At 40.1% G+C, this 136,961-nt stretch overlaps 2 protein-coding genes and 1 non-coding gene across 7 annotated transcripts; 1 reads left to right on the top strand and 2 right to left on the bottom strand.

The window, feature by feature from the left end:
• The first annotated feature begins 7,840 nt into the window (after positions 1–7,840).
• Trnaa-agc (transfer RNA alanine (anticodon AGC)) lies at positions 7,841–7,912 on the top strand. Its single transcript has one exon. It is a non-coding gene; the product is annotated as a tRNA-Ala (tRNA).
• A 53,449-nt stretch (positions 7,913–61,361) lies between these two features.
• Positions 61,362–64,700, bottom strand: Tmem35b (transmembrane protein 35B). Its single transcript, XM_076862986.1, has 3 exons — positions 64,558–64,700; positions 63,003–63,183; positions 61,362–62,065 (listed from the first exon to the last, which is right to left on the bottom strand). Exons 1-3 carry the CDS (start codon positions 64,660–64,662, stop codon positions 61,890–61,892), a joined length of 462 nt encoding a protein of 153 aa, XP_076719101.1. The 5' UTR covers positions 64,663–64,700; the 3' UTR covers positions 61,362–61,889.
• Positions 64,701–66,332: 1,632 nt separating this feature from the next.
• Zmym6 (zinc finger MYM-type containing 6) lies at positions 66,333–103,800 on the bottom strand. 5 transcript variants are annotated; one of them, XM_076860785.2, is made up of 17 exons: positions 103,615–103,800; positions 103,115–103,207; positions 102,401–102,566; positions 96,421–96,505; positions 95,720–95,963; positions 90,180–90,354; positions 89,860–90,051; positions 87,662–87,812; positions 86,838–86,953; positions 85,476–85,757; positions 85,149–85,299; positions 84,158–84,330; positions 82,239–82,386; positions 80,583–80,723; positions 79,980–80,017; positions 70,866–71,019; positions 66,333–68,353 (listed from the first exon to the last, which is right to left on the bottom strand). In XM_076860785.2, the coding sequence occupies exons 3-17, from the start codon at positions 102,491–102,493 to the stop codon at positions 66,483–66,485; spliced, it is 4,014 nt and encodes a 1,337-aa protein (XP_076716900.2). In that variant the 5' UTR covers positions 102,494–102,566; positions 103,115–103,207; positions 103,615–103,800; the 3' UTR covers positions 66,333–66,482. The 5 variants fall into 5 exon arrangements, with proteins under 5 accessions (XP_076716900.2, XP_076966054.1, XP_076716899.2 ...); XM_077109939.1 differs by having other exon boundaries at positions 103,115–103,166; XM_076860784.2 differs by lacking the exon at positions 103,615–103,800 and adding an exon at positions 103,349–103,520 and having other exon boundaries at positions 103,115–103,209.
• Between the last annotated feature and the right edge of the window lie 33,161 nt (positions 103,801–136,961).

Here is a 136,961-nt window from a genome sequence, read left to right as displayed (position 1 = left end):
ATATCCTTAGGTTATCAAAAACAAAAGGAAATCCACAGCAAACACACCAAATAGTCAAGGAAACCAGGCATTAGGTGAACTAACTTTGAACATGCTGGGTTTAGGCAAACAGATCCAGAGCTCTACACCTGTCCCAACCCTGCTCCACAGCCTACCACCATAGGTGCCAGGCCTCAGGGTCACAGCTCCCAGCCATGTGACCAGAGAACACTGGACCCAAACCTACATATCTAGCACCATTTCACAGAAAAATCCCTTCCCTTCCGTCCACACCCAGTTCCCTCCATCTGGCTGCAGGCTCATTCCCCACCCCCATCACTGAGACAGGAAGGAAAACCTGAGATGACTCCTCCTGTTTCCTCCATGGGGCTGCGAGCTTATGCAGAAGCTGTGGCTGCTCCCACCCTCTATGAGCATGAAAGGCCTCCTTCGGGGGAAATATTCTGGGCTCCAAATATTCTCTAGTGAAATTTCCCCTTTTGTCATGTACCCCCCCCCCCCAGACAGCTTCTTTCCACTGGGGTGGGGGTGGGGGAATCAAGGAGGGAGGAAAAGCCACAGAGCAGGGATGCTGGCTATTCAGGCAGTATCTGACTCCTAAACTGGGATTGGAACCCAGGAGTTCCTCCTCCCAGGAACAGTGGGCTGGCAAGGCAGAGAGGTGATGAAGAAGAAGGTCTGGAACCATGTCCCTGGCCCCTATCCCAGGCTGCCAAGGCTACCGGACAGAGAGGTCAACTCTCAGCAAGAGCTGCCTCCAATCAGAACTCCAGGAGCTGCCAGGACAGGAGCTATGGCAGGAGGGGGTGACAGCAGGAAGGACAGGGACGAAGGAGCTGGCAGACGGAGCTCTCCCTCATCCCAGACCATGTCCTGGGCCATCTGCTGACTAGGAGGGGATGACAATCCAGAAGACTCCAGACAGCAGCACCTCTGAGACTCCATCTCCCTTCCTCCCACCACCACCTCCCCACACCCACCCTGTTTCAGGCTTCTTCCAAACCCTGCTCACAGTTAATCTCATACTACTTCCTAAACACTTCCTATGTAGCAGGTACTGTGCATACCTAACACCCTAACCCCAATGACAGCCTATCATGCAGATATTATCCACACTTACCATGAGAAACTGGAGCTCAAAATAGTAAGGTTACACAAACTCAAATTATTCAGATTTGAGAACCTGAATCTAATCCCCTCTCCCAGAATTTCCTACCACTCACCATCCGGGGTATCCCATCCTTGATGTCAGGATCCCCACCACCAGGCAGAATCCTAACTTCAGAAGGCTCAGGACCACTGGATCCTAACAGAAAAGAAAGAAGTGGTCAGCAAAAGGGAAAAGAGATTCTTCTGAAGTCCTCTGGTCTCTGGCCCTGACAGTTTCCCTTCCCAACCCCCAAAACCAAGACTGATTGGATCCCCCATGATGCAGAGCCTTCAGACCCCCAGGGAAATGAGGTTGGCTTCATTATGCAAATGCATGCAAATGAGCTCACAGGTTGGACTACCTCCAACTGCAGGTGTCTGTGTGATCTGTCCATGGTGCTGAGCCACAGCATTTTCATTGCCCTTAAATATGGCTGCCTTCCACAAACATTTTGAGCAGCTACCATGAGTAAAACTCTGAATGAGACTTGTATAGAGGTAATTTAAATGTGATCCCTGTCCTCAAGGGGTCTATAGTTTAACAGGGAACAACCTTTCGCATGACAGAGTTATTTCAAGTCCCTATATTTTTACATGAGCTGTTCCCTCCTCCTAGAATTTCCTTTCACCTGCCCCAAACCTCCCAACCCCAGCTAACACTTACATTAAGCCCCATCTTCCCTTGAAGACTTTCTGTACTCTCATTCTGGGTTATGCCTCTCTACTGGGCTTTTATAACACCCAGGGTGGCCCCATGAAACAACTATCACACTGCACTGAAATTGTTGCCATTTCTTTCTCCTCCCCTACAGTATAGTCTTCTGTGGGGTAGGAACCAAGTCCTATTCATCTCTGGATCTCTAGAATCTAATGTAGGGCTTTGTTCAGACCTAATCTTTAATAAACATATACTAAGTACATGAGTAAATGGCTGTGCTGGAGAGAGGTGCCAAAATATTGGGCTCGTTCAGATGAAAGCAAGACCATTCAGTAGAGAGAAACCAAGGAAGACTTCTCAGAGAACAGGGTACTGAATTAGAGTACAAGATGGCTGTGTATTTCACAAAGGTGGAGGGGAGATAACTCCCAATGGAGGAAAGGCAAGCACAAGCCAGAAGAGTTGTACAAACCAAGAATTCTGAGGGGTGGGCTGAGAAAGTTCCAGTAGAAAGACAGGATTTGGAGAACAGTGGGAAAGAGAGAGAGGGAGTCAGAAAGGAAGACAATTCTGAAGTTTGCAGCAGCCGTGACTGGAAGACTAATGATGCCATTATTAGACACAGGGATGTCAGGAAGAAGAGCTAGCTTTGCAAGCATGATTAATAGTAGTGAAGAGACGCAGTCAGACATCAGGAAGAACTTCCTGACCCTGAGGGATGTGAGACAATGAAGAAGATTGTGGAGTCTCCTGGGAATCTTCCATAGTGGAGAGTGTGAGATATGCCTAGCTCCAAGCTCACGCTGGGAACTGAACTGGAGTGGCTACTGGCTATCTTGCCTGGAGAGAGACGGGGTGACCTCACAGATATCAGCTGCCTGGCTCTATGACAATTCTTCTCTTCCACTGCCCTTTTCTGGGGTAACAGAGGGCACTTCAGACCAAGATGGCTGCCTCTTAGGCACTTGGAAAAGCACTCATAAACATTTCCACACCTTGGATAGAAGCTCTGACAGCCTGGTCCTTTGTCCATGGCACACCCCTCTTCCTGGCCCAGGCAGGATCCATGTCTGAGATGCAGAGCACCAAAGGCCACTTTGGTAGAACTGCACACAATCCCATTTGGTTGGTTTACAGTTGTATTAAGCTGGAACCTCACACTGAACTTCCCAATGGTAGATGTTCTCAGTTGCTCTCTGTATCCAGCTTCATATAGGTGAGCTGCGATCAAGAGCTTAACAAACTTCAGTCTCTTTAAAGTTGATCCATATTCTCCTGGCTGTATTCTCAGAGGAGATAAGTCCTTACAGTTGCTCCTCTCCATACAGACCCTTCTGGCTCCCTGACCCATGTCCTACAGGGCAGCACTGTCTAATGGAAAGAGCACAGTCTCAAGACCAGAAGGTATACAACCCAGACAAGTGACCCAACTTCTCTATAGAGATCCCTGCTCACTGCAGTGCATATCAAATGACACAATGCATACAAACCCACTTTATAAACTCTAAAATATCATGCAATGCAATGTCTCATGTGAGGCATTTATTTTGGACTTCTGAATTCCTCGGTGACCAAATAGTAAAGGATATTTTAAAAAATCCAAGTTACTGGGGGGAAAAGATATCTAATTTATGGATTTCCTAAACAACAAAAAAATTCCTTATCAACTGATTTATTCCTATATATTATGCTTCACAGCCACATTCCTTCACCCTCTGTCCCCACTATTTTGGCACCTCTCTCCAGCACAGCCATTTACTCATACTAGACATAATCTAGGGAAAGGAAAAACAAGTGAGGAAGGGATTCATAATCTATCACCCAGTCCTATGGATTCTGCTTCCTAAAAATAAATGTACCCACTTATTTCTGTTACCACCAATCATTGTTGGCTGACTAGCTAAAACTCATTCCTAACCTCCTCCCTTTCCCAGCCTCCCATGTAACTTCAGGCCACGTGATTCAGTTTTGGCTAACGATATATATACATGAACATATGATGAGCCAGGCACTGTGGCACACATCTGTAATCTCAGCTATTCAGGAGACTGAGACAGGCGGATCTCAAGTTCAAGGCCAGCTTGGACAACCTAGTAAGGTCCTGTCTTAGGGGAAAAAAATAAAAATGAGGCTAGGAATGTAGCTCAGTGGTAGCCCACCACCAAGTTCAATCCCCAGGACTTCAAAACAAAACATAAAAATTAGGTGAGGGTTTCTGGGAAATTGTTTTGCCTTTGTCACAAAAAGGATGGAGCTTGCTAGTGCCATCTTTCCTCCCCTTCTTTTTGGCCAGAATAAAATAACGATGGCCAGAATGAGGGTAGCGATCTTGCCACTGTGAGAGAAAGCCCTCGGCAATGGCAGGGATGTTAGTCCTGGCACCAAGGAGCCAGGAAGCAACACAAGCGGTTGCCTTTCCCCAGGCCTGCCGTGATAGGGAATGAACTCTATTTTAAACCTCCCTGGGCCAGATTTTCTGCATGTGCAGCAGAAAGCGCTACGAACGAATCCAGCTACACCTCCGAACATCACCTTCTGCCTGTACATCTGCAAAAGTCTCCCAACTGGTCTCCATGTTTCAGCTCTTACCCTACTCCAACCCAAATGATCATCTGAACACGCTAATCTGATCATGTGGCTTCTCTGCTTTAAATTCTTCCCTGGCTTACTGATGATGCTTAGGATAAAGCACCTTCACCTGTCTGACCAGGCCAGCACGGCATGTCCCTTCCTGCTTTCCGACATCCTCTCACCACATGCCCCCTCCTTGCTCTCTCTGCTTCAGCCATGCCAGTCTTTTTTCAGTTCCATGATCCTTCACATCATGGGGCCTATTCCCACTGTCCCCAATGCTTTTCCGGCCCACCTCTGCCTTGCTGCCTCCTGCATTCCCTTCAGATCTCAGCCCAGTGGTTGCTTCCTCGGGGAAGCTTTCTCTGGCCTCCCTGAGTAGGTCAGATCCCCCTGCTGTTTGCTCTCAAGGCACCACGGACCTGGCTCTTACATCGTTACCATTTTAAATTTGTGTGATTCCGAGATCACCTGTCTCTCCCGCTAGAATGTAAGTTCCGTGCAGGAACCTTGTCCGTCTCAATCGCTGTGTTCTCCCCAGCCCCTAGCACAGTGCCTGGCACGTGGCAGGTGCTTGTTGAGAGACTTTTTAGAGCCTACGAAGAACAACAGCCTTTCATTTGTGATATTTTATCTGAATCCCAAAACCATTTCAAGAGATGGAGATTATCCCCACCCCTCCCAATTTATAGAAAAAGAAAATGAGACTTTGAGAAGCTAATTAACCATCCTAAAGTCACACTGAAAGCCGGTAGCAAAGCCAGAAGTCAAACCCAGCGCTGCCTAACTCCAAAGCCTTAACTTTTCCACTGTCTGTGCTGTTAGCCCAGAGAAGTCACTTACCCAATGCCATTCTGAAGGAAATAGTGCATTTGGATGTTTTTGCTTTTGTTTAGCAAACAAACCAATCAAAAGACCTCACCTATATCACACACTCCAGAGCAAACCAGTGCATGATTTAACCTTTTCCCTGCGTGGCGAGTTTATGCCAAGACTAAAGTTAGACGAGCACAGAATAAAACAAGCACTCTGAAGCCCTGTGGCAACTCTGGGTGCTGCCATTATTTTCCCCACTGTACTGCACTAAGTCATCTCTCCACTATCCCAGGACACAAGGAGCTGCCCAGATGATGAACCACTGAGCCGGGAAAGCAGCCACTTCTGCAAGTCGCTTGTGGCTGGCTGGGAAGTGGGAAGCGAAGGAGTCTGGGAGGGTGCCTGTGTGACAAATTCTTCTCTGATAGAGCTTGAATCTATCTGGGAATGGAAGAAGTGGCACAGATGCCGTCACCAAGAAATTACCCAATTTAGCACCAACTACACAATCCAGCAATTAGTTTCTTAAACCGGAACTTGCTGGGGGCTGCCAGGCTGGCGGGGTTGTTGTTACAAATCTCACTGGGAAACCAGCTGTGTAATTCGCCAGGGAGGTTGTCACTGCCCCAAGCAATTACCTTCCAGAAAAAGAATGGAAAATGGGGGAAGGAAAAGGGATACAGAGGAAGGAGTCAAGAGTGTTTTCTCTCCCTAGCCCCCAGGGCTCTGCCCAGCCAAATCAGTTGATTTTCTTGAGACCTAGGTGACTCACAAACTCACTAGATCAAAGCGGTTATTGGTGTGGACTGTGTCTTCAGACTATCTGGGTTCAAATCCCTCTCCACTCACTCACTAGCTGTGTGTACTTGGGCAGGTGATTCACCTCTCTTAAACTATTTCCTCACCTGCAAAATGGGGATTGTATGAGAGCCATCATAAAGGTACTAATGATGTGAGGGATAATAAAGGAAAGCATATAATTCCCTTAGCACTGTACCTAGCACATGGTAAAAACCTAATAAAGGTAGATATTGTTATTTGTAGTTTTGCTTTTATTACTTCCTCCATTGGCTTACAGTGTGACCTTAGGTAGGTCACTTAATCTCTCTGTGACAACCATCTAAGGCCAAAGGTATTCTGCTGTGGAAAAGATAAGTTGTTCCTAAGATTGTCCATATCTAGGGACCCAGGGATCCAGGTGCGTTTAACAAAGTGTCTCAGAGGTTGACAAAGTGACACCTTGGGCAAAGACGAAGATTTCGATTACTGAATATTAGCTGACTCACCCCTTCCTCGGGGAGCCTCTGGGAGAGTGACAAGCTTGACGTGATTGTTCAGCAAAAGGGTACACCTGCTGTCTCACTGGGGGTCTGTCCTACCCGATCCCATCACAGGGAGCCCATGAGGTCATCCCCACACCAGAGCAGAACTTAGACCAAGTGAGGCCTAGAATTTATTTTGATGCTACAAGCCTGGGCTCTTCTGTGCCTGTGGGTGAGCCACGTGTGCCCAGGGACCCCAAAGCTTCAGGCTTCGCCTATCTCCCACATTTCCTTGAGCTGACCTAACCAATATGGCCAGGATTCTGTCTCCGTTTTCCTGTAAGCCCTTTCCCAATCCCTGACTGGCCTGCAGCTTGGGTGGCAGGGGCCAAGTGCCCACGCAGAATAAGCTAGCCACTGGGAGCCTAAGACAGAGCCTCTGGCCTGGCTATTCATCTTTGCCCACAGAGGCCTCTCCCTTCACCTACCTCTGCCTGAGCCCCCTGGCCAGTGTGACACTGGCTTTACCCGGATGCCTCTGGTAGGATCTCTGTAGCTGCTGGTCTGGCGCCCTTGTCCGTACTTCCCTCAACCCCTCGACCCGTCCCATGGCTGAAGACCCCAGCCCTTAGGACTCCAAGGAAAACCCTTCTTCTCCTATCCTCCTTGCCCCAGAAAGTGGAGAAAGGAGGAGGAGGAACAGAATGGAAGGAGAGAGGTTTGCAGTCTTATTCACTCACCTTCACTTCTGTATTTCATCAACTCTTCCTGGGGGCATAGAGCAGGAATTTCATAGAAAATGGGTTTACTGCTCCAAAACACTCAAGACATGTAGGCAGATCTGAGTCTAAATGCATCTCCTGACCCACTGGATGGCGTTCAGCCTGTGAATAACCCACACTACCTATAATCTCTTTGAAAATCCCACCTCAGGGGGCTTTGCACTTGATGTTCTCTCTGCTGGAACACTCTGTCCCAGATATTCCCATGGCTTCCTCTGTCTCATTTTTTGGGGCTCAGCTCAGAGAGGCCTTCTCTGACCACTTGCTCTAACTAAAGTTCAGCCACATCCCCCATGTCGTTCCACATCACCCTGTTTTATTATCCTCATGGAATTATTGCTCCTTGATATTATTTTCTCCATTATTACACATGTAGAGTGTGTCTTACCATGGTAGAACCTAAGTTGCAGAAGAGCAGGAACTGTATCTGTCTCATGCACTGCAGTATCCTGAGCATCTAGAACAATGCCTGGCACTAATGGGTGCTCAAAAAAAAATATCTATTGCATGAATAAGTGTCTTCCCTTGCTGCCTTCACCCACCTTCTGGTGCCCACAGAAAGGACCTCCACACCTTTCCTTCAAAAGGCTTTGGAACAGTGCTGGGGTGTGGCTCAATGGTAGAGTGCTTGCCTAGCATGCGTGAGGTCCTGGGTTCAATACCCAGCACTGCAAAAAAAAAAAAAGGCTTTGGAACAATCTTCAAAATTTGGTATTAGAAATTCTGCCTCTGAACCCAGCCCTGCTCAGCCTGTTTTCCCAGGTCTACCCTAAGATGTGCCCTTTTGCACAGGGAAGGTAGTAGAGAAGGAGTAAGAAGAAAAAAAGGTGACCATCCCAACATCCCAATGTTTCGCGGCAAGAATAGGCTGTAAGGAGGGCTCTCCTGGATGAGCTGTATGTAGAAGCAAGACTCGGGGTTCACCCTCCATCCCCAAGTAGGTCCCCTCACTCTAACTTGCTGGGTCCCAGAGCTCCTTCTTTAGTTGGACCATGTAATCAAGAGACCCCAAAAGCAAAGTTTGAACTGCCTCCTCCTTCTCCAGGGCTGCCAAAGGCCCACTAAGACGTAATTCATCCTGATCAGCTTCACCCATCATGGCCAACATTTCCAGCCTGTTCTCAGCCATCTCCTCCATCTTGTCAGCTAAATTGATTCTCCGCTATGCTGCCGTGCCATGTCCATTCTCCCCCTCTTGAAGGTCTCCAGGAGCCTCCATCTGTAAAGAAGGAAGACTCCCAGGACCAGAACTCCTAAGAGATCCTGGCCAGGGACAACTGGTGAGAGAGACTGTGAGTTCCAGGCCGGGAACCAAACTTTAGGGTTCATAGCCCAGGTCTGCCAATTACTAAACATGCAACCTTAAGGAAGTCCCTTTGTCTCTCTCAAGGTCACTTTCCCCATTTTCAAATGGGAATAAAAATAGTCACTTTTTTTTTTTTTTTTACTGTGATGCCATAAGAATAAAGATAATACAGATGAAATGTCCCATACTGTGCTGAGGGGTAGCTATGGATAATGAAAGAAAAACAATTTAACTGTATGGGAATTAGACACAGAGTTTTGCTTTTTGTGGGTGTTTTTTGTTGTTGTTGTTTTTACACTGGGGATTGAACCCAGGGATGCTTTACCACTGAGCTACATCCCCAGTCCTTTTTACTTTTTTATTTTGAGTCAGGGTCTCACTAAGTTGTCCAGCCTGGCCTCAAACTTGCCATCCTCATGCCTCAGGCTCCCGAGTTGTTGTGATGACTGCCATGAGTCACCACACCCAGCTGAGACCTCTAGGAGGATGTCTCAGACAGCCCTGGGCTGAGGTTGTGGCCAAATGAGAGGTTTGGATCAGAAATGGACACTCTGAAAACTCATTTGTTTCATGCATTGAAGAATCTGTTTGCCTGGAACCTTTCTGAAGACATCCCACATCTTGAGCATGCAGGAGACAGCAGGACAGCCCAGGTGGCCAAAGATGGTGTCATCTGAGAGAGCTAGAAGCCCTTGATTCACAGATCCTGCCAAACCCCTGCAGCCAGGGCTGGCAGTTTCTCTTCCAACTCCAGGGATCTGGAAGGGAAAGTTCAGCAACCTCACAGCTTGGGTACTAGAGAGACAATTATCCACCTCCGATCATCTACTGCAGCCTACCTGCGTGACCATGAACAACCCCTTTCCTTTTTCTGAGCTTCCATTTTCTCATCCATAAAATAGGGAAATTGATGCCTATTTCCTTAGGTTGTGGCAACAAGTCAATTGGCACATTTGTCCCCATATATTGGCTACTCCTGACTTTGGTGCCCTAGCACCTTCTTTCATTTGTATGTGATTTGGGCTGGTGCTGCCCTGGCCTTCAGTGTACTGCCTGACCTAATCCTACAGTGCCACCTGAGAACAACAGGTAGGTTCCCAAGTCCATGACAGGGGTCCACTGGGCATGAGGTGCTTGGCCAAGATCATAACCTTTCCTACCGCCAGCCTAGGTATCTAGTCCCTCTGGGAGGTTCTAAGTTTAGAACTGCCTCCAGGGTTAACACACTGTCCTATAAGCCTTTTTAAAATTTTTCCAGAAAATATAATACAATCATTTCTTAAGTTGTTACATCCTTAGATAAATCGTGACTGACATTCCTTATGAGACTTATTTCTAGACATAGGTTAGTAACTCCAAGAAATTCTTCAAATGTTATTCAATTTTGTGTTTTAGTGTCTCTTCTACCAAATGTGGCTTTCTAAGGTTTTAATCCTTCTGTGGCCCTAATAATTTCTGGATACCACAACTCAATGGAAGATTTTGATTTTCATCTGTAATACATATTTGTATATCGACTCAGTATTTGAAAAACAGTTCTTCAAATATCTAAATCAGAATCATCTGAGGAAGTCATCAAAAGTACAGTTTTCAGGATACCTCCTAGGCCTGTTCTTCAGAAAAAACAGAAATTGCATATATTTAATATGTGTGTGACATATTATTTTGATATACCTATATACCATGAAGTGGATACCACAATTAAGCTAACATATCCATCATTTTACCAAGTTCCCAATTTTTTTTTATATATTTCTTTCCCTATAAGCCTTTTGTGTGAGCTGTGTCAGGCACTTCTAGCGCGAGGCCTGTCCCCTCCTTCTGAGCCTCTCCTATAGGGAAATCAAGCACAGGACTGTTCCCCCAGGGTCCCTTGAAGGTCCTTTTGTTGGCTGACAGCAGGGTTTAAATCTTGGCACTACCTGAAACTGCCAGACCCTGCCCCAGCCTCAGGGTTGTCTGAGCCCTTGCTCCTCTCTAAATTTCCAGGCTTAGAAGGACAGAAGAGAGTGGGCATCTGGGGAGAGAAAAGGAGGGTATGTGGGGAGAGGAAGCAGTATAGACTGTAATGTCCACATAGAAGACCTGTCCCTTTCAATTTCACCCTCTTCTAAGAAGCCTTCTGTAGGAGTGCTTTTCCCATCAACCCCAGGACACAGAAGGTCCTACCTCCTCTTAGGTCCCATACTTCCCTTCAGCACAGAAGGGTAACTGTGTTGTCAGACTGTGAGCTCCTTAAAGGCCATGATTCATACAATCTATCTCTGTATGGACAAACCAAGCACCCACTAGGTGCCCAACATTTTCAGGGTCAGCAACTGAGCCATCAAGAAATAGCACCCCCAGTTAATGCTTAGAGAAAGGGGGAGAAACAGGAGAAGGCAGAAAAAAAATGACTCCCTGTAGCTGGGCCAGAATTTCACAGCAGGGAAAGTTGGTCCCAGTTGCTGAAGAGCTGGGAGTTTCCTGCCCAGGGAGGCATGCGAGCTGAGGTTGGATTCAAACACTGAACAGACAATATCTGGTGCCTTTCAATTCTTTGTTCTAAGGTTCAAGCTCCCTGAATGCCCACAACCACACAGACACTGTGTTAAGTGCTTTGGATGCATTTCCTCCTATAGTCCTTACAACTGTCCTACGCAGTAGCTACCATCACTAGTCCCATTTTACAGATGAGGAAAGAGAGTCTTAGAATATAAAGAAAATTGCCCAAGGTCACACAGGTGGTGGAAGAGGGATTTCAATATGTGTCTGAATCCAGGCCTGACACTTTCAACCACCAGGACACCAAGCCCAGGCTAAACAGACATAGCAAAAGTAGCATGTCTCCCTGACCAAAATGGTCTGATGAGGCCAGCAGCCGGCACTCCAAGGCCCTGGCTCAGCACTCTGCCTCAGGAAAGCTCCACCCCCCCCCCTCCCTCCCACGTGGCTATATATGTTCCCAAGACTGCTCATTCACAATTGAACACGTGTTCATGTATAGGTAAACTGCAGAGACATGAAGTCATCTATATACATCTTACACAGAATTTGCCCTCTCACATATAGCCATCATCAAATAATGTACACAGATAACACACAAACTTATTCCTGTAAAGGCCCTTACACATGTGTGTTTTCATCCACAACACACTGATGTCTGTGTGCACAGAAGCTGCAAAGATGCAAACCTCACATCTCAAACATCGACATGCTCATCCCCGTCCGAGAGCTATACATGTTCATTTCACAGCTCTTAAGCACCCAGATCTGCTCAATGTCATACACCAAATCCTCCCCCAACAAGAACTTTATCCATTGTTCCCAGATCCAATACTAGGCCCAGGTGAGCAATGCTGCTCCCTCCCTCTGGGGTTGGCCAGGCAGCCCAGAGAGAAGGAGAAGACTCGGTCTGCCTGTGATGGATGGAATTAATCTACTGAGCTGGAGAAACTAAATAATTAAATCCCTAATCACCCCCCAAGCCAGTCCAGGCCAATATAGCTGAGGGAGGGAGGGGGCTCTGAGGCCCAGACCAATATCCTAGAGAAAGGGAGGGGCTTGGGAAGAGAGGCACAGGCAGAACCCTCTAGGAGGGGTCTCTGGGAAAAACTGTCATGCAGGCAGTCAGACAGATATGTCTCTCAGCGCCAAAGGCTCTCCCTTTCCACCTGGAAATGGAGCAGTTTGGGAAAAGCCCACTACCATCCAGCAAAACAAGGTGAGAAGGGGGAAGAGGTTCTCCTCCAGCCCTCCCCACAGCCCTTCCTGCCCTCTGTGAGGTGGAAGATACATCCTGGGAGTGTAAGGGGCTGGCAGATAGGTCATTCAAAGTGCCTGGGACTGAGGCAATCCACAGCATCTCCCCCAAAGCAGGGGTGATAGGAGCTGGATCAGCCAATCTTGGCCCACCCCTGCCCCACTCAGAACAGGTTCCTCCCTGAGCCTGGCACTGATGGCAGGGGAGACCCCTCTACACAGGTGCACCTGCTTCCCTTAAAAAGTGGGCCCAGCACGTGTCTAAGAGGCTGAGGATGGGGCAGAGGCCTGGGCAGGGGGGCTCAGGGAATCAGCCTGGGAACAGGCCCCAGTCCGATTGGCTGAAAAGTGGGTCATTTTCCTTTTGAAAAATAGTGAGAAAATAGAGAAGTAGGTCGGGCTCTCATCCCCTCAGCCCCAGGCACCATCCCCGACTTGCAGGAAGGGGAGAGAGGGAGAAACCAGCATGTGCCAAAGCCCCAGGGCCCCCAGGACCCCAGCCAGGGCCCCACAGTGCAGGAGGCCAAGGTTGTCATTACTCAGGACACCCAAGGACAAGCACAGGAGCCCAGGGCAGGAATACCAGCCCCACCCTGCCCTGGGGGCTTGGAAGAAAATTAGCTGGGACTGGGGCCCAGCTAGAGGGGTGAGGGCTTCAGCAGGAGGGACCCAGAGAAGCCCCCTGCCATCCTCCGGTCGTGATGCCTCCTCTCCTCTCTTCTCCTCCCTTTCCTCTTCGTCCACGTGGGCAGAGTCGTTGCCATGACACCGCGGGCAGGTGGGCGGCTCTGGCGGCTGTTTCGGCCCAACCCCCATGCTCACAGCCCAGGTGGGAGGGGAGCGGCTGCAGCGCGCGGCCCCTAGCCCAGAAAAGAGAACGCAGGGAAGGGCCCCCTACACCCCAGAACCTGAAAGGAGTGCCAGCACTGAGGCAACCCAGCTCCAGGCCTGGAGGTCTAGAGCAGGAACTCTCAAACAGGATCTTGGGTCTTGACCGCCCCTTCCACCCAAGGTCAGAAAGTGGCACGGGGTGGGGCTGCCCCACAACTCCCATTTCTTTCTCCTTTCCTCACCAGACCTCCTTCCAGCTTTGCTCACCCACATAGTATGTCTTAGTCCTTTCAGGCAAGCAGCTGATCGGTCCTGCCTGAGGTCTAACCTTAGTTCCTCATTCTGCAGCACAACTTAATTTCCCATTCTCTCTTGGGAGACAAGAAAATAATCAAAGTTGAGACGAACAGAAATTCCTCTCCTACTGCCAAACCCCAGACTGTCCTATAGAAATTGGACCTGACTTTATACCACAGCCTGGGAGGCCACGAATTCTCAAGCCCATCCTTGGTTAAGGCACCCTCCCCACCAGGAGAGAGGACCTAGAGTGGAACAGGGAGGATACTACATCTGGCTTCAGGAAGTCTGGGCCATGCCTGAGCTCTCTGGCTCTGAGCTCACCACAGTCCTCCTCCTCCTCCCTCTCCTCTGGGAGGTTCACATGCCTCTTGGAGTCTCTCAGACTGTCAGTGGCTCTGACTTCCTAAGATCCTTCCCATTGCTCCCTACCCCTGTTCCCTAAGGCAAGCGCTCCACATCACTGATGGAATGGAACCACAGAGCCTCCACTTAGCAGGCTTCTGCAGCCTGGCTGGCAGAGGTGGGGATATGTGGGATGGTGGTGACAAGATCCAAAAGGAAGGCAGGATGGCAGCCAGGGTTAGCTGGAGGGTGTCCAGCTTGTCACAGGGTGTTCGTAACATGCACACCACATATTTTACACATGTACACACCTTTACCTTCCTTAGCCTTCCCCTACTAACACAGCAGATATGACTGGCCAAAATACACATGTACACACACAGGCACACACACGTGTGCACACGTGTTTGAACACTGGATCTGCTTTTCTCCACCACCACTGCCATCAGGCTACTCTCATGCTAATTTCTCACCAAAGCTGTCCCAACAGGTTCCTAAATGGTCTCCTTGCCTTGCTTCTTGTTCCACCTTGATCCATCCACAATTGGTTTATTTAACACAAATGTAGTGAGTGCCTACTCCAAGCCAGATACTCTTCTAGACACCGATGAGACAGCCATGAACAAGATATATGAAGTTCCCATTCTCATGAAGTTTATATTCTAGCAGGGAAAGTGGAATGATAGACAAATATATGAGATGATGGTGGTAACAAGTACTGAAAATTAAAACAAATGTGTGTGTGTGTGTGTGTGTGTGTGTGTGTATAAATAAACTGGGGTGAGGGGGTAGAGTGATAAGAGACTATTTAAGTTAGACTGTTGGGGGAGGCCTATCCAAATATGGTACTTTTGAGTGAAGATTTGAATAAAGTGAGGGAGTAAGTTGCGTGGCTATCTGGGAGGAGAACATTTCAGGCTGAAGGAAAGAGTAAATGCAGCAGCCTCAGGGTGCCACTGTGCTCAGTACTTTATGGGACAGAAAGGAAGCCCATGTAGGATCAGAAAGTTGATCGATGCCTATTTTATACACAACATTCAACTTTGCTCAGGCCCCACTAGGCACTTTAGATTTCACTCCAAATGAGATGGAAGGCCATTGAAAAGTCATGATCTCATCTTACTCTGGCTGCTTTTAGAGAGAGAATTCATGGAGGTGGACTGGCAAAGATGGACAACAGTTGGGAACATGTTATGATAACTTTGATGAGAAATCAGGATGAGGGTGAACTGATTTGGCAGTTGAAGTGGAGAAAAGGAGATACAGCATACAAATGCATACCTGCAGACTGACCTATAAAAACTGGACCTGACTTTGTACCACAGCCTGGGAGGCCAAGAATTCTCAAGCCCATCCTTGGTTATTTGTGTATTTTAGTCAGTCATATGTACTGCCTTAGTAGGGGAAGCCTACGGATAGTGGCAGAGTATAGTTGGCTCTCCAGGACCTGAGAATTTGAGAGACTACAGGGAGCCTGCTTTCTGGAGAAGAGCCATAGGCATCAGAGTGGATCAAGTTCAAACTAGTGGGAGAACAACTTTTAGCCTCAATGTTCAATCAGAATTAATCTTTCTTAATCTCTCTCTTACATTTATTCACATGCATGACTCAACTTATGTACATATATTTATACATTGTTGATTCATTATGTACAGTATATATGTGGCCCACATACATGCTCACATGCATGCTTACACTCACACATAAGGTATCACTGGACACCACAGACACACACACCCCACACACACTGGTTTAATTAGTTGCCTGCACAGTCATACGCATGCATACATAAAGTCATACACACATGCATGTATATGTGCGCCCACACTTACATACATAAATGTTTTTATACCCATGCAGCAAACTCACATATACAAATGTGCATACACACAGTCACAGACCCATTCACAGGGATGGTCATTCCCTCCCCTGGCTTCTGCCCTGTCCACAAACCAGAAGTCCATATTCTCTCCAATTAATAAGTAATTGCCAACTTGCAAGTCTCCCACTTCTCCATTTGGAAAGGTATTTCTGTTATCAATAGGACATACTCACTCCTGGACACATCCCATTCTCACCCACTCTCAGGGGGAAAAAAAAAAAGTCATTTTAAAAGAAGAGTTCTGAAATTCCCTTGCTGCATGCCTGGAGAAACCAGAACTTGCTCAGACAACTTGGGTGGGGTAACAACAAAATTAGTGTATCCCTTCCCACCCAAGAAGCTCCCGCGAAAATACAACCCCTTAATTTTAAAAAGGGAAATATCAATGCCAGAGTCCTTCCTCCAGGAACGTCTGGGTATGACCCACCACTCCCAAACTCCAAAACAGATATAACAGATCTTAAGGCAGAGGAAGAAGCAGGAAGGGAATTAGCTCCAGTCCTGAAACCTCCTGAGGTACCCGTCTCCTACCCCAGAGGAGACCTTCTTGGTGTCCAGTGAACCCCTCCCATCCCAGCCTGAGGGCCCTGCCCAGGAAGAGGGGAGACCAGGAGGCTAACAAAAGTAATAGAGTGACCTGGGTTTAGAATAACAAAAGAAGCAAATGTTTAGAAACAGGAGCCAGTCAGGGAACAGGGAGGCAAGCCACAGACACTCCTGGCAGGGAAGCAGCTGCTGGAACACTGGATCATGAATAGCAGGACTCTCCAAGGGGCCAGGGAAAAGGGGGTGGACATCAGCATTCCATGTGGGGGTGGAGGGGTGACTGCTTCATGCAGTAGCAGCAGTTCCAAAGTAAAGTCTTATCAAAGCTGTTATGTAACCAAGGGAGCTGAGTAGAGCACAAACACCTCCCCTCCCCAAACAGGCACCCACACCCACACCTACCACCTCCCAGCACCCACAGCATAAGAAAACTCAGCTCCTCTCAAGCAGCCAGAGAAGGGAGGAATCATCTTGATGAGTTACATCAAAAACATGATGGGTGAAGGGCTCCTTATTAACTAGAAGTCACATCTGGGAAGGGAGGAACTGCTTCAGTTTGAGATCCCCTAGATATCTCTCCCTCGTCTTTAACTCCCCACCACACCCAATTTCTGCCCAGTACCATCTGGAAACCCTTTCCTTCCTCTCCCTCTAAGAAGGATCCCATTTGAATATTTGATTGTGCTCTTGAGGATGGGAGGTGAGCTGCCATCACCCCCTCCTGCCTGTTGTTCCCCCACAATCTCATCTACATGTCCTGACATTTGGCTCTCATCCCCCTGGGACAAGGGAAGGGACCTGGAGAAATAACTCCTAGCTCTAGTCCCTTCACAGTTATGAAAACAAAGCAGAAGAACTCAGATAATTGCAATGACCCTGACCGTAGGTTAGTGGGGAAAAGATACCCAGGGAAGCTAAGGACTGAAACCCAGAGCTCATCCTTCAATTTGAATATTTTAACTCCTCCAGATCTTCCTCTTTTCCTACTGCCCTGTCTCCAGTAGCCTCCTCCTTCTCTTCTCCATGGCAGTGAACAACCCCACCCACTCCTTGATTCCTTTGCTTAGAAATCTTCCTCCCCAACAAAAGTCTTTCCCAAATGCTGCTCTGAGCTAGGGCTGGGGATGGGCAGAGCACAAGAGAGATTTGCAGAATTTTTCAGCGTCCCTGTCCTGAATTCCAAAGTATGATGAGCATGAGGATACCAACAAAATCATCCTGAACTCCTGAGTGCTGTCCACGCCAGGAGTAACCAGCAAGACCCAAGTTCTCTTAACCTAGAACTACCTTGAGCCTGAACTTTTGGAACCCAGTAGGAGAGAGGCTGGTGAAAGTACCCCTAAGCTTGTTGCACTAAAAACTTCCCCAGGGGAAGAGATCTCACAGCCACAATTTCATCTTCCATCCCTACCCGCCTCCCCTCAGAACTGTAGGATGGTTTTAGAAGAAGGGGGGTGAGCAAACAGGGAAAGGGGAGTCCCTTTTCCAAATACCACTAACAACTGTGAGGCCTAAATCCACGGACGGGACCCCAGAATATTTATTTCTACTCAAGGACTCTGCCCTTGGAAAGTGGGTCATCTGGGATAAATTTTCTAGGGAGCCCTCAGCACTGTCCGGGCCGCCTTTTCATCCTCGTCCCCAACGCAGCCCAGTTCAGCACTCGGGACAGCTCCTAAGCAGCAAACCCTATAGAACCCAGTTCAGCACTCGGGACAGCTCCCAGTGACATTCCGGCTCCTCCAGAGACCCAAGATGCCAGGAAGGAGCAGGCTTTCCCCACCACACATCTTCTTTAGAGCCAAAGCCCCTCTCCCCTACCTCTCCCACACTCACTTCCAACCACCGGGGGCACCTGATACCCCTCCCTTCCCTCTACGTCCCAAGAGTGGAAAGAAACCCCGACCCTGAGCTTTCTGGAGGGAGCCTAGAGACAGGACCCCACCCACCTCCTTTCAGCCCTGAGCCTCTCAACGCCACTCACAGCTGGTTCTAAAAAACACTTTCCTTCTTAACCACTACCCCAAAAATAAAAGAAATACTCACGTGGGGGCTCCCAGCCCTGTAGGCAGATGTGCTGGGGGGAGGCAGAAAGAGGTAGCTCCCCACACCCTGTTCTGAGCCCCCTTTCTGAAGGAGCCAGCTCCCATCTGGACTGGGGGGAGGAGAGAATGTGGAAGCACTGAGTGAGGGGAGGGGAGAGGGGAGGAGGCAGGAGCGGGGGACTGTGGGGCGGGGGTGTCGGGTTGGGGGCGAGGGAATCCTTTTTAATTTCATTCTCTCCCCATGTCTACATCAGCCCTGCAGGCTCAGCTCTTTAATATTTACACACAGGAAGAGAAGAGGATGAGAAATAACGGAGTGAGGGGGGCAGGGGCTACCTGAACTCAAAGGGCACAGAGGCAGAGGCCTTTGGGAGCGAAGAGCTTGGGCCCCCCACACTGTCCCCAGCCCACTCCCATTCTGAGCTCTTGACTGGAAGGGAGAAGAAGGAACCCTGGAACCATTCTGTCCCTTTGTTAACAAGACACTTTGAAGCTGCATCAGAAAAAGATCAGATCCCCACCCACATACCTGGACACCCCCACAAACCCAGATTTTTGGGTGCCTTATGTACAGATGGCAGAGGCAGTACTCATGCACAAGCATGTTCTGATGCCTGGAGTATGCTTGCCTGTGGGCTGCTGTGTAAAAGTACATGAACATGTCAGCTAGCATGTACAAGTTTACAGGAAAATGTTCTGAGTGCATTCACATGTTACCAGCCCATGCAATCAAACTGTGTGACTATATGTGTGAACCAAGCAACCTCTCCTCCCTGTCCTTTGCTCTCTAACTACAGTCCCAGGGAAAAGGCCACCTACCTCCCCAGATTGCTTTCTTTCTAGGCCCCTCCCTCACAGCCTCACTTTTTCTGTCTGTGACATGGGAAGAAGGACTGGTGGGAAGGGATGCTGCATGGAGCCCAGGGGCCTGACAAGTTATTAGCAACGATGAGCTGGCAGCTCGTTACCATAACGATGGTGCCACTGCCTCACCCCAGCTCAAACCCAGACTCCCCAGACGGCAGGAGGCCCGCTGAGCCAGCAGCCTTCAGACTGGAAGGGGGGTGGATAAAGAGGGAATTGAGACATAATGCTTGCATAGAGGAGGGTACACAGCTGTTCTTCCCACCCCCCACTGGGAGACAAAGCTTTGATTCCACAAAGTGGGAATGATATCAGAATCTGGGAAGGTTTCCTGACCATGGGGATGTAAGACACTGGAGGAGGTCTTTGGAAGCCCCTTTCAACAAAAGCTCCTGTTATTTGCTCCCTCATCCCCTCACTCCTACCAACCAACCAAATAGGAAACCTCTCACTGAATTCCCATCCCCTCATCTATAAAATAGGGACAATCATAATTATCATATGCCCTAAACTCCTGGAAGATTGAATCAGAAAGGTTTTAGAAGTAACTATAGACCCTCCCTAAATCAGATAAGCCCCAGAAGTTTTTCTACCTATCAGAAACCAAGGAAGTGTCAGCCCAGCTAGAGGCAAAATGTACCAGAAACTGGGGGGCAGTGGGAAGCTCAGCCAGCTCAGGCCCCAACATCAGCTGGAGGACATGTGAGGTGCCAGGCAGCTGCTGACAGCAGGCACTGACACAGAAGAATGTCTAGGACTAAGGCCTGTAGCAGCTCCAGCCCCTTACCAGCAGGAACTCAGACTAGCCATTGGCCTGCCTCTGCAGCAGGTATGGCTAGGAATCCCCATCCCCAGGAATATCTTTAGCATCCCCTCTTTGGAAAGGAGTCCCAGGTTAAAGGGTCTACAGCCTTAGAGATATTGAGTCTTCATTACTTCTCCCCAAATCCCCTATACTCAGCTTTGACGGGGGTGGGGAGTTCAGGAATAGAAGGCAACCTGGGGGGTTAGAAAGTTCCTTGGCTAAGGCTAGCCTTGGAACCCACAAGTTTGTTTTGTGACCTTGGGCAGGTCCGCTCCCTTCTCTTGGCTTCAGGGTCCCCAGTGTGTAATTAAGAGGTTGGACCATGTCAATTCTAAGATTCCTTCAATGGCCATCATTCTGTATAACTACATATAAGCTCACTCTTTGGATGTGAGCCCCCTGGCACAAAAGGCGGTGGGCACTGCCTGCCAGATCAGTGGGGCAGTGGGGGTGGGGATGCGGGGGCTGTGTCTGAGGCTGTTCATCCTATGTTCATGTTCCTTTTAGAAACACCTGCCACCCTAGCCCTCCCAGCTCCCTTTTTAGACCCTGATTCACTGCCAACTCACGAAGCCTCTCCCTCCCTTCCCTCTTTTCTCCCTCTCTCCCTTTTAGGCATTGGCAGCTGGGTGCACAAGTAGCCCCAGCATTCAGGAAATGCTGGGCAGAGGTGGAGGGCAATGCCTCCAGTGTCAGAGAGCACACAACAGGGAGTGCCACTCTCTAACCTTGATCCAGTTCAGTTCCTTGGGTCAGCAAAAGATAAGTTGGAGTCTTTCTGTACCACTGACTAGAAATGTGTGATTGTGGGAATTGGAATTCATCTCTCAAACCTCAACATTCTCATCTGTGAATTGGCATTATATTAGCTTGACACATGTGAAATGACTGTTTTTGTAGGTTAAAAGAGAACCGTGGATATTGGAAATTTCATATGGCTTAACCTGATACCTGCCCTGCCTGTTCCTCAAGGCTTTTGGAGAAATAAAGAGTTGAGAGAAGAGCATTTTCAAAAGTCCTGGACTGATACAGAGGCGTTGTATTATTATTACTTCAAGGAGCTCAGTACAGACACACCTGGAGCCAGTGGGTTGAACCAATGACCCAGAACTTGGAGATTTAGGGCTTGGAACTCTGGGAGAGAGCCACCTGCTCTGATGACTAACAATAGACCAGACGCTTCCACCTGGCCTCCTCAGCTTCTGGCTCTAAAGGGCCTGAGGTGACACAAGCTCCCAGGCCCCAAGAAGGAGAAACAGCACATACAGGCACACATTCTTCAGCTCCAGGCCCACCACCACCACCAGCAGAGCCCTGCATGCAGGAAGGACACAACCAGTAGCACCATTGAAGATGCCCCAAGGTAGGTGAATGTGGAGACCAATAGGGAGTATCATGAGGCTCTTGTCTGAGTCCAGGATAAGGAGTCCCTAGAGAGAAGGGATGATCTGACCTCTGAGAAGTCTGATTTCCCTGTTCCAGGTGCCACATCCCACCAAGACTTGGTGATGTGGGAGGACAGGATGGCAAAGACCAGGTGTGGGCGATTCAGAGTGAACCCTGCTCAGATACATTCTCACACAGCCAACACACACACACACTCAGTCACACAGACCACAGATACCGGGACCCTTACAGTCAGCCACACAGGCACGCACACACGGGCACACACACACTCACAGAAACATACACAGCCATACACAGTGGCAACACACACACACTCATTCACACACATGCCTACAGACACATGTACAGTAACACCCTCGTTGCATACAATCACTGCATGCACATACACTCACCCACAGTGACATACACTCACTGCCACACAATCACCCACAGACCCACACGGTGACACACTCACACACTCACCACAGACACACAGTGACACGCACTCACACCTGCAGAGGAAACTTCTCTCCGGATCGCCCCAACATCACGACTTCCCCCCACAACCAACCAGCTACTCCCTCCCAGACCCAAGCCTCCAGCCCGAGAAGGGCCGGACGGGGGCTGACCGGCTTGGCACGGCCCGGGCCCGGAGAGCGGGTCCTTGGTCCGTGCGGTCCCCCGCGCGTCCCTCGGGTCAGGGCCGCGGGCCTCCAGGCCGGGGCGGGGGCGGGGGCGGGGGCCGCGGAGGAGGCCCAGCCCCTCCCCCCTCCGGGGCCGGAGCTGCGGCCGCCTGAGCCCGGGGCGTGGGCGGCGCCCGGGCCGCAGCCGGGCCGAGCCTGGGGGGCGCTGCAGAGGGCGCGGCGAGTGCAGCCCCGTCCCCACCCCTCCCGGCGGCTTACCTGGCCCAGCTCGGGCTCCGGCCGGGTTACATGGTGCCGGCGGCCCGGGCGGGGGGCGCTGCGGCGACGGCCGTGAGAGCAGGGACCGGGACTCGGCACTGCGGAGCCCCCAGCGGAGGGGCCGCGCCGGCTGCGGAGCCCCGAGCGAGCGCCGAGCGGCAGCGGGCGCGGGAGCGGGAGGCGGCCAAGCCACGGAGGCTGGATTTCCCGGGGACCAGGAAGGGGAGGCGGGGGGATCCCGCCCGCGCGCTCCGCCCCCGCCCCCGCCCCCGCGCAGGGCGGCCGAGCTGGGAGCCGAGGGGAGGGAGGGGGACCAAGCTCCCCGCCCCCGCACCGGACCCAGGAGGGCCCAGGTCGCAGCCGGCGGGCGGCCACCGGGTCCACGAGGAACACCCGCCGAGCTGAGCGACAGCGCTGGGGAGGCCCAGCCTAGGGTGCCAATAAGATCCCGCTCACTGGGGGCCGCGGGAGCAGTGTCCACCGAGGACCCAAAACGGGCACATAACAGTGTCACTGCCACGCACAGCCGATTTAGGTACAGGGACCTAAGCCCAGAGCCGGGCGGTTGGGGAGACAGCCACAGTCTCACATTCAAGGTCTCCTGCCCCACCGAGGCATAGTCACACTCTGAATGTCACACATAGCCCCCATCCCGACACGTCCCCTTAGGAGACTCTCCTTCGGGTTTTCCAGGTCTGCTCCCCGACTTCAGCTCTTGGGCTTGGTTCAGGAAGCCCCCCTCTTCTGCCCCAGCCCTGCCAAGATGAGGCGCTGTGCCCGGTCTCAGGGCCACTGACAGGCGTCCCCCACCCACACTCCGCACAGTGGAGGCATCCCCAGTGTAGGAGAACCCCGCTATACCTGCGGTCTTTGCTGGGGCCCCCACCCGTACCCACTGTGCCCGCCCACCTCTGGGCCCAGAGCCAGGGGCTGTGCCATGGCGGGGGCGGGGTGGGAGAGGGAAAGGGAACTGTCCGAAGCACAGCCGGTGGCTGCAGAGCCAGTACATAAGCTGCAGGAGCCAGGAGAGGCGGAGAGCTGACTGCAGCAGTCCCTGGCTAGAATCCGTCTTGGCGCCCAGAACGATGCTGTAATGGGGGGGGAGGGGGCCTCGTGGGGGAAGCCGCAGGAGGAGGGGCTGAAGATGTGGAGGAGGGGCTGGCTCTGGATTCTGACTTTCCTGGGTGGGTGTGAAAGTTGGGGTGGAGGGCCGTGTGCGCCCTTAAAGCCCTCTTCCTCCACCTTTTCTGGTTTTGAAAACTTGAACTGGTGAGGCCTGGGTTTGAGAGGCTTGGGAGACCATGCATCGCTTTGGGGAGAGACCCTGGAGTTGTTCTGATTCAGTGCTCTCCATAATACCTCCTTTCTCTCCGTATCCCTTTGGAGTCACTGGTTCTTATTCCTGTATAAAACGGCAAACTGAGGTACAGAAAGTAGAAGCCACAGGCCCTAAAGAGTTAGAACTGGGAGCCAAGTCCCAGGGAGATGTTGAAAGGTGCAACATTACATAAAGGAGCTTAGAGAGTCCTTCTCTCAAAGGAAACTGAGAAATCTTAGTGGGAGATTAGCAGTTTGTTCAACTATCCTAGCCTACAATATAGGACATTTTCCCTTGAATCATGTGCTAAGGCTACAGTTCCCAGCCCAGGAATCGGTCAGTAAAGAGTAAATGTCAGAGAAAATAGGATAGGAAATTAGTCCCAGAAACTCCTTGGAATTGAAAGAAACATCTAACTTTCCATGAAGTATAAGAAAGTCATCATGTAGTCGGGTGCGGTTGTGCATGCCTATAATCCCAGCAACTCAGGAGGCAGAGGCAGGAGGACGGTAAGTTCAAGGCCAGCCTCAGCATCTGAGCAAGACCTTGTCTCAAAATGAAAAATAAAAAGGGTTGGGGATGTGGCTCAGTGGTAAAGTGCCCCTGGGTTCAAGTGCCAGTATGAAAGAAAGAAAGAGAGAGAAAAATTCATCATCTAGGATGCTAAAAGACACCATCATGCTTTGTCAGTTCCAACATGTATATTTTGTTAACCTTTCTGAAACTGGAAAGCATCTTACAATAGATGGGGGCATTTGCTATGGTTTTTCTACTTTTCTCTTAAAGCTGTTATCAACGAGTTGTGTTTTAAAATTGACAACCTAATGTAGTTTTCATTTGTTCCTTCAACAACATTGACTGATCATCCCTGGCACCTTGCTAGCCTCTTGGGACATAATGATTAATCAAACAGGATTACCTTAGAAAGAACACCCATCTGGTGATTCTTAAAGACAAAGGAGATGTTAATCAATAATGACTATCTGAGCCAGCTTCACTGGAGTTTGACCTATGGTCAAACTCTTACTTAAAAGGACCCCATACTTAGAAGGACCACACTCTTGTTTTAATGCTCTGCTGTCATTATCTTAAAATTTTTAATAATTTTTAAACAAGGGACTCTGTAATTTATGACTGCTACATTAGGAATTCTATGCCTTAACAGAAGTGGGCACAGAATAGTTTTAGAGTCTAGAGGCAATAGTCAGCTCTGTCTAGGTGAAGAGAGGCAAAGAAGCATAAAGGAGGCTTTTGAGTAGAGTCTCAAAGGTTGGAAGAGAGAATTTCAGATGGAGAGTTGCAGAGGTACAAAGACAGAGACTCACCAAAGTATCGATCAAGCAGCATGACAGAGACCAAGTGTCTTGGTTGATCCTACTGCTGAAAACATGATAAATGATAGATAAGACTTTTTAAAGTCTTCTTAAATACATCAATGTGCTGGCAAAAAAAAAATAAATAAATAAGAATCACTCCAGTTTAAATCTAAATGAAGGCAGAACCAAAGAAGAAAGAAGGAAACTGAAGCCAACTTTAGAAGTGGGGGCTATGACAGATAAGTTGCAAAAAGAGCACCAATTCTCCACCTCTCCCTGAATTCATGTCCTTTGCCATTTGACTTTGTAACTAACTCTCTGATTGAAAGGTGGACTTTTGGGCTGAGGATGTGGCTCAAGCGGTAGCGCGCTCGCCTGGCATGCGTGCGGCCCAGGTTCGATCCTCAGCACCACATACAAGCAAAGATGTTGTGTCCGCTGAAAACTAAAAAATAAATATTAAAATTCTCTAAAAAAAAAGAAAGAAAGGTGGACTTTTGTTTTCTCTCCCCTGGAATCTGGGGGGATTTCTGATGTGATTTGGCCAATACAAACCGTAGAAGAAGTCACAATGTGCCAATTCTAAGCCTAGCCACTAAAAGGCTTGCACACCTCTCCTCTTTCTCTTGGTCTCCTGCCTCCACAATGAGAACGAGCCTAAGAAAGCCTACTGAAGAATGAGTGACAAGGTAGAAAAGAGCCATGTCATCCCATCCATTCCAACCAAGAACACTGAAGGCCAGCCTAGAGCAGCTGACATGTAAACACACAACAGAGTCCAGCCACAAGCAGCAGAAATATTTATGGCCATGCTGACTGCAGACACATGTGAAGCCAGCTGAGTAGGAAGAATCATCAAGCCAATCTGAAAACTCTTGAGTGCTTGTCACTGAGTTTTGGGATGGTGTGTTATGCCACAATGTCATGGCAATAAATAACTGATACAAGAACATCTGATGACAAATGAAATTTACCATCAGTTATCATGATCTTTTAGGGCATAAGAGAAAAAAGATAAGACCTAGAGTCTGCCCAAGGGGGTCAAATATTCCTTAATCAGAACTTAGAACCCCCAAGGGGCTATATTCTCAATGTACAAGAGAACTAGGAAAAAAAAAAAAAACTCAGCCCATCCCTACACATGGAAAATTGCAAGAAAATAGCTTGTTTTGATGTTGGCAATAGCAATGAGTGTCAGAGGAAACAATCACCTCCTCAAGACCCATAACTACAAGTTAGGTCTCACACCACATGCAGCCCAATTCAGCAGACCTAGGAGAGCTAGAAAAACTCAAGCCGAGAATTTAGTATAAAATGGTCCCAGAATGATAGTGCCTCAGGTGCCTGGCAGAAACAAAAGTAAATCTTTCTTAAAAGAACTCACGGTCATCTCAGGCCTCAAATTATTTCCACAGATAAATTTTCAAAGAAAATGAACACAGGAAAAAAAACTTGACTCCATGAACAAGAATCAGGTTAATTTTAATGTGTCAACTTGCTTGGATTAAGGAATACCCAGATAGCTGGTTTAAAAAAAGTTTTTAAAAGTTATTTCCATAACTTAAGTGCTTTTTAAAAAAAATTTTTGTAGTTGTAGATGGACAGCATGCCTTTATTTTATTTGTTTGTTTTTATGTGCTGCTGAAGATCGAACCCAGTGCCCCACAAGTGCAACGCAAGCACTACGCCACTGAGCTACAGCCCCAGCCCAATTTTAGTGCTTTTGATTTTTCTTCTTTAGGATGATATTTATTGTAAAGTTTTTGGAGATCCCTCTCAATCACATAAAGTTCCATTTTATTTCTAATTAACTAAAATTATTTTGTTAAAATATGTAATTTTGGGGGCTGGGGATGTGACTCAAGCAGTAGCGCGCTCGCCTGGCATGCGTGCGGCCCAGGTTCGATCCTCAGCACCACATACAAACAAAGATGTTGTGTCCGCCGAAAGCTAAAAAAATAAATATTAAAAAAAAAATCTCTCTCTCTCTCTCTCTTTCTCTCTCTCTCTCTCGCCACTCTCTCTTTAAAAAAATGTAATTTTAATGAAATATGATATGTCAAGAGCTTTGTAATGTTTTGAACAACCAATAAATAAAATAAAATAAAATTAAATTTAAAAAAAATAAGATCTTTGTTGGAAAATTCCAAAAAATTAAATAAATAAATAAAATATGTAATTTTTTCTTTTCTTCCTTTTTGTGTTCTGTTTTTGCTTTTGTTTTGCAGGACTGTGGATCGAACCAAGGGCCTGACACATGATAAGTGTTCTACCACTGAGCTACATCCCCACCTATTTTTATTTTATTTTAAGACAGGATCTCACTGAATTTTCCAGGCTGGCCTTGAACTTGTGATCCTCATGTCTCAGCCTCACACCTATAATCCCAGCCAAGTAGCTGGGAATATGGTTGTGCGGCACCACCTCTAACTAAATGTGTGTGAGTTTTAAAGTGCATCATTTACAATAGCCACAACAATGTCAGATATTTAATGACAAATCTAATAAAAGGTACATAAAACTATAAACTCTGAATGTCATTTAAAAAGACAATAAATGGTGCCAGTTGTGGTGGCACATGCTTGTAATCCCAGCAGCTTGGTAGACTGAGGTAGGAGGATTGCAAGTTTAAAGCCAGCCCCAGCAAAAGCAAGGTGCTAAGCAACTCAGTGAGACCCCCCCCCCTTTTTTTTTTTAAAGAGAGAGTGAGAGAGGAGAGAGAGAGAGAATTTTTTTTTAATATTTATTTTTTAGTTATTGGCGGACACAACATCTTTGTTTGTACGTGGTGCTGAGAATCGAACCCGGGCCGCACACATGCCAGGTGAGCGCTCTACCACTTGAGCCACATCCCCACCCCTCAGTGAGACCCTTTTCTAAATAAAAATACAAAATAGGGTTGGGGATGTGGCTCAGTGGTTGAGTGCCCCTGAGTTAAATCCCTAGTAACCACCACCGCCACCACCCCCAAAAAAGACAATAAATGAAGAGATATTTCACATTGATTAAAAAAAAACTGTAATTTTCATAGGGATGTAATTCTTCCCATATTGATCCCTAGATTTAATGCAATTTTAGTTCAAATGTCATGTTTCATGATTACCTGATTCTAAAATTAATATGGAAAAGTTAAGAGCCAAGAATGACTAAGACACTTTTTAATATTCTCATGAAAATTTTTAAACATATAACAAAAAAGGGGAAAATAGTATAATACCATATGTCTCTTACCCAAATGCAATGATTATAAACCTGCAACCAGTATTGTTTAATCTGTATCTTCCATTTGTACTCTCTTTATATTATTTTGAAGCAAGGCCTAAACATAATATTTTATTAATATTTTAGTATGTACATACAAGAATTACTTTGTTAAACATTATATAGTATCATAACCACATCTAAATAAATTCTGGAGCAGGAATTTCTTCATAGGTGGTATTGCATATTTTCATTAGTCATCAAATAGCTATCAAATATTCAGTTATATTTCCCTAATATTTCTCATACATTGTAATCAGTTGGTACCATTTAAAAAATCTAGGGGGCTGGAGTTGTGGCTCAGTGGTAGAGCACTTGCCTGGCATGTGTGAGGCCCTGGGTTTGATCCTCAGCACTGTATAAAAATGAATTTAAAAAATCCATTGACAACTAAAAACTATTTAAAAAAATATATAGTCCCTCTCTCCTTTTTCTTTTAATAGCAAATTTACTTGTTGAAGAGGTCAGATTGTTTATCCTGAGAATTTTATATATTTTGAATTTTGTCTGTAGAGTTATTGTTTTTCCTCTATCCCCTCTGTCCCCACCCCTTTTTTACTTCTACTATTGGATACAGAGCCCAGAAGCACTCCACCACTGAACTACATCCCCTGTCCTTTCTATTTTTTAATTTGTTTTGACACAGGGTCTCACCAAATTGTTCAAGTTGGCCTTGAACTTGGTATCCTCCTGCCTCAGTTTCCCAAATAGCTGAGATTATAGGTGTGCACCACTGTGCACAACTTATCCCCTATATTTTCTATATATGGGTAATTAGATCTAGAGCTTCAATCAGATGCTGGTTCAATTCTGGAGCAGGAATTTCTTCATAGGTGGTATTGCATATTTTCATTAGTAGATACACCATATCTAGTTGTCTCTCTTTTTATAATGTCTCCTTTTTGCATTAGAGTTTGCAAAATAATGGTGTACCAATTATATAATTCCCTCTTCATTTATTGGCTGGAACACTTCCATAAAGAGACAGTTCCTCAATTGTTTTATTATCTTAATATACAGTTCATACAGGAAAAGCAGGAAAAATATTCATTCCTTTAGTTTCCAGTTTTAAAAGGAATTGGAGGGAAATAAATGAACCTTGACCTCAAAAAGTGGAAGGAAAATAAAAAACAAACAAACAAAAAAAGGAATTCAAAATAGATCATAGACCAAATGTGAATGGCAAGACATTAAATCTTCCACAAGAAAATACCACAGGAGAACACCTTTATGACCTTGGAGTGGACAAATATTTCGCAAGCAGGATGCAAAAAGTGCTAACCATATAAGGATATATTGACAAATTGGATTTATTAAAATTAAACAATTATGCCAGCCATGGTGGTGCACACGTGTAATCCCAAACTCTTGGAAACCTGAGGCAGGAGGATTGCAAGTTTGAGGGAGCCTCAGCAACTTAGTAAGCCCCTAAGCAACCTAGAGAGAGCCTGTCTCAAAATAAAAATAAAAAGGGTTGGGGATATAGCTCAGTGGTAAAATGCCCTGGGCTCAATCCCCAGTATCAGAAATAATTTTTTAATTAAACAATTATATTCATTAAAAGAAACCATTTAGAGAGTGAAAAACCAAAGGCCGGGAGAAAATATTTGCAATTACAATCCAATCAAGAACTCATCTGGGGCTGGGGTTGTAGCTCAGTGGTAGGGCGCTTGCCTAGCATGTGTGAGGCACTGGGTTCGATCCTCAGCATCACATAAAAATAAATAAATAAATAAAATAAAGGTATTGTGTCCATCTACAACTAAAAAAATTTTTAAAGAACTCCTGTCTTCAATGGTACATAATAGAGGACACAGAAACCAATCCACAAAATTACAACTATCTTATATTCAATAAAGGGGCTAAAAGCATGCAATGGAAGAAGGATAGCATCTTCAACAAATGGTGCTGGGAAAACTGGAAATCCATATGCAACAAAATGAAACTGAATCCCTTTTTCTCACCATGCACAAAAGTTAACTCAAAATGGATCAAGGAGCTTGATATCAAATCAGAGACTCTGCGTCTGATAGAAGAAAAAGTTGGCTCCGATCTACATACTGTGGGGTCGGGCTCCAAATTCCTTAATAGGACACCCATAGCACAAGAGTTAAAAACAAGAATCAACAAATGGGACTTACTCAAACTAAAAAGTTTTTTCTCAGCAAGAGAAACAATAAGAGAGGTAAATAGGGAGCCTATGTCCTGGGAACAAATCATTACTCCTCACACTTCAGATAGATCCCTAATATCCAGAGTATACATAGAACTCAAAAAATTAAGCAATAAGAAAACAAATAACCCAATCAACAAATGGGCCAAGGACCTGAACAGACACTTCTCAGAGGAGGACATACAATCAATCAACAAGTACATGAAAAAATGCTCACCATCTCTAGCAGTCAGAGAAATGCAAATCAAAACCACCCTAAGATACCATCTCACTCCAGTAAGATTGGCAGCCATTATGAAGTCAAACAACAACAAATGCTGGCGAGGATGTGGGGAAAAGGGTACTCTTGTACATTGCTGGTGGGACTGCAAATTGGTGTGGCCAATTTGGAAAGCAGTATGGAGATTCCTGGGAAAGCTGGGAATGGAAACACCATTTGACCCAGCTATTGCCCTTCTCGGACTATTCCCTGAAGTCCTTAAAAGAGCGTACAATAGGGATACTGCTACATCGATGTTCATAGCAGCACAATTCACAATAGCTAGACTGTGGAACCAACTTAGATGCCCTTCAATAGATGAATGGATTAAAAAAATGTGGCATTTATACACAATGGAGTATTACTCAGCACTAAAAAATGACAAAATCATGGAATTTGCAGGGAAATGGATGGCATTAGAGCAGATTATGCTTAGTGAAGCTAGACAATCCCTAAAAAACAAATGCCAAATGTCTTCTTTGATATAAGGAGAACAACTAAAAACAGAGCAGGGAGGAAGAGCATGAGAAAAAGATTAACATTAAACAGGGACGAGAGGTGGGAGGGAAAGGGAGAGAGAAGGGAAATTGCATGGAAATGGAAGGAGATCCTCATTGTTATACAAAATTACATATAAGAGGATGTAAGGGGAAAGGGGGGAAAATCAAGGGAGAGAAATGAATTACAGTAGATGGGGTAGAGAGAGAAGATGGGAGGGGAGGGAAGGGGGGATAGTAGAGGATAGGAAAGATAGCAGAATACAACAGTCATTAGTATGGCAATATGTAAAAATATGGATGTGTAACCGATGTGATTCTGCAATATGTATATGGGGTAAAAATGGGAGTTCATAACCCACTTGAATCAAATGTTTGAAATATGATATGTCAAGAGCTTTGTAATGTTTTGAATAACCAATAATAAAAAATAAACAAACAAACAAAAAAAGAACTCCTGTCTTGTGGTTGGGAGAGTGCTGGGCAGTGATATTGGCCAAATTATATTGTTACATTGTGTGCATGCACAAATAGGTAACAAGAATCCCAACAATATGTACAACTATAGTGCACCAATTAAAAAAAATAAAGAATAATGTCCAGAATATATCAAGAACACCCACAAACCATTAGGAAACAAGTTCAAAATTGCAATGAGGAAAAAGCCTTAAATGAACCTTCTCAAAAGAGGATCAACAACTGGCTGATCAGCATAAAAATAGGTGTTCAATAGTATTACTCATGAAAGAAATTGAATTTAAAAATCTAAGTAGGATCCCACCATACATCCAACAGAATGCTACAATTTATATAGATCAGTGGTACCAAGTATTAGTAAAATGGGAAGCAACTATACATTGCAGGTAAGAGTGTAATGGTACCACAATTTTGGTATACTGGCAGCATCTACTAAAGCTAAACATGTGCCTACCCTATGACTCGGCAATTCTACTCCTAGAAACATACTGCCTCAAATTGAATGCATATGTCTACCAAAAGACAGGTACAAGAATAGCCATAGCAACTTATTTCACAATAGCCCCATGATGGAAAAAACAAATATTTCTACCAATGGGGAAAATAAGTAAATAAATTATGAAATAATGGTATAGTAGAAAAATCATGCAGCAATAAAAAGAAGAACTCCTGGGCTTGGGATATGACTCAGCGGTAGCACGTGCAAAACCCTGAATCCTCAGCACCACATAAAAATAAATAAGTGAAATAAAGGTATTGTGTCCAACTACAACTAAAAAATAAATATTTTTTTTTTTTTTAAAAGAAGAAGAAGAACTTCTGTGGCTGGGGATGTGGCTCAGTGATAGAGTGCTGGCCTTGCACTTGCGAGACCCTGAGTTCGATCCTCAGCACCACATAAAAATAGATGAGTGAAATAAAGGTATTGTGTTTAACTAAATAATAAATATTAAAAAAAGAAGAACTCCTGTTATATGCTACATAGAATCATATATCCTAGATTCACAAAGTGGGGTTCACAAGCATCACCCTGGATTTGTTAGAAATGCAGAATCTGGGGCTGGGTTTGTGTCTCTGTGGTAGAGCGCTCACCTGGCATGCGTGAGGCACTGGGTTCAATTCTCAGCACCACATAAAATATAAAATAAAGATATTGTCTCCACCTACAACTAAGAAATAAATACTTTAAAAAAAAAAAGAAAGAAATACAGAATCTGAAATCCCAGCATGGACCTATTGAATCCATTTACATGTTAACCAATTCAACAGATGATTCCATGCCCATAAAGGTTTGAAAAATATTGTTCTATGTCTTCTTTTGGATGTATATAAAAGTAAAATTCTCATCAATCTTACCTCTAGGATTTTACTTTAAGCCTGGAATAATGGCACTTGCCTGAAAGCTCAGCTATTCTCCAGGCTTAGGCAGGAGGGTCACAAGTTCAAGGCCAACGTTGGCAACTTAGTGAGACCCTGTCTCAAAATAAAAAAATTAAAAGGGATGGGGATGTAACTCAGCAGGGCTCCTGGGTTCAACCCCAGGTACCACATACACATAAGAAAAAATCAAACTTTAGATAATACTTATTAAAATCTATACACTGGGCATAACAGTGCAGGCCTATACAGTCCAGCTACTCAGGAGACAGATAGAAGGATTGCTTGAGCCCAGAAGTTCGAGGGCAGCCTGAACAACACAGCATAACCTGTTTCAAAACAAAAATAATAGCAACAAAGATAAAAATTCTAGGCTGGGGTTGTGGCTCAGTGGAGAACAACTTGCCTGGCATGTGTGAGGAGGCACTGAGTTCCATCCTTTAGCACCACATAAAAATAAAACAAAGGAATTGTGTACATCTACAACTGAAAAAAAAAAAGATAAAAATTCTAAACATTTAACATGTACTTTATGATGTCTTTTTTAACCCCAAATAAAATAAAAATAACAACTTGGTTCCCTAGCATATTCCAAAGAGGGGATATAGGCTATAGAGTAATAAGGGCTTTTTTAGTATCATTTTAAACGTATTTGGTGTATTTTGATCCATTGAAGCTTTTATTCCATTATGGGACCCAAGCCCAACTGCTTACCATACAACAGGCCAATTACATAAAAAATAAGTTGTTGCTGGGCATGGTACCCTGAAATCCCAGTAGCTTGGGAGGCTGAGGCAGGAGGATCACAAACTCCCAGCCAGCCTCAGAAACTTAGTGAGGCCTGAAGTAACTTAGCAAGATCCCTTCTCTAAATAAAATATAAAAAAGGGCTGTGGATGTGGCTCAGCAGTTAAGCACCCCTGGGTTCCATCCCTAGTACCAAAATAAAATAAAATAAAATAAGTTATTCAGGTAAGGAAGTCAACTTTATTTGAAAATCCAGCTAGACAGGAAGACAGAGGATTCTTGGGACAGAATTCATCCTGCTAGGAAGCTGATTTCAGAGTGGTTTATATAACCTCCTTACAGTATGTGATGGGTAACCAGACTGGTGGGCGCCTCCTCACGTTGGATGGGCCAGATGATGCATATCTGATCCTAATCGCCTAGTCAGGAGATGTTTTTTAGTTCTGCCCAACTCAAGAACAAAGATTATTATTTCCTTGGGCTATTATTGTCACTGAATAGTTTACCCGTGTGCAGTTCCTGACATATTACACAATAGATAGGCTAGAGGGGGTAGCTGCCCCAAGGCCCTCTTGCTGATAGCCAAACTCACAGTAATGAAAGAAAACCTCCTTAATGCTCGGCTTCAATTCTACTTATGCTCTATTTTCCCCATTTATGGCCAAAGGTAGTGTCTTTAAGTTGGCTGCTGGGTCCTTCACACACCCAGAAACATTTGGTAATTTCTTTGCTTCATAATATAAGAAAATATTTCAACTCATTTTGTCATTTGCTGTACCAGATCTGAAAATAGCCATTCTTCCAAGAATCCAGGTTGCTTTTAATTTGAAATGGTATTAAAAGCTTCACACTGGGTACTAAGAGATCTCATTAATTACTCTAAATACTTCTGGAGACTAAAGAGGTGTCATTTGCCCTATCACATATCAGAAGATACAGCATCAAGACCATGTGGTCTGTGCTAGCTGGGAGAGACAAAACGATCAGTACAATAGACTAGAGAGCTCAAAACAGATTTATATATGAAACTTTGGATGTATGACAGAGAGGCCATTGCAGATAAGTAGAAAAAGGAGGACAAATGGTTATCCATTTGGAAAATTAATTAATTGGGTCCCTACTTCACACAATATACAATTCAACTCCAGTTGGGTCAGGTTAATGAATTAAATGTCAAATGCAAAGTTCTTAATAGAAATTTATTAATCTGGTTTTCCAGAGAAATAGAAGCAATGGTGTGTGTGTGTGTGTGTGTGTGTGTGTGTGTGTGTGTAGACAGATGAATGAATGGATAGATAGATGATAAGGATTTAGCTCTCACAATTATGGAGGTTGAGCAGTCTTAGAATCTGCACTAAGCAAACTGGAGACTCAAGAGAGCTCTTAGTATCATTTCATTCTCAGTTCAAAAACAGAAGACCGGTGTCCCAGCTTAAAGACAGGTAGAGAGAAAGATTTTTTTTTTTTTTTTTTTGTAATAGAGATTGAACCCTGGGGTGCTTAACTACTGACCCACAGCCCTTTTTAAATATTTTTTTTAGAGACACAGTCTCATGAGTTGCTAAATGCCTTGCTAATCTGCTGAGTCTGGCTTTGAACTCTCCATCCTCCTGCCTCAGGCTCCCAAATTGCTGGGATTACAGGGGTATGCCAACATGCCCAGGGAGAAAGAATTCTTTCTTAGTCTTTTTATTCTACTTAGGCCTTCAATGGGTTCGATGAGGCCCACCCACACTAGGGAGAGCCATTTGCTGTATTCAGTTTATGATTCAAATTTTAATCTCATCCAGAAATACCCTTACAAACATACCAGAAATAATGTTTAACCAAATATTTAGGCACTCCAAGGCACAGTTATGTTGACATAAAATTATCCATCACAAAAGTTTAGGTAAATATCCTTTTTTGTTTTTTAAGAGATGAGGTCTTTCTGTGTTGCCTAGGCTGGCCTCAAACCCCTGGGCTCAAGGGATCCTTCTGTCTCAGCCTCTGAAGTAGCTGAACTATAGGTATACACCACCACACCTGGCAAATATCCTTTTGAACTTGTTTTAGAAACATTTTCTTATAAACAACAAGCACCAATAAGCACCAAAAAAGCACTATCCAAGAAAGAAAAGATGTGTTGCTGGACTTGGTGGCACAGTGTAATCCTAGCGGCTCCGGAGGCCGAGGCAGGAGGATCACGAGTTCAAAGCCAGCCTCAGCAACTTAGCTAGACCCTAAGCAACTCAAAGAGAACCTGTCTCAAAAAAAAGGTGGATATATTTAACTATATTAAAGATGGATATATTTAACTATATTAAATAAAGGGAAAGGCAAGCTATAAATGAGAAGATTTTTGTAATATATGTATAACTGACCAAGAATTAGTATTAATAATTGTTTATTTCTCTATATGAATTCCTCAAAATCAGTTTTAAAAAATACATGTTACTTGGCCAGGTGCAGTAGCACACACCTGTAATCCCAGCAGCTCAGGAAGCTGAGGCAGGAGGATTGCAAGTTCAAAGCCAGCCTCAGCAAAAGCAACGCAGTAAGCAATTCAGTGAGACCCTGTCTCTAAATAAAATACAAAATAGGGCTAGGAATGTGGCTCAGTGGTCAAGTGTCCCTGAGTTCAGTCCTCAGTACCCCAAAATTTAAAAAAAAGACATGTTACATGAGCAACACATATGAGCAGGGAATTCTTACAGGAAACACATATGGACTATTAGTAACTAGGGAAACGCAAATTAAGACCAGAATGAGATACTAATGCATACCATTAGATTCACAAAAAATTGAAAATCTGACCATTCCAAGTATTAGACAGAAAGTGAATCAATAGGATCTCTTACACACATCTGGTAGAGGTATAAATTAGAACACCTATTTTGAAATAATTCAGCATTGGTTTGAAAAATTTGATATTTATAGGATAACATTCAAAGTATTAATAACCAATACATGCTGCTAATCAATCAGAACAGATGTTTAACCAATCAAACTGTGTGCTAGCCTGTAGTTCTGCTGGTATGTATTAGCTAGCAATAGACCTACATATATTATAACTCAGCATACTCCTAGTTACATACCAAGTGAAAACTCCCGCTCATATTATTTATCATGAGATATACACAAGAATATATATAGTAACACTGTTTGCAGTAGGAAAGAAATAGAAACAAGCAAAATGTCTACTAACAGAAGGGCTAAAATAGTCACACAACGGAATATTACATAAAGCATGCAAAAATAGGGATACATTTTAGTTAATATAGCATTAAGTATTTTTAACATCCCCTAAATTATATGTACCATAATATTTTTTTCATTCAGTTCAAAAATGACAAAAACTGAACATATATTCAGGCGTGTTGAATAACTCTATGCAAAGGAGAAGAGAACAATAATCACAAATTTGGAAGAGCAAAAACAGAGTCATTGGATGGGAAGAGCAGAGAAATAGCTCTTGTAGCTTTCGGGTTGAGCAGTACTCATTATATTCTTTTATAAATACATACATAACAATTTTTCTGTGTGAAAAATTCACACAGAAAGCAAGGGGTTCATGTCCAGTGATAAGCATGAACCGTAGACCAAGAATTATGACTAATCCAGTTCTGTGTATCTCAGGTCCATTAAAAAATAAAAGACCAATTTGAAATATGAGAAATTTTAAAGAACAACCAAGCAGATAGGAAAGGGGACTAAAAATAACTTCAAGAAATGAAAAATATAATAACTAAAATTAGAAACTCAATAAATGAGTTTAAAAGCCAACCGAAGGCAAGTGCTAATAGAATCAGTGAACAGGAAGATAGAACTGAAAAATGCCCAGGAAACATTATAGAGGGATAAAGATCTGTGGAAGACATTAAGAAAGATCAAGGGTAATATGAGATGGCCCAACACACATCCAAGACAAACCCCAAAAGCAGAGGGAGAGAATGGAACAGAGGCAAAATAGAGAGATAATGACTGATGGTTTTCCAGAATTGATGAAGATGTCAAACTATAGATTTCCAATGAACTTCAAGCAGAAAAATTAAAAAGAAAGCCACACCTACAAGATCATATTAAAACTGCAAAGCAAGGCTGGGGCTGTGGCTCTGGTACAGTGCTTGCCTAGCATGTGTGAAGCACTGGGTTTGATCCTCAGCACTACATAAATAAGTAAATAAATAAATAATAAGTTGTGAGTTTTTTAAAGGAGGAGAAGGAAGAGGAGAAGGAAGGGAGAGAGGGAAGGAGGGAGGGAGGAAAGAAAACTCAATCAGAGAAGAAGAGACAGGTTGCCTTCAAAGCAGCAATACATAAGCTGTCAACTGACCTCATAAAGCAATACTGGCTATGGGAATGTGTGTGTGTGTGTGTGTGTGTGTGTGTGTGTGTGTGTGATTGTTGCCATGTGTTTTAATTTAATCTTTGAAAAAACCCATCAGACTTTACTGTTTTATGCAGTGAAGTTTTATTTATATATATCCACATATTTACTATTTTATTTTTCTTCATTAATTCTTGCATCCTAGACCTTCATTCTGAAATATTTCTAAAATCTCACAAAGGTAATCAGAGATCACAGACCTCGCCAGTTAATGAATACAACTGTTTTCCACTAACACTCCCAACTTAATCTTGGTAGCTTAAAATCCAGGATTTTTGCAAGTAAGCAAAATGTAGGGGCTTTAGGCCATGGCCTGCCAAGCCAAAAATCTGCAGGCTCAGAACTCAATCATTCATGGAAGGACCACTCCACACTGGCAGTCAACTCCCATCATTGCCATGTGCCATCATTAGTGGAATTGAAATGCTGCTGCTTTGGCCTGATGCCTGAGATTAAAGTTATCTCTTGTGAAATGGAGAGCATGCATTTTCTGTGTTATGCTCAGCTGGAGAGGTCCTGGGGTAAAATTGCTTGAGCTGTTAGTTAATATCGTTCTTTTTCTCATTGCCAGGACGTCCAAGCAGGGACTCCATAACCTTAGGCCCTAATGATTCCACAGAGTCATACTCCTGCTCAAATTCCATTCCTGCTGATGTTATCATCACCACCATCACTAGGAACCAGTGAAGCAGGAACTCAGCTGTGCCATGTGCTGGTGGAGCTGGAATTCAGCCGTAGCCCGAAGGCCAATGAAACTCAGAGACTGCATTGCATTCAAGCTAGAAAATCCCTGTCTTTTTAGAAGTAAGAAAGGGACTCTTCTGAGAAATGTTCAGTGAAAGAGAAGGGAGGCATCATAGCAAGATTGACTGAGCCCCATGATATTTTAGAGATCCATTGTTTAACTATCTAATTCAAACTCGTAATCCATGTTTCTCTGGGTACATATCAACCACGAGAGGGCTAGACCAGGATTAGCTTCAGTGTCAGTTCCCTGTTATGTAGCTCGAAGCAGCCCTCCTCTCCATTACTTGGCATCTATTGCCAGAGTTGGTCCATATACCCAACTCCTTCTTCCATGTATAGCAAATTCTCCTTCCATGACTCTGGTTTCCTTTCTCTGACATTAGACTTTGTTTGGGATCACCCCAGTCCACCAGCCAACACATCTTGGAAGAGTTCAGGACTCCTCTTCATTCTTCTTGTGTGAATAGTAAATGGAGGCAAAAGGAGGAGGATTTGCCATACCTCTCTCAGACAGGAACCTTAGTTCATACCCAGCTGTGGCAATCTGTTACCTTTAAATGATCAAAACCCTGTTTCAAAAACACACTTAAAAGTACATTTTTTCTTTTTTAAAAAATACTCTTTTTTTTTAGATGTTGATGGACCTTTATTTTATTTATTTATATATATGTGGTGCTGAGAATTGAAACCAGTGCCTCGCCCATGCTATGCAAGTGCTCTGCCACTGAGCCACAGCCCCAGCCCGAAAAGTACATTTTTCTTATTGAAGATTAATTAAAAATCTTTAATAAATTAATTTTTAAGTTTAAATTAGTTTATTGAATTGCAGTTGCATTGTATATAACTAAGTATGCCTACACATAATGCATAAATTTTAAGTGTAACACTCAATGGTTATGTCGCAAAGTAAATATATTCCTGTAGCCAACCATAATCAAGAAAAAGAACAACTGGGCATGGTGGCACATGCCTATAGTCCCAGTGACAATGGAAGCTGAAGCAGGAGGATCACAAGTTCAAGGCCAGCCTTGGTAACTTAGTGAGCCCCTCAGCAACTTAGCAAGACCCTGCCTCAAAATATAAAATAAAAAATAAACAGCCAGGTGCAGTGGTGCATTCCTGCCTGCAATCCCAGAGGCTCAGGAGGCTGAGGTAGGAGGATTGCAGGTTCAAAGCCAACCTCAGCAAAAGTGAGGCGCTAAGCAACTCCATGAGACCCTGTCTCTAAATAAAATACAAAATAGGGCTGGGGATGTGGCTCAGTGGTTGAGTGCCCCTGAGTTCAATCCCCAACATCCCCGCCCAAAATAAATAATTAAACAATAAAAGGGATATAAATAAATAATAAAATGTCTACTGGTGAAGGACCCCTAGGTTCAATCCTCAGTACAAAAAAAAAAAAAAAAAAAAGTATTGGGCTGGGGCTGTAGCTCAGTGTTAAAGCGCTTGCCTCACATGTGTGAGGCATTGGGTTTGATCCTCAGCACCACATAAAAATAAATAAAGATACTGTATGTTCATCTACAACTAAAACAAATTTTTAAAAAAGTGTTGCCCATATCTTTTCATTGGACAGCCAGGAAAATTTATATTCTACCAAGGAGTGTCTGCAAGGAGAGGTTCAGTCTATGGAGTTAGTATAAGGGCTTAAGAAATTAAGCTCAGGGTAGAGCTAGGTTCTAACATGTTTAACAGCATTCATGATCTTTCTGAATTTCAGGTAACAACCTATACAAAAATATCAGTTTCTAGGAATATTCAAACCCTGGGCTTGGGTTCAAGCCTGCAGGGAAAAACATGCATCTGGTCAGATGACAAAGCAATCAAGTCTCTTTGTGTATCTTGGTTAGAAGAAGTTAGGAGAACTAGGAGATTCTACAAACATCAAAGAAGAAATGAAACTATCCTACACAAGAATAATTTTGTTTACAAAACCAACATTACTGCCAAAATCATACAAAGGCATTTGAAGAAAAGAAAACTATTATTCAACATTTACAAATTGAATCAAGTATTAAATTTAAAATAGACATATATATATATACCCGTGTGCGCGCACACACACACACACACACACACACACACAACTTATTTTTTATTTATTGCAAGGCTGGGGATAAAATCCAGAGCTCCGTGCAGGCTAGGCATTTCTCTATCACTGAACTATAGCCCTAATCCTGTCTTGATATCTGGAAGTAGAAGTCCTCTGAATTAGTTCCTCTGTTAAGACTTGCCTTGGCTATTATAGTTCCTTTATATTTCTATCTGAATTTTAGAATTAGTTTGTTGATTTCCACAAAAAAAGACCTCATTTGGATTGTTACAGAGATTGTATTAAATCTATAGGTCATTTTGAGAAAAACTGGCATTTTGACAACTCTGAGATTTCCAATCCATGAATATGGTAGATCCCTTCAGTCACATAGATTTTCTTTTAGAATATCTTAAATATTATGTAGTTTTTAGTTTAGAGGGGTTGAACACTTTCATTGGATTTATTCATAAGATTTGTGTGTGTGTGTTTGTGTAGGTATATACACTCACTGTGGAAACTAATTTTATTTTATTTTCCAATTGTTTGTTGTTATTTTTTAGATACATTAGTGTTTTTGCATATTGATCTTCTATCCCATGATCCTGGTAAATTCATTCTTAAATACTAATTGTTCGTCAATTCTTTGGATTTGCATATGATCATCTAGCTACAAATATTGACAGTTTTATTTCTTCCTTTACAATATTTCAAAATTTTATTTCCTTTTCTTTCTCAATGCACTGGCTAGAAACTCCAGTAAAATGCCAATGACATAGAGATAGCTGATATCTGGATCTGATCTCAGGAGTAAAGGATTCAAGTTTCATAATTAAGAATAATATTAGGGGCTGGGGTTTTGGCTTAGCGATAGAGCACTCGCCTAGCACATGCAGGATGCTGGGTTCGATCTTCAGCACCACATGAAAATAAAAATAAAAGTATTGTGTCCAACTACTACTAAAATGTTAAAAAAAATAATATTAGCTATAGAATTTTGGAGAAAATAGTGTTTTATCAAAATGAGGAATCCCCTCTTATTCCTCACATGCTTAGACATTTTGTCATGAATCAGTGTTGAACATTATTAAATGCTTTTTCTGTATATTAGTTTTTCTTTATTATGCAAATGTGGCAAAATATATTGACTAATTTTTAAATGTTAAACCACAACTTGAACTGTAGTCATAAATCCTTCTTATTTGTTATGTAGTATCCTTTTTATATATCATACAAATCAATCTGTCATAATCCTATTTAGGGTTTCTTGTAGCTATATTCATGAGAGACATTAGCCTATAATTTTCCTTTCTTGTAATGTTCTCAGGTATCATTGTTATCATTGTTATGCCATACTCATAAAAGAACTTAGGAAGTGATTACTCTTTTTCTATCCCTGGGAAGAGTGTTTGGTTATTAGTTATTACTGTTTTCTTAAGTTTTAAAGATTTTCTCCAGTGAACCCATCTAGGCTTGGAACTGTATGGTAAGGTTTTCATTATGGAATCATGTCATGACAAAATATATATTAAAAATATAATAACAATAAATATGCATTAATATATAATATAAATATATAACATAAATAATAAATAATTACAATTAATATATAAGTAATAATAAGTACATAGATATATGAATTGGTAAATTTTATCTTTCAGATTATTTGCCTATTTTCAGATATATTAGCTTCAAAATATTTGCTGTATTAATTTTCTCACTTAAAAAATCTTTCTTTTGTTACTTATATTGATAATTTAGTTCTTTATCCTTATTTATATTCATCAATTTTGCTAGTCATTTATCAATTTTATTATTTTTTTCAAAGACCCAACTTTGGGTTTTGTTGATTTTATCACTTTATACTTGCTTTCAATTTCATTGATTTTTTGCTCTTATTCTTTACTGTTTCCTTTCCTTTGCTTTTCTTAGGTTTAATGTGTTCCTTTTTGTAGCTTCTTGGGATTGAAGTTTACATCACTTATTTTTAAACTTTATTTTCTGATATATTTATTTAAATATAAAATTCTCTAAGCATTACTTTACCTAACTGTCTAGTAAGATATCATGAGATATAATTGATGTCCAAAAATTATAATTTATTTTGTGATTCCTCCTTTGGCCAATAGATGGTTTTAGCAAATTGCTTAAAATACAAATATTTGGAGGATTTTTCTATTTATCTTTCTATTTTGGAGGTGGGTACCAGGGATTGAACTCAAGAGCACTCAACCACGGAGCCAACTCACAGGCCTATTTTGTATTTTATTCAGAGGCAGGGTCTCACCGAGTTGCTTAGTGCCTTGCTTTTGGTGAGGCTGGCTTTGAACTCACAATCCTCCTGCTTTAGCTGGGATTACAGCCATGAGCCACTAGGTCTGGCTATCTTTCTATTATTGATTTTGACATAATAATTTGCCGTGGTCAGAGAATCGGGCTTGATTCTCTATTGAAGATTGGACCCATGGCCTCCTCATGCTAGTTTAGAGTTCTACTACTGAGCTACCCACCCCAGCTACACCCCCAATCTGAGTTTTGAAAGTTGCTAAGATTTGTTTCATAGCATATTATGTGGTGAATGCTCTGTATGTACTTCATAAGAGTGTTGTTGTTCATAATGTACGATAAATGTCAATTAGATCCAACTGATTAAACACATTGTTAAAATATTTTATACTCTTAGTGAAGTTTTATCTGTGTGTTCTGTTTCTGTGAGAAATTTGCTAAATCTCCAGTCTGGCTGTGGATTTCCTTTGCCTATTCCCACTTTAAGTTCTGTTAACTCTTTTTTTTAATGTATTTTTACAATGTATTCTTAGCTGCATGTGTTAGTCAGCCTTTCTGCCTTGTCAGCCTTTTCTGCCACTGTGACAAAAAGACCTAATAAAACAACGTAGAAGAGGAAAAGTTTCTTTGGGGTTCATGGTTTCAGTCCATAGACAGCCAACCCCATTGCTCTGTGCCCAAGGTGAGGCAGAACATCATGGCAGAAGGGTGTGGAGAAGGAAAGCGGCTCAGGACAGGGCAACAAGGAAACACAGAGATTCACTCACCAGGAACAAAATATAAGCCCCAAAGTTATGCCCCCCAGATACCCACCTCCTCCAGGCACACCCACCTGTCTACAGTTACCACCCAGTTAATCCATTCAAGTAGATTAATGTGCTGATTATGATTAGGTCAAGGCTTTCATTACCTGATCATTTCACCTCTAAACTTTTTTGCACTTATACATGAGCTTTAGGGGGACACCTCATATCTAAACCTTAATATTGCTTATTACTTTAGGTTTGTTATGTATGTCATTTTCCCCCAGTCCTGAGGATTGAATCCAAGAACACTCTACCACTGAGCTATCCTCATTTCTTTACTTATTTTTTTATTTTTATGTGTTTATTTATTTCAATCCCACTGAGCTACCTACCAAGCTCTTTTTATTTTAAGACAGAGTCTCAGTACATTGCTAGGCTGGCCTTGAACTCAAAGTCTTCTGGCCTCAGCCTTCCAAGTCACTGGGATTACAGGCATGTGCCACCTTTTGAACTGACTTTTTTTTATCATTCAGCAATGTCTCTCTAATACTTCTTGATTCAAAGTCTACTTTGTCTGATATTAATATAGCTGCACCAGTTTTCTTTCAGTATTTACACAGTATATCTTTTCCATGTTTTTATTTTCAACCTTTCTTCATCATTTTATATAAAATACATCTATCTCATAAAAAACAAATCATTGATTTTGGTTTTTATCTGACTATACCAACGTTGTCTCTTAATTTGTTCCATTCACTTACTCTTTTTTTAATATTTATTTTTTAGTTGTACATGGACACATTAGCTTTATTTTATTTGTTTGTTTACTTGTTTATTTTTTTAAATATTTATTTCTTAGTTGCAGGTGGGCACAATATCTTTTATTTTATTTATTTGTTTTTATGTGGTGCTGAGGATCAAACCCAGGGCCTCACACATGCTAGGTGAGCAATCTACTGCTGAGCCACAATCCCAGCCCCCAATTCACTTACTCTTAATGTTATTACTGTTACAGTTTGGCTTAAATCTACCATTTTGATATTTGTTTTCTCTTATCTTTTGTATGTCTTTTATGTCTATTTCTTGCTTATGTTTGAATTAATCAGGTGTTCTTAATTTCTTCACTTCTACTAACTTTATTGATAGGTTCTTTTATAATTCTTTCTGTTTATGCTAGAAATTACAATATACATTCTTGATTTACTACAGTCTACCTTAAGTTAGTTTTTATTATATTGCAGATCTACTAGTGATGACTGTCCTCAGCTGGTCTGAATAAATTTTTTCTTTCACATTTATTTTTGAAAGATTTTTTTATTTCTATTTTTATTTTGGGCATGTAGAGGGGCAATACTTTGCTAAGGGTGGAAATATAATAGAACTAGGAGTTTATCCCTGGTCTCTCTAACTCCAGCTTATATTTTTTTATTGTTTTTTTATTTTTGAAGAAATTTTTATTTCACATTTATTTTTATTATTTTTTCTGCATTGCCAAGTTTATTTGTTTTTCCCTCTCAGCACTTCAGAGATGTAAATTCCATTGCCTTATAGTTTTCATAAAGTATTTACCAATCTTATTATTGTTTCTTTGTGTCTTTCTTCTAGATGATTTTAAGATTTCCTAATAGTTTTGGATTTTAATTGTTTATGATATTCCTATGAGATTTTTGGTTGGTTGGTTTGGTTTGTTCACTCTATTTTGTTTTATCCTGGAAGGATTTCATGGTTTCATGAAAGTTCTTGACTCTGTGGATCAATGCCTTCCATTAGTTTTGAAAAATTCTTGGCTCTTATTTTTCTTTTTTAAATTTTTTTTTAGTCATAGATGAACAAATACTTTTATTTTGTTTATTTATTTTTATGTGGTGCTGAGGATTGAACCCAGTGCCTCACACGTGCAAGACAAGCACTCAACCACTGAGCCACAACCCTAGCCCCCTTATTTCTTTAATTATGACCTCCATTCCATTTTCTTACTCTTTTCTTCTGGTATTACAATTAAAATCATGTAGGTATTTTGATTGATCTCATATGACTTTTATGCTCTATTTTTAAAACTTGTTCATTATTCTTTTTGTATTCTGTTTGGATGTTTTCTAATGATTTTGTAATCTATGTCTAGTCTGCTGTTAAACCCGTGTAATGTATTTCTAATTTCAGACATTGTGTTGTTTCAGTCCTAGAATGTTCATTTGATTGTGTTTTTTAAATAAAATAAAAAGAAACTCAACTTTATTTTTGCTTGTTTGTTTTGGCAAATAGTGATTGACACCTGGGGATTTTAGACAAAAATAGGCTATAGACTCAATTTGGAAGTTCCAACTCTGACCAGTCACTGCCTATCACAGTCATTGCAAGGAGGTAGCATTAGAAGGAACCCTCCTTTAAACAACATCCTCTGTTCCATTTGCCATAGATATCTTCTATGAGCACTTCTTTTAGGAGGGGACATAAACAGCTGATCCTGATTGGTTAAGCTTATCCCATCTTGTGATAACAGCAGCCTTTTCAGAATGACCATTCCCCTGAATTGACCAGAGGGAGATGTTTTTCTCAGCACAGCCTCTTGTTTTAGTTAAAATTCACAGTGCAGAAGATAAATTATAGCACAGAATCTCAAACGTCTCCACTTCTGACATTGCGCTGCTAATTAGTTTCTGCTTATTGTTACTTTCCATCTTATCTGTTTTGCTCGTGAAAAAAATACATAAATGTAAATACATTTTACATAGCCAGATTTTCATTTCAATATTCATGAGTAGATGTATAATTTCAGTGTCTGTCCTGGGCATGTGACCAGTGCTTAGTTGCCATATTTTATATCCCATCATATTGCATTTTATCCTACAGCACTACAGAAACAAATCTGCTCAAAGAAAGTCCAATTAAAAAGAAAATCTTCAAAATAACGAGCATTTTATCTTCAAATATTAGTCCCCACAGAGTTGTAAGGACGATCACCACCACTCCTCGACAGTTTGATATGTCCAGGCACTAAATGAATTGCCTTGTGGAGACCATCTTTTCCTTTACATCTGGGAAACAAACAAACAAACAAAACAAAAACCAATATTAGCAAAGTATTGCCAATCTACTGGGCATGTAGATTGGCAATACTTTGCTAAGGGTCTGTATGGAAATATGATAGAGCTAGCAGTTTATCCTGGTCTCTCTAACTCCAGCTCCTATATATTTTCTCATCTTTTTTCTAAACTTTTGTCCTGCCTTAATTTTCAAGGCAAATTTGACTATCCAAGAAAAATAATTTGAACTAAATGGACTCTAGTTGAATTTGCATTTTCTTTAAAACCTTATTGATATATAATTTTTTTTCTCAGCGTTTTTACAAACATTGTTTGCTACTATGCTTGTCCCTATGAAACTGCATTTTCAAGGGTAACCTACTCCATCTCTGATTTTCTCTAACACCGCAGAACAGAGTCCTAGCAGCCTGCAGCTGAGGAGGTCATTTCGCCACTCAGCCTCCTGAGTACCAGAGGCTAATAAGATATTTGGTAGCAGGTTTTTCTTACTTTGTTTCTATCAGTGTGGAAATTCCAGCTATTCCTTCTTCACAGACATTTCTGGTGAAAATTTACCATGCGGCATAAATTAATTTTGATTATTAATTGATAGATTTGCATTCAACAAGAGATCAATTAATTTGTTGTACTTTAATATATAGGTTTTCGGACTAATTGAAATGTTACAAAAGTAAACTATGCTTATTGGCATTTATTCTATTGTGAAAGAATCCCACATCCTATCAATGTTACCTTTTCTATAGTTCTCAAATCATTTGATTCTTTTTATGATTCTAATTCTCTGTTGAAATTATCCATTTTGATACATTTGTACATATTTCTTAATATTTTCTTTAATCATTATAATTAAGTATAGTAACTTAAAGTTCTTATCTTGTTACTCCAATAGCTGGGTCATTTGTGGGTCTGTTTCTATTGTCTATCTGTGCTCTTGATTATCAGTCACATTTTTTTGCCTCTTAATATACCTAGGAACTTTTATTGCATACCAGACATTGACCCCTGACATTTATTAAAAGGATTTTAGAGGCAGTAAAAAAAACACCCATTGACACTTGCACATAAAAGACCTAGAGTCTCTATATGGTATCTCCCACCAGAGAAAAGTTCCACCTTTCCTTTGCTAGGCAGATAGGATGAGGAACTGATTAATTACCTCAACCTAATCAGCAATTAACTGAAAAAGAACGGAGTTGCAGTTCTAGTATTATTCAGTCCACCTTCAATTCATTTCTGTTTTCAGGCTAGGCCCTCTTGGGCTTTTGACTGAGAGTCTAATTGATCTCTGTCTCCCCAACTATGTAAGATCTGCAAAAGATTCAGTCCTGCTCTTTGGATGTTCCAGGCTCAATACTTTATCCCTTTTCTCTACTTCTTCACCCCTACAGCTTCAGACTGGCAAACATTTTGAGGATGACAGCTGTGTTTTTGTATCAGGCCTTCCTCCATTAGGTGACCTTTGTGTCCTAAGCATCTCAAGATTATAGAAGATCTCACACTGCCTTTAGAAGCCCTTAGCCCAGCTTCCCAGACTTCCACATCCAGTCTCAGGATTCAGAAAATGTCCTATAGCTAAAATTAGCTGGTTTTAGAAACCTTGATTTTTTTTTTTTTTCACAGCAGGCCCATTTAACTACAAAAGACTTACTGGTTTCTTTCCCTCTGTATGGATCAGGCTCAATACTCAGGTCATATACAGAATGCAGATGCAAATGTTCCCAGGGAAGAAAACATCCAGGCAACTTCAGCTTTCTTTTGATCCTTCCACAGCTGTTCAGTAACTTTAAAACGTGACTTTTGTGGTTTATTTGACTTTTTCTAGTTCTTGCAAACAGAGTGAAGTACTATTGCTATATCCTGTGCAAATGAGAATCCCAAAGTACAAGTTTGACTTAAGCTAAGACCTGGGGGAGAAAAACAGCTTTGATTTTCAACAGTGATTTAAAAGATTGCCAAGGATGGGTCAACCGTCATAGTGCTAATGTGACAAAGAAAGGCAACAAGGCCAAAATTTTGGCCAAAAATCTCATGAGTAGTTTTTGGAAATAAAGACATGGTATCAACCGTGTTAATGGCAATGATGGGGTTTTGAGTAATTCAAATATTATATACATAACATTTTCTGGATATGACCAAAGATGGAACATCTTGATGAAACACATCAAATTTGGCCTCAGAACCTCTCTTTAAACATATTATGGCAATCTCAACTAAATGCCATTAAATCAATTAAATTGAATTTATTTAAGATAGATAGGTATGAGATGTGCTAGAAAAATTAAATGAAACACTAAAATTTTCAAATAAGGAACAAATCGTAGTCTTTGATGGAAAAACACCACTTTTGACTATGTATTACTGTTACTTGATTTGCCCTATTGCATGCTACTGAAAATGTTAATAAAAGCTTATAAAACAGCTAAGCTTTACTATTTCATTTTTTAAATTAAAATATTTCTTAAAAGATTTTTTAAAAATATTTAAAAATATTAATATTAGGAAATGGTTCATCAGAGTTTAAAAAAAAAAAAAAACCTGTGTGTGAAATAGGCAACCAAAGTGAGATTGATTGATTTTATTTTTCAGCATTGGGAATTGAGTTTAGAGGCACTCTATCACCTACCTGCATCCTTAGCACATATATATATATATATATATATATATATATACACACACACACATACATACATACACACACACATTCACACATACATACATGGACACAATACCTTTATTTTATTTATTTATTTATTTTTTTATGGTGCTGAGGTGCCTCACAGAAGCAAGTCAAGCACTCTACCACTGAGCCACAATCCCAGGGTCTCACCAGGCTGGCCTTGACATCGTGATCCTTTTGTCTCAGCCTGCCAAATTGTTAGGATTATAGGCATGCACCACCATGGCCAGCCCAATGTGAAATTTAAATAAAATATAAGGCAATTAGAACTAAAGTAAAATGTTTGCATTACAATGAATAAAATTCACAAATAATCTCCAAACCAATTTTCTTTCTTTCTTTGGCACCAGGAATTGAGCCCAGGGGCACTTAACCACTGAAGCATGTCTCCAGCCCTTTTTATTTTTTATTTTGACACAGGGTCTCAGTAAGTTGTGTAGGGCTTCACTAAACTTCTGAGGCTGGCTGGAATTTGCAATCCTCCTGCCTCAGCCTCCCTAGCCACTGGGATCACAGGCATGGACTACTATGCACAGCTCCAAACTAATTTCTACAGATACTGTTGGCTGATACAGACTGAGGTATAATCTTGTTTGAAGACAGATATGAACAAATTTAGCAACCAATTGTCATTTGCTGTTTTTTAATTTTTTTTTAGTTATTGATTGATCTTTATTTAATTTATTTATATGTGTACTGAGAATCGAACCCAGTGCCTCACATGCTAGGCAAGCGCTCTACCACTGAACTACAACTCCAGTCCTCATTTGCTGTTTTTTTATGTAATAGCTCATCACTGAAATTTTCGAAAAAAGTTTTTGAGATTTTTTACAAATATAAATATGACTTAAGAAATTGTAAAAATTCACATTATGGATGATAGTGAGTTGTGTGATGAAATTAAAACATTTTATCTTTTCTCTGAAAATAATTTATCATGCATGACCCAAATACAATGTTTAAACCTAATGTGCAGAATCAGATTCAGTCACCTTTGATAATTTGCTGATTTTTAGCCCTGAAAACCACAGCTTTACACATATTTTTCTATTTTGTCATTACAAAGGCATACTTGTCAAGGCAGTAAGATGGAATGCATTTTATTTAACAATGTGTTAGCTTAATTTATAACTTTTAAATATTTAGACATTAGGATATGGGCTTCCATTTATATTCTTGCCAAGGACCTCACAAATGCTTATGGCCCCAACCACAAGTGCATTTCAGAACGAGGCTGGTGCTCACGTAGAATTAGGGATGAGGAAGGCTGATTTGATGCCAATAATTCCTATGAGGGTTAGGAAAGGGCAAGGCGGGGAGAGCCTGAGGAACCATTGTTCTGGAAAAGTCCTAGTCCCGGAAGCTGGAATGTCGACCTAGGATGTGGCTTCAGGGTCAGTGAAGGACAGCTGCTGGTCTGCAGGATCCAGAGGGGAAACACTATCCTCCTCCTGGGGCCACAAGATAGAGAAAGAGATGTCAAGGCAAAGCATCAGCAGCAGGGAGAGTGCTTTGAGGCCTACAGACTAGAAGAAGGAAGGTAAAAAGCTGGAGTTTAATAGGCTTCCCTAAGTGGCCAGTGGAGTAGATGGGACCTGGGCTAGAGATGGGGACTCAGGCTGAAGCAGGTAGAGTCACAGAGGACGCAGGACCAGCAGAGAGGCCCAGGTGGATTGTACAGAGCCAAGGACCTAAGTCAGTCCTGGCCAAGGGCAAGAAGAGGTTTGGGCTGGGTTTACACATCTGGACTGTGACTGAGTTGAGGAGAAAGTGGGGAGCTTGGCTTGTGTGTGTATGTGTGTGTGTGTGTGTGTGTGTGTGTGTGTGTGTGAGAGAGAGAGAGAGAGAGAGAGAGAGAGAGAGAGAGAGCATGCGCATGCTCGTGTGCTTAAAAATAGCTTCCCTGCACCAGGTCTGCACCCTGCAGCCACAGAGTGCCATCCAGGTGGATTATGGGCAAGGGTTGGACATTCCTGGCTCTGCAAAAGGGCCAAGGAGTCTGTGATGTACTAATTAGTAGCTACTGAAAACATCTGGCAGATGAATTTTCAGTGAATCCTGGAGAGAAGGGATCATCCCAGTATCAGTCAAGGACCAATTTTGGCTCCTTTTTCCTTCCTAGATTAAGGGAGGGTCTTTGTAAGATTCTTGAGGGTTTGGAATTAAGTAAGGGCCTGAGAATCCAAAAAGCTTGGTAGTACAAAGCAGTCTGCTCGCCCTCATCCCTCAGGCTCTTTGCCTGTGGACATTTATCCCAGGACCTTCCTACCTGACTGGAAGGGAGGAGGGGATCCCACACTGCGACTCTAGACAAGGCTTTCTTTTCATGTGTCTGACCTCCCAGAGGTAATTGACTCTCAAGGTTTTTTTCCCCCAGGTCAGACACAGAAAACTGAGTTGGACATTTCCCAAAGGAAACTGACTACTTTACTAGGGGGAAAGTCACATCAAAAGCATGATAGTACAAGACCGCGGGGATAGATGAGGCCATTGGGAATCATTTGTTATTTGGACAGAATCAAATTCAGCCTTAGGAGATTCCGCTGGCCCTGGTGTGGATGCCAGGTCATTTCTCAAAGACCTAGCCTTGCATGGCCCCCGGAGCTAAGCGATTCATTCCACCAGAGCAAATGAATTCATGATGTTGAGGGCCTAGCCTGTCTCCTGGCCTTGGGTGGTCAGCACTACATGGGCTAAGTCAGCTTGATTGCCAAGGAAGGATAGAGAACCAACAATTATCGCAGATGTACTGACATGCTTTGGGGGCTCTCTTTTGGGTTCTCTTTTAATTCCCCCCAACAAGCAAGATGGGCTAAGATTTGACCAGTGTGAGGGAGTAGGTGACATCCTTTCCTTTCCCACCAGGTTTCAAATACTCATCAAGGAGACTGAGAAGTCTTCTAAGAAAGAGAGGGGAAAAAAGAAAAAGAACTATGCTGACAGTTGGGATGCAGATATATTCAGATATATCTAAAGGAACTAGGGCACTGCTGAAGTTCAGATCCAAAATGTCCCTCAAAGGCCCATGTTTAAAAGATTTGATCCCCAGATTGGTGCTATTGGCAGGTGGTGGAAACTTAGGGTACTGGGGCCTAGTGGGAGGTTTAGGTCATTGGAGGCATACCCTCAAACGGGACTGTGGGCACGCCCCTTCCTCTCTCTCTTGGCATGGTGATGAGGTAAAAGGCTTTGCCACATTACATGCTCACTGCCCCTATTTGCTTCTTTGTCATGGGCCCAAAAGCAATTTGCCCACCCAGTGATGGAGTGAAACCTCCAAATATGAGCTGAAATAAACTCTCATCTTTATAAGTTGACTATCTCAAGTATTTTGTTATAGGAATGGAAAGCTAACACAGAGATGATGGAAGCTTTAAGAGTTAGGGCCTAACGGAAGTTCTTCGGGTCTTTGGGGACGCGCCTTTCAAGGGGATTATGGAACCCTATGCCATCTTTCTCTTCTTTCTCTCTTTTGCTTCCTGGCCATGAGGTGAGTGTTTTTTTGCTCTGCCATGTGCTTCCCCCATGGTGTGCTGCCCTGGCACAGGCCAAAATTTAAGGGGCCAATTGATCAGAGGCTGAAACTTCTAAAACTGTGAGCTAAAATATTTTCCTTTATTTTAAAAATATTTTATTTGCTTATTTATTGCAGTACTGGGGAGTGAACCCAAGGATACTCTACCCACTGAGCCACATTCCCAGCTCTTTTTCTTTTTTTAGACAGGTTTTTGATAGGTTGCTGGCCAAGGCCAGCCTTAAATTTGCAATCCTCCTACTTCAGCCTCCTCATTAGCTGTGGTTACAGGCATGTGCCACCATGTGACCTTTCCCTTTATAAGTTGATTATCTTAGGTTGTAATAACACAAAACTGAGCTGGGGTTGTGGCTCAGCAGTGGCGTGCTCGCCTAGCACATTCAAGGCCCTGGGTTCAATTCTCAGCACCACATAAAAATAAGTAAACAAAATAAAGGTATTCTGTCTAACTACAACTAAAAAAATAAATATTTAAAAGAATAATAACACAAAACTGATGAACATAGGCACCAACAGAAGTCCAGATTCAAGCTGGGGCTGGGGCTCAGTGGTAGCGTACTTGCCTGGCATGTGTGAAGCACTAGGTTCAATTCTCAACACCACTTATAAATACATAAAATAAAGGTCTACCAACAACTAAAAAAATATATATGTTTAAAAAAAAGTCCTGATTCAAGAAGGCGGGGGTGGGTAATAACACCCGGTCCGTTCAGGGAGAATCTTCACATGCTGTTGCTGGGTGAGTACTTGGTACAGCGTTTTCGGAGGCAATTTGGTGATTATCATTAAACAATTCTAGTGTACACACATATTCTTTGACACAGCAATTTCATTGCCAGGAATTTATTCTACAGATTTACAAGTTAATGCAAAGGTTTGTGAACAAGAACATTCATTGTAGCACTGTTTATAACAATAAGATAATGGAAACAAATGTCCATCAACAGGGGGCCAATTGAGTAAAATAAGTACCACAACTAATAAAGAGAATGAGATAGAATTACCTTGCTGATGTGGAAAGATGGACAAGATGAAGTAAATGAAAAAGCAAATTGGCAGAAAAGCCTTGTAATACCATCCCATTGGTAGGTTTTTGATGAAAATTGACTATCCATGTATTTGTACTAGAATAAAAAACATCTGGAAAGATATATACACACACACGGAACTGTGCATAGCAGTTACCACTGGGGGACCTTTATTTTCTATTTCACATTTTCTCTACTGCTTTGAATTTACTTTCAAGAACATGTATTACTTTTAAAACATAAAAGGAAAAAGTTGAAGAAGGAATAAGGGACCAATGAGAAGTAATTTGTCAAGAAGAAAAGCAGGAATTTACCAAATTTATCATTGGAAGGCAAACTCAGTGAGCAGGTCGGGAGGCAAGTAAGACATGGGGGCTGATTGATGGACCCCTTCTCTAAGGCAGACTTGGGAATGTGAACTTGCTGTTCTTACTGGCTAAGCTCCAACTCTTGGAGACTCAAGCAGTCTTGCTGGGGGGTGGGGTGCTAATAACATAGCTGAGGAGAGAGAATGATTCCATTCCCTTACCAGAATCAGATTGCTGAGTTATCCAGAAAGGGGGAAAGCACCCAAAGTCAGAGCTATTGGCAGGGATTTGCACCCCGTGAAAGTCAGAGTTGAAGCTGAAGGAGGCAAGTCAGGCTAATTCCTGACTGGGCTAATGGCAAGATGGATCTCCAGCTTGGTTACCACCAAGTCTTGGCACAGTGGGAGTGATAGCAGAGTTGCAGGTATCCAGCAATTGGCAGAAGGAGGCAGTTATTAGGACTACACTGGAGTTAAGACAAGCTCAGAAATTTCCAGAAATGTTTGAGGAAAATTTACTAGAGATCAGGATGTCAGAGAATTTGAGAGTGTTAATGATATAAAGGTTTCATTCACTTGATACTTTGATGTGCAAGGCACAGTACTGAGCTCAGGAGATACTGTAGTGAGCAAGGTAAATGTAGAACTTATAAGGTTAAAATTAAATGAAAATAGAATCACCAATATTTAACCTTTTGGGGCCTAGAATTTCTTATGGATCATCATAAATACATTCTGGCAAGAGATAAAGAAAAAAGAACATAATGCTCAATTAATGTCTTGATTACAATTGTGAAGAGAAATATGAATGAGCCATCAGATCTGATCCAGGGGTGTGTGTGTGTGTGTGTGTGTGTGTGTGTGTGTGTTATGAGTGACTTTTTTGTTCTTTTTATAAATACATGACAATAAGTGTATTTTGACATATTATACATACATGGAGTATAATTTATTTTAATTAGGATCCCATTCTTGTGATTGTACATAATGTAGAGTTATACTGGGCATGTATTCATATATGAGCATAGGGAAGTTATGTCTAATTCATTCTACTGTCTTTTCTATTCCCACTCCCCCTCCCTCCCTTTTATTCTCCTTTGTCTAATCCAGTGAACTGCTATCTCCGCCCCCCTTATTGCATATTAGCATTCACATATCAGAGAAAACATTCAACCTTTGGTTTTTGGGACTGGCTTATTTCACTTAGCATAATATTCTCCAGTTCCATCCATTATTGGCAAATGCCATAATTTTATTTTTATTTATGGCTGAGGAATATTCCATTGTGTACATATATTATATTCTTTATTCACTCATCTGTTGAAGGGCACCTAGGTTGGTTTCATAGCTTGGCTATTGTGAATTGAGCTGCTATAAACACTGATTTGATTGTATCAGTGCTGTATGCTGATTTTAAGTCCTTTGGGTATAAATGGAGGAGTGGGATGACAAATGATGCCTCCATTACAAGTTTTCTGAGGAATCTCCATTCTGCTTTCCAGAGTGGTTGCACAAATTTGTAGTCCCACCAGCAATGTATGAAACTTTCCCCCCACATCCTTGACAACATTTATTGTTGCTTGTATTTTTGATAATCGCCATTCTGACTGGAATGAAATCTCAGTGTGGTTTTAATGCGCAATTCTCTTATTGCAAGAGATGTTGATCATTTTTTCATAAATTTGTGTGTGTGTGTGTGTGTGTGTGTGTGTGTGTGGTGCTGGAGATTTGTGCATACGAGGCAATCACTCTACCAACAGAGCTGTATCCCCAGCCCTTCATATATTTGTTGACCATTCCTATTTCTTCTTCTGTTCCTTTGCCCATTTATTGATTGGGTTTTTTTTGTTTTTGTTTTTGTTTTTGTTTTTTTTTTTGGTGGTAAGTTTTTTTGAGTTCTTTAAATATCCTGGAGATTAATGCTCTATCTGAGGTATAGGTAGTAAATATTTTTTCCCATTCTGCAGGCTCTCTGTTCACATTTTGACTGTTTCCTTTGCTGTGAAGATTTTTAGTTTGATACCAGTCTGTTTATTGATTCTTGATTTTACTTCTTGTGCTTTAGGAGTGTTATTGAGGAAGTCGGTTCCTAAGCTGACATGATGGAGAGTTGGGCCTACTTTTTCTTCTAATAGCTGCAGGGTCTCTGGTGTAATATCTAGGTCCTTGATCCACTTCGAGTTTATTTTTTGTGCAGGGTGAGAGATAGGGGTTCAATTTCATTCTACTACATATGGATTTCCAGTTTCCCCAGCACCATTTGTTGAAGAGGTTATCTTTTTAAGAGGGACTTTTGGGGAAGTAAGGAGGAAGAGGAATTAACTTAGTGAAGGAGAGAGAGGAAAATCATTCCTGGCTAAGTCAGGTGCAAAGGCTGTCATATTCCAGGGACTGAGAAGGTAACTATGCCCACAGAGAGAGGCAGGGGTAGTAGAAAAGGAGCTCTAGAGGGTAGCAAGATCCAGTTGCCCACATTAAGGCTCTTAAACCTCTCACGAGTTTTAAAAAAACCATAGCATATTATTTGTGTTCAGAAGCTGGCAGAGTCCGGGGACACAGGTTACAAAGAATGTTCTCCCCTTGTCACAGACTGCCATTGGTCCACGGCTCCACAGCTAGTAAGGGACTGCCATAGGATGGGAATGCAGGTCATTCCAATGAGCTTTCTCCACCCTGAACCCCTCTAGGTGGGTACCAGAGGGGTACAGCACACAGGAAGGCCAGGGGCCTCTCTAGGAAGATGCCAAGGAGTCCCTGTGAGCCTGGCCTCCCACCTGGGTCAGAAGCTCAGCTTCCTGAAGTCCTGGAGAATGTGGGGCACTAAGAAGAAATAGATGAACGAACCCGAGCAACTGCTGAGGCTCCATAGCACCAGGCTAAGGGTGTGCAGGACATCGAGTGTGGAGGGGCGGCACTCATCTCGGTCCCAGGGCTCCAGCAGGCTGTGAGGCACCAGGCAGAGCGCAAAGCCGAGCAAGAGCCCCGAGATCATAGTCTTGGCCATGCACCGAGGCAGGCTGGCAGAGGCAGGGTCTAGCGTGTGGGTCCCAAGAGTGCCTATGCCAGGCTCCTGTCTGCCGAAAGCTCCAGCAGAAAGGCTGTGGTATAGAAGGCCAATGCGGCGCAGGTCAGGCCTGGGTGTACCCAGCAATGCTCCAGGCAGCCAACAGGGCAGCCAGGCCCCAGGCGCAGCTCTTGCAGCAGCCCAGCGACGGCACTGCGCAGATCAGACTGGGCCCGCACACTGAGCCGCACTGCCACAAGATGACCAGTGCCATCAAGGCCACAGCCACACAAGTGGATACAGAGTAGGCGGCCTCGGGGAAGGGCCAGTAGGCCAGGTCCTGGTAGTAGGTGGCCATAGCAGCAGTGTGAGCTTGAAGCGCACGTTGGCCAGGGCCAGGTGAAGTAGGCAGAGACACAAGGCCAGGACAGGGACCCACCACCGCAGACAAACACCGCCAGAGTGGCCACATTGGGAGGCAGCCCCAGGCTCAGGGCCAAGGCATAGGCCACAGGCATCACGAAGAAGCTAGCTGGGTGGACCCCGGGGCTGCAACCGCCAACACCCAGGTTCATCTTCGACCTTGAACTGGGGAGAGGAAGAGAGGTCCCTGTGGAGGCCGGGTGACAAAAATAAGTCCCCCGCCCACCCTAACCCCCTCTTCTTCAGTCCTTGCTAGAAGGGAACAGTAGAGGCAAGGGGTTCCATGAGAGGAGCTGAGGACTGAGTAACTGCTGTGGACAGAGGGGAGGGGATGGATGCCAGAGTTCTCAGTGAGGAGCTGGAGGAAATGAAGAAAGAGAGGAGTCCCAAGAGGACTTGGAAATTTCCCACCTTGGTGACTGGGACAGGGGAGGTGCCCTTCACTGATAATCAGAATTCTGGGGGTACACCTATGTGAAGTGAGTCCAAGCAGGGCTGGGGCAATAGGGAGTCCCAGAGAAATGAGGTTGGAATATTGAGTCCTTCCCGGGGGTGGGGGGACACTCCTCCATAAAGAAGTTTCCTATGACCATAAAGAAGTTCTGAGTCAGACTGAGAACTCTGGGCAGCAAAGTAAAAAAAAAGCACAGGCCCAGGAACCTTGCACTTCTAGATATACACATTTATTTGCCATGTGACCTGGGGCCAATTACTCAGCCTCACTGAGCCTGTCTTCCCTGCTGTAAAATGGAGATTAAAATACCTACCTCATAAGGTTGTTGGGAGGATTATGAGAAAGCATAAGTAAAACTCTGGGCCCTGTGGCTGACACTGGGGAGATACATCCTAACTGCTCGCTCCCTTCCCTCTAGGCAGTGCGCAGATAAATGTGTGTACCCACACAGGCACACATGCAGCCAGCAAAACAACACAAAAACATCTGGTCATGTTCCTGCCCTCTCCAAGGAGGATGAGCGCATACGATGTCCGTTTTTATTGTCCATACATTACCAAAACTACTAATTTTGACACTTAGACAACCCTATCATGTCCTCAAACTCAATCCCTCCGGTGCTAACATCTGGATTTCCACCTTTGAGTCTCTCAGGCTCCAGTCCTTTTCCAGGACCCCGAATTAGTGTATTCCACCCCCACCCCACTCCCAGTTCTGTCCACCTCTGTTCTAGTTCTCAACTCCTCCCAGTCATCCCTTCAGATTATCCCTCTTTCCTCTGGTTGTGCTGGTTGCTGGAGCTTTCTCTGGGGTCCTGGGATCCTGATAAGGAGTTGACACAGGGAAGAATCCCCTCCTATCCACATGTCCCGGAACTTTCTTGTTAATCTCTGGATGAGACATAAAGAATGGATCCCAACAAGGAGAGGCTGGGGCCCACCTATGGCAGCTGGGAGCTGGGTTTGTGGGGTACAGCAATGGCACATAGAGGAAGATAGCAGGAGGCCAAGCAAGGGAATGTGAAGGTGCTGAGCTAACCTAGACTTAGGCTGCAGTATGGGGCACGCATTTCCTGGGGCCTGGCTTCTCCTTGGGCTATTGAGGAGGCCCTCAAGATTCCTGCTGCAGTCAATCCTAACTGCTCCTCCACACAAGGTGTCCATCCCATTTTTTCAGCACCAAGCCTGACCTGCAGCTGCTGGGCCTGTCCTATAGCCAACTTTGAGAGCCAGTGGCTACTCATCAGCCTACAGGCCAAGCACTGGTAAACGAGAGGCCTCAGTCCAGTGCCAGCTGCGAGAGGTTCTTCTACTCACAGTCCTGACTGGACACAGGTGGGCTACAGCAGCCAGGGCTTTCCAGGCTCTACTTCTATGAGTTTCAAAATTTTCATGCAGAGGGGTAATTCTGGAAGGCAGGGCAGATTTGATCACAGTGGACAGTCATCCCAGGTGTCATACCAGCCTATTTTCAGTTCTGGCAGTTGGTGCAAAACAAAGGGTAGGATTTGGAATCAGTCAGGCCTTAGTTCTAGTCTCAGGTCTGACATATAAATACCTAAAACTTTCTGATCCATAGTCTCATCAGAACAAATTGATATGTAATAACAGCATTTACTGGCCTGTTATATGCCAAATTTTTAAACCTACATCTACAGGAGGGGAGGAAGTGTGGGAATTGTGGCAAAAGTGTTGGCAAAGATCTGAAAAAAACAATACCTTTATTTTATTGATTGATTTTTAATATTTTTTAGTTGTAGTTGGACACAATACCTTTATTTGTTTTTATGTGGTGCTGAGGATCGAACCCAGGGCCTTGAGCTTGCTAGGCGAGCACGCCACCACTGAGCCACAACACCAGCCCTATTTTATTTATTTTTATGTGATGCTGAGGATGGAACCCAGGGCCTTGCACATACTAGGCAAGCGCTGTACCGCTAAGGCACAACCCCAACCCTAATTAGTTATTTTTCGTATTTTATAAACAAGTGGCAAATACTGTCATTCCCCACCCTTTCCTCATTGACCAAATGGGTAAAAATGGGTGTTAAGTCCACCATAGGAAATCCATCTTTCTTAACAGAGATTGGTTTAGGAATGGAAATGTGGCATAATTCTGGCCGGTGAGATGTGAGGGAAAATCTAGGGACTTCTAGAAGATCCTTTCTCTTTCTTTTCACTTTTAGAAATGAGCAACTGTGCAGTCTGTAGCTGCTGCAGCTATTCTGCAACTCTGAAGGCAGCAGCCAATAAACTGAAAGCCGCATAACAAAGTTGAAAGAACGCTGGTCCTTTGTGTCCTCATTAAGCACAAAATTAACCAACACTGAAAATGAAGTCAAGTCATCTCTGGACTGCTTAAGTGAGAGAAAATTTCCTTATTGTTTTGACGATGCCACACGTATTTATATACTGTTATCCACTTATCTATTTATCTTTGCTATAGGTAGATTACATCATTGTGCTTTTGGACACAAGATCTCCGACCAAGATTTTCCACTTGCCTGAGGTTCATGCTAGTCAGTGACAGAGCAGGAATTGCTTTTCTAACATGAACCTGAAATGGTGTAATATACATAGACTTCTGATTGTTCCTACCCCCAAAGCAATTTATAAGCTGATATAGAATATTGGTATAAATAAACTTTTTCCTATTTTCCCTGATGGGAGGCACAGTACTTTCCAAAAGGTGAAGTGGCTGGTGATATGACATATTGTCCACCTTCCCTTCTGATCCCCGGGATTCCTCCCAGGCTTTGGGCCCTGCTGTACCATTCAGCATTCCAGGGAGTTGGCTGTCCCCAGATCTACATAGGAGTCAAGGAGCCCTGGACTGGGCCATACATCATCATCAAAGGCCAGTGATTTCAGGTCCTATAAAATGACTCAATGCCCATTTTTGTAAGCTCTGCAAATCTAAAGTGTAAGAGAGAAAAAAAGAATGGGAAGGAATCTTTCATGTGGCTTAGAAGGGCATAGGCAGAAACAGATACTTAAACTCTGTAACATTCAACCTATAAATTTTAAAATGTGTATTTTAATATCTCAAAAATTGCATGCCTTTTGAACCAGCACCTTCACTTCTAGGGAAAGGAAATAAGTATGCAAAGATGATTTATTGTGAGGTTTACAATCACAAAAAATTGGGAACGTTCCTCACAGAAGGTAGACTAAATCCTTACAATGGAATACTATGCAGCCATCAAGACTAACGAGGTAAAAGAGACACAGAATGGTGTTATAGAATACTAGGTTTAAAAAGCAGGTAATAAAATAGGATATATGATCTCATTTTCATTTAAAAAATATATAAATCTATACAAAGGCATAGAAAAAGACAAGAGACATAGTACCAAGGCATTAAAAGTGGTAATTTTGGAATATTAGAATTTTGGTGTTTTAAATTTCTTTTCTGCTTATTTTCTATTTTCACATGACATGAAGAATGTCAGTGTGTGCAACATCTATCCCTCAAAAGAGAGCAGTATAGTTACAGAGAGTAATCAGGGCTAGGTAGACAAGATGTCTCTTTCAACACTGGAAGACATGGAACGTACTGGTAGTGAGGTGACAGACTATTCCAGCATGTTCCTGCTGTGACAGCTGCATGGTATGAAGGGACTCTCTATGTCCAGGGTTCCTTGAATGCACTTGGAGTCTTCTTCCTAGAGTGTGTGACCATCTTCTTAGTTTGGGCTAAGAACTGGCAGACGTCCAGCAGCAGCAGGAGCCCCAAGCAGACAATGGCTGGGATGGAGGTGCTCAGTGACTCTTTCAGAGATACCAAAGTGAAGATAGCCACTGGAATGGAAAACGAAATCCCTGAGGCTCCCTGGAAGCACCCAGAAGATTCAGAGAGCTCAGGGGTTCTAGCCTAGGCTGACCCACTCCAGCCCAAGCCCTCCGATTAAACATCCTCCACATGAATCCTTCTCCTCATCTTTGGCTTCCTGGAGAAAGCAGGACCAAGAGTTAGAAGCCTCTTGGGCTAATAAAGGCTCACTCAGAGGTTAAGAAAGAAACTGCAACATTCTAGTCAAAGGGGGCAGGGACTATGAGGTAGGTAGACAGGGATTCGGGAACAAATTTTCCCCGATCCTTCTTCTTTCTTAATCCTACATCTACAGGAGGGGAGGAGTTGTGAGAATTGTGGCAAAAGTGTTGGCAAAGATCTGAAAATGAGGAAAGGTCTAGAAATGGAAAGAATGCTTAGGAGACAGGGTGGTAACAGTACCAATAATGGTGACACAGGCCAAGGGGATAAAGAAGAGCCTGAAGATGTCTAGTCTTTGAGGCAGAGCTGTCTCTGTACATCAGCAGTTCCTGTGGACATAGCTTCTACAAGAGGCGCCTCACAGAAACCATCTGCCTTTTTGTTCAGGGGGCCTTAGCTTCCCAGCTCTCTACTCCCATCTGCTATACACATAAGCCAAGTGGCAGCTGCTGCTCCTCCCCTCATTCCAGGAGTGTGTGTGGAAGGAGTAGGGGCTCTGAGGTTATAATACATCCTTATAATGGAATACTACACAGCCATGAGGTAAAAAGTATACTTGACATGGGTTAGTATTATGGTATATCAAGTTTCAAAAGCACCTGTCCTCTCCTGAAGACTATGGAAACTGCAGCAGAGCAGAAAGTGTTCTTGGTCCCAGAGAGAAAGGGTGGCAACAGTAGTGGGGGAACGAACAGGTCTTCTATCATTCCTCCCAGAAGATCCCATTTCCCCAGGCCCCCTTACCCATCATGAGGAGGGTCAAGAGGAAGTTACTGATATCTTGTAGCATCGGTGGGCCCACGACCAACAGCAACCCAGCCAGCAGCTCTAGCCAGCCAACAGCTGTTTGGTAGTTCACAGGATCTGGCTGGTAGCCGAACAACTTCAACGGGAACACCTCAGCAAACTGCACGAACAGGGCTTTCTACAAATGGCAGGGAATGCCTATCAGCCATGCTCACCTAGGAAATACTGTCCAGATGCCCCACAGGGGTATTCTATACCTTTGTTCTCAACCCCCTTAATAAAACCGCTATTTATCCTAGGTCAGAGCCTGAGGTCAGCCTGGAAAAGCCACCTTGTGGTGCTGAGCTTTGAAATCAGGATACATACATGCTCTATGCCCCAAGTGAGAAGAAGTTGATTTTCTCATCAGACCTCTCAACAGATTACATCCTGGCCCCAGGGCTTGGCCTTCCCCTCTAGGAATAAGGCCTTGAGGGTTCCAAGATCCTTTTTGTTTTGTTATTGTTTTGTACTGGGGATTAAACCAATGGGCACTTTACTACTGAGCTACATCCCCAGCCCTTTCTATTTTGAGACAGGAACTCAGTGGCTTAGGGACTTGCTAAATTGCTGAGGCTGGCATCAAACTTGAAATCCTCTGTCTCAGCCTCTCAAGCCACTGGGATTACAGGCAAGCCCACCATGCTAGGCCTGGTTCCTCTTCAGACTGCTTTTCAGGGAATGTTTGGAGGTGATGAGGTGGTGGAAGCACTCATTAAACAGACCCCATCTTCAGTATCCTCAGTTGGGTTCCGGATTCCAATGTGGCGGACTCAAGGAAGAAAAGGAAGGGCTCAATAAGACCCTCTTGCTGAATTGGGCCGTTCTCTAGGCCAAATGACAGCTCACCCACAGTTGCCTTTTCCTGCTCTCCCACTTCTCCTCTACCTCTCCTACTCGGCCCTGCAAGGAAACAGTTTAAGCTGAAGGCTCTGGTGAGATTCTTCCCCCAAATAATCCACCATCCTAAATCATGGAGTACCTAGACTTGGGAGAGAGAGGCAACTGGGGCCTCCCTCAAAGCCTGGCCTCTTGGAGGGGCTGGGGGCACTGGTAAGCTGGAGATGAAAGCTTTCCTACACTCTGGAACTAGCCAGAGAGCTGGCAGGGGCTTTCTAGGCTTGTTGGGAAAAGAATGGATTGAATTAGGAGAGTCTGATTTGGGTCCTGCTTCCTGCAGATTAGATTATACCTCACCTTCAGGGCAGGTTTCCTACCTGCAAAGTGGGGATTACTACAGCCTGCTTCGCGACTCACCCCAAAAGTAGAGGGGAAGAAGGTGGAAGGACACTCATGCTCCGTCAAAAGGGTGCCCAAGCACTCCTCTCGGGCTCTTAATTCGCTCCGAGAAGCCAATGCTCAGCCGGAAAGGGTGCTCCCACCCGCTCCCGCCCAAGGAGGAGCCAGAAAACTCGAGGAACTCCGAGGAAGTCCCCGGCGTGGGTCCCCAGCTCCCGCGCGGCCAGGCCGAGCACTCGCCACGCTCCCGGCCCCCGCCCATCCACTCGCTCACCATCTGCTGCGACACGGGAGCCGAGATCTGCGAGAGCTTGGCCGCCCCCGTGAGCGCAAAGAAACCGCCCAGCAGGACGCGCAGGGCGGCGAGCACGAGCGCCATGGCCGCGCCGCTCGGGACCCAGGGGCCACCTCGCGGGCTCGCTTCCTCCCGCCTCCGCCGCCGCCGGAAGGCCGCGCCCACCCTCTGGGACGTGCCCGCCAGGCCCGCGGGCTCCGGAGCGAACTGCCACCGCCCGAATCCAGGGGCGGCCCCGCCTCCCGGCCAGCACAAAGTGGAGGCAAACGTGGGTATCTGGCCGTGGCCGCGCAGGAGCCGCGTTCTGCCCCAGAGCCCGGGCTTCGGCCCTGCGACTGCCACACTAGCAGGAGGAGCTGGGCTGTCGCCCGACCCCAATCGACCTCAGTGTCTGCACCTACAGGGCAATAAGGCCTTGACTCTCAGGAGTGGCTAACAGGCCTGCAGAAAATCGTTTGTAAATGAGTAATCTGAACACCCTAATACATAACCAATAATTAACTAGTCGTGCAGCGCGGTGGCGCAAGCCTGTAATCCCTTAGGAGGATCTGAGTTCTAAGCCAGCCTCAGCAACTCAGTGAGGTCCCAAGCAACTCAGTGAGACCCTGTCTCTAAATAAAATAGGAAACAGGGCTGGGGATGTGGCTCAGTGGCGGAGTGCCCCGGAGTTCAATCCCGGTACCCCTCCCCCCCTCAAAAAAAAGGTGTTCTTGTATATCTTGCTTGAAGTATCTGCCCTCTGACGTCTCGGCTGAATTTAAAATGTGAAAGGTGTTTGAAAATTCAGATACTTGTCAGGGGAAGACAGGCTTTCATTGAACAAAGCGCTGTAGGCCATTCCTGGCCCATCTGCTCTTACCAGGATGTCTGTTTAGAGCTGGCTGGGCAAAATGTGGGCCAAATTCTGCTAGCTGTTTGGTTTTTCTGCTCTCCTCCACACAAGATAATAATGTTTGTTTACACTTTTTAATGATTAAAAAGTGCAAGAAGTTTTCGTGACACATAAAAATTATACGAAAATTGACATCTCAGCGTTCATAAAGTTTTACTGAAATACTCATTTGTCTATGGCTGCTTTTACACTGCAACTGTGTAGGCGTGGCCACACTATGGGTGCAAAACCTAATATTTACTATATGGCCCTTTGTGAAAAAAGTTTGCCAAGCCCTGGTCTAGCGGGCCAGAGAAAGCCCCAAACAGTCTCAAACTCCCCTCTGTCCTATTCCCTGTTAACCATTACTTATGATCTTTGTTTTCCACCTGCCTATAATCTGCTGGGGGCAGCTGGCTGCCTGAAGACAGAAATCTCCCATGTCCAACTTCAACATCCAGATTGTGCTATCATATTAGAAACTGGGCCTTTTAGCAGGGGGAGGTAGTGGACTCCTTGTAATCCCAGCAGCTCAGGAGGCTGAGGCTGGAGGGTAACAGATTCAAGGCCAGCTTCAGCAATTTATTGAGACCCTATCTCATAAAAACAAAAAATAACATGAACTGGGAATGAGGCCTAGTTGCTGAGCACCTCAGTTCAGTCCCCCATACAAAAAAAAAAGGTGTTTAATTAAATGCAATCTTGGTCACTAACCCAAGTTTGTCAACCAAATTCTCTATCTTGGATTATTAAAAAACTAAACATAATTATGCACAAATGCGTAATTATTAAATCCTTCCACAAAAATGAGAAAATTATTAAAACAAACACTGAAAACACAAATCCACATTAGGAAATTATATTTTAGGATAGTTACACAAAATTTAACACAAAATTAGACTTCTTTATTTATATTTTTAGTGGTAGATGGACACAATACCTTTATTTATTTGTTTATTTAATGTGCTGAGGATTGAACCCAGTGCTTCATACATGCCAGGCAAGTGCTCTACCACTGAGCCACAACCCCAGCTCAAAAATTAGACTTTGATGATAAACAACATGCACACTGCTTTTCTTTCTCCTTTACTAATTTTTCTATCCTTGGAATTAATGATGTGACTGCAAGTCTCAGGGCAGAGCCAGAAACCAACAGATTTCTTTGTCTTGACACAGTCAAAGCTGAAAAGGCAGCATCACATAAATAAACAGTTGAAAAAGGTAATAAAAATTTCATTGCCTTTTCATGCAGTTCTGGGTAACTTGTCTTTGCGTTTATCCAAAACTGCGTTACAGACACTGATTTAAATAGTGACTGTAATCCTAAATCTGAAAATAACTGTTTTAATTTTTCTTTTTCAAAATTAGTAAGATTATTATTTTGGTGATTCGTAAATGGGTTAATAATCCACAAATTTCCTGGACGCAAGTCATCTTCTGGTGGGTAGCAGTCATGGAACATTTGAGAAAGTCCTTCCAGGTGCTCAAGAATAATACTTGTGATATTTCTCACATTTAAATCTGATGAGTTTGAGAATTCAGAAAATGAAGGGAACATATCATAATCATTCTCTTGTGTCCGCTTCAACCACATTTTTAACTTTTTCTTATAAATATCCATTTTATTATACAAATTGAAGAAAGTAGTCATGGTTCCTTGAAGACTTGAATTTAACTCATTTATAAGTGAAAATATATCCGCTAAATAGGCTAGCTTTGCAACCCATTCCTCATCATGAAAATAGGTGACGAAATCTGAATGCTTTTGATTTAAAAATATTTCAACTTCATGTCGTAATTCAAATAACCTTGTTAAAATTCTCCCTCTTGATATCCAACATATTTCAACATGAAGTGGTAAATTCACATGCTGGGGTCCCATCTCTTCACACAAAATTGTTAACATCCGGGAACTCGATGAATTACTCTTTACAAAACTTAAAATTTGTGCTGACTGCAAAAGAACTTCATGTAAACATGGAGACAACTTTTCAGCTGCTAAGAGTTCACGGTGAATAAAACAATGTGTAAATGCCACTGTACTCATGGCAACTTCTTTAATTTTTGCCCTTAAATCAGAATACCTGCCAGTAATGCTTGCAGCCCCATCAGTACAGAGACCAACACAATGTTTCCAATTCAGAGATTTACTATCAATATACTTATTTATTAGTTCAAATATTTCAAAACCAGTGATTTGAGAAGGCATTTCAAGGCAAAATAATAATTCTTCTTTTATATCACTATACTCATAATCAATGAAACGAATATAGCACAAGAGAAGGGTGGTATTTGAGATTTCTGATGACTCATCTATCTGAAGAGCAAACCACGCTGACTCTCTGACCTTTTGGATCAGCTGATCTTCGATGTCTGCAGATAATTCATCAATTCTGTATCCAACTATATTATTAGAGAGAGGAATGGTTTTCATTTTGTCTCCAGCACTTGAACCCAAAACTTCAGAACACATTTCTACTAAATATGGTTTGATTAATTCTTCAGCAATAGAGAATGGCTTCTTGCTGGCAGCAATTTGGAAAGCAATTAAATAAGAAGCTTTCACAAGTGACTTTTCAACTAGTAAACACTTTTTTAAAGAACTGTTTTGACATTCCATTTCAAGAGATTTTTGTACAAAGAAATCTACTGGCTTGTTTTCTAATTCTGAATGTTTTGTCTTCAAATGATGAGAAAGATTTGCTGGCTTCAAACTTTCACTGGGTAAGATCTCTCCACAAACGACACACTGTGGCCTTGGTGAACTCTCCTTTGATCCAGGACACATAATACAACCAACCTTTAAATATTCCACATCATAAGTCTGGAAAAAACCTATTCTTTTTTTCTTTGCAGGTGGAGAATCAAGTTCTGCATCATTTTTCTCATCTGGCATAGCTAAATCTGAAGGAAATATTTGAATCACTGTTAAATGTGTAAACTGTTAAGTTCAAGAACAAATAAGCATTGTTCTTTGTTTTTTCCCCACACATTTAAAACTTATTTTTTGTTATTATTTATATTTATGAAAATAATATCCTGATTAAAGTTTTAAAAACAGACTATAAAAACTGATGCCATTAAAAACTTCATGATGCCATTAAAAACTCAATTTCTCCTTTGTTCAAAGTTTGGCCACTTGATTATAATAAAATTATAAGCTGTAAAATGTGAAATTAATCTCAAGTATCTAATAGTTTACTGGAATTAGTTCTGAAGTCCATGACACACATAAATTAAGAATAAATTATTTTATTTTCAAAGAGCTCAGGAAAAAAACCAAAATGTTGGAAGAAGGAAGTACTTGGTGAATCTAGATAAAGGGTATGCTGACATTAATGATACTGTTTTTCAATCTGTCTGAATTTTGATATTTTTCAAAATTAAAGTTGAGGAAAAGAAAGAAACCTAGTTATTTAGTTAAAGACACAGGGGCAATTGTTGATTGTGATATCCAGTGTCAGAGAGGGTGAAGAGAAATTAATCCTATCCAACACTGATATTTAGAACATAAATTGTAACTTTTCAGGAAGGCAATTTAGCAACAGGTTTTAAAAGCTTTAAAAACTGACTACAGCCTTTGAATGAGTAATCCTGCTTCTTAGGATTTGTCTTAAGAACATAACTAGACAAGTGGACAAAGATCCATTAATACACTTTAACTTGACATTGTTTATAAGTATTAAAAAACCTAGGAGCTGGGGGTAGAGCTCAGTGGTGGAGAACTTGCCTAGCATACGGCATGTTTTGGGGTCAATGCCCGTACTGGAGAAGAAAGGAAGGAAGGAAGGAGATAAATAAATCTGAAGTTCTAGTCTTAGGGGGTTGGTTATGTTATATACTCTGAAATTTATGTATATTAAGAATTCTTATGTATATTTAAATTTATACTGACATGGAATATTTTCAATAGTATGAAATAACAAAGCAGTTAACAGTTTAAAACAGTATACAGAAAATAATCTAATATTTAGTCTAGAAATTTTAAAATGTATAGGTACACAAATACCCCCACATACAGATGCCCACAGAGCCTTTACTAACCTCCACATGTGATCATATAAATTCATGTACAGAGTGTATCATTTTAACAGGGATATAAAATAATCAAATCTCCTGAAGAAAAATAGTAATTTCTTTGACTCCTACCATAAGAAAGGTCCCTGAATAAAAAACAGCTGAGTACTTTTTGACAGATTTTTTTTTTTTTTTTGCTATAGTTGTTATTGGTTTTTTTTTGTTTGTTTGTTTTTTGAGACAGGGTCTATCTAGCTAAATTGCTGAGGCCAGCCTCTAGCTTATAATTCTGCTGCCTCATCCTCCTGAGTTGCTAGGATTAGAGGTGTACCGTGCCCACATAGACTAAGCTTTTTAAATACAGATAATTACATAAGGAAAAATCTTTATTAAAAATAAATCAGACTGGACATGGTATGCATGGCTAAAATCCCAGCTGTTCAGTCAGCTAAGGTAGGAGGATCATAAATTTGAGGCCAGACTGGGCAACTAAGCAAGGCTGTAAGCAATCTAGCAAGACCCTGTCTCAAAATAAAAAATAAAAAGTGCTGGGGAATATGGCTCAGTGTTTAAGCACCCTTGGGATCAATTCCTAGTATCTATCAATCAATAAAGACAAATAGATAAATAAATAAATAAAGGGCTGGGGATACAGCTCAATGGAAAAAGCACTTGCCAAATATGCCCCGGGTTCAATTCCAATATCATTAAAAATAATTTAAAAAATGCTTTGGGCATAGCTGGCTACTAAAGTAATTGTAAATACAAGCACAGTGGGCTTAAAAGTAGTTAACATGGACTGGAGCAATAATTTACAGCTTTTTCAAGTATGAAGTCCAACAATTTTTCTGATCACAAACATCTTAGATATGTCTAACAACTAAAGTCAGTGTTTAAAAAAAAAGAAAAAAGAACTAAGGTTAAACCAGTAACACTTTATTAAAAATAAAATCAGACTGGACATGGTATGCCATGTCACTTAACTCAGGGGCACTTAACCACATCTCCAGCCCTTTTTATTTTGAGTCAGGGTCTCACAAAGTTGCTTAAGTCCTCACTAAGTTGCTGAGGCTGGCCTTGAATTTAGGATCCTCCTGCCTCAGCCTCTTGAGGGGCTGAGATCATACACATGCACCACAATACCCAGCTAAATTAGTAATAAATTTAATCAAATCTTTATCTTAGTAATTAAAATAGTTGTCTGCATATTTGGAAAATAGCAATATATACATGTAGATGTCTGTGTATATATATAAGTCTGTTCACATACATGTGTGCATGTGGATTTAGAGAGGTGACCTAGAAATTAATGTTTTTCACATTCAAAAAACTGTCAGTTCTTTCTTTCCTTTCTTATAAAAACCAGTAAACACATTGGGGAAAGCACAAAGTCACGTACCTGTCTGACATTCCTTCTGTTGTGTATGTGGTTTGCAAGAGGTGGCCTTGGTCTGTGTGACAGGCTTGCATAATACAGCTTTATTCTTTAAAAGCTTGGAAGTCTGAGAAGACTGGGAAGATATAAGTTTCATGGCATCTGATTGTGCACTTTCCTAGTTAAATACAAAAGAGTTTTTAGTTCCTTATTACTAATTACTATCATTTAAAAGTGATATATTGGGGGGGGGCTGGGATTGTGGCTCAGCAGTAGAGTGCTCGCCTAGCACGGGTGGGACCCAGGTTTGATCCTCGGCACCACATAAAAATAGAGGCATTGTGTTGTGTCCATCTACACCTAAAAAATAAATATTAAAAATTTTTTAAAAAGGTGATATATCAAAAGAAATATAATTTGTCTGAAAGAGCAGTTGCAAAAAAGAAGGTACTTTGGGAAACATATGTTAATTCTCAATTCTCCTAATTGATATCAGTTCAATTTACTGACTTTTTAAAAAAGATATTCTGAGGGCTGGAAGGGTACCTCAGAAGGAGAGCCCTTGCCTAGAATGTGTAAGGCGCTGGGTTTGATCCAAGCACTACAAAAAATAAGTAATAATTCTGCCTGTAGCATGATCCAAATAATGAAAACAATTTTTGCTGATTAGGACAATTGGCTACTCAGAAAAATTAGATCCAACCTCAGAACATACAGGAAAAAAATATTCTTTATTGATTAAAGACCAATATAAAAAAAAAACTTAAAATCACTGGAGAACTTCCAAATGATCAAAGTGCACAGAAAATATTCTTAAATCAAACACAAAAGAAATAACAAAATAAAAAAGACTGATACACTTGACCACCTGGAAATTTAAAACTTCTGTGAACAAAGGTCTTTATAAAATAAAGTTAAGGATAAACAACAGAGTGGGAGAATGTATTTAAATGTTTATTCATTCAGTAAATATTTACTGAATGTTTACCACAAACCAGGGACTGTTCTAAGCTCTGGGGATAGAGCAGAAAACAAATGGAGTCCTGCTCTTATGAGCCTTACATTCTAGAGGGAGACAGAAAACAAACAAGTAGAACAAACATATAATGTATAATTCCAGGTAGTGACAACAGCAGTAAAGAAAAATAAAGCAGGGTAAGGGAATGAAAAGTGACAGTGTGAAGGATACTTCTGGAGAAAACATCTGAGTAAAGATCATCTGAATTATTCAGGAGTAATGAGCCAAGCAAAAGTCTGAGGTCAGAGGAGTCCAGGCAGAGGAGCTGTAGGTGCAAAAACCCTCAAGATGGAAAGGGCCTAACGTGGCTTAGGAATATCAACAAGAATGAGGCTGAAATAGTTAAGCAGGGGGAGAACGGGAATATTGGGAAGGTCGGCAGAAGTCAATCTGTGTAAAACCAGAAGGTCCTAGTTAAAAACAGCAGCAACAACAACAAAAAAAGGACTGTATTTTAAATATGATGGAATGCCATTGAAGGTTATATTTAAATTCATTTATTGAAAATAAGTAATGAGTTGGGCACAGTAGTACCTGCCTTGTAATCCCAGAGACTTGAGAGGCTGTGAGGGGAGGATTTCAAATTATAAGCCAGTCTCAGCAAATTAGTGAGACCATCCCCCTCTCTCAAAAAAAAAAAAAAAAAAAAGAACAGGAATGTTCAATGGTAAAGCACCCCTGGGTTCAATCCCCAGTACCAAATAAGTAAATAATAAATGTACTTAGTACAAAATTAAAAAGGTATAAAAGTGTACATGTTAATGCCATCTATCTAGACTCAAATTTGCATACAACCACTATTACCAGTTTCTTCTAGAGATGGTCTATATAATTAAATAATTGTTTCTGACTACAAATGGTAGCATATTAGCAAGATTGAGCACTTTATTCTTGTCACTTAACAACCTATCTTAGAGGTATATCTACATAATTTTGTATGAAGCTGCCTAGAACAGCTTGCATTGTTGGCCATTATAGAACATACAATAATATGAAGATTCCTTGCTGACGACCATTTAGGTAGTTATAAATCTTATGCTACAGTAACTATCTTATACATAAACTGGTTCTGCATGTGTTAGTATTTCTACAGAATAAAGTCTAAAGTTGTTGGTGGGTATTAAAGTACATGTACATGATTTTAATTCTGATGATATTGCCAAATTGCTCTTCATAGAAGTTATACCATATTACATGGCCATTAGCAATATATGCAAGCCTGTTACCCAACATCCTATTCAACTGAGTATTATCATAGTTTTTGCTATTTCTAATGAGTGAAAAATTATCTTATTCTAGTGTGATGAAGCATTTCTTCATGTGTGAGCATTACTTACATTTCCTTTCCTGTGAATTGTCTATCAAACCTTTGCCTTGTTTTCCTTTATTTTTTTTAAATCCTATGCATATGCAACATAAAATTTAAAGATTCAAACAGTAAACAATGTCAAAATAATTTTCCCTCTTAAAATTCTCTCCCATTCAGTTCTCCTCAGAGACAGTCACTATAATCTAGTTATTGTTGGCTTTCAGGTATATTCTATACGTGTATAAAAAATGCACAAAGGCACACCTTTGGGAGGGTGATTTTCCTCTATGTCTACACATACAGAGCTGCTGCATTCTTTTTAACAACAGCATAGTATTCTGTCGTATGGATATGTTACACCAAGTTTAACTACAACCAAGACTACCATATATGCTTGTACGGGAGGTTCCACTTGCCAGGCCATGTAAACAGGTGTGGGACCAGAAAGGGGTGAACTTCAGACTTTGCCTGAATAGGGCTATTTTTTCCTAATTCACATGATAATTCAAGTATGAACTCACCATGACTCCAGTCACTGATGAAACAACCAGGTTGCTTTCACACTTCTGTTACTGTGAAAAATGCTGCAGTTTATATCCTAGTATATAATCAATTTCACAAATGTGCAAAATGTATTTGAAAGGTATATTACTAAAAATGGAATTTCTAGGTAAAATATATTTACATTTTAAATTAAGGTCTCTATTAAATGACTCTGTAGCAGCTTTACCCATTTATGCTCCTATTAGCAATGTGTAAGAATGATTTAACAATGCTGTTCATCATTTCTATTTTGGCCAATATGATTAAACTGCAATTCTAACAGTATTTCTCTAATTTTGAAGTTGAATATCTTTTCCTATGTTTAAGAGCTATTTTTATGTTCAGTCTGTAAACTGATGGATCATATTTTGGCCTATTTTCTACTGGACATTGGGTCTTTTTATCGATTCACAAATTCTCTTTATACAGTTTTTTAAACTAGCTTTTTGTGAAAAGAATTGCAACCTTTGCATTCTGTCATTTGTCTTTTGACTTTGAAATATAGTTGAATTTCCCTGTGGCTTCTTTCATGGAAAGTAGAAATGCTTTCCCCACTTCTACATTATTAAATTTTTCTCCTGTTTATTTCTTAGTACCTTCATTGTTTCTTACATTTAAATATTTTCTCTATCTAAACTTTATTTTGGTCTGAATTGTGAGGTAGAAATCCATATAGAAATCTTCTATATGTCTACTCGGCTGTCATATCATTATTGAATAATCCATATTTCTCCTACTGATCTGAAATGCCACCTTTATTGTTACTAAATTCGGACACACACACACACACACACACACACACACACACGGTCTATTTCTGGATTTCCTTTCTGTTGAGATATCTACTCCTGTAGCTGTGTCTTAATTATGTATGTAGCTTTATGATATCTGTAGTTTTCCAATAATTTTAATATGTGGGAACTAGCTCCTTCCTTTCTTTATTCCTCTGCTTTAGAATTTCAACAAAAAGGCTTTTGAGCATAGAAGTAACATGATTTGATTTGTTTTAGAAGGATCATTTTGGCAACCACAGGGAGAAAAAACAGGGTAAGAATGGATACAAGAAGACAGGCAGGAGGTCACTGAAATAATCCAGAAGAAAGGCGACAGTACAGATGTAGCCCAAGGGTGGTAAGAAGTAGCCAACGCTGGAGAGAAGCCTAAGGGAAATACAATGATTCTATTTTAGACATATTTGAGATAGTTATTCTAAATGGCTACGTCTAAATGTCAAGTAGGCAGTTGGATACATGAATCTAGCTAGAGCTCAAAGGTCAGAGCAAGAGGAATGAATCTGAAAATCAGCCCCATCATCTAGGTGGTACTAAAAACTACCTAATGACAGACTAGAATAGTGTGAGATTTCATAATGCTACCCAGAATGGTGTGCAATATAAAATTTATGAATTACTTATTTCTGGAATTTTCCATTAATATTTTCAGACTATGGTTGGCCATGGGTGACAGAAACCATAGAATCAAAAATGACTGTACAAAGACCCAGAAATAAGTTAGAAAAAGGTAATTCAGTACAAAAATAGGGGGAGATTAAAAGAAAGAAATTCTAAGAAAAGAAAATCCAAAGGACCAAAAAACAGCAATATAAGCAAACCTACTAGTAATCAGAGACATATAAAATAAGAAAACAATAAAACCATCAAACAGATGGGCAAGAGGAAAAAAAATTAAATATGACATTTAATAAAAATGAGTGGGGAAAAAAGGAACACTTTTACACCATTGATAGGTTTATAAATTAGTATAACCACTATGAAAATCACTATGGAAGTTCCTCAAAAGACTAGGGATGGAGTCACCATATGACCCAGTGACACCAGTCCTCAGTATTTATCCCAAAGACTTGAAGTCATTATACTATAGCAAACATGCATACTCATGTTTATAGCAGCACAATTCACAATGGCCAAATTATGGAACCAGCCTAGGTATTCATAAATAGATGAACAGATAAGGAATTGTATTATAAACACAACTGAGTTTTATTTAGTTATAAAGAAGAATAAAGTTATGTCATTTGCAGGAAAATGGATGAAACTTGAAAGCATCATGTTAAGTGAAATAAGGCAAACTCAGAAAGTCAAGAGTCAAGTCATATGTTTTCTCTCTCATGTGGAAGCTAGAGAGAAAAAAGAAGAAAAAGGTAGGGGGATTTCATTAAAATAGAATGGTGACAGGTAGAATAAAGAAAGGGAAACAGAAGGAGGGAAGATGGGAGAAAAGGGAGTTGCTCAGGGAGTTGCTCTGAAATGAAACTGACCAAATTGCATTGTTATACTGTGTGCATGCAGAAATAACAAGCAATCCCACTACTATGTATAATTATAATACAATAATTAATCGTTTGTGGTATTAAGAATTGAATAGAGGCTGGGGATACAGCTCAGTTGGTAGAGTGTTTGCCTCACATGCACAAGGCCCTGGGTTCAATCCCCAGAACCACACACACAAAAAAGAACAGGGGGGCTGGGGTTGTGGCTCAGTGGTAAAAGCACTTGCCTAGCATGTGTGAGGCACTGGGTTTGATTCTCAGCACCGTAGAGAAATAAAGTCCACTGACAACTAAACAATTAAAATAAACAAATAAATAAAAAAAATTGAACAGAGGTGCTTTGCCACCAAGCTACATCCCCAGACCTTTTCATTTTTTATTTTGAGACAGAGTCTTGCTAAATTGCTGAAGCTGGACTTGAACATACAAACCTCGTGCCTCTGCCTCCTGAGTCTCTGGGATTACAGGTATACACCATTGTACTCAGCCAATTAAAAAACTTTTAAATAAATAAGTAAAAAGAAATGATGGTGAGGCTATGAGAAATGGATATAAACAAATAACAGTCACTGTAGGGCAATTTAAAAACTAGAAATCCAAATACTCTTTGACTCAATAATTCTACTCTTTCATTTCTACACTAGAGAAATTCCTGCATATAGATGCACAAGAAGACATATACAAGGATATTCATTTTAGCAGAGATTTTTTTTTTAATAGTAAAAAGCTAGAAACAACCTAATGTTTAACAATAATGAAGTGGATAATTAAATATGGCACCTACAGAAAATACAATACTAAATAGTAATCAACAGAAATGTACAAAATGTATTATATCAACACGGATAAATATTTCTAAAAATAATATTAAATATTTTCATACTACATATACAAAAGATTACAAAATGGTCTGAAAGGACACCCAAAACTCATGATATTGCTTCTGGAGATGTGAAAAGGGGTTAGTGACAGTGAATAATTTTTAAAAAGAAAAAGGCAAGAGGGGAAAAATTATAGGCAAATAATGGTTAATTCTAGGTGATGGGAACAAAGTAGAGCAGGAGTTGACAAACTACAGACTGTGGGCAAAGTCCAATCTTCTATCCATTTTGTAAATAAATTTTATTGGGACACAGCCACACTCACTAATTCGTCTATTGTCTGTGTTCGTTTCTGCATGGCAATGGCAGAACAGAGACCAAATGATCTACAAAGTATTTACTACCTAAAGTTTGCTGACTTTTTCAGATTTTCTTTGTACTTTTCATAATTTTTTTTGCCATTCCACCAAATTTAAGTACATTTAAATAACTGAAGGGAGATTCACACTGCCATTCTTGGAGAAACAACAACAAAATGATTCTAAGACTGTCAGGAACTTTTTTCACATCATAAGAGCATTACATTATTTATTGTTAGCTTTTTATAGACTAAACTGAAAATCTTAATCAGAGGTACTTGGTAACACAATTTAAATGACTGGTGAATTTTAAAAATACTCCACATGAGGAAAGCATATATAGGGCAGACACATTAAATATGAGGTACAGAGTTCCTGAATAACCTGAATAATTCAAACCTAGCATAATTCAAGACTAACTGTCCCATTTAGACAAAGTGGCAGAGGGATGTATTCTCAGACTACATAAATCTACAATCAATATAGAACATTTGTATAAACATGTTAATAATACTTATTACTATATAACATTAAAATACTTCAATTATATAATTGTATAGTTAATGATTATATTGTATAGTTAATAACAATTATTAATGGTACAATAGTGATTTACTAATCATGTAATTTTAAAATAATTTAATGTACAACATATAATATACAAATAAATATCAAAGTAAATTAATTTAATGACATTTCATTAATATGGTATATTGCCTGAAAATAACTAAGTAGGAATTATCATCTTCAACAACACAAATAATGGGAGAGTTAAGAGCTACTAAATTAGAACAAGCTATCTTTCTACATTCCAGTGAAAGCTGGTTTGATTCCCTGCAAGACTTTTGCTAAAGAATGAATCTAATATGTTTTTTTTCTCTCTTTTCTTCCATTGAGGATTTCTTGACAGGCAGACTCATTTTTGATCTTTTTCCTTGCTACATAGAACAGCAATCCATACTTGGATTATCTTGTTCAAAATAAATGATTTCTACCAAAACATGGTTAAAAGCCTATGCCAAGAGTCTTACTGTTAGTTGTAAGGAAGACCAGGTTAATTGCTGTGGTCTTTTTCCTTCTGCCTTTGTTTTTCTAATTCTAAATCAAGCAAATTTTCATTTTTTAAATAAATTTTCCATGTTCATTTTATGTATATAATGTATAATATGTATACATATTATGTATTATAAGTATAACACATGCAATCTCTATATCCATATTAAGAGATAGAAAAATAGAACTAAGAATATTGTAAAATTAGCTTCTTCCAAGCAAATTTTTAATGGGCCCCTTCATTGACTGCGCAAATCTACCTTCTTTACCACTTTCACAGAATCATTTTTATCAAGTTACCATATATTGTCTTCCAAGTGATAGGTTCTTTAAGGTGTTAATAGCTTTAGAGGTAGTAGATATAGTCTGCCTGCTCAGTTTTATATTCTTAAAACCTCAATGGGGCCAGGCATGATGGCCCATGCCTGTAATCCCAGTGGCTCAGGAGGCTGTGGTAGGAGGATCCTCTGGGTTCCATCCCCAGTATCAAAAAAGAAAACGAAAAAATCTCAATGGACTTTAAAATTAGAAGGGCAGTGACTTTCAGTAAAACATTTTGTTTCACTGTCATCTCCTTTCAAATCATGTCCATACTGCCAGGATATTTTCCACTTATTTCATTATCCTTGCCTGGCTATAATTTTTGTGAACTAAGGAAGTGCACTTACTTAAAGGCTGCTTTGGGTTTCTTGACCATCACCTCCACCACTGTGCAGGGTAAGTACACTTGGCTGAATTAGCAGTATGAGGTATCATCTTCATAGATTTTCATCACATCTAACTTCTATTCCAAAGCTACTGAATTTGGGGCACACTTTTTAGCACCAGTACTCCACTTAACCCTTGAATAATACCATCATATAAGATTTTTAATTATATCAAGAGCAAATGTTAAGACAGCAGCACAACAGTCACCAAAAACATTAACCCAAGAACTAACACACTAACATGATCCTGACAAAGGACAAAGGAAATTTTTATTCTCCTATTAAGGTGATGCATAGTTTGTAATTCTTTTAGCCTACCAGATCTGAAATGATGCATTTCCTAAATTTTTAAAAATTTTTTGGGAAGTTTCACTCTATTTCAAATGAGACATAAAATGAGAGTTTTCATATACTTTCACCTTGCACATTTTCTCACAAAATTTATTTACAATGACTCCGCACTAAACTTTCAAAAAACTTTCTAGTCTAAAAAATAAATACTTGAAAATAGTAAGAAAAATAAGCAACCAGATGAAATAGCAATCTTTTTTAAAAAATTAAAGTTAACACAAACAGTAAAATAAATCAGGAATATATTCTTATTAATGATCTAGAGGCAAACTATAACGTTCAAGACAAAAAGTTAGTGCATGATATATTACTCTGCCTTTTTAAAAAATATATATATATATTGTTGTAGATGGACACAACACCTTTATTTCACTTATTTAAATCTGTGTGGTGCTGAGGATCGAATCCAGTGCCTCACACATGCTAGGTGAGCACTCAACCACTGAGCCACAACCCCAGCCCCTATTTTACTTATTTTTATGTGGTAATGAGGATCGAACCCAGTGCTTTACATGTGCTAGGTGAGCACTCGCTCTTCCACTGAGCCATAACCCCAGCCCTACTCTGCCTTTTGTAAATAGACTATAAGTAGAAAATTATTCAGATATATTAGAATGTTATGTCCAAAATGAAAATAAACCCTAATGGTATTATCAGGAAAAATAAAAAAGTAAAAATAAAACTTACATCTTCAATGATCTTTGCTGCCTCCTTAGTAGCTGCACCTGTTATAAATTAAGATTTTTTTTTAAAAAAAAAAAAAAAAAAAGGTTTTTTTTTTTACAGTGATGGGATCAAACCCAGGACCTTGTGCATGCTAAGCAAGCACTTTACCACTAAGCTATACCCCAAGACATACACTACTATTCCCAAAACAAACACAATAACACTGAGATCAAGGAGTTAATTTCCTCCCTCCAATGTAGGCTACAGTCTAGAATTTTCAAAAAATGGACTAAGGAAACCACATCAATATCACCTGTAGTATATGGTAAAGGTAGGGATCTCCAGGCCCCAGGCCCCAGGCCCCAGGCCCATCTTATTGCACTAGAATCTCTGATGGTAAAGAAGCAGGTATGTTAAAATCATCTGGGTTCTTGGAAAAAAAAAAAAATCAACAATCTATATGGCTTGCTTTTACACCAACATCACCTTGCTTGCTACCTACTTTCCCCAGAGACAGAGGAGAGGGTTTTCTTATATAAAGAAAAATATTACCAAGAAGAAACAATTAGACTATGCAATGCTTACCTCTACCTTCTAGCCAAATGCCTTTTTATCAAGTCATACCTTTTAAAACACTGTTAGTGTTTCCTGTAGATTGGGCAACAGGTATTTTTGCCAATGACACCACATTGGTTATAATTGGTGTTGTAACTGTCTTTGCAGAAGGGAGCTCCATCAAAGCAGTTCGTGCCTTACAAATATTTACTGATTAAAATAAATAAAAAGACCAGGTATAAACAAAATAATCATACAATACAACACACAAAGCTATTTAACAACAAGGTTCTCAAGAGGCAATGAAAATATCTAACTGTATATAACACTGGGTTGAGGGATTCTGGTCAGATTAGTGTTTACTGGGGCTTAAAAAGAGCTTGATTCTGGGGCTGGAGATGTGGCTCAAGCGGTAGCACTCGCCTGGCATGCGCGGGGCCCTGGATTCGATCCTCAGTACCACATAAAAATAAAGATGTTGTGTCCACCGAAAATGGAAAAATAAATATTAAAAAATTCTCTCTCCCTGGGTTCGATCCTCAGTACCACATTAAAAAAAAAAAAAATAAGCTTCAAATGATTCTGTAAAATAAGCTTCAAATGACATTTTCTGGGTAAAAATATAGGTATTAGCTTCAGGAGTGACTGGGCTATTCTATTAGTGAATGTTAAATCTCTACACTTAAATTTGCTTCAAATAAAAATTTAACATGCCAATTTATCTAAGTAAGTTGATGAGGGACCTATCTATCCACCACTTAACATTGGTTTTCTGAAGCTACATTACAAAATGAATATTCTTCCAAATAAGACTGGTCCGGGATAACAAATGGCTAACACAAAAGATCAGCATATGTGATTAAGGTAAGAATTAATAAAGAGTGCAAAGGTAGACAAGAGCCAGACTGCAAGGGGCCAAAGGACATAAATTCTGTTAATTAGGTAGCACTTCAGGCTCTGATCAGAGAACATTATATCAAGTGTTTTTTGGGGGGGATTTTTTTTATTTGTTCTAATTAGTTATACATGACAGAATAAATTTTGATCCACTGTACACAAATGGAGCATAACTTCTCATTCTTCTTGATGTACATGGTGTTGAGTCACACCAATAGTGTAATCACACATGTATATAGGGTAATAATGCCAAGTGTTTTGATCTAACATTCAGAAAGTGCTACTTAGGAAAGCTACTTTAAGGACATGCCACATATCTATTCTTCTGACAGTCTGACCACATTAGCTGTCCTACTTACAAAATTATTTTATTCTTAGCCAAGAAAAACTTTGCTACCCATGAGGAAGTGGTCTATTTATTTTTTCTGAGATAATTAACGTGTTGTTCTTTTCTCCTTTGCTACAAACAGGCTCTGGATCAAATCTTACATCAGCCACAGAAACTATATTAATCTACTTATATCCTCTCCCTTTGTTTGTGCTGATTTTTTAAGTTTCAGACTAGTCAGTTAATAACTGAAAATAAACTATGTAAGTTATGTATGTACACATAAGTTCAATCAAAAGCAATCAAATAAATATTTCCTATAAATTAGTACAGATTTATTAATTTCTTGGTATGTTTGATTATGAGACCAAAATTAATTTTCCCATCAGATTATTTGAATCCAGTAAAATTTTGTTTTTATTATATTATTTTTAACTTTGTATGCTGATAATATATCCTAGAACTGATATAAAGGTCTCATTAGCTAAGTTTAATCTTACCTTTATTTTGTGGAGGAGGATCATTCATGCTTTGCTGATGGCAGAACTTCAAGACACAGAACAGATTACAGAAATGTTTGATGATGCCTCTCCATTTTATGGACTCACTTAGCTTACCCTGTCGTTTACAACCATCACACTTGGCCATCTGAGAAAGAAATTTAAGACAATATAGGCTCAAAAGTATAAAATAATGAAAAGATAACATTCATCATAAACTAGAGGCACTATGAAAACATGGTATATAGGTCAGCTGAGTCTACAAAAATGTAAGGTTCCTATTCTAAAATACTGAAATTAAAGTGTGAATATATATAAAATGTGAAAATATATATATATATATATTCACACACACATATAATTATTATTTTTTTTCACGTAGATGTCCTAGGTTAAGAATATACAAACAGGGAGCTGGGGTTGTGGCTCAGCACTAGAGTGCTCACCCAGCATGAGCACTCACATGCGTGAGGCGCTGGGTTCCATCCTCAGTACCACATAAAAATAAAATAAAGATATCATGTCCACCTATAACTAAAAAAAAAAAAAGAATATACAAATTGCTCTTCTGTTTTCAAAATTAGTGATGAAAAAATCTAAAGGCAGATTCTATTTTCAAAACATTAAGAAGCCATATAGGCATGGTGGTACATGCCTGTTATTACAGCTGCTGGAGAGGCTGAGGTGGAAAGATAAAAAATTCAAGGTCAAGGCCAGCTGAGCACAGTGATGCTCGCCTGTAATCCCAGCAGCTTGGGAGGCTGAGGCAGGAGGATCACAAGTTCAAAGTTAGACTCAGCAAAAGTGAGGCACTAAGCAACTCAGTGAGACTGTCTCTAAAATACAAAATAGGGCTGAGGATGTGGCTCGGTCGCCAAGTGCCCCCGAGTTCAATTCCTAGTACCCCCACCCAGATGACGCACCAAAAAAAAAAAAAAAAAAAAAGTTCAAGGCCGGCCTGGGCAATTTAGCCAGTTTCCAAGTAAAATAAAAAGGGCTGGGAATATAGCTCAGTGGTACAGCACTTCTGGGTTCAATCCCCAGTAACACCCCCACACACACATACAAAAGGCAGCAGCATATGACAGTAGAAGGAATATAGGCTTTGAGGTCATTAAGACTTTTATTTACTCAATAAACATCTAATTAGATATCCACTGTCTTAAGCACTGATTGGTCCTAAACATAGAAAGAATGATGAAAAAGTTATTATCTGCCACCACAATAATATTATATTTTGGGAGTGAGGTAATAAGAAAATAGAGACTTCAATAAAGTATTACAGGTGCTACCTAGGTGTCACCTACCAGCTTCCTCAAAGGCACATTACTTAACCTCCCTAGTCTTCACTTCTTTTCTTTATTTTTAATTGTAACTATCATTCACAGTCTTTCAAAAAGGTAACCTTTTCTAAAAGAAAGTGGGTAAGGTTGCTAGTCATTGTTATTTGACCCATGAAGTAAGAACAAGGTCTGACTTCAAATTCTTCAGAGTAACCTAAATGAGAGCTACTTCAGGCAATATTATGTAAAGTTATAACTGAAAAAAACTCGAAGTTACAAACAAGGTCAATGTGCCTTGAAATAAATGAAAGAAAGCAAAAATAAATGGTACATGTCTTCAATCAACAACAAAGTCTCTAGAAATCCTAACTCTGTTCTCCAAAGATGGTTATATTCAACCAAATTTTGTTACAGTAGCCCATAATTTATTCTATACAGCTCTAAACACCACACTTTTATTCACATAATTTGAACATATTTTAAATAGAAAATAATTTGCACTAACTTAAAAAAAACACACAAAAGCCTACTTGGGAGGCAGAGACAGGATTGTGAGTTCAAGGCCAACTCAACACCACAGTAAGACCCTGTCCCAGTGGGAAAACAAAGAAAAGTTAAAAAGTATATCACACTTACCTGATAAAACAAAACTGTAAATTTGGTCATGCAGTCTTCACAACAAAACTCTTCTAACTTTCCCTCCAATCGATTTTCTACCAAATTAGGGGACGTCTGTGAACAATAACTACACATCTTACAGTAGTTTCCCCATCGCTCTCCAAAGTCTCGAGCAGAGAGAAGTTTGCAGACTGAGCACACACAGGGATGCAAGAAGAAACATCAAATTTACATTAACATCTACGAGGTAAAGTGAGTTTCTATAGTCACAGATATAAATCCTAAGCTAATTCCTAAACATTTGACACACTATTTGCCTCTAGGTTAAAGAAGTCTTTTTATATTCACAAAACAAACCCACATCCCCTTTTAAATGTAAATATAAGACCATCTATATTCAGAAACATCAGAACTATAAGTTTCTTAAACCAAGAAGCAGTAACTGCTCAAGTTCCCTATTTACAAACAGGTCAAAAAACAAAAAAACTCTAATGTCACAGCTAAACTTACAAGACTTTCTATATGAATACCATTATTTAATTATATTTTGATGATTTTTCCTTACTGAGGTTACTGTAACATTTATAAAAAGAAAGACTTCAGGGCTGAGGCTGTGGCTCAGCGGTAGCGCACTTGCCTGGAATGTGTGAGGCACTGGGTTCGATCCTCAGCACTACATAGAAGTAAATAAAAAAAATAAAGGTCCATTGACCAACTAAAAAAATATTAAGAAAAAAAAAAAGAAAGAATGACTTCAGGGCTGGGGTGTAGCTCAGTAATAGAGCACTTTCCTACAACAAAAAGGACATAAATTCAATCCCAGCACAGCAAAAACTAAACTTGAAAAAAGACTTTAAACTAAGTAAACCTCAACATAAAAAAATGTTCAACTTATACCTCATAAGAGAAAAATTACTTGAAAATTAATCATGATTAATTGCCCAACTCATCATAAATTATTTCATAACAACCACGTGCTGTGTATATAATACGAAGCCATTTTCTTTACCTTCACTACAGAATGGCTTATCAACCCCTGAGAATCTCACAGTTTCCTTTATAATTTTCTGCAGTTTACAGTAGTCACACATTGCCATAACTTTATTTTTTCTTTTGTATTCATCAGAGCAAGTCTTGCCACAAAACAGAAACATTTTACCCTGCAGAGAAATAACAGTCATTAAGATCTAACTAAACAGCTGCTTTATTGTTAAATAAATCCTTTTCCTTCTTATTTCAAAGCAAACTCAGTGACTGTCAAAGATGAAAAAAGTACTTCTAAAAGTGCTTCTATTGCATAAGTTCCTATGCAATTCCTTTTATCATCTCTCCTTACCTTGTAGAAAAGAAGTTCTGGCTTTGTGGCAAACAGATGATAACAGTGCTGACACTTGAGTTTCACAACTGTCTGCGTTACCGCAACCTGCTGGGATTGTTCACCAAGAGTCTGGTAACTGGCTGCTATGGCAGAGCCAGTGACAGAGCTGGAGGAAATGGCAGAGGCAAGGCCACCACCTCCTGGTGGCCTTACTGATTGACAAGGTGAACTCGAAACCACTTGGCCCTGAGACGGAGGCATGGCAGAAGACTGTGTTCCGTTTGGTTTGTTAAATACATTCTGAATGAACACAGGCAAAAATTTTAATCAACTGAGAAATAACTTAACTTGATATTTTTACTTTCTCAATTTAATTAATCCCACAACAGTTTTTAAAAATCGTATTTCTCATAGTAAGGACTGACAAATGCAACATTAAAAGGTTGAGACTTGACTAGAGTTGCAGCTCAGTGGTAGAGCTAGCATGTGTGAGGCACTGGGTTAGATTCTCAGCACTGCCCAGATATCTGAGAGTTTGTTATTTCTCCAGTAAATTATGGCAGGCCTCGCCTTCCCTCAGGGTACCTCTTCCTGCATGCTTGTCACCAACCAAATCTTTTCTTGTTTTTGGTAGCATTGGGGAATTAGACCCTGGGCCTGACACATGCTAGGCAGGTACTCTACAACTGAACCCATCCCCAGCACCACTGCCCCCACACTTTAAAAAAAAAACAAAAAACTTTGAGACACGGTCTCACCTACATTGCACAAACTGACCTTGAACTTGCTATCCTTCTACTTCAACTTCTGGAGTAGCTGGGTTTGCAGGTGTGTGTGCCACTACACTCAGTTACCAACACCTAATAGCTATTATAACACTGTGGCTACCAGCAGTCTCTTTTCTCCTTGGGGCCAGAGATACCACATCAGGCCTCCTTCCACCCAGGATATCACAAAACTCTATTCTTTCTGTGTGTATTGCAGAAAATAGAAGAAAATGGGACAAGTGGATGCTTATAACTACATGCGAAGAGTTCTTATGTTTCTGGCCCAGGATGAGAGTAAGGGGCACATGAGCTCCCAAAGGCTACTACTGTACTTCACCATACTATAGCCTAGTCTCCATCCTTCAGAAATGGAGAGAACCAAGGGAGAAAGTAGAAGGGAAGAATAGTTCACCTAAGTACCCTGAATATCGAAAGCCCTATGTCCAGGCTTAGATAATTCGTACAAATAACCTCTGGAACCCAGGCTGAACAGAATGTTTTTCTTTTTAAATATGAACTTTTTAAAGTATAGACCTTCAGCAGTTAACATTTTGCCATGGAATAAAACCTAAGAAAACTACAAGGATAAAACACTACCTTAGATTGATCATACCTGGAAAGCTACTACACAGTTGGAGCTACAGAAGCTGTATATAGTTCCATTTGACATGGCTAGGTGATACTGAGGGATTGCAGAGGTTTTACAACTGTGACATGAAACCTGGACGCCTTGATGACAAAAAAATAAAAAGCAATGAATACATTATAAAAATGAACAAATAAAAACCTATAAGTAGAAGAAAAAATAATCAAATATTCAGTACAACGGCACAGCGGAGTAACCTGGGGAAATTAGTTCCAAAACTCCATGAGGATTCCAAAATGCGTAAATGCTCCATTTCCTTAGGTAAAATGTCACAGTATTTGCATGTAATCTATGCATACCTTTCCAAATATCTTTTCATATACTTTAAAGCATCTCTGGATTACCTATAATATTTGACAAGGAAAAAAATGTCTGTATATGTTTAGTACAGAGGCAATTTTTTTCTGGAATATTTTTGATCCAGTTGTTTGAATCCATGAATAGGGAAGCTACAGATATGGAATACCAACTATAATAAACAACAACAACAAAAATAAAGAACAAAAAAAAATCAAGGAATTCTATAATAATTTGTAAATCTAACCACATCTAACCTTTATTAACTCCTACTTAAATAACTAACCAGAACTTACAATTATTTTTTCTTTCTTCTCATATACAAAGCCTATAAAATATATATACAATTATTTGCATTTAAAAATCAGTTTTTTAAATCAAACTTGAGTATTTAACCCTACAGATAAATTTAGGTTGTTAGAAAATGAAAGAAAAGCAGTTACAGGCTTCTTCAACACTTACTTATCTATAAATTTATCAAATTTAAACATTACCTGAAGAAGTAACAGTTTTAACTCTGTAAGCAGATAAGCAATTAATAGAACAGAAAAGTTCTGTTTTTCCTGAGTCATTTGTAGTCTCAATCATTTCAGCAGAGCGCCTCAATGATTTCCCCAGAGCATAAGGAGGAGTTTGGGCCGAATTCTATTAAGAAAACAAAATAATGTTTAGATATTTAGTGCAAGCATACATAACTACATATCGTTCTAAAAAGAAGAAAAGCTACCTTTAACAATTGCCTTTGAAACATTTGAGCATGACAAGCAGACTTTTCTGAAAGTTGGAAAACAGGTTTTTTCAGACAATAATAAGATTGAAGAAAAGTAGTAGCTACTCAGACTTTAGCAAGAACAAAACACATTACAAGTAATAAACAAGGAATTAACATACTCTTCTCATCATAAATAACCAGAGAGGACCAGGTGGTCCCTGAGCCAAACAGCCATCCTCAGTATGGACCTAAACCTCAATCTAGTAAAATCCACCACCATCTTTAAAGGTACTTAACTTATGAGACTCTTTAGTAAGAGACTGAAATGCTATTTTATGCATATCATGAGATCTTACAGAACTACTTTTTTTTTTTAGTTTTTTTATAGTTGGACACAATGCTTTTATTTTATTTCTTTATTTTTATGTGGTGCTGAGGATCGAACCCAGCGCCCTGCACATGCTAGGCGAGAGCTCTACCTCTGAGCCACAACCGCAGCCCCAGAACAACTAATTTTTTTAAACTGAATTTCATAATAAAGTCTGCCTGTAAGTTTGTTGCAAGAAATAATTGTAGTATTAAATGGCTATTATTTATACAACCAATCTTATTAACTTTCTGAATGCTTAATTTAAGTCAAATCCCATGCTAAGCAATTAACACACTATATCATATCATTCTTAAACAACATAGTGATGTGCTTTCAAAAATTACATTAAACAAAGTTTAAAAAGCAATTTTAGTTAAATTCACAGATAAATAGAAACAGGAAATTAAACTTATTCCATCACACTCCAAAGTTTAGGCTCTTAACTGCTATATTATGGTCTCAGTAAGTAAGTAAACAGCAGGAAAATGTAAATTGTGAAGTTTCACATAATCTTCCTAGCAAAAGAGGAACGTCCTTTATGCAATGGACTGAGTTCAACACCAGTAACAAAATTAAACATGGAACTGATTTTTGGATCATTTACAAAATATCAGATTCTATTCCTGTGAAAGTAGTAAATAGACTGCCTAAGTGGCAACTCCTAGAAAACATATACTTTTTAATCACGAATGTACATTCCTAACAGCACAACAGAATTACCAAATCAAAAACCTGGTCAAAAAAAAAAAAAAAAAAAAAAACTATCATTCAAATTCTTTTTGTTTTTAAATATTTATTTTTTAGTTGTAGGTGGACACACATTATCTTTTTTTCATTTTTATGTGGTGTTGAGGATCAAGCCCAGTTCACATTCTTTAAAAAAAAAACAACTAAAAACCCAAATCATTAGAAATAATCAAATTTACAAAGTGATATTTTTAATAACCAGATTAATCTACTATTCACTACAATAAATAAAATCAGCTAAAGTATTTTAATACTTAAGCCAAAATAACAAACAATTAAAAATAAAAAACAAAATGACAATTAAGTTCAAAATACTCTTCAGAATAAAAAAGATGCTGGTGGCACACGCCTATAATCCCAAAGGCTCAGGAGGCTAAGGCAGGAAGATTTCGAGTTAAAAGCCAGCCTTAGGAACTTAGCAAGACCCTGTCTCTAACATATGAAAAATGGCTGGCAATGTGGCTCAGTGGTCAAGCAACCCTGGGTTCCATCCCTGGTGCCAAAAACAAAACAAACAAAAAAAAGGTAGTTTCCCAAGATTCACTGATTATCACCTTTTAACTTTTGCTCATAGTTTATTAACAATAAGGAGTCTTCTTCATGATTTCACAAAATAGTTCACACAGCAAATCATGTAATTACCCATGAATTCTTAGGCATAAAGAGAACCTTGAAGTAACCTACTCCACCTATATCATCTCACATCACAGTCACCTCTACAATATCAGAATCACATTTTCCTGGAGAGGAAATCACATTAGGTTAAATGGATGGCAGGAGCTTGCTCTTTTATTCTGCAGTTCATCCCTACTCAGCCAGCTCAAGAGTAAGCCTGACTATGAATGACAAACTGATATTCATACCTGCTTGTATGCTGTAACACTTGTTGAACTAAAAACCTTCTGGGATTGGCAAGGTCCAGAGCTACTATAGCAATAGCTTCCACAGTTCTCACAACAGTTCATGGTGAGGTTGTTGGTGGAGTGAAATTTGGAAAAACAGGCATCACTACAAAGACCATGTACCACATTTTGATATTTAACTTCAAATCGAACCTAGGAAATAAACACACAAACACACACACACACACACACACACACACACACATAAAGTAAGTGCAGCCAGTTAAAAAAAAATCTCTGATCTTTGAGAAGAATCCCAATAAAAGTAAAATGTAACTTACATCAGCATTTTTCTGACACATACTGCACTTTGTCGAAATGCTATTGGTATATATGGTAACAACAGGTTTTTTCTTTAGCTCATAAGAAGACAGGCATGATTGGCTGCAGAAATCTTTGCTAAGAGAAGAATTTTCAAACCGGGTTGTGATCACATCCTTTGTATTTAAAATTTCTCTAAAAATAAATAACAAAGGCAAAACAAAATGTAACTTTCTCCTCTTTGTAAGCTAGTATTTACCCCTGATATTTACCAGGGGCAGTTAGAAAAAGAACTTGAATAAAGCATATGAAAACCTGGAGTTGTGGCTCAGTGGTAGGGCGCTTGCCTAGTTCGATCCCCGGCACCACACAAAATAAACAAATAAAATGAAGGTACTGGGCCTATCGACAAATTAAAAAAATAATAATAATCTGGGTTGGATGATTATGTTCTGTTACTTATCAGCTGAGTAACAATGAGTTAGGCAATTACTGTTTCAATTTCCTCGTGTAAATGGGGTTTATAATATCTAATTCACAGATGTGTGGAAGGAGAACTTCATTTAAAATACAAGCAGTCAGTGGGGCATGGCTGCACATGCTTGTAATCCCAGCTACTCAAGAGGCTGAGGCAGGGGCATCACAAATTAGAGGCCAGACTGTTCAACTTAATAAGACCCTGCCTCAAGACAATATAAAAAGAGGCTAGGAATATTGCTCAGTGGTACAGCATTTGCATAGCATACAGGGGGCTCTGGATTCAAAAAAGGAGTTCTTAATTAAAAATAAAACAAAAAAATATAACTGGCCAGTAGCTCATGACAAAAAACAGTGAAGCTTCCAGCTCCAACCAAATTTCATCTGCTGGAGTCAATAAGACTAAATTCAGTGGCTATCCCATAACTCCAGACCTCAAGATATGTGTCCTCTTACTCTCCAGCAACTGCCAAGAATAGAAATATGAATGAGACATTATGTGAAATTTCTTAAAATTTAAAAATACAAGATTTGAGGAAATGGAAACTACCAATGACTAACATAAAAAATAAGCATGACATAAATGAGACAGGAAGAACACAAATAACTGAATAATTGTGTGCGATTTCTTTTTTTTTTTTTAATTGTATGAGATTTCTAGAGCCATTTTATAAGAGCTAATTATTGCAATAAGCACTGATGGAAATACCCTGGTAAAAGAGAACCTAAATATTACTATTCCTCCCACAAGTATAAAAATCAAAGGTAACAGTTATTAAGTAGAAACAGTAGTCCAGGTCACAATAATAATAATGGCAGTAATATTATATATAAGTAAACTGAGTAACTAATATGTGCCAGTCATTATTCACTTTACTCAATTACCCTATTTATTTATTATTTATTTATTTGGTACCAAGGATTGAACCCAGGGCCCTTAACCACCAAATGAAATCCACAGCCCTTTTTGAGACAGGGTCTCACTATGTTGCTGAGGCTGGCTTTAAACTTGCAGTCCTCCTGCCTCAGCCTCCCGAGTCGTTGAGATTACAGGTATGTATCACCACCCCTGGCTCAATTACCAATTTAAATATCATAAAAACACAAGGAGGGAAATATAATTGCCACTTCACGGGTAAGAAAAGCAAATCAGAGGTGAAATCACTTGTCAAAGTTGTACTGTTGGTCAGCAGTGATGGCAAAGTACAAATGCAGGCAGCCTAGAATTAAAATTATTCCACTAACTTGGCTCCCATTCTGTATCTTTATTATGCAGAATAAAAAAGTAAATAGATATGCTTATTTGTAAGTGAAGTATTAATTTTAAAAAGTATCACTCTGTTTTACTAAAAACAGCAATAAAGAATTTTACTTAATAAGGCATATCTGCCAGTGTCATAGTGTATGCATAAGTTATTCAATAAGAATGACTTTTTAAAAAAACTTGTGCACACAAATACAAATGCACTCCAAACCTTATGTATTCAAATGAGTGTTAAACCTTAACATTTATCCTAGGGAAAAAAATTATACCTGTTGCCATAATAACATGGCTCAAAACATTTTCTTCTATTTTCTCTTCTTTCCCTTAATTTCTCTTAATTTATAAGAACCTAAAACCATTGTTTAATTGTATGACTGAATATCATGCTTGACAGGGTAACTCAGTTTAATCACTCACTATACTGACCTGATAAGACATCAAGTAACTTTTTTTTTTTTTAAATCCACGCTGAAAAGACAGATTTGTACCCTAAATTAATCTAAAAGAATGTTCCATATACTCTGAAGGCAATATCCAGAGATCAAAAACTTTTTGGGGGGCTGCTCAGTGGCAGAGCATTTGCCTAGCATGTGTGAGGCCTTGGGTTTAATCCCTGGCACCACAATAAATAAGTAAATAAACACATGAATAAATAAATCTAAACAAGGGCAGCACTGTGGTAAAAAGTCACCAACCAGGGTGGCTACTTTAAAAACTATATTATACACTCAGATGTGTAAGTCATGTCAAGTTCTTTAAAACTTAATTCATTTTATATTGATATTCAATATGTTGAAACAAAATATCTAAAAACAAAACTTGATTTACTCTCTTATTTCAGTTTCATTAAAATGACATTAACAGGGCTGGGGGGTTGTGGCTCAGTAGTAGAGTGCTTGTCTAGCATGCCTGAGGCACTGGGTCTGATACCCAGCACCACGTAAAAAAGGAAACTAAATAAAGAAAATAAAGGTATTGTGTCCATCTACGACTAAAAATATATATTTAAAAAAAGACATTATCATATTAAAGTATAAAAAGGGCATTTTAAAACAAATTACATTTGAATATACAAATAAAACCCTGAACAACACCTCTCCCTTTTGGAGATTTTTCTTTTAGCAGAATTTACTTTTAGATACCTTAAGCCAACATGTTGGGAGTTGCCTCGGCTCTAAAGACTAACTTCCCCATCCCTGAGAAGAGCCGTCCAGTGGTGAGCCCTGTTGGCTCACATGATCCTTACCCACCAATCAGACTAGCCTTGCTGGCTCAATGATCCTTACCCACCAATCAGAAAGCACCCCATGCCAACTGTCAAACCATTCAACCATTAAACTGTCATAACTGTCAAACCACCCCTGGCTCTATAAATATGCAGAGATGTTCCTCAATAAACCGGCATTTTCTCCAACGACGAGCCTTGTTCGTTCTTTCAAACACACCAACTAGATAAAGAAACTGTCACCTATCTTCAAAGATGAAAGAGCCTATAAAGTATACACAATAATAATGCAAAGTAATAATTATAAATAGTAGCACATAAATATTTAAAATTTATTATTAACAGTAAGATTCCACCTATCAAATATGTGCTAACACTGTCTTATTAGAATCCTAGGGAACCAGGCACAGTGGTACACGCCTATAATTCCAGTGGCTTAGGAAGCTGAGGCAGGAGGATAGTTCAAAGCCAGCTGCAATAATTTAGTGAGGCCCTAAACAACACAGGGAGACTCCATCTCTAAATAAAATATAAAAAAGTGCTGGAGGCTGGGGATATAGCTCAGTAGAGGGCTTGCCTCACATGCACAAGGCCCTGGGTTTAATCGCCAGCACCACAAAAAAAAAGGGGTTAGACTGGAGATGTGGCTCATTGGGTAAGCACCTTTGGGTTCAATACCTAGAACAACAACAACAAAAATCCTAGGGGGTAGGGAGATCAATAAATGCAAGGGACTAGGGGATAGCAGAAGTGGAAGGAGGCAGGAAGCATTGGGGAGTGATACTGACCAAATTACAGTGTTGTTCTGTGTGCCTGTGCATGTATAAATATGTAACAAGTCCTATCATTATGTAAAACTATGATGTACCAAAAAAAAGTGGAAAGAAAAAAACTCTTGGGGCTGAGGCTGTGGCTCAGTGGTAGAGCAGTTGCCTGGCATGTGAGGCCCTGGGTTCGATAATCAGCCAACATAAAAATAAATTAATAAAGGTCTACTGACAAATAATTTAAAATAAATATTTTAAAAAAAGATGTAGATATTGGGCTGGGGCAGGGACTCAGTGGTAGAGCGCTTACCTAGTATGTGTGAGGCACTGGGTTCGATTCTCAGCACCACATAAAAATAAACAAAAAATAAATAGTTTAAGGCATTCTGTCCATCTACAACTATAAAAAAAAACAAAAAAAAAAGTAGTAGATAAATACCAGTGAAAAACTTGAGATTCAGAAAAGTTAACGTATCTCTCCCAAGTCACTTAGCTAATAAGAAGTGATGGAATCATAATCTAAAACACCAAGCTCTTTTTTTTTTCTCCCCCTTTAGTTCTGGGGATTGAACCCAGGGCTTCACTCATGCCAGGCAACTGCTCTACCGATGAACTACCACCACTGATCTACAACCAAGCTTTTAACTTTTCTTCCTCTACGTAATCACTACCGACAACACAAACTTGCAACAATTTCATTTGCTGTCTCATTCATGTGTGATCTTGGCAGCTGCTAGCCAGTAAGAAGACATTTACCTTAGGATTTAGAGTTGTGTGATGGCCACTAAATCTAGTCCTACTGGCTCCAGCAAATGAAACTTGAAGCTAGAAGTCTCACACTTTCTTACTGGAATCAACTATCATGAAAATAGGCAAATCATGGCAAATTCTTCAAAAGTACTAAGATAAAGGAAAGTTTATATAACTTTCTGTTTCTTCTTCTATCTAAGAGTGTTATAAAGCAAGGACCCAAAAAAAGGCTCACAAGGATATTAGAAGTAAACACCTATTTCTGTGACCACTTAGCAGTTTTTGCCTTCTAAAAAAATTAAATAACTTTCATATATTATTAAGAATGAGTCTAAGCTGGATGCAGTGGCATGTGCCTGTAAACCCAGCCACTCAGGAGGCTGAGGCCAGAGAATGGCAAGTTTGAGGCCAGCCTCAGCAACTAGCAAGACTCTGTCTCAAAATAAAAATAGAACAAGAACTAGGGATGTAGCTCAGTGGTAAAGCACTCCTGGGTTAAATCTCGAGCACAAAAAAAAAAAAAAAAAAGTGATACTAATGTATCTATACTTTTGTCGGGGTACTGGGGATTGAACTCAAGGGCACTTAACCACTAAGCCTCATCCCCAGCCCTATTTTTTTGTATTTTATTTTTAAAAAGGGTCTCACTGAGTTGCTTCGTGCCTTGTTTTTGCTGAGGCTGGCTTTGAACTCGTGATCCTCCTACCTTAGCCTCCTGAGCCACTGGGATTATAGGCATGCACCACCATGCCCAGCTGTATCAATACTTTAAGATAGCTTTTAAACAATTCTAAAATGGTTGTTATCCACATTTACAGAAATATGAGTGGTCCTACAATTCCAAAAATGATTCATTTCTTTCCATGGTAAAATTTAAACTGAAAGAGGCAGAAAACTGGTTTAGGCGATACTTCTAACACCAAGTTACTTATATAATGTTGTAAAACTTTATATAGGTAAAAAACAATTTCCATAGAAATGTGTCAAAGAGACATGAGGTAGCAACATGTTTAAACTAAAATATATACACATTTTAAAAACTAAAGTAAAAAAGAGATATCATTAAGAATTTTATACTTTGAGCAGTTTGTGCAGGTTTTCTTGGGAGGAAGTGGTAGGCAGACAACTGAAGAATATCCGATAATACATCGTGTGGAACAGAAGAGCTGAGTAGATCCTGTCTTATGATATGCAGTTTGACCCTTGTAAAGCATCTTTTTACAACCAGAACAAAAAACCTGAATAGCTACAGGTGGAACTGAAGGAACCAATACTTTTGCGCCAGGTGGTACAAGAGAAAAGCCTGAAGTCAACTGCTGGGCTAGCAAAATAAGAAAAAAAACACCAGTTTTAGTATTTTTTATATATGCAAAATATTAAATGTATGTATAATTCTTTTTTAGGACATATAATCTGTTTTGAAATTCAATAAAACAATGTTCTAAAACAGGGGTTTCAAACTTTTTAAATTATGACCTATAAAAATTAAATTTTACATTATAACCCAGTTCTCACACACATTTGTGTGTGTGTGTGTGTGTATAATTTAATAACTGAAACAGAAGTTTCAAGAAATAGCGCATTTCCCTGCTATACACATCACATTCTGATATATTCTCATTCTATTTCCTTTTTTAAAATGATGGTGAATAACAGCTCCCAATTTGAAAAACATGCTCTAAAGGAGAAGACTTAGATGAAGAGGTGTTTTCCCTCAATTGTATTAGACAGAGTAAACAAATATTAACAGTATTAACTCATACAGTTCTATTTCTTACCAAGAGGATTGTCACTAACTGAAAATACAGCACTGATTTTCAATTCACTTTCTTGAGTTTTTGGCTGTTGGGCATGTCCATACTCCTTTTAAATACAAAGAAAAAGAGAAAAATGAATAAAATATATGTATAAGTAATTCTATCACATTCATATCTTTTATATTTTACTCACAATCACCTTCACAAATATCTCAAAAAAGTCAAAATTTGAAAGTTACTAGACTAGATTTAATCTTCATAAAGACAATCTTTAGAATTGGAGAATATTTTATAAAGCTATATCCACTTTCCAAATATAATCTTGATGTATGAGAATAATATACAGTTATTCCAACCCAGACTACTACTCATTTTCTAGGATGTATTTACAAGGGAACAGTAAATGAAATAAAATCTGAATGATTTAGAGATTAGATCTAAATCAGTAATTTTAGCCAAAAGACTTATAAGCTGTCATATCTGTAATGGCAGAAAAGAGAAGAATTTCAATGCAATCAACTCATTATGCACAAAGCATCACAGCCTAAATCAGATTTACCTTAATATACTCTTTAAAATGTAGAATAAAATAATCATTAAACAAATTTTTAAAAATATATACACCTATCTTGAAAAGGACTACCATTTATTTGGAAATCACGGCCACCATTTGTGTTAAAATGGCCTTACATATTTCTGAATAAACAATTTTTTAAAAACTGTCTTTTCTAAAACAATGGACATAATAAATGGCAGTTAGCAAAACCTACCTATACTTATCAAAATAAACAACTATGTCAGTTCCAAAACCAAAAATTTTGAAATTGCTTTATTAAGTGCCAAAACTAGGAACCACTGCATTAATTCACCACTTTCCGTGAAAGGTACTTGGACACCAAAAGAGGTGCTCCCTATAAGACAGAACTATCCCCCATCTCTCACTCCTCATAAAACTCAGCTCAAAGTAGATCAAGGACCTAGACATTAGACCAGAGACCCTGCGCCTATTAGGAGAAAAAGTAGGCACAAATCTTCATCATGTCGGCTTAGGAACAAGCCTCAACCAAACACCTAAAGTGCAAAAAGTAAAATCAAGAATCAATAAATGGATGGTATCAAACTAAAAAGCTTCTTCACAGCAAAGAAAACAAAGAATGTGAAGGGAGAGCCTACAGAATGTGAGAAATTCTTTGCCACCAGCACCTCAGATAAAGCATTATTCTCCAGGATATATAAAGAACTCAAAAAACTTAACACCAACAAAACAACCCAATCAATAAACAGACAAAGGAAACAGACACTTCACAGAAAAAGAAATACACTCAATGTTAACATCTCTAGCAATTAGAGAAATTCAAATTAAAACTACACTAGATTTCATCTCACTCCAGTCAGAATGGCAATTATCAAGAATACAAGTAACAGGCTGGGGTTGTGTCTCAGAGGTAGAGCGCTTGCCTACCATGTGTTCAGTCCATGGTAGGCACTGGGTTCAATCCTCAGAACCATATTAAAAAAAATTTTTTTTAATGAAGATATTGTGTCCACCTATAACTAAAACAATAAATATTAAAAAAAGAATACAAGAAACAATAAATATTAGTGAGGATGTGGGGAAAAAATACACTCTCCTTCATTGCTGGTGGGACTACAAATTGGTACAATCACTGGAAAACAGTAGGGAGCTTCCTCAGAAAACCTGAAATGGAATCACCATTTGATCCAGTTATCCCACTCCTCAGTTTATACCCAAAGGACTTAAAATCAGCATACTACAGCGACATACCCATAACAATGTTTATAGCAGCTCAATTCACAGTAGCAAAGCTATGGGACCAACCTAGGTGTCCTTCAACTGATGAATGGATAAAGAAAATGTGGTATATATAAACAATAAAATATTACTAAGCCAAAAAGAACTAAATTATGGCATTTGCCAGTAAATGGATGGAACTGGAGACTATCATGCTAAGTGAAATAAGTCAATCCCAAAAACCCAAGGCCAATGTTCTCTCTGATATGTGGACACTACTCACAACAAAGGGGAATGGGAGTGGGCAGAAGTTCACTAGATTTGGGGGCGGGGGGCGGGTAAAAGGAAGGGAAGGGATGGGGCATGGGAATAGGAAAGACAGTAGAATGAATCAGACATAACTTACTTTCCTATGTCTTATATGTATACCCAACCAGTGTAACTCCACATCATGTACAACCACAAAAAATGGGATATTATACTCCATATATGTATGATATATCAAAATACATTCTATTGTCATATATAACTAAAAAGAACAAATAAAAAAATTTTTTTAAATATAACTATCATACAATCTTTATAGAAAAGGAAAGTAAAGTTTAGAGATGTTCCGTAACTTGTCCAAGGTAACAAAAATACTATGTATGAAAATCAAACCCAGGTCTATCTTCCAAAATTCATGCTCTCTCTCACAGATGTACAAATACAATATAACTGATAGGATGAATTCAAACACTGGTCCCCAACTGAAATTAAGTTTTCTTCAGTTCTCTTTCATCTCCTTTCTATCATAGCACTTATCATAACATTATTTCATATTTTGAGGAATGGTAATGTGATTAATGGTTAACACACTAGACTGAAAGGACTATGTCCATTATGGACAAGGACCGTATCTGTCTTTTCACCTCTGTATATCGGATACCAGGCATAGTAAACAACAGAGAAAACTATGGTTTCTGACAGCAGACAGCAGACAGCTCTTATACAAGTTACTTAAACATTCTTCATTTCAATTTCCTTAACTGTAAAATAAAGATATAACCCATAGACCATTAGCAGAAAACAAATGATTTAACTAACATAAAGTGTGTAGCATAATGATGTATACCCAAAAATACCAGCTCTTATACTTAGTGGGCATAATAAATATTTTATGAATGAATAAATCCAAATCCATTCCATCCAAAGTGAATGGTCTTAAACATTACTTGATATTTATTTACTGGCACTCAGAGGTAGAAGTTAAAAGTACTAATATATACCTTCCTCAGTTTTGCCTTATTAACTATTCAATCTCTAATATTTTTCTTATATTCTTATTATATTTCCCTGGTCAGTTTCTTTTATTTTGCAGAATAACTGTTCTAAACCTTCATTACCCTCAAAACCATACCTCACATATTTCCTGCTCACTAATGTTTCAATTTAACCAATTAAAAACAAGCAACTAAGCAACAAGTTCCTCAACATCCTGATTCCCGTTATCTATAAACTGATCAGCAAATTTTTCTCTTACCTCACGGGAAAAGGCAACCTTTTTAAAACAGTGCTTGTGTTCAAGATTTTTCTCTTCCTTCTTCTAGCACTCTATCCTACCTCCCTTTATCTACTACCTCTCTCCATCTCCATATTGGTTTCTTCCCCTTGAATTATAAATGAATATACTCCCCTCCCTCTTCCCTCTCTAGTCCACCAAACTTCAATAAATGTACTTCATTCTTTCTCTACTTCCTCACTTTAATTTCTTCCTGAACCAGAAACAATCAGGCTACTAGTTTATCAGAAATTATTTAAGATAACCAATCATCTCAAATTACCTAGTTCAATAAACACTTTTAGGTTTCTATCTTACTTGGCCTTAGTTAACTCTGACACTGTCAATGATCCCACTGTCTTTGGCTATGTTATTTCATTACTACTAAGATATCTGCAATACACTGGATGTCTATGTCCCCTCCTCCCGAATAAGTTGAAATCCTTATAATCTCTCAAGTGACATCTGGAGGTGAGCCCTCTGTGAGGTAATTAGGTCATGAGGGTAGAGACCTCATAATCAGCATTGGTGCCCTTATAAAAAAGAGGCTAGAGGGGCTGGGATTGTGGCTCAGCGGTAGAGCGCTCGCCTAGCACAGGCAGGACCCGGGTTCGATCCTCAGCACCACATAAAAATAAAGGCATTGTGTTATGTCCATCTACATCTAAAAAAAATAAATATTAAAAAAAAAAAAGAGGCTAGAGAATTAGCTAGCTTTTTCACCACCTAAGGCTACAAGAAATTGGCTCTTCCCAAAACCCAATCATGTGGCATCCTGATTTCAAACTGCTAGCCTCCAGAACCATAGGGAAATTCATCTGTTATTTATAGACCTTACAGTCTATGGTATTTTGTTATAGCAATATGAAATGACTTAGTGCTACAGTTTGAATATGATCCATCCCCTCTGAAACTCACGTTGAAATTTGATTTTCACTGAAAAAATGTTGAGAGGTAGTGACATCATTAAATGGTGATCAGACCACTAAGAGGGATTGATGTCTTTCTTATAGGACTGAATTAGTTATTGAATGTGTTGTTATAAAGCAGGGTTTAAATTTTGTAACTTTCAAGCTCGTATGCTTGCCCTTCCACTTTTCCACTATGAGATAAGACAATATTATGCACTCACCAGAAGTCAAACAGATACTAATAACGTGTTCTTAGACTCACAGCCTCCAGATGTGAGCCAAAATAAACTTATTTATAAATCACCCAGTTTCAGGTATTCTGTTATAGCAACAGAAAACATATAAGACAAATGGTATTCTTAATTGTGTGACCTTTTAACAAACTATTGTCTGTTTCTTATGTATGTCTGCTCCTATTTAACCCAAAAGTTGCAATCACCAAGAGGATTCATGTATGTAAACTGCTTGCAACAGTGTTCAAGCTCTAACTACATATAATAAGCTGTTAATAATTATATCATATTATTATGACACAACATATACTGCATATGAATACACTAATACCATCTGGTTTTTTTAAAATATTTTTTTAGTTCTCAATGGATCTTTTTATTTTAATTATTTATACGTGGTGCTGAAGATTGAACCCAGGGCCTCACACATGCCAGGCAAATGTTCTACCACTGAGCCACAACTCCAGCCCCATACCATCTGTTATTGTTGTTGTTCACCATCATTATCATTTTAATACTTTTCTGTTCCAGATTCACTGGTCTTGCAGTTCACCAAAAGAACCATGTATCTTTCCAACTCAGGACTGTTTTGAACACCCTTCTTCATGCCAGTTGCCTAGTCAATTTGTTCTTCACAATTTAGCTTACAAATCCTTCCCTCTGGGAGGCCTTCTGTAATTACTCCTATCCTCTGACCAAAAGTAGGTCAGAGTGCCCATTTTCAGGCTTTTCTTCCAAAGCACTTGTTATAGTTTGTAACTATACATACATAAATATTTTTTTAAGTTGGCCAATACTTGTATAATCTTGTCTTCTTTACTAATTAGAAAATTCTACAAGTTAGGAGACTAAGGTAACTACTCATTTCTGGGGCCCCAGAGCACACAATAGACAACAAATACCTAACAGAACAAGAAAGTGATATCAGGTATAAGAGACTTTTTTTTAAAATGCCAAATATGAAAAAAAAAATAGTAATTCATATCACTTTCTTTTTACAAAACAAAATAGTGCAGGGTTACCAAGATATTTTATCATTCAATGCACAGAAATCTGATTAATCCATTGTCTTACTCCATTTTGTGTTGCTATAAGTGAACACCACAGACTGGATAATTCATAAGGAAAAGAAATTTATTACAGTTCTGGAGCCTGTGAAATCCAAGATATAAGGGTTATACCTAGTCAGGGTCTTATGTGCTGCATCACGAGAAAAGGCAACAGAGGATCCAAGAAAGAGCAAGAAGCAAAAGAGGGCTGAACTGGCTTTTACAACAAGGCCTCTCTTGCAATAACTAACCCACTCCATGGCATCAATCCATCCTTGAGGACAGAAGTCCTCATGACCTAATTATCTGGTATTAGGCCTCAACCCCCAACAACATTGCATTGGTTAATTATGCATCCAACACATGAACTCTGAGAGTACAAAATCAAACCAAAGCACCCACCTAACAGGGAAAGAATATTTGTTTTAGTTTACAAGCCTTAAACTGACTAGGTAAATTTTTCAATTCAAAGGTAGACAAGAAGGGGGGGCACTTTTTCAAAAGGAAAAGTTTACTTGAGCATTGTCAGGTTCTTCTTTAATTTTGTCCAGAAGCCCCTGTTGAGGTATCATTGCTTTGACACATCCATCATCCAAAGGTTCTTTCATTCTACTTTTTTATGTAGAGGCGTTCTAGTTTTATAACCAATAGATTTCTTCTTGGCAATGGATAGTTGGACTCCTAAAACAAAAATACACAATCAGTACACAGCTATTTAGTGTTTTTTTTTTGTTTTGTTGGTTGTTGTTTTTATGGGGAGGGGGAATCCTCCCCTTTATCAATGTTAAAAGTGTCAGGATTGAACATTTGAAAAACAACCCTCTGGAACCATGACTAACTGTTCTTTTTTCTTCCTGCTTTCTCTCCTTTAGTAACCACCTTAACATAAGAAAACAGTCTTCTATCAACAGCTTGAACTTCCCTGTTAAAGACAAGCACTAATTTCTCCAAAATGTTTAAGATTGCAAAGGAAATTAGAATAGCAAACCGAGCTGTGAGAGGAAGTTACCAAGCTTTCAGAAGAATGGATTCAAGAAATACAGTTCCTAATTCCAGGAGTACTGACCTAGAGGTCTTATTTCTTAAAGAGGGACACAGCAACCTCCCCATATCTCTAACTCACCCTTCACTTGAACCCTTCAAGGGTGCCAATTCTTAGTCTAACGCTGGTTCAGAGGTCCAGACCCCATCACAACAATATGCCCTTAGTTAAAGTGGGTCACCTGTACCTTTCAGCGTCTCCATAGGGGTCAGGCCCCTCTGAATGCAGGCAACGCCATCCTGTAAACAAGAAACTTGGCCATTCAAGTCAGCTTCCCTTCCTCTAAAAAAAAATGCACATTAAAGTTGGACCAAATGGGAACCTCTCCAAACAAGACAAACAAGGAAACTGACAACTGCTCTTAAAGTCCGTGCCAAAGAAGACTTAAGAACTTTTGACAACTTGCCACAGTTTTAACCACCTAAGGGCGCTCATCCCTCCTCCGAGTTATTGCATGAGTTCCCAAGTTCCCATTCCCACCAAGAAGTCTCGTGTCAGTAAGAACCGACGCCGCAACCCAGTCTTGGAGGAAGAGCATTGGACCCGCTAGCCTGTCAGCACGTCCCCAGGAGACCTCTGCTGTAGGAGCACGCCACCGCTGCCGCGCAGCCCGCCCAGCGCCTCCTAGTCACGTGGGGCGGCTGCGCTCCGCCCCCCCGCCCGCCTGCCCTCCCCGCGGCTCCCCACCTTCAGTCGCCTCCCGGTTCCCGGAGGAGTCCCGAGCGGAGAACGCAGAACAGGAGCTAAGGCCTCGCGCTGGCAGGAACAGTATTTTCTCCTGCTGGAATTCTGCGGGATCCAGCTTAACGCATTATTCGGCCAAGGGCGCGTGTGCAACCCTGGTCTCCGCCCTTCTTTCCCGTCATGCCCGAGACTTGAGCCCAGTGGACCTGTCCAACCCTGGTCTCCGCCCTTCTTTCCCGTCATGCCATAAACTGAGCTGAGTGGACCTTGCCAGCACTGGTCTCCACCCTTCTCTCCCATCATGCCCCGGACCTGAGCTCAGGGAGCCTTCAGAGCCCTGTCTCCGCCCTTATTTCCCATCATGCCTCAGACCTGAATTCAGTGGACCTTGCCAGCACTAGTCTCCGCCCCCTTTTCCCGTCAGGCCCCAGGACCAAGCAGAGAGGACCTTCACTCCCAGCATCCCCTTTACCCCAGTTATGGTTGACTTCTTAAAGAAACAGATCCTTGTTAAAGAGTGGAAAAGGAGTTTGGGGTAGGCTGTCAGGGACGTTAGATGGCGCTACAAGTGTTCTGCTCTGTTCTTTAATGGCTGTTTGCAGAAAGGTGGCCTGTCAAGACAACATAATAAATAATACAAATAATACCTGACATTTCATGTATTATTCCAATTAATCCTTTTTTCTTTTTCTTTTCTTTTTTTTTTTTCTTTTTTGGTGGACTAGGGAAACTCAGGTGCACTCAACCACTGAGCCACATCCCCAGCCCTATTTTGTATTTTATTTAGAGACAGGGTCTCACTGAGTCTCTTAGTGCCTCACTTTTGCTGAGGCTGGCTTTGAACTCATGATCCTCCTGCTTCAACCCGCATTCCCACCCAAGCCCATCGGGGTGCCATCCTACTCAACTCCATTAATCTTGAAGGCACCTCTAAGAAATACATTATATCTCTGAGATATAAATAATGAGATTAACTTGCCAAAGTCAAGTTTGAGTATTTTTTCATTCAACATTGTTTTGAAGATGCATCCATGATTTGTGTGGTTGTTTATTCCTTTTGCCTGCTCCGTAGTACTATGTTTAATGAGTATACTACAATTTGATCATCTATGATTGATGGTCCTAAATCGTTTCCAATTTGTGACTGTAAGGAGCATGTGCCATAGACATGCTGGTATATGCTGGGACTCACTAATTTGCTAGCCATAAGGAATAGCAGCCACAGGCATGCTTAATCATGTCTGGTTGCAATTGACAGGAAGCATAGCTCCATGGACATGCGCAAAGAACATGCCCAGTCACAATTACATCATCTCATTGGACATAAATCAATGGACATTGACTCTCACTGGGTGTAACTAATCACCAACATACACCACCAACTTGGAACTGTATTTAAACCGCCTGTCCTGCAACATTGAAGAGCTTCACTCTGAGGACATCATCAGTGAGACTGGCAGCCTTGCTGTCCGTCCCCAGATGGACTCCACCATTCCCTGACATCCAACCATTGGCTGGAGAGAACCAGCGTACAATGACAAGGTCTGCTCTTTGGCTAAGAGAAGTCTGGTGGCATCAGAGGGACTTTGGGGCTTGTGGTTGCCCTAGGATTGTGTGACTTGCTTGTAGTACTTAGTGTGTATTGAATGCAAATTGAGGTGCTCCAGCACACCCCACACTATTTGCATTAATTGTTTGATGATTGGTGTAATCTAATATACACTTGTATTCAAAGACAATCTGCCTCTGAGTAATTATTAATAGTGACACTTGCAACAGGGGCTATTAGAAATAAGACTACTGTGAATGTTCTTATTTTTGTAACATACACACATGTAATTGCTTGCATAACTTAAGTAGATAATGTCAAACAATTTTAGAAGGTGGTTATTTCAGTTTATACTTCCACCAGCAATGTGTGAGCATTTTAGTTGCCCAACATCTTAACCAATAATTACTAGTAAAAATTTTTATAATTTTAGCCAACTCTTGGGGTACAGCCATATTCTGGCTGTGGCTCTATTTATTTAATTTTTATTAATTTATTTAATACCAGAGATTGAAACCAGAGCACTTGATCATTGAGCCACATAACCAGCCCTTTTTTATATTTTATTTAGAGACAGGGTCACCAGCAGTTGCTGAAGCTGGTTTTGCCTCCTGCCTCAGCCTCCAGAGCTGCTGGGATTACAGGCATGTGCCATCGCTCCTGGCTCACTGAAGTTTTAATTAACATTTCCCACCAAGTGAGGAGGCACATGCCTATAATTACAGGGCTTGGGAGGCTACATGAGTCCAAAGTCAGCCTCCGCAAAAGCAAGGCACTAAGCAATTCAGTGAGACCCTGTCTCTAAATAAAATACAATATAGAGCTGGAGATGTGGCTCAGGGACCATGTGCCCCTGAGTTCAATCTCAGGCATCCCCTCAAAAAAAAAAAAAAATTAATTAGTGCCGCAGTCTGGCTGGGCACAATTCATGAGCCACTTGTCAAGCAGAAACGAACTTTATTTTTAGAACACACACACCGCACCACACAAGCTCTTCAGGAATTCCCTCAGAGCCCAACTGCCACCACTGGCTTCCAGCGAGCCTCTCAACCCCGACTCCTCCTGTTCTTGAGGCCGATTGGCTGGGTCACATGGAGCCAAAATAGTTCCCCAGTGAGCAGCTCCGTGGTCTGAAACAGCGGGGAAACAGCCCAATGAGCATCACCACAGAGTAGCCAATCAGCTGGAAGTTTGCTGGGGCCGCAGTGAGCCAATCATCTGGAAGTTTTCTGGGGCTGTGGTGAGCCAATCAGCTGGAAGTTTGCTGGGGCCACTTCGGCTGTGGCTCTCAATACCTCCCCGTCTCTGTTTAATTAAACAACAAGCATGTGGCTTAGGGACTGTGCCTGCCTTTGTCCAATACTACATATGGTCCTTACCCATCATTGGATGAGCTGACCTCAAGGCGTCAGCCTCCTGTCTTAACTTCTCCCCTGATGGCTTTTCCTCCTTTAAATTTTCTTCCTCTGTCTGACTAGCTTGAGAGACCTTCTCTTTTACTTGATCTAACATGTCTTCTACCACAGTCTGAACTGAAGGCTTTGGACTAGGCAAACAAAATCGTATCATCATCCATAATGGCAATGTGCCAACTGGCAGAGTTCCTGGATTTTTCTTTTCCCTCTCCCTTAAATCTTCACCATGATGGTCCCATTGTGATATATTCAACAACTCCTCCTTAAAAAGCCATGGGCTACATTTTTGTATTGTATCGACCTGTGCCCTAACTGTTCTTGGTTTTACTGAGATGCCTCCTTCCTCTAACAATTTACTTAACACTCTTTCGGTTTGTTTTTTACTAATTTCTGATCCCATATTTCTATTATAAAGATAACACAACCCAACAAGATAACACCAAACAAAACTGAAGCATAATGAATTTTTATCAGCCTTTCTATGCTCCTGAAATGTCCATCCGTCCTTTCTCCCTATCTGTTCCTCAGACGCAAATAGTTTTTCCTCAGATGTGAGCAGTTTTTCTTCCGTCTCACCCATCTCCAGGGACAGGCAACTTAAAACAAAAGTGAAACAAAACGAAAGAAGAATCTTAAAATGGCTACTCATCCTCTCGCCCTGCCCTCAGGGGCGAGCAGTTTACCTTATCAGTTACCCTCAGTCGTTCCCGTGTAGGCAACCAAATGCCACAGTCTGGCTGGGAACAATTCACAAGCCGCTTGTCAAGCAGAAACGAACTTTATTTTTAGAAACACCGCACCACACAAGCTCTTCAGGAATTCCCTCAGAGCCCCACTGCCACCACTGGCTTCCAGTGAGCCTCTCAACCCCCACTCCTCCCGCTCTTGAGGCCGATTGGCTGGGTCGTGTGGGTGGAGCCAAAAGAGTCCCCCAATGAGCAGCTCCATGGCCTGAAAGGGCGGGGAAACAGCCCAATGAGCATCACCGCAGAAGAGTCAATCAGCTGGAAGTTTGCTGGGCCACTTCGGCTGTGGCTCTCAACAAATTAGCATTTCCCAGATTATTGAGGTTTAACCCATTTTCATGTTTTTGGATATCTAGATATCCTCTCTCAAAGTGCCTGCTCAAGACTCTTGGCTTTTGGTGTTTTTGTTTTGTTGGATTGTCTGTCATTTTCTTGTGTACATATTTTCTGGATATGAATTCTCCTTTCAGATATTGAAACTAAAATCCCAAAGTGATGCTCTTAAGAGGTAAAGGCTTTGTGGGGTGGTGATTAGACTTTAGAATGGAATTAATACCTTTATAAATGAGGCTTAACACAAGATTTGCTTGACCCTCCTTCTCTTTTACCCTTCACCTATGTGGAGACAATGTTACTCCCTTCCAGAGGATCCAGCAACAAGGTTACATGTAAAATCAGAGAGTGAGCACTTATTGGACACCAGATTGATTGGCACAGTGATCTTGGGCTACCCAGTCTGCAGAACCATGAGAAATAACTTTCTAGGGCTGGGGATGTGGCTCAAGCAGTAGCATGCTCAACTGGCATGTGCAGGGTGCTAGGTTTGATCCTCGGCACCACATAAAAATAAAATAAAGATGTTGTGTCCACCAAAAACTAAAAAATAAATATTAAAAGAAATAAGTTTTTATTGTTTACAAATCACCCAGTTTTTGTTGTAACAATAGAAATGGACTATGTCAAGTCCTTTTCGAATACAAGTATTCCAAATATCTTCCCCCATTTAGTTGCTTGCCTTTTCACTTTATTTTGGTGCCATTGGATGAATGTAGAAGACTTTTACACTAAGTGCCTTTTGCATACTGTTAAGAAATATTTTCCTACCGTAGGTTGGAAATCTCTGAAAGTTTTATTACTTTGTCATTCCCTTTTAGAGCTATTATCCTTCTGAAGTTGAGTTTTGCATATAGTATGTGGTAAATCAGGTGTTATTTTTTTCTATGTGAATATTAAATTGACAAAACCCTATTTTTGAAGAGGCTGTCCTTTATTTATCTGCACTGTCACCTTTGTCGTATATCTTGTCTATATATGCATAGGTTTAGTTCAGAACCATGCAGTTTGTTCCTTTGTCTCTCCTTATGGAAATACCACACTGTCTTAATTTCTATTACAGATCTATAATAAATCTTGATATCTGATAGAAAAAAATCCTCCTTCCCATTATGTTCTTCAATTGTGTTTGTGGGGCTGGGGTTATAGCTCAGTGGTGGACAGCTGGCCTAGCACATGTGAGGCACTGGGTTCGATCCTCAGCACCACATAAAAGTAATTAAATAAAATAAAGGTATTGTGTCCATTTACAACTAAAAAATGTAATTTTTAAATTTTTAGTTGTAGATGGACACAATACCTTTATTGAATTTATTTTTATGTGGTGCTGAGGATTGAATCCAGTGCCTCACACATGCTAGGCAAGCACTCTACCACTGAGTCAAAACCCCGGCCCTAAAAAAAAAAAATGTTTTTTAAAAAAAGATTGTCTGGGCTTTCCTTGCTCCTTTGCATATTTGTATAAATTTTAGAATCAGATCAATTATTAGAAAAATTGTAAATTTTAAAATTAGCTGGGTTTGTATTCAGTATTATACTGAAGCTGTATACTTATTTTGTAAAATAAGTATTTGTTATTTAGTGTGTAGGATTATGTCTTCCCCAAAAGATATGTTGAAGTCCTAACTCTTAAAATGTGACCTTATTTAGAAATAGGGTTATTGCAGATGTAATTAGTAAAGGCAAGGCCATACTGGAGTAAGACAGGCCCTAAATCCAGTTTGACTAACATCCTCATAAGAAAAGAGACATAGAGATGCACACATAGAAGAACACCATGTGACAAGAGAGACAGGGATTAAAGTACTATTAAAATACTAGGAAACTAATACCAGCATATAAATGGTCTACTCATCTAATCTATGAAGATAGAATGTCTTTCCATTTATTTTGATGTCTCTAATTTATCTTAATGTTCTATAGTTTTAAGCATAAAAATTGTTTATGTCTTTGTTAGATTAATTCTAGGTAATTTAATATTTTTAATTATCTTAAATTATAAGATTTTTATTTTATAATTATTTGTTTTCAGTATGAATACAAAAATATAACTTACTTTTTTGTATGTTGGTTTGGAACATAGCACCCTTGCTAAATTCACTTATTAATTCTAATGTTTTTTTTTCTTTCAAATCTTATAACTTTTATTTCTTTTTCTTGCTTTATTGTATTGGCTAAAACCTCTAATAATATGTTGAAAGAAAATCATGAAATTGGACATCTTTATCTTGTTTCTGCTATTATGTTTTCAACTTAAAATGATTAAATATTATATTTATTCTAGAAACAAGGAAAATTGAGTGACACTATCTTGGATATTCCAGTCAAATTTCTAGCAGAACACAGACACAGAAATGACCCCATCAACATCATGTGGAATGGAAGTAATCTGACCAATCATTAGAAATACCAAATTATTGTTTTAAGTCATTAAGTTTTGGAATATTTTGCTACATAACAATAAATAACACAATACAATAGCAAATTTTAGTCTGATATTACTAGGAATTTCCTTTAAGAAATTATTTTTTCCTTTTAAAGTTTAGTTTGGGTTTTGGTTTTGTCTTTTAAAAGAAGGAAGTCACACTGTGTTGCCTAGGCTGGCCTTGAATTCCTGAGCTCAAATGATTCTCCTGCCTCTAAGCTGGGACTACTGCATATTATCATGTCTGATTAGAATTTCCTTTACATATGCATTTTCCGTTTCAAGAATTTTTATTTTATACTTTGATGATATATTCTCAGTTAAAATGTTCTGTTCTATGTAGATTTAACTATAGCATACAGATTTATTGTTTTTCACACTTTTTTTCATTTTCCAATACCTTGAAAACTAGATTACCCTTCAAATTATTTTCTTCAGATGAGGTTATGTATTAAAGACTAAATTTCTATGACAAATAAACCCAAAAAATCAATGGCTCAAATAAAATTGATGTTTATCCTTCTCTTGTATAACACTTCAGGGCATTAGTAGGTCATTGCCCTTCTACGCAATTATTTTGAGACATAGTATTTTCACATTTTGTTTCTCTGTCATTGTAACTGGATCAAGGCACATATTCTCAAGTATAGAGGAGGTGAACAAGGTCTTAAGTTGCTGGGTTCAGAAATGGCACATAACCCTTCTGATTGCATTCATTTAGATGCAACTCAGTTCACATGGCTACACGTTAACCGTACTGGGGATCAAGATAGAGGGACACATTCCAGACTACAATTACAATCTCACAGAAAGGAGGAAGGGTGGATTTTAGTGGAATATTAGCAACCTCTACCATTATTTTATGGTATTTCCAAAATTGTCAGCAGTTTGCCCAAGAATGATGTCTTGGTTAGGTACAATATTCTGCTAGAATATTGTAGAAGAGAAAGCCAAAGTCTAATCCTTTGTTTTGTAAGCAAAATGTTCTTTTTCATGCCTATAGGCATATAAACATTTTTATCATTTTTTTTAGTTGTAGATGGACACAACTTGTTCCTGCCAGTGAATGTGCTAATCAATGTTAAGAGTTGTTGTTTGACTTTCCCGAGGTATGGAATGATTTGCTGTGTGATGTTGTGACGCATAGAGTATCCCCCCAAAACCTATAAAATCTCACTGAACAAAGGACTGGGACTCACTCTCTGGGACTGCTGCGTCGGGAATGTCCAGGTTCGAGCTTGCAGTAAAGACTCTTGTGTGATTGCATCGGATTCGGCTCCTGGAGTTCTATTGGGATCCCACGAATCTGGCATCACACTTCATCTGTGGATTACAAAGATAGATCTCATTAATAGTATTTCAATGGGTCTAGGGATATAGCTCAGGGGTAGAGCCCTTACCTAGCATGCACAAGGCCATGGGTTCCATTATAAATAAATAAGACTAGTGGTGCAAGGGAATACTCAGCAAGTTTAAAACTTAAAACACAGAAGTTACTATGAAGGTCATGCCAGCAAGGTCAACACCAGAGGCAGCCCCTCCACCTTGGACCAGAAATATGGGCCAAAATAAATTTATTTTCTTTTTTAAATTATTTTTGTAATTGTAGATGGACAGAATGCCTTTATTTTATTTATTTTTATGTGGTGCTGAGGATAGAACCCAGTGCCTCATGATGCTAGGCAAGCACTCTGCCACTGAGCTACAGCCCCAGCCCCAATTTATTTTCTTTATAACTTGCCCATCTGTGATACTGTGCTATTGGTGACAGAAAATGGATTAAGACAACTTCCACTGTGAGACTGGCAGTAGAAGGCAGGCAGAGGAATCATCTTCACCCACAATAATGGAGAATTTCCCTAAAAGGGAGATCAGAATATTCTGAGTCAGAGGGAGTGTTGGGTGTTTAGACTACCAAAAATTTCAAAATCCAGTACATCTACAATCTGCATGGATTTAAAAAGAAAGTTTCTAAGGAATTTTTCAATTTTGATAGTTTGGGATTCAAAAGCAAGAATTTTTAAAATACATATGTGACCAGAGACTTCTACCAAGGGCTAACAGCCCTCTGAGTTCTAAAGGAATTTTTTTTTTTCTTCTTTTTTTCTAAAGGATTCTCTCAGAAGAGCAAATAATTACTAGGACAAGATAATATTTATCAATATTGGGAAAGTGTTAGTGGTCAATGAAACTTGTAAGAAAAGTATGATTCATCTTGGTCAGGTGGCACATGCCTATAATCTCAGCAATTTAGGAGGCTGAGTCAGGAGGGTCACAAGTTCAAAGCCAACTGGGCAACTTAGTGAGACCCTGACCCAAAACTATTTTTTTATTAGTTGTTCAAAACATTACAAAGTTCTTGACATATCATATTTCATACATTTGATTCAAGCGGATTATGAACTCCCATTTTTACCCTATATACATATTGTAGATTCACATCGGTTACACATCCACTTTTTTACCTACTGCCATACTAGTGTATGTTGTATTCTGCTACCTTTCCTATCCTCTCCAAAACTATTTTTAAAGGGGTTAGTGATAATGCTCAGTGATAGAGTGACCTTGGATTCAATCTCCAGTACCACCAGGGGAAAAATTATGATTCAGTAACAAAACATGTTAAAATAGAAAACAGCATTTCAAGATCATGACCTTAAAATATTTTTTTCTAAATTTGTCACTACTATAAAAGGCCCAATAGCTGCTCAAAAAATTTTGCCCAGCATCTAGACTGAAGAACACCCCTAAAATCTAAATTTGGGGCTGGGCGTGTAGTTCAGTGATAGAGAGCTTGCCCCTGCACCCAAGGCCCTGGGCCAAATAAAGAAAAAATAATAATCTTTAGTGCTTTTATCTACCAAAAGAATCTGGAATGCATTGGCAGAGTAGTTGATTCCATGCAGCACACACACACACACACACACACACACAAAAAAAATTAGTATGTCTTTGGACTATTATGTTGAAGCAAGAAAGAAAAAAATAGTTCAAGAATATAAGGGGAAGAGCCAAACAGACAAAGCTTCAAGATACATCCACTGGTCAAGTTATAGCAATTTTATTTAAAAATGTTATAATTGGGTCCATTAGAATAAGTCAAATCTACAAAAATATGCATTCTCTAATACTCAAAAGAGAAAAGTAAACTAGCTTTAACACAAGGGTGAATTCGATGTGATACATTTAATAATGAGTTAGGTATTGATTATTTTTTCAGTATTTTTATTCTGTAAAGAGTATGTTGATTTAAATATGTATTTACAAATATAATTTATATTTGTTATATATGTATTTGGCCAAGCAGGCAAGTAAAAAATAAACAAAAAATTATAACTGAAATGTGTAAAGACAAATCCCATCATTATGTAAAACATGTAATAATACATCAATAATAAAATACCCAGTCAGAATGACTGTTACCACTTACTGGAAATAGAGGGCCTAACATGTAAAGGGAAAATTAATAGAGGATATATTAGGCATCGCGCAGCTGAGCTGAGGGCTCAGCCTTTGGATTCTGTAAGGTTAACTATTGAGAAAAGACCACACTGCATAAAAGGTTTTATTGGTGCAGACTACTGGGTAGACACCCAGAGAGAGGAGTGCTGCACTTTCAGAAAATCTTCAAAGGGTTTTTAAACAAGGGTTTTTTTTGTTTGTTTTGTAAGATTTTTTTCTTCTGTTGTAGACACACTACCTTTATTTATTTATTTATTTTTTTAAATGTGGAGCTGAGGATCGAACCCAGTACCTCACACATGCTAGCCAAGTGCTCTATCACTGAGCCACAACCCCAGACCTAAACAAGGGTTTTTTTTTTAAGGAGGGACAGCCTCTAGTTGGAACAGCCATTGCCACTTCTTCAAAGGATGGCGTTAATATTCTTGGTTGGCTGTAAGGGCCAGGTGATTTTGGGGGAAGGGTAAGTTCTATTTTTTTATGTTCAAGGCCATTTCTTGCTACAAGCTAAGATTTGGTGATCTAGCAATAGGGGGGCAGTTATTGTTTAAAGTTAGGTTTCGGTTACCTAGCAAGAGGCAGAGGGCACTTTCCTAATAAATGCCAATTCACTCCCAAGGTGCTAGCACTAAAAAAGTTGCTTCCTGGCTGAAAGCCTCCATGTCCCATCTCTCTGCGAGAATCCCTTATCAATCTTAACCATAGCCTCCTATCTTTTTAAATTTATTGTAACAGTAGTAGTAGTCGTCGTCATACTGGTGATTGAAGCCAGGGGTACTTTACCACTGCACTACATCCCATCTCTTTTTATTTTTTCTTTTGAGACAGGGCCTCACTGAGTTTCTGAGGCTGGCCTTAAACTTGTAATCCTCCTGCCTCAACCTCCTGAGTTGCTGGGATTACAGGTATACACCACATCATGCCTCTCCAATCTTTTTAAAATTTTCTCTAAAGTGCCCCTGTGTTTTTTTTTTTTTTACTGTACTTTTTATACATTTATTTTATTTTATTTAGTGCTGAGGATCAAACCCACTGCCTCACACATGCTAGGCAAGCGCTCTTCCACTGAACTACCACCACCCTGCCCCTGTGTTTTATAAAGACTCCTAGTTCCTTGACCACTCTACTTTTATTCTATTTATTAACATTCCGTTGTGTTTTTTCTTTTTATAATCAGGTTACAGTTCATGCTGCATCATTTCTCCTAGTCACTTGCCAATATTCTCAGCTATCTTCTGGGGACCTTCTGTTGTACCTGTCAGGAAAACAATCTCTCCTGCCCACACTTTGTCTGCTTACCCCTACAGCCTACTGAGCTGGTACAAATATTCAGTTTTCAACCTCAACTGGGATAATGGCATTGGTCAGAAATCCCCACGTGACTTTTGTCAGATCTCTCTTCCACTCTTTGCAATGACTATTCGAAGTTTCTTTTTGTTTTTTACATTTTTTATTGGTGCATTATACTTGTACACAAGGTGAAATTTGTTGTTACATATTCAATATAATTTGGCAATTATTTCTCCCCAGCACTTCGCACCTCCCTCCCCACCTCCCACCCCCTAATCCCTTTCCTTTATTCAACTGATCGCCTTTTGATTTTCCCCACTCCAACTATGGGAGGCCACCCATAAGCTAAGCATCCTCTCCCAGCCTTGAGTAAGGGGGTGTTGGTCTGGCATTACTCGTCTTACGCTGTGCAATGCAAGTGGCCTCCAACTTCGTTTGGCAAAAAAGTTTGCTCTAGCCCTGGACTTGGGTGTTACCGAATGGGATTGGACAACCCCCTTTGAAACCTAATCCCCTGCCTTATTTGGTAAAGAACATTCTATCAAAACTCCTTTGTGTGTCCCCCTATAAAAAAATAAAGAGATTCTGGGTGCACGCTCTCTTTCCAAGCAGAAGCTGACCCCTAAGGTCACAGAGCTGACCCACTCTTGATATGAAAATTACTTCTGTGTCCTGTGCTTTTTCACCCTTTTTCTTAGATTAATGTAGCAGACAGCTCTTTTAAACCCGGTTCATCTCATCTGCACTGGTCGCTGGCAAGACCTAACACCTTTCTTTTCCTTTTTCCTCTCTAGCTTCCACATGTGAGAGAAAATGTACAACCCTTGACCTTCTAAGTTTGGCTTATTTCACTTAACATAATAGTCCATCCATTTTCCAAAGAATGACATAATTTCATGTTTCTTTATAGTTGAACAAAACCCCACTGGGTATACATATCCCATTTTCTTTATCCATTCATCTATTGCTGGACACCTAGGCTGGTTCCATAGTTGGGCCACTGTGAACTGTGCTGCTATAGATATGGATAAGCATGCATCACTATAGCTGGGTCATGTGGTAGTTCCACTCCCAGTCTTTTGAGGAAACTTCATACTGATTTCCATAGTGGTTGTACTAATTTACAATCCCACAGCAGTGTAAAAGTGTCCCCTTTTCTTCACATCCTCTCCACATTTATTGTTGTTTGTATTCTTGATGAACTCTATTCTGACTGGTAAGAGATAAAATCTCATCATAGTTTTGATTTGTATTTCCCTAATTGCTAAGGATGTTGAACATTTTTTCATATATTTATGGCCATTTATATTTCTTATTTTGCGACATGTCTGTTTAATTCATTTGCCCATTTGTTAATTGGGTTTTTTGGTTTTTGAGTTTCTTTATAGTTCTGGATGTTAGTCCTCTAACTATTCAGAGTTGCTTTCTCTTTAAATCTATAACCCTTCCCTGGCACACACAGCAGATGGCCCAATTTCTTATTTCTCATAGAAAATACTAGATATCATTAAATAAGAATTCCCTCAGTTCTCTTTTCAAACTCAGTTTTCTACAGTTTATGTGCCATTTTTTTTCTTCTCCTGTTTCAAAGGAGAGAGAGCATCTCTCTAGTTACCACCTTATTTCCTTTGTCACAGCCGCACACCTCTTGGAAGAGCTGGCTACATTCATGGTTTCTACTTCTTCATGTCACCTGCTCCTCGATTCATAGCTATCTGGCTTCTGCCTCCTACAGGAACCACCTTCAGTAAATTCACTAATGACTTTGTTGCTAAGTCCCCTGGCTATTTCCTAGTCCTTTCTTCAACAATCAATAAACTTGATATTGTCGACATCATCCTCTTTTTTTTCCCCCTGGTACTGAGGATCAAACCCAGCGGTGCACTTTACCACTGAGCTATATCCCCAGCCCTTTTTATTTTTATTTACTTGTTTATTTTTGAAACAGGGTCTCTCTGGTTGCCCTGGCCTCAAACTTGCAAATAGCTGAACTCCCAAAATAGCTGAATTGACAGGCATATGCCACTGAGCCTAGCTCAACGTCATCCTCTTTCAAACTCTCTTCACTTGGTTCTGACATAATCTCCAAGTTTTCCTCATATTGCTCTGGCCTTTTCCTTTCTGCCTCTTTTTTTGTGTTCCCCTATCTATATTAACTCTTGTCAGTGTTTCTCAAGTGTTCTCTCTTTGGTCCTCTTTCAGCTCACTTTACCCACAATAGGGTACCCTTGTCACTAACTTCCATGGCTGTAGACAACTCTATGTGACAATTCAAAAGCTATAACTCCTTCCCAGATACTTCTTCTGAACTGGTTATCCAACTGCCTATTAAATATTTCCCCTTGAATATCTCCAGCACCTCAAACTCAACAAAACTTAATATAGCTAACATTGAACTTATTATTTGCCCAGGAGCTCCACCCCCACAACTACTTCTCTTCTGGTGTTCCCTACCTCATGCAATAATACTACTGTGAAAATTATCATAATCAAAATTAAGTTGTGTTATGCCAAATCCTAACAAAAGGGAGTTAGGAGAGCGTAAAGGAAAGTCTCTTAGCACATGCCCTTGATAACTATCACAAAGCCCTTCTGAAGGTCCCTATGCACGTATGCCTATGATGAAAATTATTACTAGAACTCTCTAATACACAAAGCATTCCAGATAAATTGCTCTGCAAAGACATCTCCCCGGCAACAGTCAGTGTTAACAATGAGTAATATCCAGCTTCTACCATGAGCCTCTATGATTAATAAACTTTGTTTCAGGACATTGTGTGTGAACTTCTCCTTTTAGCCCTTAAAATCTTTCCCTTGCCCTTACCTCCTCAAATATGCCTATGATCCATCACAACAGGCATAGTTTGAATTATAATCCCCAGCTCATTCCCAAATAAACTCATTTATTTTGAAATCTACTCTTTCTGCTCTTATTTTAGGTCAACATTACCATCCACCAGGCTTTCTGATCATCATGCTTAGCTCAACTCTCACATCCATCCATGATGAAAGAATCTTAACTCTTAAATGTGTTCTGATCAGTTTGTTTCTCTCCATCCCAGTCCACCCTCCAGGGTCAGGCCATTATCATCTCTGATCTGGATTATGACAACAGTCTCTGAATTTGCCTGGTGGTCTCTGTACTTGGAGACATGCTGCTCCCAATAACAACAGCTGGTAGAGCAGTCTTTGTACATTGCAAATCTGATCAAGTGACTTCCTAGATTAAAATTCTTTTATGTCCTCCCACTACCCTTCCCACTTCCTAAACTGATTTATGAGGTTCAGTGTGATGTGGCTGTACCTACCTCCAGCCTTAGTTCTTGTTATTACTTTCAACTTGAAGAATTGCCTCTCAGCTTCAATAATGCTGAATTTATTTCAATTCTTCAACTGATTCAAGCTGTTTCTTGACTCTCAGCCTCTGAAGATGCTATTCCTAGAATACTCTTCCTCCTTTTCTTTATTTGGTACAGTCCTTCTCAGCTTTCTTATATCAATTTTTACATAACATTATTCTGGAAGCCTTCCTTAACCTCAATCCCAGGATAAGTGTCCCTTTTATGAGGCTCCCGACACACCATATTGTCACTCATGCCGGCAATTTTTATTTACACATCCAATTTTATTTACCACTGAGCTATATCCCCAGCCCTTTTTATTTTTATTTACTTGTTTATTTTTGAGACAGGGTCTCTCTGGTTGCCCTGGCCTCAAACTTGCAAATAGCTGAACTCCCAAAATAGCTGAATTGACAGGTGAGCTCCAAGAAGGCAGGAACTACATCTATTTTAATGTGTGTGTGCGTGTCTATATGTTTTAATTCTTCACAACTTAACACATGTATGTAAAGTAATAATTATTAACAATTATTCAGCACTCATTTTAGAGCAGATGTGCTTTCCATACATTATTCCATTTGATTTGCTCAGCAATCCCATTAAGAATGTAGCATTAGAGTTGGGGCTACAGCTCAGTGTCAGAGCACTTGCCTAGCGTGCTTGAAGCACCACATAAAAATAACGAGTAAAATAGTATTGGCCAGGCATTGTGGCACATGCCTGTTATCCTAGCCACTCTGGAGGCTAAAGCAGGAGGATCACAAGTTGAAAACCAGCTTCAGCAATTTGGCAACACCCTGAACAACTTAGTGAGATCCTGCCTCAAAATAACAAAAAGGACTGGGGGTGATAGAGTTGGGGCTCAGTGGTAGAGTACTTGCCTCACATGTGTGAGGCACTGGGTTCAATTCTCAGCACCATATATAAATAAATCCATCAACAACTAAAAAAAATATTTAAAAAAAGGACTGGGGATGTGGCTCAGTGGTTAAGCATCCCTGGGTTCAATACTATTTTATAGTATTGCTATCACCATTTTACATATGAGGAAACTTCGTGCCCAAGATTTCAGTGAATGATAGAGTCAGATTTACACACAGGATGACTCCAAAGATCATATTGCTCTATGAATGTCTTTAAAATGGGGAAATGAACTAGCAGGAAAAGAACTCCAAGCTGAGCCTGACCCCTAAAAAGTGAGAGAATTCTTACTTCATATGATATCAAGTGGTTTACCCCAGATTAAGTGACTCGAAGCCTTCCTTTGGAGATCACTATGGAAAGATTATGAACAGTTCCAAATACTGAAGTAGAAAAAAAAAATCCTAAAATTCATTTGGAATAACAGAAGACCCAGAATACCTGAAGCAATTCTAAACCAAAAAAGCAATACTGGACGCATTACAATTCCAGACTTCAAATCATGCTGCAGAGCTATGGTGACAAAAATTGCATGATATGGGCACAAAATCAGACACATAGATCAATCACACAGAATACAGGAAAGATACAAACCTACACAGATAGTCATCTGATCCTTGACAAAGGCACCAAGAACATATTTTGGAGAAAGACTGCTTTTTTAACAATGGTTCTGGGGAAACTGATTATCCATATGTAGAAAAACAAGCCTAGACCCTTATCTCTCACCCTGCACAAAAGCCAACTCAAAATGGATTGAAGACCTAGGAATTAAACTAGAAAGCATGCAACTCCTAGAAGAAAATCTAGGATCGACACTACAACATATAAGCACAGGCAATGACTTTCTCAGTAGACTTCCCAAAGCTCATGAAATAATACTGAGAATTAATAAATGGAATGGCATCAAATTAAAAAGCTTTTGCTTTTTATTAAATCTATTTTATTAAATAGAGAATCCCTATCCCAACTGAACATATATTTAACAGGTTTGAAGGGGCCCTGAGTTACCATCAGCCTCACAAAAGTAAGTGCTAATGTGTCTTATTCTGAGAAGGAGTGTTGGTCATTCGATCTCCATACTCCCTGGAATCTGCTAAATAAAGATTGCTTTGTGAAAAAAAAAAAAAAAACTTTTGCAGAGAACAAAAGGTGTGTGTATGGGTGGGGGGTGTCTACTGGGAGATCAGCAGAGTTGGGGAAAGGGACCAGGAGAGGGATGGAGGGAGGAAAAGGGGAAGTACTAGGGAATGATATTAACAAAATTATATTGCTATATTGTGTGCATGTCCAACTATGTCACAACAAATCCCACCATTGGGTACAACAATAATGCACCAATTAAAAATATGAAAAGAAAAAATAAAATATAAAAAGCTTTACACAGCAAAGGAAACAATTAGGGATGTGAAGAGAGAACCTATAAAATGGGAGAAAATCCCTGCTAGCTACTCTTCTGACAGAAGATTAACATCTAGAATATATAAATAACTCAAAAAACTGACTGCCAAAAACAACAATAAACCCAATTAATAAATGGGCAAATGAACTAAACAGACACTTCTCCAAAGAAGAATACAAATGGCCAACAAATACATGAAAAAATGTTCATTATCTTTAATAACTGGGAAATGTGAATCAAAACTACTTGAGATTTCACCTCACTCCAGTTAGAATGGTAGTCAAGAATACAAACAATAAATGCTGGAGAGGATGTAGAGGGAAAGGAACACACACTGTTGGTGAGAATGTAAATTAGTACAATCACAGTGAAAAGCAATATGGAGGTTCCTCAAAAGACTAAGAATGGAACCACCATATAAGCCAACTGAGCCAGCTGTACCACTCCTCAGCACTTGTCCTAAAGAGTTAAAGTTATATTACAGTAATACATGCATACCCCTGTTTATAGCAGCACAATTCACAACAGCCAAAATACGAAACATGTCATTGGATAATAAATAAAGAAAATGTGGTATATATACAAAAGGAGTTTTATTCAGCTATAGAGAAGAATGATCCAGGCACAGTGGTGCACAACTGTAATCCCGGAAACTCAGGAGGCTGAGGCAGGTGGTTCCCAAATTCAAGGTCAGCCTTAGAAATTTAGTGAGACTCTAAGCAACATAACAAGGCCCTGTCTCAAAAAAGTGGGTTTTTTTAATTTAAAAATGGGGGCTGGGAACGTGGCTCAGTGGTAAAGCACCTCTGGAATCAACCCCCAGTACCAAAAAAAGAAAAAATATAAGAATGAAATTATGTCATTTGCAGGAAAATGGCTGGAACTTGAGAACATTGTGTTAATTGAATAAGACAAACTCAAAAAGTCAAGGGTTGTATGTTTTCTCTCATATGGGGAAGCTAGAGGAAAGAAAAAAGGAGAAAAAAGCTTGAGACTCATGAAAATCAATGAGAATAGAAGAAAATGACCAGGGGGTAGGAGGAGGAAGGAAAAGGGGAAAAACTGGGGAATGATATTGACCAAATTATATTATTATATCGTGTGTATGTACAAATATATAACAAAAAAATCCCACACTAATATGTATAATATACCAATAAATGTATGAAAAAAACAGTGATGTATCCAAATGCTATGTCCCTGAAAGGTTTATATCAGCTGGAAAAAGCCAGACAGTTTCAAGGTTAATTTATTCCACACTTGGTCATTTAGATTCATGGCTCAGAGACAGTCACAATGAAAGATGAACACAAAGACACCCTGAGACAGAAAGGTTATGTTTACCCATCCATTCATTAAGCAAACATTTATTGAGTGAAAACTCCATGCCCACTGGTCTCCTGGGTACTAGAAGACAGGGCTATAAGAGACAGGGCACACAGTTTCAGGAACAGATAAAGTGATTGTCAAACAGGAAGACAGAGCAAGACCCATACAGCCAGCAAATAGAACCCAAAATATATTTCTAATAGCTGTCTTGAGACATGGTGTTATGCATTAAAGCATTTTCAATTTTTCTTCCATTTGGTATAAAGAGCCTTGAGAAAGTAAAAGTCTCTTCAAGGAGACAAAGAGAATCATGACTCATTCTTACTTTTCCTGTTACAGATTCTTCTACTTACTAGCAATTAGACTGTGTACTAATTGTCTGGGGGAATCTTACATTGGTATTTTGCTACTTTCATGGTGTTTTATTTCTATTGTAAAAGTGATACATGGTTATATGGTCAGGGGGATATATGTAGATATAGATATTAGATACACACATTTAACTCAAAATGTAAGGGAAAAGGAAATTCACCCTGAGTCTCATAGTCTCAAAGACACTTTGCATTTAATATATTTCACCCTATCTTCTTTCTGTGAATCATTTTTTTTAGATGTACTTGAAATTGTGCCACTTATGCAATCCTCCATCCCAGCCCTCCCCACTCTGTGGCAGCCAGGTACTTAGGAACTGACACTACCTCTAAGTCTGGTAATAACAGTGTTCCAGCCTCCTTGCCACACTAATTGGTTCAGAAACAACACAAGACCCCCAAACAGGTCAGTAATCCAATATGTATAGAAAGAAATACCCTCTCTTGCCTGGTTCTGAATGAGGAAGGATGTATCATAGTAACCCCATGTTATGGTTTGGATGTGAGGTGTCCCCCAAAAGCTCACGTGTGAGACAATGCAAGAAAGTTTGGAAAATAAATGATTGGGTCATATCCTTAACCCAATCAGTGGATTGATTCCTGATGGGATTAACTGGGTGGTGACTGGAGGCTGATGGGGTGTGGCTGGAGGAAGTGGCTCATTGGAGGCATGGCTATGGGGTATACATTTTGTATCTGGAGAGTAGAGTCTCTCTCTCTCTCTCTCTCTCTCTCTCTCTCTCTCTCTCTCTCAGATCTCTCTGCTTTCTGATCACCATATGGGCTGCTTCCCTCTGCCTCACTCTTCCGCCATGATTTCTGCCTTATCTTGAGCCCTGAGAAATGCAGCCAGCCTTCTTTGGAGTAAGCCCTCTGAAACCAAGAGCCCTCAAATAAACTTTTCTTCCTCTATAATTGTTCTGGTCGGGTCCTTTAGTCACAGCAATTAAAAAGCTGACTAAAACCCCCTCTATCCCCATGAAGAGGGCAACGAGGGAATAAAGCCCATCTAAAAGATAGAGCTGAGAGTCAGTTGCCCCAACTAAGGCAAGTTCAAAACTGTCCTCTTTTTATACATTTTACTGCTAGGGGTCAATGCATTTCCTTTATTTTTAAAAACCATTTAAGTTGGATTATATATTACTTGCAATCATGAGCACTAAATGGGTACATCATTCATATGGGACAATCAAATGAAGAAATTTTAGTACTAGTCTCTTAAAAAATAAATGCAGCCTATTTGGAGGGATATAGAATACAAAGAATAAAGTAGTAGTAGTACTTTCTATTCTTTATGAATTTCTACTCCTGGACTCAGACCAGTATATTTTCAACATCTATGCCTTCTACGGGTAAGAATGTCACTGATTATGCATGCAATCCTCGGGACCCTTCTTGGATGGTACTTGACTCCCACAGGGTCTCTCTCTTCAGACACTTATTCAAAAGAGGTAAATCAAGGGACAAGGTGAATTCCAATGCTTCATCCAAAAGTAACAATTTTGAATTTTAGGGCACACTCAGGTATGAAAAAAAAAACATACATTTGTTTATCTTCTTTTAATTAAATTAAATCCAAATATGAGACCTCATGCTGTCACACTGACAGAAAATTTAACCTCCATCATTATTGAGGTTCCCAAGAGAATGCCACCAGGGTTATAGATAGATCCCACTGTTAGTCTTGCCTGCCACCAAAGCATCACAGAAGCTTTGTGGTCATTAGTTCAATGGTCTGACTGTTTACCTTGGAGATGGACATTGCTCCAGTCTTCATGTCCTCATGGGGGCCTGTGGCCAGGGTGTGATCATTTGCATCAAGACATGACTCCCAGTGGTAGTCTCCAGACCTTTCAACAAAGTGCTGCAAAGAGCACTGGGCTGGCACCCTAAAATCTCATAGCCCCCAGAACTTCACCCTCTTCCTACCCTTCTGAAACATTTTATTCCTTGGTTTTGTCAAAGACATTGGCTGCCTCCTAAGCCAACACACAAATGCACACACTATTCTTGTTCCTTCACTGGATACTTTCATAATTTTTGCAGTCAGCTTGAATTTTAACAAAACATAGTATCAACTCTTGCAACAGCTTCTACATTGGATGTCAGTAACATGTTTGAGACAAACATCAAGAAAGGAAAAGTACACACCAAATAACACAAATGAACAAGCCCAATGTAAGTTCCCACTTTAGACAGGGATTCAATTTTTTTTCTTTCTTTTTCTCCTTCTTTTTCCATTTTGAAGTACTAAGGACCAAACTCAGGGCCTTGCATATACCAAGCAAGCAATCTGCCCCGATCTAAATCCTCACTTCTCAATCTTTTTATAGTATTTTTTCTTAGTCCTACTACCAAAATCAGGGATGTGCAGTCACTGTTCCAGTTCTTCTAAAGGTGGTATTTGCCTAGCATCCTGGAGACCCAAAGTTCAATCCCCCACACTGCACATAAAAGAGGAAAAAAATGATAAATTTTTCTTTTTTTATAATTTCTTTTTTTTAATTTATTTTTAGTTGTAGGTGGATACAATACCCTCATTTTATTTATTTATATGGTGCTGAGGATCAAACCCAGGGCCTCGCACATGCTAGTTGAGTGCTCTGCCACTGAGCCCCAGCCCCAGCATGATAAATTATTCTTTAAATAGACACAGGATCCTATGTGTCTTGTAAGCTCAACTGCTTTATCTTGCTTAGTGAGATGAATTTTATTCACCTGGAAACTAAAGCATATTTGTTGAATGACTCACAAATATATATAGTAGGATGTTTGGTGACAAATGACCACTGACAAATTTAGAAGTAGCTGGATCAGAGAAAGGGGACATTAAAAGTGCCACTATGTGACCTAGACCAGTGAATATGAGTACTACATGTCCCAGGTGTTGGGAATAGGTAAAGAAATCCTGGAAATGAAGGAAATAAAAAACCAAATTAAAAACTCAAATGAGAGTATCACCAGCAGAATAGAACTCTTAGAAGTCAGAACATCAGACAACTAAGACAAAATATATCATCTCGGAAAAAAAAATGTAGACAGCTCAGAAAGGCTGATAAGAAACCATGAGCAGAACATCCAAGAAATACGGGATAGCATAAAGAGATCAAATCTAAGAGTTATTGTAATAGAAAGAAGGTATAGAGGTCCAAACCAAAGGAATAAGCAACCTCTTCAATGAAATAATTTTAGAAAACTTTCCAGACACGAAGAATGAAACGGAAATCCAAATCCTAGAAGCCTACAGGACGCCGAATGTACAAAACCACAAGAGACCCACACCAAGACACATTATAATAAAAATGCCCAATATACAGACCAAGGAGAGAATTTTAAAAGCCACAAGAGAAAGGAAGCAGATTACATTTAGAGGTAAACCAATTAGGTTAATGGCGGATTTTTCTTTTTTTTTTTTTTTAAGTATTATGAACTTTTTTTTTTTTTAAGAGAGAGAGAGAGACAATTTTTTAATATTTTTTTTTTTTTTTTTTAGTTTTTGGCGGACACAACATCTTTGTTTGTATGTGGTGCTGAGGATCGAACCCGGGCCTCACACATGCCAGGCGAGTGCGCTACCACTTGAGTCACATCCCCAGCCCCAATGGCGGATTTTTCAACACAGATCTGAAAGCTAGAAGATCCTGGAATAACGTATTTCAAATGCTGAAAGATAATGGGTTCCAACCAAGAATCTTGTATCCAGCAAAATTAAGCTTCAGGTTTGAAGATGAAATAAAAACCTTCTTTGATAAATTAAAATTAAAAGAATTTGCAGCTAGAAAACTGGTGCTTCAAAGCATCATTGGCAAAACATTTTTCAACAGTGAAAATCAACAGTGGGAGATAGTACAGTAAAGGAAAAACTAATCAAAGAGGAAAAACAAATCAAGTTAAATAACAAAAATAAATAAGCATGGCTGGAAGTACAAACCATATCTCAATAGTAACCCTAAATGTTAATGGCTTAAACTCACCAATCAAAACACATGGGCTAGCAGACTGGATAAAAAAAAAAAAGATCCAACAATATGCTGCCTACAGGAGACTCATCTGATATGAAAAGAGATACACAGACTGAAGGTGAAAGGTTGGGAAAAATCATACCACTCACATGGACCTCGGAAGCAAGGAGGGGTGTCTATACTCATATCAAATAAAATAGACTTCAAGCCAAAGTTAATCAAAAGGGATAAAGAAGGACACTACATACTGCTAAAGGGAACCATTCACCAACAAGACATAACAATCATTAATATATATGCCCCAAACAATGGTGCCGCTATGTTCATCAATCAAACTCTTCTCAAGTTCAAGAGACAAATAGACCACAACACAATAATCATGGATGATTTTAACACACCTCTCTCACCACTGGACAGATCTTCCAAACAAAAGTTGAACAAAGAAACTATAGAACTCAATAACACAATAACTTAGACTTAATTGACATATATAGAATATATCAACCAACATCAAGTGGATATACTTTTTTTCTCAGCAACACATGAATCCTTCTCAAAAATAGACCATATATTATGCCATAGGGCATCTCTGAGCAGATACAAAGGAGTAGAGATATTGCCATGTATTTTATCCGATCATAATGGAAAGAAATTGGAAATCAATGATAAAATAAGGAAGAAAAATTCCTACATCACATGGAGAATGAAAGAAAGAAAACTTCAAAGAAAGAAAACTTCTGAATGAACAATGGCTTATAGAAGACATCAAGGAGGAAATTAAAAAATTCTTAGAGGTAAATGAAAACACAGACACAACATATCAAAATCTCTGGGACACTATGAAAGCAGTACTAAGAGGAAAATTCATTGCATGGAGTTCATTCCTTAAAAGAAGAAAAAGCCAACAAATAAATGACCACACCCTACATCTTAAAGCCCTAGAAAAAGAAGAACAAATCAACAGCAAATTCAGTAGAAGGCAAGAAATAATTAAAATCAGAGCTGAAATCAATGAAATTGAAACAAAACAATTGAAAAAATTGACAAAACTAAAAGTTGGTTCTTTGAAAAAATAAATAAGATTGACAGACCTTTAGCCATGATAAAGAAGAGAAGAAGAGAGAGAACCCAAATTACTAGCATACAAGATAAAAAAAGCAATATCACAACAGACGCTACAGAATTACAGAAGATAATAAGAAATTATTTGAAACCTTTTTTATGGTTTATTTTTTTATAATATTTATTTATTGATTGATTTTAGTTTTTGGCGGACACAACATCTTTGTTTGTATGTGGTGCTGAGGATCGAACCCGGGCCACACGCATGCCAGGCGAGCGCGCTACCGCTTGAGCCACATCCCCAGCCCTGAAACCTTATACTCCAATAAAATAGAAGATAGTAAGGCATCAATAAATTCCTTAATTCATATGATCTGCCCAGATTGAGTCAGGAAGATACACACAACTTAAACAGACCAATATCAAGTGAGAAAATAGAAGAAGCCATCAAAAGATTACCAACCAAGAAAAGCCCAGGACCAGACGGATATACAGCCAAGTTTTATAAGACCTTTAAAGAAGAATTAATACCAATACTCTTCAATGTATTTCAGGAAATAGAAAAAGAGGGAGTACTTCCAAATTCATTCTACGAGGCCAATATCACCCTGATTCCAAAACCAGATAAAGAGACTTCAAAGAAAGAAAACTTCAGACCAATATCTCTAATGAATATAGATGCAAAAATCCTCAATAAAATCCTGGAAAATCAGATATAAAAACATATCAAAAAGATTGTGCACCATGATCAAGTGGGATTCACCCCAGGATGCAAGTTTGGTTCAACATACAGAAATCAATAAATGTAATTCATGATGTAATTCATCACATCAATAGACTTAAAGATAAGAACCACATGATTATCTCCATAGACACATAAAAAGCATTTGACAAAATACAGCACCCCTTTATGTTCAAAACACTAGAAAAACTAGGGATGACAGGAACTTACCACAACATTGTAAAAGATATCTACACTAAGCCTCAGGCCAGCATCATTCTAAATGAAGAAAAACTGAAGGCATTCCCTCTAAAATCTGGAACAATACAGGGATGCCCTCTCTCACCACTTCTATTCAACATAGTTCTTGAAACACTGGCCAGAGTAATTAGACAGATGAAAGAAATTAAAGGAATAACTATAGGAAAAGAAGAACTTAAACTAGCACTATTTGCTGATATGATTCTATACCAAAAGACACAAAAAACTCTACCAAGAAACTTCTAGAACTAGTAAATGAATTCAGCAAAGTGGCAGGATATAAAATCAACATCCATAAAACAAAGGCATTCCTGTATATCAGTGACAAATCCTCTGAAAAGGAAATGAGGAAAACTACCCCATTCACAATACCTTCAAAAAAAAATTCTTGGGAATCAACATAACAAAAGAGGTGAAAGATCTATACATGAAAATTATAGAATCCTAAAGAGAGAAATAGAAGAAGCCCTTAAAAGATGGAAAGATCTACCTTGCTCATGGTTAAGCAGAATTAATATTATTAAAATGACCATACTACCAAAAGCACTATACAGATTCAATGCGATTCCAATCAAAATCCCAATGGCATTCCTCACAGAAATAGAAAAAGTAATGGTTAAGTAGAATTAATATTATTAAAATGACCATACTACCAAAAGCACTATACAGATTCAATGCGATTCCAATCAAAATCCCAATGGCATTCCTCACAGAAATAGAAAAAGTAATTATGAAATTCATCTGGAAAAATAAGAGACCCAGAATAGTTAAATCAATTCTAAGCAGGAAGAGTGAAACAGGTGGCATCGCTATACCAGATCTTAAACTATACCACAGAGCAATAGTAACAAAAACAGCATGGTACTGGCACCAAAACAGGCTGGTGGACCAATGGTACAGAATAGAGGACACAGAGACTAACCCACAAAACTACAACTATCTTATATTAGACAAAGGTGTTAAAAGCATGCACTGGAGAAAGGATAGCATCTTCAACAAATGGTGTTGGGAAAACTGGAAATCCATATGCAACAAAATGAAATTGAATCCCTATCTCTCACCATGCACAAAAGTTAACTCAAAATGGATCAAGGATTTAGGGATTAAACCAGAGACTCTGTCTAATAGAAGAAAAAGTAGGCCCTAATCTCCATCACGTGGGGCTAGGCCCCAATTTCCTTAATAAGACACCTATAGCACAAGAATTAAAACCAAGAATAAACAAATGGGATGAATTCAAACTAAAAAGTTTTTTCTCAGCAAGAGAAATAATATGTGAGGTGAATAGGGAGCCTACATCCTGGGAACAAATTTTTACCCCTCACACATCAGATAGAGCTCTAATCTCTAGGGTATACAAAGAACTCAAAAAGTTAAACAACAAAAAAACAAATAACCCAATCAACAAATGGGGGAGCACTTGTGTACCATGTGTGAGGCACTGGGTTGATTCTCAGCACTGCATATAAATAAATAAAATAAAGGTCCACTGACAATTAAAAGTGATTTTTTAAAAACTGGCTTTGAAAAAATAAAAACTTCCACCTTTTCGCTTAAAGAAAGCGCTTTATAGCTTCTCTTTGGAATATTAAAATTACCAACATCACGATTATTGTGCCTTGGAGTCATCATTAATAAAGGAAACCTGAATGCAAGCATTGTGTTAGCACTGCTTTACTTACATAGTCAATCTGATTACAGAGATAGCTACTAAGTGACTAAGTGGTGGGTAGCATATACAGAGTAGGTACACTGGACAAAAGAACAACTCAGGTCCTGAAAAGAAAAAAGTGGAAAGGCATGAGATTTCATCATTCTACTCAGAATAGCACATAATTAAAAACTTATGAGTGGTTTATTTCTGGGATTTCCCATGTAATATTTTTGGAGCAAGGTTGGCCATGTGGAGAGTGAAACCACAGATAAGGGAGGACTACTACACTTATATTTTTGTTAAGCATAATTTTTTTTTCTTTTTTGCACTGCTAGGTATCAAACTCAGGGCATTCTGCAGAGTAGGTAAGCACTCTACCACTGAGCTTCATCCTTATCCAGAAGATCTTTTGTATTCAAGTAACGAGGGACATTAAGTCTATAGTTTTAATCACCTATCTTAGACTGATTTTATTACCAGGATAATTCTGACCTCATACAATGATGTGGGAGGGCTGAGGATGTTGCTCAGTGGTAGAGCACTTTCTTAGTATACATAAGGCCCTGGGTTCAATCCCCAACCCTGAAAAAAAAAAAAGAGGAGATGAGAAATATTCATTTTTATTCTATCTTCTGAAATATATTACAAAGAGTTTGTTATTTCTAGTATTCACCAGTCAAACCATTTGGGCCTGGACATTTCTATTTTGGAAGATTTTTAACAGTGAGATCAATGTCTTCAATTTGTGTAGGACAGGTTATCTATTTTTTTAAAAGATAGAAAGAGAGAAAGAGAATTTTTTAATGCTTATTTTTCAGTTTTCAGTGGACACAACATCTTTATTTTATTTTTATGTGGTGCTGAGGATCGAACCCAGAACCCCACGCATGCCAGGCGAGTGCGTTACCACTTGAGCCACATCCCCAGCCCCAGGTTATCTATTTTTAATATTTGATAAGTTTTGGTTTTTTGAACCTAAGTGGTTAAATATTTATGTGCAAAGTTGCTTGTAGTATTTTTGTTCTTTTCATGTTTGTGAGGTCTATAGCAATAGTTTTTTACATTGCCCCCTCTTGCTTTATTTTGATTGTGGGCTGAATTCAGGACCTTGCATAAGCCAAGCACATGCTTGTACACTGAACTATTTTCCCAATCTCCCTCCCCTCTTTCACTTCTGGTATCAATAGTTGTGATTACTCTCATTTTTCTTTGTCAGTCTTGCTACAGGGTTACTAATTTTATTGATCTTTTCAGAAGTAAACTTTTGGTTTTATCAATTTTTGTATTATTTTCATTTTGAACTATTTATTTTATATTTTGAAGAACTGGGGCTAGAACTCAGGGCTTTGTGCATGCTTGGCAAGAACTCTACCACTGAACAACATTCCCAGACATTTTTTTTTAATTTCATTGATTTCTACTTAAAATTTCCTTCATTCTGCTTACTTTGGGTTTTCCTCTCCTTTTTCTAATTTTATAACAAATTTGTATCAGTGATTTGAAGACATTCTTTATAGTTACTTAATGCTATAAATCTCCCTTTAAATACTGCTTTGATGGCATCCCACAAGTTTTGATAGGTTGTATCTTTTCATTCAATAAAAAATATTTTCTAATGAGCAGAGGTTGTGGGTCAGAGGTAGAAAGCTTGCCTAGCATGTGTGAGGCACTGGGTTCGATCCTCAGCACCACATAAAAATAAAATAAAGATACTGTGTCCACCAATAACTAAAAAATAAATATTAAAAAAAATATTTTCTAACCAGCAGGGTGGTGCAAGCCTGTAATTCCAGCAGCTCCAGAGGCTGAGTTCAAAGCCAGCCTCAGCAACTTAGGAAGGCCCTGAGCAATTTAACAAGACCCTGTCTCAAAATAAAATATAAAAACGGGCTGGGGATGTGACTCTGTGGTTAAGCGCTCCTGGGTTCAATCCCTGGTACCAAAAATTGTGTGTGTGTGTGTGTGTGTGTGTATTTTTAATATTTTTTTCTATTTTTCCTCCAGTCTTCTCCTTTGATCCACATTTTGTGTTATTCAGAAGTTTTGAAGTTTGTTGTTTAATTTCCAAATGTTTTGAAATTTTTTGTTATCTTTCTGTTGTTGATTTCTAATTTATTTCCTTTATGTTCAGAGAAAACATTTGTTTTGTCAGTTTTTTAAAACTTATTCTGATTTGGCTGGATGTGGTGATATACTCTTGTAGTCTCAGGGACTTGAGAGGATGAGGCAGGAGATCACACATTAAAAGTCAGCCTCAGCACCTTCATAAGACAGTGTCTCAAAATAAAAAATAAAAAAGGAATGGTGAAAGGACACTCACAGAGTCCACGAAAAGTCCAAAGACCATGCCATACCCCAGATTCCCACGCAAGAGATTTATTGTCGGTAACATAGGTATACGCTGTCCTTACAAGGAGAGCAGCAGCCGGTGGGCACTTAGAGAGCAGCTTTATGGCTAGCAAGAGGAATCTCATAAGCTGATGCCAATATTGGTTTGATGCTAATATTGATCTTATGCCAATAGATGGGGATGTGACTCAGTGGTAAAATGCCCCTGGTTTCAATCTCTAGTACCCTCGTCTCCCAATTTATTATAATTGGTTTTATAATACAAGATATTGTCTATCTTGGAAAATGTTACATTTGTACCTGAAAAGAATTTTTTTTTTTTTTTTTTTTTAGAGAGAGTGTGAGAGAGAGAGAGAATTTTCGGCGGACACAACATCTTTGTTTGTATGTGGTGCTGAGGACCGAACCCAGGCCGCACGCATGCCAGGCGAATACGCTACCGCTTGAGCCACAGCCACAAGAATGTATGTTTTGCCAGGTGCAATGACACATGCCTGGAATCTCAGCAGCTCTAGAGGCTGAGACAAGAGGGTTGTGAGTTCAAAGCCAGCCTCAGCAACTTAGCGAGGCACTAAGCAACTTAATGAGACCCTGACTCAAAATAAAAAATAAACAGGACTGGGGACATGGATAAGTGATTACATGCCCCTGGTTCAATTGCCCATATTAAAAAAAAAAAAAATATATATATATATATATATATATATATATATATATATATATATATATATATATTATATATATAAAATTATATATAAAATGTCCTAGGTCAGGTGTGGTGTTCAATTAAATGTAAATTAGGTGAAATTGTTTGATGATGTTATTCCGTTCTTCAACATGCTTGATTATTTTTTTTCTTCCTTTTAGGTATTGTTGTTGTTACTGTGGATTAAACCCAGGGATGTTCAACCACCAAACCACATACATCCCCAGCCCTTGAGTGTATTTTATTTTGAGACAAGGTCTTGCTAAATTGCTTAGGGCCTAGCTAAATTGCTGAGGCTGCCTTTGAACTCACTATCCTCCTGCCTCAGCCTCCCAGGCTGCTGGGATTGTAGGCTTATGCCGCCACACCCAGGTCTTTCTTATATTCTAGATTTCCTTCAGGCACTTCCTTCTGTTTGAAGAACTTCCCTTAGCAGTTCTTTCTCTTTTTCTATATTTTTATTTATAATTACACATAATGGTGTGATTTGTTGTTACATGTTGATACTTGTACATGATATTACAATATAATTTGGCCAATAACATACATTACCCAGTATTGCCACTTTTCCTCCCCCCCGCCCTCCTTTTTTTTTTTTTTTTTTTTTGGTACCAGGGATTGAACCCAGGGACGCTTAACCACTGGAGCCACATCCCCAGCCCTTTTTCATATTTTATTTAGAGACAGGGTCTCACTGAGTTGCTTAGGGCCTCACTAAATTGCTGAGACTGGCTTTGAACTTGAGATCCTCCTGCTTCAGCCTCCCAAGCTTCTAGGATTACAAGCATGCGCCACCACACCTGACTAATTTGCACATTTTTAAGTTGGATTATTTTCAGGGTAGGTTTATTTGGGTTGTGTGTGTCTGTGTGTGGATCCAGGAGAGAGCAGGAGATAGAAATATGTTAGGCAGACAGGGTTAAGGGTCCCATCTTCAGGAGTTCCTGCATTTGACGACTTACGCATTTCTGCAGTTGACCACAAGTGGAGTAGATAGCTCATAACCAGTGTCTCTATTGGAGACTGAAGGTCTGCAATGGGACTCTGAGCCAGTCCCTGAGGGGAAGCAGAACGTGATAACATCCTAATTGGACATGGGGATCCTGAACACCAGGTGCCCTGGTGTGACTGGACTCAAACACCCATTTCTTTAAAATCTGTAGTATATGGTCTTTAAGGCCACCCAACATCCTTCTAAGATTACCATATAAACCCCTGAGAACAGCCATTCAATGGCAACCCTCCTTGGGACCCCTCCCCTTGTGGGAGCTCTGCTTTCTATTACTTTAATAAATCCTGTTACTTTGCTCTCACCCTTGTCTGTGGATCTCATTTTTTGAATTTGCAAGACAAAAAAACTTACAACCTTGAGTCTCAAAAGCCTGCATCATGCTAGGAGAGCATCATGTCACTGATCTACCCCCTTGTCCTTTTTATTTTGAGACAGTGTTTCCCAGACAGGCCTGGAACTTGCAATCCTCCTGCCTCAACCTCCCCAGAAGCTGGGATTATGAGCATGTACCACTGCACACAGCTTGGTTTTTAATACATATATAATCATATCAGAGAAGCAGAGGAAATACTATTCTTTGCAAGGCAGCCGTCGCTGCCCACTGATCCCTGCTGTTTACCCCCCATTTGTCCGCCATGATCGCCCACTGTCTACTAGCATATCGCCCGCCTTTTGAACACAGCTCACTGAGTGACTTCTGCCTATGGTTGGCTGTTTGCACCTATGACCACCTCTTGCCTGCCCATCATCTACCACCCAACGAATCGCTTGCCCTTAGCCTGGAGACCACCCACAGACCACCAGTGGATCGCTGGCTGCACCTTGCTTCCTGTAAGTCCATTGTCACAATACGCACAGGTTTGGTTACACGGGCCGCTGCCATCTTGGGGACACTGGCCATGGCCTTCAGTTTTGCCTACTGCTGCCATCTTGGGGCATAGCTACCTCAATCTGAGGACAACAGCCAGAGCCTGGAGATATATTTTTGGGGTTCTTGCAGGTCTGGTTGCATCTGAGGTCTTTCTGCTGGGTGTGCTAGTGGCTGCCTTAAAATGGCTCACCCACTCAAGTGTCCAGCACCCACTGGACTGTAGCTACCATCAAACTTCAAACAAACCCATCTAATGAAGCCAGAATTGAACAGGCAGTCAGAATAGATAGGTAAATCTATTGAGTTGATTGAGTCAGGCCAATCAACAACAAACTTCCAGCTGCCAGCAAAAACTTCCAGCTGCCAGCAAACTTCCATTGCCAGCTGATGATTGGCTCACAGTGGCCCCAGAAAACTTCTAGCTTCCAACTGATTGGCTCCTCTGCAGTGATGCTCATTGGGCTGTTTCCCCGCCTTTCAGACCACGGAGCTTCTCATTGGGGAACTATTTTTGGCTCTGCCCACATGACCCAGCCAATCAGCCTCAAGAGCAGGAGGAGTGGGGGAGGTTGAGAGGCTTGTGGGAAGCCGGTGATGGCAGTTGGGCTCTGAAGGTTTTTCCTGAGGAGCTGGGTGGTTTGGTGTGTGTGTTCTAAAAATAAAGTTTGTTTCTTTTGACAAGTGACTACTGAATTGTGCCCAGCCAGACTGCAGCATTTGGTGGGCCACATGGGGAACGACTGAGGGTGAGTGATAAGGTAAACTGCTCGCCCCTGAGGGCAGGGCGAGAGGATGGGTAGCCATTTTAAGATTCTTCTTTTGTTTTGTTTCATTTTGTTTTAAGTTGCCTGTCCCTGGAGATGAGTGAGACAGAAGAAAAACCGCTCACATCTGAGGAAAAACTATTTGTGTCTGAGGAACAGATAGGGAGAAAGGACGGATGGACATTTCAGGAGGATAGAAAGGCTGATATAATGATTTTGTGTGGTTCCATTTTTATTTCATTCTGTCTCAGTTTTGTTTGGCGTCATCTTGTTGGGTTGTATTATAGTAGAAATATGGGATCAGAAATTAGTAAAAAAACAAACCGAAAGAGTGTTAAGTAAATTGTTAGAGGAAGGAGGCATCCCAGTAAAATCAAGAGCAGTCAGGGCATACGTTGATACAATACAAAAATGTAGCCCATGGCTTTTTAAGGAGGAGTTGTTGAATATATCACAATGGAACCATCATGGTGAAGATTTAAAAAGAATAGAAAAGAAAAGCCCAGGAACTCTGCCAGTTGGCACATTGACATTGTGGGCATTGGTATCTTGTTTGTTTAGTCCAAAGCCTTCAGTTCAGACAAAGGTAGAGGAAGGAGAAGACATATTGATTCAAGTAAAAGAGAAGGTCTTTCGAGCTAGTCAGATAGAGGAAGAAAGCTTAGAGCAGAAAGAGCCATCAGGGGAAAAGTTACAACAGGAGACTGCTACTAACACCTTTCTATCACCAGAGGGCGTAAGTGTCCAACCAACAGCACCACCTCTACAGGAGGCTGCTACTAACACCTTTCTATCACCAGAGGGCATAAGTGTCCAACCAACAGCGCCACCTCCATATGCTGGGAGGCCTCCAACCCCCACAGTTGATAGTTGAGATCCTGAGACAGGATCTCAAATATTAACATGCCCTGTATTTGAGGCAGGAGGGCAGTGAATTCACAATGCTTTAAATTTCAAAACAGTGAAGCAGCTAAAAGAGGCTATAACAACCTATGGTCCTCAAGCACCCTTCACTGTAAGCATGGTCGAATCCATTAACAACTTGAACATGACGCCAGCAGATTGGGCTAATATGTGTAAAGCTGTGCTAAATGGAGGTCAATACCTTTATGGAAGGTTGCCAATGAGGAATTTTGCAAGGAGACGGCTAGGCGAAATGCAGCAGCTGGTTATCCTCAGAGAAATCTAGATATGTTGTTAGGAAAGGGACCTTATGAGGATCAGCAGCAACAAATTGCATATGATCCTGGTGTATATGCACAAATTGCTGCAGATGCAGTTAAGGCATGGAAGATTTACAAGGACATGGAGGTTTACAAGGTCAATTATCTAAGGTAATACAAGGAGCTAATGAATCTTACGCTGAATTTGTAAATAGGCTTATTCAAACATCTACCAGAGTTT

The sequence above is a fragment of the Callospermophilus lateralis genome, chromosome 7 (assembly GCF_048772815.1).
Source record: "Callospermophilus lateralis isolate mCalLat2 chromosome 7, mCalLat2.hap1, whole genome shotgun sequence".
NCBI classification, from domain to species: domain Eukaryota; kingdom Metazoa; phylum Chordata; class Mammalia; order Rodentia; family Sciuridae; genus Callospermophilus; species Callospermophilus lateralis.
The sequence above is the reverse complement of the archived record's forward strand: the minus strand, read 5'-3'. Positions and strand labels throughout refer to the sequence as shown.

Excerpts from the sequence above, each read along its gene's own strand:
- Tmem35b (XM_076862986.1), bottom strand. The coding sequence starts at position 64,662 with ATGGCGCTCGTGCTCGCCGCCCTGCGCGTCCTGCTGGGCGGTTTCTTT. Across the intron at positions 63,184-64,557 it reads CTCCCGTGTCGCAGCAGATG|AAAGCCCTGTTCGTGCAGTT; the intron begins GTGAGCGAGTGG and ends TGCCATTTGTAG. Across the intron at positions 62,066-63,002 it reads CTTGACCCTCCTCATGATGG|TGGCTATCTTCACTTTGGTA; the intron begins GTAAGGGGGCCT and ends TTTCCATTCCAG.
- Zmym6 (XM_076860785.2), bottom strand. The coding sequence starts at position 102,493 with ATGAAAGAACCTTTGGATGATGGATGTGTCAAAGCAATGATACCTCAA. Across the intron at positions 90,355-95,719 it reads ACCTGCACAAACTGCTCAAA|AGAAATTTTAAATACAAAGG; the intron begins GTATAAAATTCT and ends ATTTATTTTTAG. Across the intron at positions 90,052-90,179 it reads TGTGTCAGAAAAATGCTGAT|GTTCGATTTGAAGTTAAATA; the intron begins GTAAGTTACATT and ends TTTATTTCCTAG.